The 144,179-nt window shown below is 42.8% G+C and overlaps 2 protein-coding genes across 3 annotated transcripts; both read right to left on the reverse strand.

Annotated features, from left to right (window-relative positions):
• Nucleotides 1–7,200: 7,200 nt before the first annotated feature.
• Nucleotides 7,201–10,106, reverse strand: SLC25A5 (solute carrier family 25 member 5). The gene is made up of 4 exons (XM_067722444.1): nt 9,911–10,106; nt 8,387–8,873; nt 8,015–8,155; nt 7,201–7,620 (listed from the first exon to the last, which is right to left on the reverse strand). The coding sequence occupies exons 1-4, from the start codon at nt 10,019–10,021 to the stop codon at nt 7,463–7,465; spliced, it is 897 nt and encodes a 298-aa protein (XP_067578545.1). The 5' UTR covers nt 10,022–10,106; the 3' UTR covers nt 7,201–7,462.
• Nucleotides 10,107–21,491: 11,385 nt separating this feature from the next.
• Nucleotides 21,492–63,596, reverse strand: SLC25A43 (solute carrier family 25 member 43). Of its 2 annotated transcripts, XM_067724613.1 has the most exons (5): nt 63,228–63,589; nt 56,544–56,785; nt 52,883–53,055; nt 29,955–30,089; nt 21,492–29,114 (listed from the first exon to the last, which is right to left on the reverse strand). In XM_067724613.1, the coding sequence occupies exons 1-5, from the start codon at nt 63,500–63,502 to the stop codon at nt 28,914–28,916; spliced, it is 1,026 nt and encodes a 341-aa protein (XP_067580714.1). In that variant the 5' UTR covers nt 63,503–63,589; the 3' UTR covers nt 21,492–28,913. The 2 variants fall into 2 exon arrangements, with proteins under 2 accessions (XP_067580714.1, XP_067580715.1); XM_067724614.1 differs by lacking the exons at nt 21,492–29,114; nt 29,955–30,089 and adding an exon at nt 51,942–52,609 and having other exon boundaries at nt 63,228–63,596.
• Nucleotides 63,597–144,179: the final 80,583 nt, after the last annotated feature.

Below are 144,179 nucleotides of genomic sequence, written 5' to 3' on the forward strand. Positions count from 1 at the left end.
GTTTGGAACAGTTCCTCAGAGCTCTCTAAGCTGTCTGAGAGGCAGTCTCCCCGGGTGCAGTCCTCAGTAAGGTCCCCGAATAAAACATAACTCACGACTTTTAGGTTGAGCGTTTTTCTGTAGTCCACATAATAGTACAGCAAAGCTCAGAAATATGAACGTGAATGCCTGGTGAGGGAATGGCAAGCAGCTTGGTTTGGGACTTTGGAGCATGAGTGGAAGTAGCAGGACAAGAGGCACAAGTTATTGTCTCTCCATAGCTGGTGCAATCAGCTAAAATAGACCAACGCCCGGGTGTCAGCATTTTGCTGAGACGCCCCCTCCCAACCCCTAACCCTGGCAAGAGGTGAGGGGGCGCCAAACACCACGTGGTCATGTGGTTGTGTTAGTTAGGTTGGGCCTTACCCAATGGCTCAATAACCCAATAACCCCAGCCTCAGGCAAATAACATTAGACGGGCGCTTGCTCAGTGCCTCCTTTTAAAAGGAGGGTCTGGGGGCTTCTCTGGTGGCGCAGTGGTTAAGAATCCGCCTGCCAGTGCAGGCGACATGGGTTTGAGCCCTGATCCGGGAAGATCCCACGTGCCATGGAGCGACTAAGCCCATGAGCCACAACCACTGAGCTTATGTGCCACAACTACTGAGCCCGTGTGCAACAACTACTAAAGCCTGCGCGCCTAGAGCCTGTGCTCCGCAACAAGAAAAGCCCGCGCACCCCACAAAGAGTAGCCCCCGCTCACCGCAACTAGAGAAAGCCCGTGCACAGCAACGAAGACCCAACACAGCCAAAAATGAAATAAATAAAATAAATAAATTTAAAAGGAGGGTCTCTCCTGAAAAGCTTGGGAAACTTGAATAAAATCAAATGTAGCTTTAGGTTCAAGTAATTATTCTTAAACAATAATTGTTAAATTGGCTGGAAGAGTAAATAACCCATACTCTAAAAATGAACTCTGTAAACAGTGCTTCGGTTATTACAATTTCTATTTAATTGAATATTTGTCAGGTGGATTTTGTCTGTTGTTGAAACTAGCCAGCTTTCATATTTTAATATATTTCATGACTGAAAATAAGTAGTTGGACAGGATAGCCTTGAAGTTCTCTTTGAAAGTCAAGGACAGCTCAGAGTACGTTACCTCACCTCTTTAAGCCTCAGTTTCATCAGCTGTAAAATGGAGCTAATAACAATACCTACCTCTCAGGGCTGCTGAGAGGGCCAGGAGAGTTAATCCATGCAAAGTGCTTGGCACAACATTGGCATATAGGAGGTCAAAATAATTAGCTATGATCCTGATTCTGTAGTTTTAGAGAAATCATGGTATTTGGTTGTATTGATTGTTTAATCAGCAGAAGCAGGCTTAACAATCCAATACGTCTAGATCTAGAAATTCTGAAAAGGGCCACAGTCCTCGGTAGAAGACTTAAGAAATGATATTGTATCTGATTCTGTAAAAATATTTATATATGTGTGTGTGTATAACTGAATCACTTTACTGTACACCTGAAACTAACAGAACATTGTAAATCAACTACATTTGAATACAATTTTTTTAAAAAAGAAACCAAATGGTATTGTAACCCAAACAAGAAAAGTTGATTCCCAATCTTCCTGGCGGACAAAATGAGGCACTAACCCATGATGAGGTGTGATGTGACCCAAGACAGACAGAAACATGGAGCTGAAGTGGGATTACAATTTCAATGGCCAAACTCGCAGCTTTTAAATCCTAATTGGCAAACAGCATGCTTTTACCCAGAAGTGCAAGCACTTTTACCCCCTGACCTTCACTTCTAGGGTAAGCCCACTACAAGGCTCAATCTTTGTAACAAAGGGACTCCTGATTCCTGAACTTAATTGCAAAAGTGAAAGGATACCTTTTGCTTCCAAAGGTCTTGGTGTGTTGCCTCTCCCCAGCAGCTTCTTTCCCTAGGGAGTCACATCATAGACTTGGGTAATCAGGCTGGGACCTCATGGATTCCTTGAAATACTACAAGAGCAAAGGGAACCCCGGTGATCCCATAGTGCCCCTGGGCCAGCAGGGCAGTGGGGTCTGGGTATGAGGCAGGATGGATTTATTTTTGGCCTTTGCTCCCTTGAATAGTCAGTGTTGTAAAATAAGTGCTCTAACTTAGAGTTCAGGATTACCACTATAACCACGTTTCCATTCAGTCCACTCCAAGTGTCCTTTTCTTTCTTTACAACCTTTGCTTTGTTCGTGTGTGTGTGTGTGTGTGTGTGTGTGTGTGATTCACTGTCTATAGGACATGTGGCATTTTCTTGAGACTGTTTCAGAAATCTGTAGGTCAGGGATAAATCCATTACATCAGTCTCCCATGAATGAAACAAAAATCATTTAAAGAATTCCAATAAAACAATAACAGTCATAATAATAGCAAAACTGTGTAAAGCGGGTGCCCACATTGTTCTAAGAACTTTACACATATTAACCTTGCTAATCTTCACACTATTCCTATGAGGTAGGTACTGTTGTTATCCACGAATGGCAGATGGGGAAACTGAGGCACAAAGCAGTTAAGTAAAAATTGGATAGCTGTCGGGAAGTCCCTGGAAGTCCAGTGGTTAGCAGTCTGTGCTTCTACTGCAGGGGGCACGGGTTCGATCCCTGGTCGGGGAACTAAGATCCTGCATGCTGAGTGGTAAGGCCAAAAAAAAAAAAAAATTGCACAGCTGTCAAGTGAGAAAGTTTGGTATTTGAAAATGAGACCTCTAGTCCAAAAGAGTCTCATGAGCGAGTCCTGAGTGGGAAGATGGGGAGCAGTGGGGAGCCCAGGTGACAAGGAAGTCCCAGACCTGGGTGACGCCTCTGCCTGACGTACAGGGCTGCCTCCAAATTCCTTTATCTATTCCAGTTCCGTCAGCAGGAGTAGATGCAGGTTTTGTGGGGATATCAGTTTATATAGTTATATATAATCTGGGTGCCCTCTTTTAAAAAACACAAACATATCTTTTGAACATTTTACAAAACCAGATGACCAAATGAATATATTGCCACGGTGCCTCCCAGGGCGGGAAAGGGGCCCGTGCAAGGGGGCGGCTCCGAGGCTGAAGCATCGTTAGGTTCGCGGCATGTCTCTCTCTGCCATGACAGAGTACGTTTGCCCCTCACCCAGCAGGGCATTGGAAGCTCATTTAGACGGAAGACTTGCCCTTTTCACTCCCAAACACGAGGCCCTCGGAAGTTGATCTGTCGAGAGTGGTCTAGCACAGACTTTGCCCTGGTTATGTCTTTATGGCCACAACTATCTCCGCTGTGGGAGTGAAAACATTAGAGACGGTGAAACATGTTGGGAGATTAGATCCCACAAGTTCCCTTAAATCTCAACAGTGCTAAATTTCCTCCCTGCATTACAAAAGTCACACAAGGAAATGAAATCCCAGGATGGACGTTCACCATCAAAATGAGACCCCTCTTCGACTGACAGCCATGGAGAAACCATGGATTAATACTGTTTTCATGTCACTCAGTTGTGTCTCCGAAGAGGGAACAGTGAAAATACTGCCCAGTCTGTCACTTGAACATTGTTTATATTTGTTGCCGGGATACCAAAGGCTCTTTTAAGCCTTTGGCTAAGAAGAACACCATGCATCTGAACTTGTTCACCTGCACTTAAAGCAAATGGCTGAAATGATGGGCAAGCTCCTCCAAACATTTTGAGTGGACCGCAAGGCATTTTTGTGTGTGTCCAGAAACTGTAGCATCCAATATTTGTTGTTCCAATAAATGTCCACCTGCATACCGAAGTGCACATTACACATAATAAAATGAGGCTCTGAAAAGACCGAAGTTAATTATTTTGAGGTAAATCAGACCACCTTTGACCCAAACTCTGAGCTGTAATTTTGTTTCTCAGCTTCTTGGTCCTGAAATTAATGTAAATCTTTACATTCGTAATTTTATTTGCCAACGCCAACCCACCCACACAGTCTGCAAATGACTGTTCTGAGTCAGAGACTATGCACTTAACGACTGTGTTAGATATTTTAAAATGTTCTCTGGAAGGATTCAATCACCTAATCCCAGTCCTTTCTCAGATTCTGCTTTATGTAAAAATGATGGACCCAGAGAACATCTAAACTGGAAGGACTTTAGAGGAGAAATTAAGGTTGTGATGTGAAAAGTGACTTGCCCCCGGGTCACTCAGCGACCAAAGCTAAAAGCGCAAAGGAAAGTACTGGCGTCCTTTTAAGGTTTTAATAAAGGGTCACACTTAGAAATCCTTGCTCAGAGTCCAGAAGCTACCCTTTCCCTACCCTCCTGCCTCTGACAGCGTCTGTGAGTCCTGATGCCCACAGTCTGACACCGGTCTAAACGAATCATGCCATTTTGAATCCAAGCAGTCAGAATATGATTCAGATAAAAACAAATCAGCTACTCTTACAACAAGATGCATTACATTTTTTTTTGGATGGATAGACAAGAAACTGTTCATAATGGTTACTTTTGAGGAGGGGGATTAGGGATGGGAGAGGGAGGACAGGGAAATGTTTGCTTTTCATTTTATATCTTTTTTTTACTGTTCAACTTTGATGACCATGTACAGATACTGTGTTGAAAACCTAAAAAACAAATTAGAAATACTATGCTCACAAACTTCACAGGAGAAATGCAATTTACCACAGGAACACGGACGCTTGAAAACCTAGCATCCGGTACAACAATACTTTAAGATTTTTTCTACTGAAGTGTCCATAATGGCAGAGAAGGCTGAAAGGTTTCCCCCTGGGGTCTGAGGGCAGTGCCAGAAATGGTCCTCTATACACAAGAACTCTCTTTGCCCCTTTAAAACACATTCAAATTGTGCAATAGACTCTCTAACATATCCGCATCTCTTTTAATACAAAAATAATGGCTTAAATGACTTACCATCCACGACAACTGCCCCTGTGGGGAGACACCCCTGGTTTCTTTCTCCAGCGGTTGGAGCACCCGGAGCACACTGCCTTCAGTGACTGGGCGGAGTGGCCCCTGGAATGGGGAGCACGGCTGTGTGCGAGCTGACCTGTATTCTGGCTCTCTCACCTGGAATCAGGCTTCACGGATGCTGTTAGGCTTTGAATAGTAACAAAACAACGGCATAAATTAGGGGGTTGCTAAGATTGTGTACCATCAATGTTCGCATGAGCATAATGGACATAATGAATTCTATAGCACTATCCTGCACAGCTTGGAGAGATTAAAACCACTTTGTCTTTAAATTAAATTTCAAAAATCATTGAACAACAAGAATAGAAAGAGAGGAAAAAAAACACCTCATCTGTCAGCCACCCAATTGTAGGAAGCGCCACTTCTTTCTTTCTGATCATTAATGCTCGGTCCTAGGTTTATTTTAATAGCTGCCAGCTCAGTGAGTCCACATCTATTGTAATAACCATAAAGGGGGCTTGGGTTCTCTTGTATTGTGGTTTGCAGCCCTAAGTGGAGAGCCTCTTATCCCCTTTCAGGAACAAATTCTCTGAAAAAGACCTAAGCTGAAGTTTATTTTATATAAATTCTGCAAAAAATAGTACGTGTAGGCTGTTGCAGAGAAAGAAAAGTGGATTTGAATTCATTTTTAAGTAGTTCTCTGCTTGGGCAGATCTTCATTCAACAAAATGGATGTCTGATTATGAAAAAGTCACATGAGTGCTTACTAGATGCCGGGCGCCATATTGATTGCTCTACACGCTTTACGTTACTTAACCCTCACTCCCAACACCCCTAGGCAATATGGCTGGCACTATTAAATCCCCACTTTACAGATGAGGAAACTGAGACCCAGGATAAGTGACTCGCCCAAGGCCATACAGCTAAATAAGCAGCAAAGCCAGGATTCAAATCCAGGTACTTCCGATTCTGGAGTCCCTGAAATCTTAACTGTCTCATAATGATTATCACAGTTACCATTTACAGTGTTTATTATGTAGATGCTTTGCATAAATTATGCTTTGCATAAATTATGCTTTGCATAAATTCTTTAATCCTTGAAACAACCCTCGGAGGCAGGCATTATTATTCTCATTTTATAGATGAGGAAAACTGGGGCTGAGAGAAATTAAATAACTTACCCAACAGCAGAGCAAGTGGCAGAATCCAGGCCTGATGCCAGTAGAGTCCTGGGTTTTTCTAACAACTTTATTACCACACCTTTTACACGTAAACACTATATATTTAAGGTATACAACTTGACGATTCGATATGTATACATTGTGAAGAGTTCTCAACAACTAACCTATACTACAATTAAGGTGCTTGGCCGGGGGACACATAACAAACTCTACGATCCCCTGGGCACCAACGCCTGTGATGCAGACCGTCTGTGAGTGGCACTTAAACATGCCAGCGTGCGAGATGTTCCTCAGGAATGTTTTACCTGTGCACATGGACCACCGATCCTATCACTTTCTACTTTGAAATGTTGTGGCTTCACAGCCACGGTGCTTTATTCTTCATATAAATCTCGTGTTACAGGTAAGATCCACTGGATTTCTGAGGCCTTATCAAGAGCTACAGAAATTGCAGACACTCTCACGTGGATCCCAAGTAAGGGTTTATCCAAAAAAAACAAATGTCGTCCATCGACCAGGCTTATTTTCATGTTAGGCAAGATGCAGATGCTCCCTTTTCTCTTTGTAAAATGAGTTTTGAGGTCGTGGCAGCTCTCTCCATAATCGTTAACAGCACTGCCATCTCAGCACCGGGTAACTGTGCCAGCTCTAATCCTCTGCTTGAACAGGATTAAATTAAAATGACTTGAGACAGGTGAAGATAGATGAGGGAAGGCAACTGGACAAAAGTTGCTAGCTGTTACCACCTTATATTTTACAATACTTCTGTTGAAATGAGGTGAAATTCATAGAACCACCATTCTAAAGTGAACAGTTCAGCTTATATTTCTTGATTAATAACCACAAGATAGGAAAGGTGGGTACATAGTACTTTTTAGAGAAAGCTCATCAGCTATGACTGTCCACGGGCAATGGACCAATGGTTTTTTGGATGCTTTGGGTCTGAATTTCACTTTGCTGATGTATTGGGAATGCTGATGGGTCACATGACCGAGCTATTCTTCGCTAAGTAGAAGAAAGCGCTTCACCTCAGGAGATACTGTAGCATTTATTAAACAGGTAGCATTTTACTCAAACACAGCACTTACTGAATTATAAAATGTACTTTTACATGAAAATAAACCACAAACAAAATTATATTTCAGGTATTTTTTATTTCTTCAAATTTGTTATTTCATCAGGAGTGACTAAAATAAAAAACATAATTGTGTCCCATCATCGTCAATGGAAATGGCTTTAAGAGAAAACTGGTCAGGTGTATATTATTGCTTCCCATTTTCAACCGGTAAATAGTTGCCATTGATAAATAGACAGCCGACAGTCTGTCAGGAATGCTCAAGATATGTTACATAATACAACATGCCTGTTCACAGAAGAAGAAAAACTAGGAAATAACTTATGTGAACTTCTTGATTTCATCATACAAGACAAGCACAAAAGCACCACCCATGCCTCTGAGGACATTGGACCACGCGCCCTTGAAAAAGGCTTTGGCTCCTTCGTCACGAGCAATCTTCCTCCAGCAGTCAAGTGTGCCTGTGTACATGATATCCGCTGCAAAGGACAAAGACAAGGAGCTGGTGACCTGAGGCTGATGAAATATCCTTAGGTTTAACTAGACTAAACCAGAGCCCCACCTCTAAGAGCTAATGTCAGTTTTTAAAAATCCAACACTGACACATTAGTGTGGGCAACACTGAAATCTTAATCTGGTGGCTAGAGAACCACAGGGATATGTAGACTACCCGCTGGTCTTAACCTCTAATACCATGGATGCCTCTTGGGCATAAGCACCCAAAGGGCCCACTCAAAGGCAACTGTGCAGTAGACACAGACCAACCAACCCCATCTGCGATCTCAACAGACTGCCATTTTCAAAGACAGGCACGGCTAGTTTGTGCCCCTGCTCCATGCCCACATCTTCGTCTTCTGCTCAAGCGGAACTTACTTCCTTTGCGCCCTGACTGCATCATCATGCGGCGACGCACTGTGTCAAACGGATAGGAAGTCAACCCAGCAACCGCTGTGACGGACTGTGCGATCATCCAGCTGATGAAGATATGCGTATTCTTGGGATCTGGAAGCATTCCTGAGGATAGAAAAGAGACACTTTGACCAGAAAGCAGAGTCCTCCTGACTTGTTGTCTGCCACATCCCCTCATCCCCAACATCTCATCTGTACACAAAGGGCTGTACTGGGTGACCGTGGCTTCCATCGGCAATTACAAAGAAATCTCTGGCTCCTGGAAAATTAGGATGGCACAACGATCTTATAAATGATCTCACGAGAACACAGTTTTGAAGCACACAGCAAACTTACCCTTCGCAGTGTCATAGATACCGAAGTAGGCAGCTCGGTAGATGATAATACCCTGCACAGACACGTTAAAGCCTTGGTACAGGCCCTTAATCCCATCAGATTTGTAGATCTTAACCAGGCAGTCACCAAGGCCTCTGAATTCCCTTTCAGCTCCAGCTTTGCCCACGTCGGCTGCTAGACGAGTACGGGCAAAGTCAAGAGGGTACACAAAACACAACGATGTGGCCCCGGCGGCGCCACCTGATGCCAGATTCCCTGCGAAGTAGCGCCAAAACTGGGTCCTCTTGTCCACACCACCCAGGAAGATCTGCTTGTATTTATCTTTGAAGGCAAAGTTGAGAGCCTGGGTGGGGAAGTATCTGATGACATTGGCCAGGTTACCACGCCAGAAGGACAGGACTCCCTGCTCCTTGGGGATACGAACCACGCAGTCTATGATGCCCTTGTATTGCTTATCTGCAGTGATTTGCTTGCTGGCATGCTGCACCTGACAGATAAGGAGGAGGCCAACAGGGAGAGTTATAACCATGGAGAAGGGAAAAGCGAGGAGAATATATCATCTCAATAGACACCCTTAAAGGTTAGCTGGCTCCCACTTTCCCCAAATCTAGTCTTCTATGTCACACAGGCTGGACGCCCCCCAAACCTCTGACGCTGTCACAGGTGGAAGAGGTGATCTGCACCCTTAGAAGCATTAAGCCTCCATCCCTTTGGATGGGGAGGAGGCACCCTCAAGCGGACCCGTGACCTTTAAGCCTCGGAGAAAAGTCATTACCTCAGACCCAGGTTCAGAAGCATCAGGGCGAGGCCCACGTCGGGCGCAATCACCTTGGTGACCGTGGCCTACGCCTCAGGGTCCCCGGAGCGGCTTCCCTCCCGCTCTGGCCCCCCTCCTCTCCTGGAGGTGACCCGTGGGCCACCACCCCTACGCCCGTGCAGGCGCGCCCTCTAGAGCCGGAGCGGGAGAGCGCGCCGCGCAGGACGCCAGGCCGCGGGGACGCGCCGGCGGCTGCGCGGGGGAGGACGCAGAAGGGACACGCGCTTCCCTGCGCCGGCTTCCGGCCCGGCTAGGTCAGAGCGCGGCGGCCGGCTGTGAGGCAGCTCCACCGGCCGCACGGCCTCCACGGGGCTGCTATCTCCTTGCCGCGACCTTGAGGTCTTCGGTAAGGGCAGGTGTCCCTCTTTTCAGTGCCGGCTTTCAGGCTTAGCCCTTGACCTCAAGGCCCGGGAGCCAGTCACCCCCGGGCTGTCCCATCCGAATTCGCTGCCTCCGGGATGCCCAGGCCCTGGGCTTCCTCCCCCGACCCTCCGCCCCTGACCCTTTCCTAGATCCTGAACTTCAGATCACTAAAGCATCTCCCTCAAGTCTGCCTTTTGGTCCGACCCTGCGGCCACCCCTGCTCCCACGCTGCCACTTCCCTGGACTGGTCCAGAGGGTTCGTTCTCCCCAGGCCCTGGGGCACCGCTTCCCGCGCGACCCCCTCCCCCCACTTCCTGGTCGGGCTCTCCGATTCCGGGACGTACCTGCAGCAGCAGCTTGACCCGCTCGATGGGCGCTACGGCGGTCTTGGAGATGGCCGCGGCCACTCCACCTGCCAGGAAGTCCTTGGCGAAGGACACGGCGGCATCTGTCATGTTGGAAGGAAAGAGGAGGCGGGCGACTGCGGGAACAGTAAGAAACCGGCGTGGACTCCGAGGCTCTGGGGCGGAGCGAAGCAAATGGCCGATTTATATAGGGGAGGCCGGCGCCCGGGCGGCCGGCGACGGGGGCGGGTGCCGGGGCCGCTGAGTGGCTCAGCGCGCGGAGGGAGGAGCCATGGAGTCGGGCACCGGCCGCCCTCCGCGTCTACCCGGTTCGCCCGCAGCGCCTGACCCGGCCCGAGGAAGGGGCGGCCCCAGAGAGTACCCGGCCCGGACGCGGGACCCTGGGGGAGGCCTGGGGGCGCGGAGGGAGGGGAGGTCACGACGTGCCTGGTCAAGGGTGAGGCGCGATATTTAAGGGGACTCCAAAGAACAAACACCCCCCTCCCAAACTTGGTAGTCAAGATAAATAATATTTAATGCAATATTTTAAAGAAAGATTCGTGTAGACAAAGTATGGCGCTCTGGCCGGTCGCCTGTTTTTGTAAATAAAGTTTACTTGGAGCCCCAGGGCTGGAATGAGGGTGAGGCAAGTGAGGCAGGACCCTACAAGTGCAAGATGGGAGCCTGTCTTTATTATAAATTTCGAAACGTTGTTCATCATGGATTTTTGTATTCCTTTTGATATTTTAAAATAGTGCATTAAAATAATCATTCGTCTTGATTACTGAGTTGTTTAGCGCCCGCTTACATTTGGTACCAAGGCAAGTGCCTCACTGTCCTCACCCTAGACCTAGCACTGCCCTGGAGCTTGACGGGTGACGCTAGAGGAAACTGGGGAACAGCAGAGCTGGGACACCGTCAGCGTGCCCCAGACCCCGATTTGCAAATGCAGTTTAACAGAGATCTTGCCGGGAATTGGCAGAGGAGAGTCCAAAGAACTCGGGAGTGGGTGGGGAAATTATTTTAGCCAGAAGCCAAAGATGGAGGTTGTACCGTTAAGGTTAAGAGGTTGTGTGAATTAGACTGGTATCTGGGTGCCTGGACCCCAGGTAACGTGCTCTTGAATTGAGTAGATTCCTGAACTCCAGAAAAGTTTAGAGGAATCAATAGAACTAGATTGACACCCATTGTGTCAAGGGACAAGTGCTTACTGAGTCCCTTAATCTCTGCACTGGGGGAGCATTTGCCACACATGTCCTTGAAAACTTACTTGTTAGCTTGAGTACACTCCCTCAGATTCAGAACAGGAGCTGAGAGTGTCATCACAAATCCTATGTAAGTAATCACAACCATGTTTATAAAAGTAAGGATAACTGTTGAAAACTCCAACTGCAGCTGAGCCCTAGGTACCCAGCACACTGAAAACATAGGTGGCATACCCCTCACTTTACTTTCTTGCCCTCTCCCACCTTCTCCAGATCTGCCCGTTAAAGGACCCAATTCTAGGATTCCTCCAGGAATGTCAGGTCCTTCCTCTAAGTATACTTTGCAATTCCTTAGTCTTCCCAAGAACCCCAGCAATCCGAAGTGTTGAGCACACACAGCAAGTTTTCAAAGAAGTGAAATTTTCACTCCAGCTTTGTTGATCCTGGGGGCTATCTTTGACCTGTATTCTCGAGAGGCCGCTAGGCTCTTGTTAGCTGATTATAATAGAAATGCAGCTGGATACAGAAATGACCTTGCTGTGCAATTTCAGTGACAGAGTGTGTTCTCTGAAAGCGGTAGCCAATCCTCTACCTCTACTGGTGAGAGAATGAACAGCTAAAACAAAAAGTCTCTGGAGCATTTTGTTTAGAGGGAGGTGGGTTTTAGAATGCATTTCAAAATACAGTTCAAAACCTTTCTAGTCTGAACTCTTGACATTCTGATGAATGCATTTTTATTCAAATATTAATTACTCTGACCCACCTTACCATCACTTATGTACCTTTTTCTACCTTTCATTGGCCACATCTGCTACCCTTTGAGCATGATGTCCCTACCATATTCTAGTCCAAAGCTCTTTTACTGTTTCAAGCATCTCCACATTTATTGTTCTGTTAGATTTCTCTCTCTCCACAAAAAGATGATCAAATAACTACATAGAACTTGTCCCTTTTCAGTCTTTGGGTGCTTAAGTATAGTTTTACTGAAGATGAAATACATTTAAAAGCGAGTCCATGTCATGACTCGGTATTTTGCTAAATCTACTGTGAGCTGGAGCTCTCCTGGTTGCCAATGACCAGGGGTACCTCAAGGAGTCAGATGTTCTCAAAAGTGTCAAGGTCATGAAAGACAAAGACTGAGGAACTGTCACAGATTAAAGGAGCCTAAGGAGAATGACAGGTTAATGCAATGTGTGATCCTGGATTGGATCCTGGACCAGAAAAAGGACATTGATGGTACTATTGAAATTTGGATACATATCTGTATATTAGTTAATAATAGTCTACCAATAGTACTTTTAGTTATAGTAGTTATGTAAGATGTTAACATTTGGAGCAGCTGAGTGAAGGATACATGGAAATTCTTTATACTGGTTTTTTGGGGGCAACATTTTTATTTCTGAAAGTTAAAAAAATGAAAACGTCAAAAGAAAAAAAAAGGAAAAAAAAATAAAGAAACCAGTAGCAAAAGTCCAGGAAAACAGAGACTAATGTCAATGATAATGATGTTGATAATGATATATGGCTAGTCAATTCATCAAAAACAAATGCCTCCAGTGAGACATAGTGGGAGCTCTGTGTTAGTAACTATTGTGTTCTGGAAGTTGTGTAGAATACATGTATAATTAAGAAAGAGAAACTAAAGCTAAGGCAGTGCCTAGTAACTCTCAGAAAAAACAAGGAAGAGGATCAGAAATGATACTTAAGGCCTCAGTTATCTGTGTACTAACACACCCAGAGTATGGGTAATAAAGTGAATGTAAAATGTCAATACAAGCAAGAAAACACAATTTGATAGGTATTGTTCAAACTTGATGGAATGGGACTTCTGACTGGCATCAGGAAAAGGAAGGGTAAACCTGGTTCAGAGAGATACCATATAGAAGGAGAACAATTCATTGGTGGGAGGGTGAAAAGCATTCCATGAAAATGAAAGGGAGAGATGAAAGTGATTGTCATTATGGAAGCATATCTAGAGATTGCCTAGATAGATAAAAGCTATGAATAGTACTTCATAAAGCCATCACCTAGACTAGAAATGTTGATCAGGGACAAACCATCTGAATATCTGCTGTAGGTTTCATTATTCTGATAGCAACACACTGGATAAATTCTTTACTCTCTTGCTGATAATTACAGTTCTCAGAACACTGAAGAAGCAATGAGGTAACTTGCTAAACTAGGCTTAATCCTGATAATAAATAAGGAAGATCTGGTTAGCAAAGTAAAAGTGACAAGAATCTGAGGGAAACTGACCAAGACTGACTGGTCTGGATCTGTCAAACCAAAGAATGCTCGGCATAGTCAGATAGGTTAAGTAACCTGTGGAGTGTGTGTGTCAGACTTCAGAAGGATCAGAGAAAAGATAAATATGATCTCGTGGCCAAGTTCCAAACAGAAAGATAGCTCAGGAGGGTGAGAGATTCCCAAGGTAAAATTCAGACCTGTACAATTTGGAAAAATTCCAATGAGAAATTAAAAAGGGAGATATATCTAATCAATTAAATGCCCTTCCAGGTTATCCTCTGATGAGCTCAGATTTTGAAAGTACATATATAGATGACACAGTGAGGGCTAGGCTTCCAAGGACAAAGACCAAAGAGTATCACAAACCTCTAGGAACTGAGTCAGAAGGGCTAAAGTCCAGCATAAACACAGGCTTATAAAATGGAAAGGACCACAATAAAGGTTTCTAATGCTCTATTTAGTGCAGGACATTTAAGGATAAGGAGCTAGAGCATGTGTGAAAAAGAACTGAGGGTCTTACTTGACTGTGAGTTGGCAACGCCAGAAAATGCTAATGAGTCTTGAGTTGGGTCAGGATGATGGTCATCAACAGATCAGGGGACTTTTAGTCCCATTTGGGCCTCTGCTGGTCCACCCATAGAGCTTTTTTTTTTTCCCCAAGTTTTAATTTTTTTTTTTTTTTTTGCGGTACGCGGGCCTCTCACCGCTGTGGCCTCTCCCGTTGCGGAGCACAGGCTCCGGACGCGCAGGCTCAGCGGCCATGGCTCACGGGCCCAGCCGCTCCGCGGCATGTGGGATCCTCCCAGACCGGGGCACGAACCCGTGTTCCCTGCATCGGCAGGCAGACTCCCAACCACTGCGCCACCAGGGAAGCCCCCAAGTTTTAATTTTTTAACTTTTTATTTTATATTGGAGTACAGTTGACTAACAATGTTGTGTTAGTTTCAAGTGTACAACAAAGTGATTCAGTTATATATATACATGTATCTATTCTTTTTCAAATTTTTTCCCAGTTAGGTTGTTACAGAATATTGAGCAGACTTCCTTGCGCTATACAGTAGGTCCTTGTTGGTTATCCATTTTATTTTATTGTATATATATTTTTAAACATCTTTATTGGAGTATAATTGCTTTACAATGGTGTGTTAGTTTCTGCTTTATAACAAAGTGAATCAGCTATACATATACATATATCCCCATATCTCCTCCCTCTTGCGTCTCCCTCCCACCCTCCCTATCCCACCCCTCTAGGTGGTCACAAAGCACCAAGCTGATCTCCCTGTGCTGTGTAGCTGCTTCCCACTAGCTAGCTATTTTACATTGGGTAGTGTATATATGTCAATGCTACTCTCTCACTTCGTCCCAGCTTACCCTTCCCCCTCCCCGTGTCCTCAAATCCATTCTCTGCCCATAGAGCTTTGTGCTTACTTCTGGATACCATGTTTAAGAGGACGTTAACAAACTGGAACATATTCAAAGAATGCAGTCAGGAAAGTGAAGTACCTGCAAATCATGTCATATGAGAAATGGCTGAATGAATGAGAGTGATTTAACTGGGAAAGAGCTTTGGGTGAAGGAGGGCCATCATGACTGTTTTGATAATTGAAGGGCTGTCAGGTGGAAGAGAAAAAGACATTCTATATGGAATCAACACCAGCTGGTAGAAGTGTCATAAAGGTAGACTTAAGCTGAACAAGAAATAACTTTCTAAAATACGAGCTGCTTGGGAATTCCCTGGCGGTCCAGTGGTTAGGACTCTGCGCTTTCTCTGCTGGGGCCCTGGGCTCAATCCCTGGTTGGGGAACCAAGATCCCGCAAGCCGCATGGTGTGGCAAAAAACCAAACCAAACCAAACAAAAGAGCGACTTAAAGGTGGAATGGGTTGCTTTACGATGTGGGGAACTTCTTGTCACTGGAAATGTTAAGAGTTGGGGTAAAATGGCCACTTGTTAGGGACACTGTAGACGAGATTGCTATGTTGGCTGGGAAGAGAGTTCTGCACCCGTCTAATTCTAAGATTCTGTGGCTCTATTCCTTTGTGTCTATAAGATTGAATGGATTGAGCTTCTGAGTTTGGGAATCTGGGACAAAGTAAGAGAGAGGTAATTTGGCCTAGTGGTCAAGAGGGTGGGCTCTGCAGCCAAACTGCTAGAGTTCAGATACTGGCTCTGCCACTTGCTGTCAGGCCTTGGGTAAGTTGCTTAACCCCTCCAGACTTCCATGACTTCAGGTATAAAATGGGAACGATAATGGTACCTGTACCTTGAAGGACTATAGGGACAATTAAATGAGATAATATATGCATAAACAGTCTAATACATAGTAAGCATTCAATACATGTTAGATTTTATTAATACTAAGAAAAATACTGGGCTTCCCTGGTGGCGCAGTGGTTAAGAATCCGCCTGCCAATGCAGGGGACACAGGTCCGAGCCCTGGTCCAGGAAGATCCCACATGCCACAGAGCAACTAAGCCCATGTGCCACAACTACTGAAGCCCACGCGCCTAGAGCCCGTGCTCTGCAACAAGAGAAGCTACTGCAATGAGAAACTCGCGCACCACAATGAAGAGTAGCCCCCGCTCGCCACAACTAGAGAAAGCCCATGCACAGCAACGAAGACCCAACGCAGTCAAAAATAAAATTAATTAATTTTTTAAAAAGCCCTATAAATATATATCTTAAAAAAAGAAAAATACTAACTTAGGTTGACTAACTCTGAGTTTTAATGAACAAATCACTCCATCCCTGCTTAAGTAGGGTGGTAAGCCAGTTCTCTATCCCAGGTAAGGACCCTACTTATAATCTGGTAACCATATCAGAGACCATTTAAGGAGGATTTGAGACTCTAAGAGATACCCCAGAAAAATCACTCACTTTTTAGACTGGGCTTGCATTTGCAGTGTGGAAGCCTGTAACATCACACTTGTGTTTGCAGTGTAATCATTGAGGGAAATTCCCTGGCGGTCTAGTGGTTAGGACTCCAGTGCTCTCACTGCCGAGGTCCTGGGTTCAATCTCTGGTCGGGGAACTAAGATCTAGCAAGACGCGTGGTGCAGCCAAAAACAAACAAGCAAAAACCAAAACAACAACAACAACAAAAAAAACCCCACACCAAACCAGTGTAATCACTGAGGAGAAAACAGTGCCCCTCGTTTGCTGGCCAATCTTCCTCTCTCTAGTCTCTCATTTCTATTTCAGCTTCTGGAACAATCTTGCTCACATCCGGTTTTCATCACATCACTGGTTTCCTCAAGAAACCAGTGACTACCTTTTGCTTAGTGGATCAATCCTAAACTCCTCAGCTTAGCATTTGAAGCCCCCCCGCCCCCCAATCAAGGACTTTGTTTCTGGCCCCTTTGGGCAGACTTAGAAAGCGTTTGATGGATTCCATCCCTGGTTAACTGCTTCAAACAAAACAAAATGTCGGTCTTATTGAGGTATAATTATATACAATGAAACTTACATAAAGTATAAAATTTGATACTTTTTTTTTTTTTTTTTGCGGTACGCGGGCCTCTCACTGCTGTGGCCTCTCCCGTTGCGGAGCACAGGCTCCGGACGCGCAGGCCCAGCGGCCATGGCTCACGGGCCCAGCCGCTCCGCGGCATGTGGGATCTTCCCGGATCGGGGCACGAACCCGCGTCCCCCCGCAATGGCAGGCGGACTCTCAACCACTGCGCCACCAGGAAAGCCCAAATTTGATACTTTTTAACATACATATACACCTATGAAACCATCACCACAGTTAAGATAGTGAACAGTATCCATCACCACACTAAATTATCTCTCGTCCCATTGTAATCCCTCCCCAAGCAACCACTAATCTGCTTTCTGTCACTATAGATTCGTTTGCATTTCCTAGAATTTCATATAAATGGAATCATATAGTATGGTACCCTTTTGGGGGGATGGGGACATCTGGCTTCTCTCACTTGATATATCAATGTATATACTCTGAGATTCATCTATGCTTTTTTTGTGTGTCAATAGTCAGTTCCTTTCTATTGCTAAGTAGCTCCATTGTATGGCCATATCACATTTTGTTTAGCCATTCATCACTTGATAGACCTTCGGGCCATTTCCACATTTTGCCTATTATGAATGACACTGCTATAAACATTCCTGTACAAGTTTTTGTGTAGACATATGTTTTCATTTCTCTGGGGTAGATACCTAGGAGTGGAATTGCTGGGTCATTTGGTAACTCTGTGTTAAAACAGTTGAGGAATGGCCAGACTGTTTTCCAAAATGATCCTACCATTTTACACTCCCAACAGCAGGGTACAAGATTTCCAGCTCCTCCACATCTTGAGGCCTTTCCTTAGCCACCATCTCCTCAGTGTCATTTCTTGTTGCTTCCCCCTCCCCCAGGAGTTTCTTTCCATCCACTTCTTTGGTTGTCTCCTTCGGTTGTCTCCTTCAGTCTCTTGGCTTAAAGGCTATCTACCTGCTGACCACACCCAACTTTCTACCTCCAGCCACCACTCCCTCCTGAACTACAGACTTGTCCTGTTCGACCAGGACAGTCCAGGTTTATGCCTATTACTCTGACACGATTATCAATAGTGTTCTGGTATACTAGTTTTCTATTGCTGCTGTAACAAATTATTACAAACTCAGTGGATTAAGCAACACAAATTTATTATCTTACAGTTTTGGAGGTCAGAAGTCTGACACAGGTCTTACTGGGCTAAAATCAAGGTGTCTGGCAGGACTGCAACCCTTTCTGAAGGCTCTAGGGGAGAGTCTGTTTCCTGGCTCATTCAGGTGGTTGGCTGAATTCAATTCCTTGTGGTTGTAGGACTGAAGTCCCCATTTCCTTGCTGACAGTCAGCTGAGAGTAATCCTCAGCTTCTAGAGGCCACCCCCATTTCTTGGCTCCTGGCCACCTTTGTCTTAAAAGCCAGCCAAGTCCTTCTCATGCCCCATTTCTTCTGCCTCTTTTTGCAACCTCAAGTCTCTCTTCCACCTTCCTCTTCCACTTTATCTGGGTCCACCCAGATAAGCCATGATAATTTCTCCATCTCAATATCCTTAACCTTAATCACGTCTGATAAGTCCCTTTTGCCATGTAAGGTAAATATTCACAGGTTCTTAGGGATTAGGGTGTGGACACCCTTGATGGAGGGGGCGTCATTATTCTGTCTACCACAACTGGTTTGGACAATTACATGAACAGCCTATGCTCCAGTCAACTGTCTACTTGACTTCTCTACTTGGATGTCTCATAGGCATTTCAAATTTAACATGTCCAAAAGAGAACTTTTAATTCCTTTCTCACCAAAACTCCGGCCCTCACCAGTCTTTCCCACCTTAGCAAATAGCAACATTATCTACCATTTTTTTTTAATCTTTTTTTTTTATCTACCTTTTTAATCAAGTCAAAAGCGAAAAACCTAGGTGCCATCCTTGATTTCTTTCTTTTATTCCCTATATTCAGTTGCTCAGCACATCCTGCTGAGTCCAAGCTCCAAAATATATCTTGAACCCATTCACTCCTCTCCATCCTTATTGCCACCATTCTAGTCCAAGCCATCATTTAAAAAAATTTTTTTTTAATTTTTTGTTTTTGGCTGCACTGCTTGTGGGATCTTAGTTCCCCGACCAGGGATTGAACCCGGGCCCACGGCAATGAAAGCACTGAGTCCTAACAACTGGACTGCCAGGGAATTCCCCATAAGCCATCATTTCTTACTTGGACTTTGTAATGGCCTCTTAACTGGTCTTCCCACTCATACTTCCCATCTATTATCCACACAGCAGAGAGATATTTTAAAAATGAAAATCAGATTATACAGCTTCTCTGCATAAAAACCTTCAATGACTCCCCACTGCATTTAGAATAAAATCTAACTTTTTACTAAGGGCCAAGTGGCCACATATGATTTGGCCTTCTCTCCAACCTCATGTCACCCATTCTCACTCACCACACTCTGGCTACGCTCACTTCTTTGCTGTTTACCAAGACTTTCCCATTACCGGTACCACTTTTGCATCTTCTGTACTCCCTGCCAAGATGTTCTTCTCCCTAGTTTTTTATGTGGTTGGTTCATTCTTATTTTTCAGATCTCATTTCAAATATCACCTCTCATAGTGGCTTTCCCTGGCTCCCTGATTTAAAATATTTCCTTTACTCCCCACATAATTCTCTGATAAAGCACCCTGTTTATTCCCCTCATAACATTACAACCTATACTTACCTAACTTGTTGATTAGTTTTTTATTGACTGCCACCTTCACTAGAACGTGGGCAAGGAACTTAGCTGCCTCATGTGCCACTGTGCCTGGAGTGCAAGCGGTCATTGAACGAATGCACGAAGCCAGTCTTCTCAGCTTATTCCAGATACCTTTTGCTTCCTTCCACCTCTGAGACACCACGTACACCCTTCCTTCAACCTTCAGCCTACTCTCCCTCCAACCTCCTCTTCACCAACTATTATCCTCTCACGTCCCTCAAAACTTAGTTCAAGACTCATTCCCTCCCAAACTGCCTGCTCTCACCTGTGATTATCCCTTTAATCATTGATTCACTAAGTTTATATGGAGCCCCTCGGTAATCTTGTAAACAGTTGCTGCTGCATTATCATGCCCTTGCTTGTATTTGCTTTGTAATTATAGTCACTTCATATGCATAGGTATGTTTTGTTCCTTAAGGCTATAAGTTACTCTTGGGTCAATATTGCATCACACAGGCTTCCCTGGTGGCGCAGTGGTTAAGAATCCACCTGCCAATGCAGGGGACACGGGTTCGAGCCCTGGTCTGGGAAGACCCCACATGTCGCGGAGCAACTAAGCCCGTACGCCACGACTACTGAGCCTGCGCTCTAGAGCCCACGAGCCACAACTACTGAAGCCTGCGTGCCTAGAGCCCGTGCTCCACAACAAGAGAAGCCACCGCAATGAGAAGCCCGCGCACTGCAACGAAGAGTAGCCCCTGCTGGTCGCAACTAGAAAAAGGCTGCGTGCAGCAACCAAGACCCAACGCAGCCATAAATAAATAAATAAATATATTAAAGAAATATATTGCATCACACATCTTTACAATCCTCCTGAAGTACTTAGCCCAGTTTTGTGGTGCCCACTGCCAGCCATAAGGCAGAAAAGCAGAACACTTCCTTCATACCCCTGAGAAAATGCAAAGAGCTGGAAGTTCATTTCAGGAACAGAACTAGAGTTTTAATATAAGTTTTTGCAGCTTTCAGAATTTTTTAAGAAGTTGTTCACCTCAAGGAAAATCAAAAGTAACTAACATGAACGATTCATTCTGGGTTAAGAATTTGCTACCCTCTAAACTCTAACAGATTGCGTTGCAGATGAGATTTTCATGTGTGTATTAACTGCTCTTCCCCATAAAACACAGTCTGCCCAGCGGTTGGAAAAATGAGTTATTTTGATATATTTCAATAGGACAGGTTTCTAAGAGTTTAAAGATTTTGGCCAGTATATATAGATAGCTATAGTTTTACAACTCAGATTAGTAATAAATGACCAACATCATTTTTCTTTGGAAAATAAATTTAATAGGGAAAAATACTTTCAACATACTGCAAGTCTCTCTCTGTGTGTGTATAAATTAACAACTTAATATTAGATAGTTTTTTAATGTATAGATAGGCACTATTCAAAAGGTACAGTTACATAAACTTGACATAGAATCCCCAAGGTGGAATAAACCCGAAATTTGATTTTAAAAAATTTAGTAGAGATGATTAGACTGAAGTATTTTTTGTTTAGTTACATTTTTTTTGTGTGTGTGTGTGTGTGTGTGTGTGTATGTGTGTACATCCAATGTTCTATTTGATCCTTTCTAGGCAACTGGGACATGTTGTGAGAATAAGTTGACTAAATAATTTATTTTCAGGGTAGGCTTGTAAAGCAAGTTAAAAAGGCAGAGAATTCAGGCCACTTGAACTATACATGACTTCAACTGAAAGAAGGTCTTCTGGGGCATGATGAAGCAGTCATGGTATAAACTACCTTCCAGAAACACAAGATTCTAAGCCTAGGATGCTTCAAATTAAATAAAGAAGGATGGTTCTACTATGACAGTGGTAACTTTTGTTTTTTTTTTGTTTTATTTTTTGTAATTTATTTCTTTTCTCAGTTCCCCATTTTTATTTTCACACACACACACACACACACACACACACTGTATTTTATTTTTACAAGAGATAAACTGACACCAAGCATTGTAAATGGATGACCACAACAAAAGCAACAATGATTGCAATTACCAAACACGAAACACACTCATACTATGTCATAATATTGACATTAAGTCCAGGAATCCTCCACTGTAACGGCTCCTTTACTTTGCAGTGAAAATTGATTTGTATATTTTCTGCCTCTGAGTCCTTGTGGGATTTTTTTTTATTCAAATGGAAAGTCACAAAAATTATAATCGTCCTCATCAGTTCACTCAGTCCCATGTAATTAATTTTTTTCATCTTGATCTTTTGTTAGCACTTTTATGAATTCATCAGTTTTCCATTAGAGTTCTGAAAATGCTTATTCATTCAGTTCAGCAGTATAGTCAGTTACCAGAAACCTGTACTTGTCAGTCTTTTCTATGAACTCCTTGAAGATGAAACCCTTTTATAGGAACATTTTTGCAAAAGCATCAGAGTACACCCAGAACTGTCTGTAAATGACGAAAGCCTTAAAAATGACCACGGTTAAAGATTTGATGAAAGTTCATAATAATGCAATTGACAAGGAAATTTAGTTATTTTTGAGATATACATTTTAAAGTAATAACTAGAATTATGACTTATAACATTATACTAGAACATATAAGATTTTTAGAAATTTCATGTAATGTCTGAAACATTTATATTAACATATTTCCATACAAATAACCCAAAGAAAGTTTAGTATTAGTTGTTTTTTTGGTTTTTTTATACTGCAAGTTCTTATTAGTCATCAATTTTATACACATCACTGTATACATGTCAATCCCAATTGCCCATTTCAGCACACCACCATCCCTACTCCATTGTCATTTTCCCCCCTTGGTGTCCATACGTTTGTTCTCTACATCTGTGTCTCAAATTCTGCCCTGCAAACCGGTTCATCTGTACCATTTTTCTAGGTTGCACATACATGCGTTGATATACGACATTTGTTTTTCTCTTTCTGACTTACTTCACTCTGTATGACAGTCTCTAGATCCATCCACGTCTCAACAAATGACTCAATTTCATTCCTTTTTATGGCTGAGTAATATTCCATTGTATATATGTATCACACCTTCTTTATCCATTTGTCTGTCGATGGGCATTTAGGTTGCTTCCATGACCTGGCTATTGTAAATAGTGCTGCAATGAACATTGGGGTGCATGCGTCTTTTTGAATTATGGTTTTCTGTGGGTATATGCCCAGTAGTGGGATTGCTGGGTCGTATGGTAGTTCTATTTTTAGTTTTTTAAGGAACCTCCATACTGTTCTCCATAGTGGCTGTATCAATTTACATTCCCACCAACAGTGCAGGAGGGTTCCCTTTTCGGCACACCCTCTTCAGCATTTGTTGTTTGTAGATTTTCTGATATCCATTCTAACTGGTGTGAGGTGATACCTCATTGCAGTTTTGATTTGCATTTCTCTAATAATGAGTGATGTTGGGCAGCTTTTCATGTGCTTCTTGGCCATCTGTATGTCTTCTTTGGAGAAATGTCTATTTAGGTCTTCTGCCCATTTTTGGATTGGGTTGTTTGTTTCTTTAATATTGAGCTGCATGAGCTGTTCATATATTTTGGAGATTAATCCTTTGTCCATTGATTCGTTTGCAAATATTTTCTTCCATTCTGAGGGTTGTCTTTTCGTCTTGTTTATGGTTTCCTTTGTTGTGCAAAAGCTTTGAAGTTTCATTAGGTCCCGTTTGTTTATTTTTGTTTTTATTTCCATTACTCTAGGAGGTAGATCAAAAAAGATCTTGCTGTGATTTATGTCAAAGAGTGTTCTTCCTATGTTTTCCTCTGAGAGTTTTATAGTGTCCGGTCTTACATTTAGGTCTTGAATCCATTTTGAGTTTATTTTTGTGTATGGTGTTAGGGAGTGTTCTAATTTCAAACTTTTACATGTAGCTGTCCAGTTTTCCCAGCACCACTTATTGAAGAGACTGTCTTTTCTCCATTGTATATCTTTGCCTCCTTTGTCATAGATTAGTTGACCATAGGTGCCTAGGTTTATCTCTGGGCTTTCTATCTTGTTCCATTGATCTATGTTTCTGTTTTTGTGCCAGTACCATATTGTCTTGGTTAACGTAGCTTTGTAGTATAGTCTGAAGTCAGGGAGTCTGATTCCTCCAGCTCTGTTTTTTTCCCTCAAGACTGCTTTGGCTATTCAGGGTCTTTTGTGTCTCCATACAAATTTTAAGATGATTTGTTATAGTTCTGTAGAAAATGTCATTAAGGAACAAAGTTCCGTAAAAAATTTGATAGGGATTGCACTGAATCTGTAGATTGCTTTGGGTGGTACAGTCATTTTCAAAATATTGATTCTTCCTATCCAAGGACATGGTATATCTCTCCATCTGTTGGTATCATCTTTAATTTCTTTCATCAATGTCTTATAGTTTTCTGCATATGGGTCTTTTGTCTTCCTAGGTAGGTTTATTCCTAGGTATTTTATTCTTTTTGTTGCAATGGTAAATGGGAGTGTTTCCATAATTTCTCTTTCAGATTTTTCATCATTAGTGTATAGGAATGCAAGAGATCTCTGTGCATTAATTTTGTATCCTGCAACTTTACCAAATTCATTGATTAGCTCTAGTAGTTTTCTGGTGGCATTTTTAGGATTCTCTATGTAGAGTATCATGTCATCTGCAAACAGTGACAGTTTTACTTCTTCTTTTCCAATTTGTATTCATTTTATTTCTTTTTCTTCTCTGATTGACGTGGCTAGGACTTCCAAAACTATGTTGAATAATAGTGGTGAGAGTGGACATCCTTGTGTCATTCCTGATCTTCGAGGAAATGCTTTCAGTTTTTCACCATTGAAAATGAACTTTGCTGTGGGCATGTCATATATGGCCTTTATTATGTTGAGGTAGGTTCCCTCTATGCTCACTTTCTGGAGAGTTTTTATGATAAATGGGTGTTGAACTTTGTCAAAAGCTTTTTCTGCATCTATTGATATATCATATGGTTTTTATTCTTCAATTTGTTAATATGGTCTATCACATTGATTGATTTGCATACACTGAAGAATCCTTGCATCCCTGAGATAAATCCCACTTGATCATGGTGTATGATGCTTTTAATGTGTTGTTGGATTCTATTTGCTAGTATTTTGTTGAGGATTTTTGCATCTATATTCATCAGTGATATTGGTCTGTAATTTTCTTTTTTTGTAGTATCTTTGTCTGGTTTTAGTATCAGGGTGATGGTGGCCTCATAGAATGAGTTTGGGAGTGTTCCTTCCTCTGCAATTTTTTGGAAGAGTTTCAGAAGGATGGGTGTTAGCTCTTCTCTAAATGTTTGATAGAATTCACCTGTGAAGCCACCTGGTCCTAGACTTTTGTTTGCTGGAAGATTTTTTTTTTTTTTTGGTGGTACGCGGGCCTCTCACTGTTGTGGCCTATCCTGTTGTAGAGCACAGGCTCCGGACGCGCAGGCTCAGCGGCCATGGCTCATGGGCCTAGCCGCTCCATGGCATGTGGGATCTTCCCAGACCGGGGCACGAACCTGTGTCCCCTGCATCGGCAGGCAGACTCTCAACCACTGCGCCACCAGGGAAGCCCGTGTTGGAAGATTTTTAATCACAGTTTCAATTTCATTACTTGTGATTGGTATGTTCATATTTTCTGTTTCTTCCTAGTTCAGTCTTGGAAGGTTATACCTTTCTAAGAATTTGTCCATTTCTTCCAGGTTGTCCATTTTATTGGCATAGAGTTGCTTGTAGTAGTCTCTTAGGATGCTTTGTATTTCTGCAGTGTCTGTTGTAATTTCTCCTTTTTCATTTCTAATTTTATTGATTTGAGTCCTCTCCCTCTTTTTCTTGATGAGTCTGGCTAATGGTTTATCAATTTTATCTTCTCAAAGAACCAGCTTTTAGTTGTATTGCTCTTTGCTGTTGTTATCTTTGTTTTTATTTCATTTATTTCTGCTCTGATTTTTATGATTTCTTTCCTTCTGCTAACTTTGGGTTTTGTTTGTTCTTCATTCTCTAGTTCCTTTAGGTGTAAGGTTAGATTGTTTACTTGAGATTTTTCTTGTTTCTTGACGTAAGCTTGTATAGCTATAAACTTCCCTCTTAGAACTGCTTTTGCTGCATCCCATAGGTTTTGGATCGTCGTGTTTTCATTGTCATTTGTCTCTAGGTAGTTTTTGATTTCCTCTTTGATTTCTTCAGTGATCTCTTGGTTATTTAGTAAAAACCATATTGTTTAGCCTCCATGTGTTTGTTTTTTACGTTTTTTTCCCTGTAATTGATTTCTAATCTCATAGCGTTGTGGTCAGAAAAGATGCTTGATATAATTTCAATTTTCTGAAATTTACTGAAGCTTGATTTGTGACCCAAGATGTGATCTATCCTGGAGAACGTTCCGTGCGCACTTGAGAAGAAAGTGTAATCTGCTGTGTTTGGATGGAATGTCCTATAAATATCAATTAAATCTATCTGGTCTATTGTGTCATTTAAAGCTTGTGTTTCCTTATTAATTTTCTGTTTGGATGATCTGTCCATTGGTGTAAGTGAGGTGTTAAAGTCCCCCACTATTATTGTGTTACTGTTGATTTCCTCTTTTATAGCTGTTAGCAGTTGCCTTATGTATTGAGGTGCTCCTATGTTGGGTGCATATATATGTATAATTGTTATATCTTCTTCTTGGATTGATCCCTTGATCATTATGTAGTGTCCTTCCTTGTCTCTTGTAACATTCTTTATTTTAAAGTCTATTTTATCTTATATATGAGTATTGCTACTCCAGCTTTCTTTTCATTTCCATTTGCATGGAATATCTTTTTCCATCCCCTCACTCTCAGTCTGTATGTGTCCCTAGGTCTGAAGTGGGTCTCTTGTAGACAGCATAGAGATGGGTCTTGTTTTTGTATCCATTCAGCAAGCCTGTGTCTTTTGGTTGGAGCATTTAATCCATTCATGTTTAAGGTAATTATCAATATGTATGTCCCTATGACCATTTTCTTAATCATTTTGGGTTTGTTTTTGTAGGTCCTTTTCTTCTCTTGTGTTTCCCACTTAGAGAAATTCCTTTAGCATTTGTTGTAGAGCTGGTTTGGTGGTGCTGAATTTTCTTAGCGTTTCCTTGTCTGTAAAGCTTTTGATTTCTCCATCGAATCTGAATGAGATCCTTGCTTGGTAGAGTAATCTTGGTTGTAGGTTCTTCCCTTTCATCACTTTAAGTATATCATGCCACTCCCTTCTGGCTTGTAGAGTTTCTGCTGAGAAATCAGCTCTTAACCTTATGGGAGTTCCCTTGTATTTTATTTGTCATTTTTCCCTTGCTGCTTTCAATAATTTTTCTTTTTAATTTTTGCCAAGTTGATTACTATATGTCTCAGCATGTTTCTCCTTGGGTTTATCCTGTATGGGACTCTCTGCGCTTCCTGCACTTGGGTGGCTATTTCCTTTCCCATGTTAGGGAAGTTTTCGACTATAATCTCTTCAAATATTATCTCTGGTCCTTTCTCTCTCTCTGCTCCTTCTGGGACCCCTATAACGTGAATGTTGTTGCGTTTAATGTTGTCCCAGAGGTCTCTTAGGCTGTCTTCATTTCTTTTCATTCTTTTTTCTTTATTCTGTTCCACAGCAGTGAATTCCACCATTCTGTCTTCTAGGTCACTTATCCGTTCTTCTGCCTCAGTTATTCTGCTATTGATTCCTTCTAGTGTATTTTTCATTTCAGTTATTGTATTGTTCATCTCTGTTTGTTTGTTCTTTAATTCTTCTAGGTCTTTGTTAAACATTTCTTGCATCTTCTCGATCTTTGCCTCCTATCTTTTTCTGAGGTCCTAGATCATCTTCACTATCATTATTCTGAATTCTTTTTCTGGAAGGTTGCCTATCTTCACTTCATTTCATTGTTTTTCTGGGGTTTTATCTTGTTCCTTCATCTGGAATATAGCCCTCTGCCTTTTCATCTTGTCTATCTTTCTGTGAATGTGGTTTTTGTTCCACAGGCTGCAGGACTGTAGTTCTTCTTGCTTCTGCTGTCTGCCCTCTGGTGGATGAGGGTATCTAAGAGGCTTGATGGGAGGGACTGGTGGTGGGTAGAGCTGACTGTTGCTCTGGTGGGCAGAGCTCAGTAAAACTTTAATCCACTTGACTGTGGGGCTGGGTTCCCTCCCTGTTGGTTGTTTGGCCTGAGGCCACCCAACACTGGAGCCTACCTGGGCTTTTTGGTGGGGCTAATGACAGACTCTGGGAGGGCTCACACCAAGGAGTATTTCCCAGAACTTTTGCTGCCAGTGTCCTTGTCCCCATTGTGAAACAGAGCCATGCCCCGCCCCTGCAGGAGACCCTCCAACACTAGCAGGTAGGTCTGGTTCAGTCTCCCCTGGGGTCACTGCTCCTTCTCCTGGGTCCCGATTCACACACTATTTTGTGTGTGCCCTCCAAGAGTGGAGTCTCTGTTTCCCCCAGTCCTGTCGTAGTCCTGTAATCAATTCCCACTAGGTTTCAAAGTCTGATTCTCTAGGAATTCCTCCTCCCATTGCTGGACCCTCAGGTTGGGAAGCCTGATGTGGGGCTCAGAACCTCCACTCCAGTGGGTGGACTTCTGTGGTATAATTGTTCTCCAGTCTGTGAAGCACCCACCCACTCAGCAGTTATGGGATTTGATTTTACTGTGATTGTGCCCCTCCTACCCTCTCATTGTGGCTTCTCTTTTGTCCTTGGATGTGGGGTATCTTTTTTGGTGAGTTCCAGGGTCTTTCTGTCGATGATCGTCCAGCAGCTTGTTGTGATTCTGGTGTTCTCGCAAGAGGGAGTGAGAGCACGTCCTTCTACTCTGCCATCTTGTTTTCCTCCTCGACAGTGGTAACTTTTAAATGTTAAATGTTTTCATTTAGTTTCTGATAAGGCATAATTTACACCATGGTGTGTGCACTCAGAAGTCAGCAAAGATTATGAGTTCCAGGACTGTATCAGGAAGCCTGGAGTGAATCTGGGTGAAACTAGGCTGCTGTGGGTTGGTGTAAGCTGTGAGCCTGTGGCGGAGCTCCCGGCATGGTATCTGCCCAGCCGCTTCAACTACATGTTGCTCTGAGGAGTCATGGCAATGCCCTTTTTTGGTGTTGTGTAAACTGCCTACTTACATTCAGAGTGTGAATTGCACATTTCACTACTGCTAGGTTCTGTTGTAAAACCTGGTGGGATGCCATCCTGCGACGGTCATGTTGGGAAACCCTCGGTGGTGTAGATGTTTACAGGGCCATCAGTTTGGAGCTCAGGTATGGCCGAATCTTCTCATTTCCAAGAGCAGCAGACAGGAGCACCCTCTTGTCACTCCACGCGTGCACAATTCTGAGGCTACATTTCTCTCTGATTGCAACACACCTTCAGTCAGTGCACTTCTAGCTCCATTCCGTTTTAAAGAGTTGGTTTTTTAGACTTTAGTTGTCCAGTTTTGAAAAACTTCTTTAATTCCCGTAATTCCTGGGGCTTCAAACTCTGATCCACCCCTGGGGTCAATTTATAGCTCAGAGGAGACACGATGTAACCATTTTGGTAAAGACAGATTCTCTTGCAGAACTCAAAGGTGCCAAACATAACTCCAAAATATGGAACTATCTGTTTAAAAAGAAAATGAAAATCATGTTAAAATCTTAAAAGAAAACATCAATGCGTCTGCAATCGACTTGGATCAGGGTAAACTAAGATAAAGGCTGTAGACAATACAACATGGTCATTCTTTTTTGGAATCAGGGAAGATGGCAAAATGCAAGCTGGCCCAGTGAGGACTGGGGAGAGGAATGGCAGAACCATTGAAGGGCATGCCCTGGGGAAGCCTGGGTCTGGGTTGATATGCATGTAGGCAGTCTGACACTGCCTGTCAACATATGCTTGTCCTTTTTTTTTGGCTGTGCCTCGCGGCTTGCAGGATCTTAGTTCCCCAACCAAGGATCAAACTTGGGCCCAGCAGTGAAAGCACCGAGTCCTAACCACTGGACAGCTAGGGAATTCCCAACATGTGCTTGTCTTGATTGGAATCAGGAATCACTTTGCATCAAGGTTAGTCCAAGGTTAGTCCACAGTTCTTAACTTTTTTTTTTTTTTTGGTTTTGGAGTTCTTTGGGAAAATAATGAAAGTTATGGATCCTCTCTGCAGAGGGATGCACAGATGCCCATATAGACACTTTTTTGCATACAATTTTAGGATAGGGGGTTAAGTTCCCTTTGGAGTCCATGAACCTACATGTTGGGAACCTTTACACTAAATGCTCAGCTCCTCTGGGATGGGGTGTCAGATGCCCCAACACTGCACAGGGTCCCCACTCTCCAGGGCTGACAACCAGCCTGCATTGTGGTAGAGGAGTTGTTTCCAGGCAAACTGTAGGGGGAGCATCAAAGGCACAGAACAGGGTAGAAGTGAAAGAGGCAGACAAGCAGTAGACTCACCACTCCTCTCACCTTCAGTAAGTTGGCTGCCAATCCATTCCAGAGCCCCAGGACCCCTTGGGCTTTCACTATCTGCCGGAAGCAGTCCACTGCTCCTGAGAAATGGACATCTACTCCTCCACAGTGGGGAAGGTAGGAGCTCTGAGCCTGGCAGGAAACAGAAGATGGGATGAGGTGATTTAGTCACTGGGAAATAATGGTTCTAGTCAAGTAGTCAAGGTCTCAAGTCTGGGCTCTGGATGCAATGTCCTGGCCAAGATGATGGTAAAGAATGGCTGCCACAGGGCTCTACCTGTTGCGTGGGCTTAGAATGAATATTAACATGCAGTAAAGCCATGACACCCCATTCACATATTTGTGGCTATTTTTTCTTGGAAGGAAGCAGCCATTTGGGATGGACTCAACTTCACACTTAACATTGCCTCCCAAACTATGCCCGTTGGATGCAGTAGACACCTCTCAGGCCCTTCATCTTTTCTTAAGTGCCTTCTGTTTCCTTGTCTTAACCGATTCCTCCTCTGTGAAGTTCTCAAGTGGGCGCTGCTCATCTCCCCACATCACAGATGTCCCAGGCTGGGGACATTCTTCCAGCTCCCTCTTTCTGTTCCCAGACCCTGACTCTGCTGCTCTCATGCCAAAAGCTCTCAGCTGGGGCTCGTGCCACTGAACCACAATCCTGGTCCCTGCTCTCAGCTACTGGCCTCCTGGCCACTCTTTCACATTCACTGAGGCCTGTGACACCTGGTAGCTGCCCATCTTCCAGACTCACTTCAGCATCTGTAGTCACAAGCCTTCCCATACCTAGTTTCTGGACCTCGGCTTCAGTGATCCTCACCTCTACACCCCTTTGGCCACCCCATGGATTTCATCATCACCCCCAGTACCATCCTGACTGACCACCAAAATGCCCCATCTTTGAAAGTAACTTTTTTGTCCTTTAGAAAAACAATTTTACGATCAGATGAAATAACTTTTCACTATACCATCTATATGCAAATGGACTCTATTTGTTCACTATGAGGGGGACAGCCCCTCATAGCTGGCTTTCAGAAATGGTGACAAGTTTACCTCAAGCTACGCACCTACTTTGGTTCGTTTCTGAAATGTCTAGCTGAGGCTAGTATAGCATTTTATTGCAATGGAATCAAGCCCTTCCATGTGGGAGAGGCAGTAGAGTATAAGAGTCGGAAAAGCATAAACTCTGGAGTCGGACAGGTTGGGTTCTAGCCCATGGCTGCCCCACTTGCTTACTGGCCATGTGACCCTGGGCAACTCACCTAACCTTTTTGAGACTCAGTTTCGTTATTTGGAAAATAAGAATAGTATCTGCTGTGAGAATGAATGAGATGTGCCTGCAAAGCACTCAGCGGTGTCAGGCACATGGAAAGGATCAATAAATATGAGCTAGTGCTGCTATTACTATTATGTAGAAATTATTCTAAATATCAATCAAATCCCTCACCTGACCTATTAGTCCTGTCTCCACTTCTGAACTGCTCGGACCAGTGTCCTCGTCCATCCAGCTGCCCCGCTCCCTGATGCCTCTTTTTTTTTTTTTGCGGTACGCAGGCCTCTCACTGTTGTGGCCTCTCCCGTTGCAGAGCACAGGCTCCGGACGCGCAGGCTCAACGGCCATGGCTCACGGGCCTAGCCGCTTTGCGGCATGTGGGATCTTCCCGGACCGGGACACGAACCAGCGTCCCCTGCATCGGCAGGCAGACTCTCAACCACTGCGCCACCAGGGAAGCCCCTCCCTGATGCCTCTTTTTTTTTTTTTTTGAGGTATGTGGGCCTCTCACTGTTGTGGCCTCTCCCATTGCGGGGCACAGGCTCCAGACGCGCAGGCTCAACAGCCATGGCTCACGGGCCCAGCTGCTCCGCGGCATGTGGGATCCTTCCGGCATGTGGGATCCTTCTGGACCGGGGCACGAACCCGCGTCCCCTGCATCGGCAGGCGGACTCTCAACCACTGCGCCACCAGGGAAGCCCCTCCCTGATGCCTCTTAACCGCCATCGTTCAGATCACTAACCCCTCTAGTCACATGCCCTCTCCCTTGTCTCCCAGGCCACCAGTTCCCTGCTGGCTTCACGGTCCTCTTTTTTTGTCCTCCCAGCACTTTTTTTGTTCCTAGTCTCGAAATCCTTTGTCTTTCAGCTGATCTCCATGCCCCCCTCCCCACCAACCCCTCCTCTGCTCCAAGCCGCTGAACATGAATCCACAAAGGGGCAGGTCTGTGCTACCAAAGCTTTGAGGTCTCTAACCTCTGCTGGATCCTCATACTGCAGAGCGAGCCCTGGAAGCATCCTTTCCCATTCCTCACAGTGGCTCTTCCCAACCGTACCGCATCCCTCAACGCCCCGCATGCCACACTGTGTCCTCCGCCCTAGACAGGCGACCCTGCCTCCCAGTTCATAGGGAAAATAGATCATCTTTTCTTCCCACTGGTGCCCTGGATCTCACACCTTTGAATTCCTCTTGGGCACCCTTCCCAAGAGACCTGATTTTCCCCCCTAGCAGAGGAATAAACTCAAGTCCCTCCCAAATTAAAAATGACCCCTTCCTCCAATCTTTGTCCTATAGACACTGCCCAATCTCATTCCCAAAGTAACATACAGTAAAGTTACCTTGTTTCGGTGTAGAGTTAGTTATATGAGTTTTAACGCATGTATAGATCTGTGTGACCACCCTCACAATCAGGATACAGAACTGCTCCATCAGCCCCCAGAATGCTCCAGTGCTGCCCCTTTATGATCAACGTCACCCCCAGCCCTGGGTAGCCACTGATCTGTTCTGTCCCTATAGTTTTGCCCTCTGAGAATGTCATATAAATGGAAACATACAGCATGTAACTTTTTTGAGACGGGCTTCTTTCACTCAGCACAATGCCTTTGAGAGTCACCATGCTGCGTTCATCACTAGTTTCTTCTTTATTGCTGAGTCGTATTGCATCGTGTGGATGTTTGGTTATCCATTCACCTGCTGAGGCACAACCCTTCCCACCTCCCCACTCACTGCTCTACCCACTCCCTGTGGCATCTGTCTCCATGACTTCACTGAACTGATTCTGACCAGACCTATATCTTTTCCCTGCCTTTTAATAGTTGGTGTAATTATTTACTTTCTTTACTGGTCTGCTCCTACCCCCAACTAGAAGTTCAGCTCTGTAGGAAAAGGGATTTCTGTCCTCCATCAGGGCGAAGGGTGAACTTTGGGGTTTGGCCTTCCCTTTGAGGTACAGTAACAACCAAGCACAGACCAGAGTATGAGAAACAGGATATGAAATGAACAAGCTGAGTCTCCAGCCTGGAGTTACAGGAACCAAAATGGTCAGGGGACTTTGGCGAATGTCTTATTTTAAAGCATTTACCTTAGCACTGTTCCGACTCGGCCTCCTTCCCTTCTTGCCCCATCGAGAAAGAACTGCTGTCAAACAGATATTAAGCCTCCTTTCCCTTAGAAAGAATCAGCCTAATCACAAGATTTGAAGCTCCTCCTGCTACTGTAAGACTGAAATATTGAAAAACGGAGATTGTGTTCATGTAGGAAATTAACTGTCTTATTCTGCTATGAGATAATATTATTGATTTATTTTCTGCCAGTTTCCAGTAAAACTGCAAAAAGCCCCCAGTCATGAGTCAAGGTAATAATTTTGCAACCTGAGACCCCCTACCACAACTAAAACAGAAGACACTAACCAAGTGTCTAACTCCTGTATAACTCATATACGTGAGTTATATGACAGGTCAGTTATAATCAATTTGTGATGAATCGGGGGCCATCTGTAGTCAATCTTAGGACCCTAACAATCTTCCAAATGTCTTTCCTTCACTCCACCTTCACCGCCAAGCCACCATCAGTGCTCACATGGACCACCACAGCAGCTTCCTTAGTAGTCTCCTTGGGACATAAAAAGTTTGAAACTCCTTGCCCTCCCTCTCTATAGAGCGGCTAGAGTGATTAAAAAAAAATCAGCGCATTTTATTCACCTGCTTAAAATATTTTAATGGCTTTATTAAAGCCACTTAGGATAAAATATAAATTTCTTACTGTTGTCTGTAAGCTGCAGTGGTAATATAGTGGTAAATATTTAACAACTGGTTCTGTGGGCGGGGGAAGCCCTGAGTTGTAGCATTTGCTGACCTCAATGGTGTAAATACTCCCACCGTGGCAGATTGCAGGCTACCAACCGTGAGGTCAACCAGCTCCCAAATTTGCTGCAATTTAATAATCAGCTCTCCTGAGCCAGTAGGAGATGGCTGTAGCACACGACTCAAAGGCTCAGGCCCTGAGTGACTTGCCCCCGTACATATTTTCAGTTTCATTTTGTGTCACTCTCTTTGCTTACATACTACACTTCAACTGCACTGGCCTTCTTTCTGTTCTCCTCTGCCCGCCTCTCTCCTCTGAGCCACAGGATCATGTAACCAACTATCTACTTGACATCTCCACTCGAAAGTCTAACAAACACCTCAAACTTTATATGTCCTGCTCAGAACTCCACCCCAGCGCTGACTGTCTCTAGTTGTCCTCATGTCAGGACATGGCACCGCCATTGACCTATTTGATCAGGCCCCAAACTGGAGTCACCCTTAAGTTCTCTTCATCTCTCACCTTCTGCTATCTCATCTCTCACCAGGTAGTTCCAGTGCTCCAAATGTATCCCAAATCTGTCCACTTTTCTTTCTTCCCACTATCATCGCCCTTGTCCAAGCCACATCGTCTTTCACCTTCACCACAACCGCTGCTAGCTCGTCTACCTGCCCTTATTCCCCACAGAGCGGCCAGGGTGATCTGATCTGGTTACTCCTTGACTTCAACTCTTCAGGGTGCCCCTGTTGCCCTCAGAATGAAGTCCAGACTCTTTCATGTGGCTTACCAGGCCCTCCATGACCTGGTCTCTGCCTGCTTCTCAGGCTGATCTCCTGTTCCTTCCTGCATTACATTCTATGCTTCAGACACTTTTCAGCTCCACTGCCAGTACCTCTCATCTCTCTTGAGTGACGACCAGACTTTGCTTACCCATCCCTCCAACTCCAGTCTCTGCCCTCTCCAATCCATCCTGCACACAGCAGCCAGGTACCACTCAAAATTCATCAGATGCTGTCATTGCTTTGCTTTGAAACCTTCACCAACCCCCAATTTTCCAAAGAAAGACTTCCAGAAGGAGTGTTTTCCAAAGAAAACAGAATTCGAAACTCTCTACAGTTTGGCCCCCACCTGTCTTCCCAGTATCATTTCCCACTATCACCCCGTGATGGTTAGTTTCATGTGTCAACTTGGCTAGGCCGCCGTCAGTACCCAGTTATTTGGTAAATACCAGTCTGGATGTTACTGTAAAGGTATTTTGTAGATGAGATTAACATTTAAATCACTAGACTTTGTTAATTTGATAAATTAGGAGTTTGGGATTAACATATACATACTACTGTATATAAAATAGATAACCAACAAGAAGCTATACTCAATATTTTGTAATAACCTATAAGGAAAAAGAATCTGAAAAAGAAGATATATAAAACAGAATCACTTTGTTGTACACCTGAAACTAACACAACATTGTAAATCAGCTATATTTCAATTAAAAAAAAAGAATCACTAGACTTTGAGTAAAGCAAATTACCCTTCATAATGTGGGTGGGCCTTATCCAGTTAGTTGAAGGCCTTAAGAGGCAAAAAGACTGAGGTGCCCGGAGAAAGAGGGAATTCTGCCTGCAGTCTGCCTTTGGACTTGAACTGCAACATCTCCAGTCTGCTGGCCTACCATGCGGATTTCAGACGTGAGCCAAGTAACTAAAATCCATCTCTCTCTCTCTCTCTCTCTCTCTCTCCATATATACATCCTATGGGTTCTGTTTCTCTGGAGAACCTTGACTAATACCTACCCCCACCCCAGGAACCCTACATCCAGTCATACCCATTACCTCCTGAACATTACGTATACTTTTTCTGATGGGCAAAATTCTCCTCACCCAGGTCCAGGTCAGATGCCACCTCATCTTGAAACTTCTTGATGCTGTGATTGGAACTGCTTGTTTCCTTGCTCCCTCTTCCTTTGTCTCCTTCCCTCCTTTTCTTGAAATTTACCTCTCTCTGTGTTTTTTTGTTTTTTTGTTTGTTTTTTGGCTGCGCCATGCGGCATGCAGGATCTCAGTTCCCCGTCCAGGGATCAAACCCATGCCCCCTGCAGTGGAAGTGCAGAGTCCTAACCACTGGACCGCCAGGGAAGTCCCTGTTTTTTTTTTAAAAAAAAACACTTTTCATTGTGGAAAATATCAAACATATACAAAAGTGGAGAGGCTAGTAAAATGAATGGAAAGTCCCACCGCCCAGCTTCAACAATTAGCAGTGTATTGACAATCTTTTTTCATCTCTATCCCTTGCAAGACATAATTTTAATTTATCTGTTTAATTTAAATTTAGTTATGTTCCTCGAAAATACAATGGCTTCTTCTCTAAAATATAAAATAAAGTATATTACATATATAGAAATATATAATACCATTACCACACCTATGATATTTCCTTAATATCATCATGTATCTAATCAGTGTTCACATTTCCTTGATTGCCTTATAATTAGTTTATAGCTTCTTTGTTTGAATCGAGGTTCTTTTCCTGTTTTGTGCTCCCTTAGTTATTGGTTAGACCTCTGCTGTGGTCCAGGCTACCTGGTATGAGTTATCTGGGTGCAATTTCTGGGCTGGCAGCCAGCAAGCTCATGGGAGCAGGCACTAGGCCTTCCTCACTGTCCTAGCTCTTTGGGGTCTAATACCCTTCATTGCACATACTGGGCGCTCATTAAATGTCAAACAAAATTCCCCTTAATATCAGTGTCACTAGTAGTTTTTCCCAAATACAACTGTTTACCCGTGACCAGGCTCAAGTAAGCCACATGGATGGCCATGAAGTAAAATAATGGCCAATATTTACAGAGTGTTAGGTGCCAGGCGTTACACTGAGCATTTGACATGTACCAGCTCGTTCAATCCTCACAGAAGCCCCATGCAATAGGGAGTATTATCTTATTAGCCCAAGTTTATAGATGGCAAAATGGAGCCCGAGAAAGGACAAATCTCCCAAATCACAGACTGTCTGAAAAAAAGCATCAACCTGAATTTGGGTCTGTTCGACTCAGATTCAAGCTCTACCCCACTAAGCTACACTGTTTCCTGATGCCCAGGACTGAGATGACTACCTCAGCCCTCGACAGACTCGTTTCCACACATCGTCCTTGGATGTGAGTGCCACATGCACACCAAATGAATTCTTTATGCTAAGACTGCAGCTCATGGTGTGGTATGAATAAATGCCTGTACACGTGTCATACTAAACAGATACCCAGATCACAAAGGCAAACCATATTGCTGGTTGCCCCTTGGACTAAATGTCTGTGCACCCCCAAAGTTCATGTGTTGAAGCCCTAACCCCCACTGTGATGGTATTTGGAGGTGAGGGCCTCTGGGAGGTGACTAGGTCATGAGGGTGGAGCTTTCATGAGTGGGATTTGTGCCCTTATAAGGAGACACACAAGAGAGATAATGTCTCTCACTCCACAATGGGGGAAACACAGCAAAAAAGTGGCCATTTGCAAACTGGAAGTGGGTTCTCACCAGACACCAAATCTGCTGGCACCTTGATCTTGGACTTCCCAGCCTCCAGAACTGTGAGAAATAAGTGCTTGTTGTTTAAGCCAGCAAGTCTATGGATTTCTGTTACAGCAGCTCCAACTAAAATACCCCCAAAGAAAGAAGGAATGGTAAGGCTACACAGCAGTGCTTTTCAACCTTTAGCTGCATGTTAGACGAAACAGGGAAGCTTTTCAAAACCATCAGTGATTGGCATCCACCCCCAGAGACTGAGATTTAACTGACCTAGGGTGAGGTCTGGACGTCAGCATTTTTGGCAAGCTCCTCACATGAGTCTGATATGCAGACAGGTTGAGGATCACTGGTGTAGGCCCTCCGTAGCACAAGGCAGCTCTGGCTGAGACCTGAGCCCATCAATCTGCTGCTGACAGTGAGAATGCCTGGGGAAAGCACACGGGTCCTGAGGCCAGACTGCTTAGATGGAGACCTCACTTTGCCACTTACTAGCTCTGGGACTTTGAGCAAATGCCTCAACCTTCCTGAACCTCAATTTCCTCATCTGTAAAATGGGACAATAATAATAACACCTACCTTATAGGATTGTTGTCAAGATTAAATGAAACATATGTAAGGTGCTTAGAACAGCATTTGACATATAGTAACCACCATTATCATTATTATTTAGTATTTAAACTTGGAGAAGAGGGAATTCCCTGGTGGTCCAGTGGTTAGGACTCTGCGCTTTCACTGCCGAGAGTGCAGGTTTGATCCCTGGTCAGGAAACTAAGATCCCATAAGCTGCTCAGCATGGCCAAATAAAAAAAAAATCCCCAACCCCCCCAAAAAATTAAAAACCAAAACTTGGAGAAAAGTATACTGAAGACTAAACCAACCCAGTAGACTAGAACGCTAGACCGCCATTTGCCCGAACCGTATCTTCCTAGCAAAGACACACAAAACATGTCAGGTTACTAGCTACAAGGCTCTGAAGTTAAATCCTCCCTCCACACAAACCCAGGCAACTATCCCATGGCGTCTAGTTCAGATCTGCAGCTGCCAGGTGGGCATGCAGCACTCTGCAGCAGACATCTGAGAAAGCCGGGTCCTAGTCCTGGCTCTGCCACTATCTGCATAACCTTGACCAAGTCCTTTAGTTCACTGAACCTTAGTTTCCTCACACGTCAGGTAAGGAGACTGGAACTAAATGAACTTGAAGGCCCTTTCTTGCTCCTCTAATCCATGCTGTTGGTCCCACTCAAGGCTCCTTCCTGCCCCCAGGACTTCAAATCTGCCGTTCCCTCTGCCTAGCTAAGTCTCTCTTACTAATCAGACTAAACAGCACTTCTTCCGAGAAGTCTTCCCAGATCTCCAGCCTAAGTCAGGAGCCTAGTAAACACTTTTGGTCACCCTGTACTTCTCTTTCCTGGCACGTGACACAGTTTGTAATGATTTAGTGTATAATTATTTCTTTCATGTCTCCCCCACCTCACAGACTATAAATACCATGAGGGCAGTGACCATGTCTATCTATCTTGTATGTGGTTTTAGCCCCCAAATCTACCAATATGCCAGGCATCCAGTATGTGCTTAATACATACTGAAGAAAAGGAGGAACGAACTTGCAGTTGATGGATATGAAAGGTAAATGCTTCAAAGCAATGTGCTCGATTGTTTCTGTGATAAACTCCATAGAAGCCTTCCAAAAGAGGCAACATTCTAGGTTGTTCATTCTTTCCATGAGTTCTGAAATAATTAAACAATATTTATGAAGATGTAAAACTCATATACCCTTGACCAAAGCAATCCTATTTCTAGGAAACTATCCTACAGATATATTTGCCCCTGTGGGAAATGATGTGTTACGAGGATTTTTGTTGCAGCATTGTTAGTAACAGCAGCAAGTTGGAAATAATCTAAATGTCCATCAATGGGGGCTAGTTAAAGAAACAGTACATCAGACTATGGAATGCTATGTCACCATTTAAAAGTATGTGGCAGCTCCATCTGGACTGATAAGGTGACATCTCCAAGATACATTTTTAGGTGAAAAAAACAGTGCAGAAGAGTGTATGTAGCATGCTTCTGATTATCTAAAAACAAAAAGAACATAAATGTGCACGTGTATGTGTATCTCTGCACAGACCACCTTTGGAACGACCAGGTAAGAAACTGGAAACAACCAGTGTTTTCTCTGCAGTGAACTGGGAGTCCCAGGGACAAAGGTTGGGGAAGGCTTACTTTTCAATGGACACTCTTTGTACCTTTTGGATTTTGTATCATATGCATATGTTACCTATGCAAAAGGTAGAATATTAATTTTAAAAGAGCATTAATTAAGACAATGAGAAGACAAACCACAGACTAGGAGAAAATATTGGCGAAAGTCGTATCTGATAAAGGACCATTATCCAAAACATACAAAGAACTCTTAAAACTCAACAATAAGAAAACAAACAACCCAATTACCACTACACACCAATTAGAACGGCCAAAATCCAGAACACTGATAGCAACAAATGCTGGTGAGGATGTGGAGAGACAGGAACTCTCATTCATTGCTGGTGGGAATGCAAAATGGTACAGTTACTTTGGAAGGCAGTTTGGTGGTTTCTTACAAAACGAAATATATTCTTACCATAGGAGCCAGCAATTGTACTGATTAGATTAGATCTTAGTATTTACCTAAAGGAGGTAAAAAAAACCTTATGTCCTCACAAAAACCTGCACATGGATGTTTAAAGCAGCTTTATCTATCATTGCCAAAGCTTAGAAGCAACAAGATGTCCTTCAGTATGTGAATGGATAAATAAACTGTGGTATCAGACAATGAAATATCATTAAGCATGAAAAAGAAATGAGCTACCAAGCCACAAAAAGACACAGAGGAAAGTTAAATGCATACTATCAAGTGAAAGAAGCCAATCTGAAAGTGCTACATACTGTATGATTCCAACTATATGACATTCTGGAAAAGGTAAAATATGAAGACAGTAAAAAGATCAGTGCTTTGGGGGAGAGGATGAATAGGCAGAGCACAAAGGATTTTTAGGGCAGTGAAAGCACCCTGTATACTATAATGATGGATATACATCATTATACATTTGTCCAAACCCATAGAATGTACACCACCAAGAGTGAGCCCTAAGGTAAACTACAGACTTCGGGCGATTCTGATGTGTCAGTGTAGCTTCACGCTTGGTAACAAATGCACCCCTCTGGTGGGGGCTGTGGGTAATGGGGGAGGCCGCGCACCTGTGGGAAAGGGGTACGTGGGAAATCTCTGCACCTTCCTCTCAATTTTGCTGTGAACCTAAAACTTCTCCAAAAAACCCCCAAAGTCTTAATTTAAAAAAAAAAAAAGCATTTAAAAGGAGAAACCAAAGAAAGACAACAAAAACAAACAAAAAAAATGAGAGTCTGCTAGTTGGAGCAAACAGGAGCTCAGAACCTTTCACTTGTTATTTGGAAACAACTTTTATCTTCTGTAGCCATATGGGACGCAACCTGAAGACCAAGTGGTCCACTTCCCAAGCCATCTGAGGACATACATGCGTGGAAGGCAGTTGTGGTAGGAGGCTTTTGTCCTTTGGCAAATCCCCAATAGTCAAACAAGCCAAAAAAAAAAAAAAAGCCAATGGTATTGAAGTAAAAGGACCTTTATGTCCTGTGAGCCACATGGCCCAAGTTTCTCTTGGCAGAGCTAGGTCCCCAAGAGTTATCCTCATACAGCCGAGAAGCACTCTGGCTCTGTGGTGGGGACGTCCACAGAAACGGGTGCAGGCAGCTGCCCCCGGCTTGGCAAGCCTACAAGTCACCCCCATCCTGGCCGAGGTGCCCGAGGACCTGCTCGGAAAGCCCGCAATGACATGGGGGAAGCGAGTAAATGGACAGCAGGTTAGTATTTTGCTTGGGAAGAGAAGAGAAACAGTTCCCATGTGCCGATGGGGGCGGGGAAATCCGAAGTGCAGCTGGGGCAGAAAGCAATTGAGATGCATGCAAGCGAGAGCAGCGGAGGGAGGCCGTGGGAGCGCATGCTGAGCAGCGGCGGCCGAAGAGCCAACTTTCAGTGTCACCTTTTTAAATTTAATTTTTAATTTTTTTAATTTTTATTTTTTGGCTGCACCCCACGGCTTGGGGGATCTTAGTTCCCCGACCAGGGATTGAACCCAGACCCCCGGCAGTGAAAGCGCGGAGTCCTAACCACTGGACCGCCAGGGAATTCCCTAGTGTCACCTTGATTGGGAGTGAGACTGGGTAGGAAGGGTGCAGGAGAAGATTTGGCACATGTCAGTTTTCTGCAGGCTGGGAATACAGACATAGGCAGTACCTGCACAGGGTGGCCTCTAGGTAAACGCCTGTTAAATTAACCCAACGAATGAATGATCCTCTCCCCTACCATCCCTGATCACCATTATCTAGAGAGACGGAAGATCTGTTGAGGTCTCACAATGCTAGCTCATTTGCGTGTTTATAGCGATCATACGAAACACACAAACACACCTGGCCCGGCTTTTATGGTTCTAATCAGGCCTTCAACGCCATGCGTAGATTCTGAAGAGATGCTTCAAGAACAATAAAAATAGTACCTCGGTTTTATTGAGTATTTATATTGAGTGTTTATCTTGTGCCTGGCTCTGCATCTGCGTTAACCCAATTCAGTCTTCTCCATGGGGATATGAGCCAGGCGTTAGGCTTCTCCCCGTGTGGTTCAGAGAGGCGATGTGGCTTACCCAAGTTCACGGAAAGAGTAAGGGACAGGGATGGCATCCAAAGCCCACACTCTGGACCAATGAGCTAATCTGCCCACGAAAGCTTGAAGATGAACACAGCTGTCAAAAACAAATGAACAGCTCTGCGGGGGAAAGGAGGTAAAAACTGGTGCTGCGTTTCTAAAGCTGGCTTGAGGCCAGCGGAGGGATGGGCAAACCCCAGTGTTCATCTCCTCCTGACAGCAGGAGCCGCAGATGACTGCTCATAGCTGCAGGCCTTTCTTGGCTGACAGAAGGCCTTTTCTGGGACCTTTCTTTCCCTTTCCCCTACCTCTCTCTTCACCCCCACTCTGGAGGCAGGGGGAAGGGGGACGCCTGTCTTAGCTGCTGTTATTGTTTAGCTGGAGCTCAAAGAAGTCTGCTTAGCAGAGGGTGGCCATTTTGATACCCAGACTTTATCTCTTGGAAGGAGTAAGCCAGCTCAGGTCAAGAGAAAGGGCAGAGTGACTTCACAGTGAGTGGAATTAGGAAGGCTCCTCCCTGCTCCCTCCTTGCCTGCCCTCTAGGGGATAGTCTCCTTTCCATGATCAACAACTGTCATCCCCAAAGTATTTAGGGCACTCTACACCTTCGGAAAAAACAAAGGGGAGACTTTTCCTTTCCTTACACCTTAACGATGATGCTCAAACGAAGCCACCTGGCCTGAGGGATGTCCAGACATCTACCTGGATCTGAAAAGCATACTTTTTTCTCAGAATTGCCAAGGCAATGCTACTGACTTAGGCAGAAGAAGTCAGTCCCCAGAGGGGCCAGCCCCCAGAGCAACATGATGGCAAGGAGTTAAAAATGCAACGAACTAAAAAGGTAAGGTTCCCATCCTCTCTAAGCTCTCTAAGCCCCGAGAGCTTAGAACCCAGCAGTGTTTGTACTTCAGGATCGTTGGGCAAGTTGGCTGTGCTGGGGAAACAGAACTCTGTTCCTACTGACAATAGACACGATGTCAACCAAGAAATGTTGAACTGGGCAGAACCTCTGCGACTCGCTTAGCGCTTCCTAGCAGGTGTGATGAGAACAATCTACTTTCCGCTCCTGGGGCTTTGCACCTGCTCTGCTAGGGGCTCGGTGAGCCAGAGCGGCTTTCTTCCCAGTCCGTCCCAGCGGCGTGGCCAGTCTGAGGCAGCCAAAGGTCCATGGCTGCTGAACGTTCTCTGCTTCTCATTGCAACCTGCCGGCTTCAAGCCTTCCATTGTCAGGCTGCCAGTGACCAAAGAAAGCCAGAGGCGCCCACAGCCTGGTTTTCCAAAGGTTTTTTTTTTCTCCAACTTGAGTTAACCATTCCCTGGCCAAAGCCACCCTCGTGCCTGTTTCTGAGCTTGCGCACTACTGTTTCTTTCAACCGAGGTCGTGTGCTCCCAAATCTCAAGGTTAGGTTTCCCTCTCCCTCATCCTCTACTCCCACACCCAGGGCAAGGGAACTGGAAAAAAAAACCCCGATTACCTAGCATCTAGGACCAAGCCCCTATAGTCCTGGTGGATAAAGCTTGGGCCTGAAGGAGAGACCTAGGTTCAATCCCAGCCCCCCGCCCCACTTGCTAGCTAAGTGACTGTTGGGCAAGTTACCCTCTCTGTGCCTCAGTTCCTCACCTAGAAACCAGGAATAATAACAATACTTAATAGGGTCGATAAAGAGGATGGAATGGGAGGATAAACTGCCTGGTCTGTATCACAGGACCAATAAATGGTAGTTATTATCACATGATTACAATTTCTTATTCCCAGGGAAAACTTTCCCTTTGTTACCTCCTCCAGACATATTTTGTCCCCTGACAAAAGCCTCCCCACCAAAGGAGGGCACAGATTTAGACCTGTTCATTCATATCACATTTACTGAAGTCAACAAACTGACGAATACAAGTGCTATGATGCTGATTCATCAGGCACTTCCAGGCACTACAAAGCGGTGGGAGGTTGCCATGAAGAGGGGGGTGTACATCAAGACTGTTTTACTCTGTCCTTTTAGCATATTTACTTCTCTTGAAATGGTAACAGCTGTTGGAGCTGCGATACACAACTGGAGAGCTAAGGTAGGGGGTGGGAGATAGTGCACTTTCAGAGCTAGGATTGCAGGCAGTCTGAGACAGGGGACAAGTCGAGGTTTCCCTAGGTCAGCAGGCCGGGGAAAGGGCAGGCTGTTCTTACCTTCAGCAGGGGGTAGGGACGAGCACACAGACTTGGGGCTCACCCAGCAGCAGCTAAGGTTCAATTCTGTACTCACAAGGCAGTGAGATCTCAGAAGCCGGCCCTGAACTTCATTCATTTTTAAACAAGTATCGAGTGCCTGCTACATGAGGCTACGTGCTGTGGGGACATACAAATGTGTAAGACATATGTCCCAAAGGCAAAGAGCTCAAAGTCTAGAAGGAATAATGGACACAGAAGATTACGATACAAGGAAGCATGTGACATGGGCCTGAGAGCTAGAGCGAGAGGGAGCTTTGGGCGTTCAGAATGGGGAGACTTCTTCCTCTTGAGGAGGGGAGAGAAGGCTTCAGGAAGGGGCTCACACAGGGTGGGGATGTGCTGCAATGGTGGAGAGATGGCAGAAGGTGGGGCACGCGGAGAAATGCTGTGGAAAATAAACCAGCTGGACCAGAGCGCACATACAGGCTAAGAGCATCATTTAAAAGGGGTTGTTCACCCATAAAGCTTTTGGAACAAAATACGCCCTTGGGGGTGGGGTGGGAGTGACAGTGAAAACAGCATCTGCAGTTATCGGCAGAGCACCCTGTTAGTTAACCTGGACTCTCCTACCCCCGAATCCCCTCCGAGGCCATGGGGAACACCCCCATTTGTGGTTCTACAGAGGCAAAACACTTGCCTTTATCCATCACGATAGAATAGCTGTTTGAGGGGTAGGAAAAGCCAACTCCTTTATCAAACGAAAGCAACAGATGTGTGCTGTTGTAGGTCAGAAGAGACAGCCACCACGTGGCAGATGTCAGGTGAGATGGAGGTAGATGCCCCAGGCAGAGGGGACAGGAATGTGAAATACACTTATTCTTCAGGGGGATGGGGGAGGGGGGCTAAGATAATTTTGATTGAATTGGAGGCTGGAACAGAGCAGAGGTCAGAAAAAGGCATGTTCTGTTTAACCCTGGCAGGATTTAACAATTTTTATTTGCCAACATTGAAAAATTGGGATCTTACATAAAAATCTGGATTTCAGGCTCCCTTGAAAAGTGGGCCCACATTTCTAAATGGCATCTATCCTTTGGAGAAGAGGAACTTGCTGCAGCTTCCCCTGGCCCACTTTGTTCCACGCAATTCATACTTAGATGCTGGTCACATTTTGTGAGCACAGTGCAGTTAGCGCTCCAGAATGCTTCTGAAAGCCAGGATGGCTCAGACTGTATCGGAATCCTTATTGTCTAGGGGGTGAGTGTTATGTTACCTGGGTTTCCCTACTTTCTCTTTTTCCTGTTACTTCCAAGTTCCTGCTGGCATCTGATTTTGCGACTCCTGATATAGGGGGCCTCTGTGCAATGAGCGCGGCAAAGTTGGTAAGGGCAGCCTGCCAGGCCAAGGGGCTCAGCCTTTATTCTCTCAGAGCAATAAAGGACACAACGCAGGCAGATCTTAAGAAAATTCGTCTGGCAGAAGCCTGGGCTGGAGGGGACTGAAATGAATATTGGCCCTGGTGATACGTTACATCTCAGGTTACTCAGTGACTGAGTGCGTGAACTTGGGCAGGCTACAGAACCTCTCAGTGCCTTGATTTTCTCCTCTTTGAAATGGGCTTGATAAGCACAGTGCCCACCTGGCAGATGTACTGCCAGGATTAAATGAGATAATGAGCATAAAGCCCTCAGCACAGTGCCTGGTACATTAGTACCCAATGTTTATGATCAGTTTTAGAGTTAATCCTGAGACCAATTAGAGGATTACTGCAGTAGCCTAGGTATGAGCTGATAAGGTCCTAGATTAGGGCAGGGACAGTGACAAAAAGAAAGACCAACGTGGGACGTTAGGAATGAAGACCCAACTGGGTTCAAGGTTGACTGGGGGAGGGGGAAGGGAAAGAGTCAAAGACAACTTCTGGGTCTGCAGCCTGGGTAGCTGGGGGAATGACAGCACTGAAATGCAGAACCTTGGGAAGACAGTTTGATACATACTTAGAGGTGACCCTGGAGAGGCGACAGCCAAATGGCAGTGTACGGCAGACAGTGAGAAGTGTGGGGCCAGGGCTCGGGAAATGTGGCTCAGGGCTGAGGATGTGGACCTGAGTGGGAGGAGCCACGAGAGGGGCGGGGCGCCCTGGCGGGAGTGCGCAGTTCAGCATCTCAGGCAGGTTCAAGCATCTGTCTGAACAGCTGGGGCCCCCTCTTCACTCAGGGACCGTGCCTCTTCTGCTCAGTCAGCTGTGCCCCTTGGATACTACCTCTGTCCCTCATCTTACGTGCTTTCAGTTCAAATGCTGACCTGGCCTAATCCTGCTTGCCTTGTGAGCCCTAATGGGGTCGAAGTCCCCTGGGTAGAAAGCAACAGGCTAACACTTGGTTTTATGTTTAATGAAACGGAGACACCTAATACGGGCTGCAGGGAGGGGGGTCAGGGAGAGTTGTGGGAGACTGAGCTTGTGCCTGGTGCCTCCCTCCTGACCCTCTCAGAAGGCCCACCAGATTCCAAAGCTCCACCTTCTCAGCTGCTCCCCGGATTTTCCGGGCAGCTTATCTTCCTCTTTTTTTCCCACATGAACTGTCCAGAGAACCATTTGCTCAGGACTCCCATGGAGAGCCCACAGACTCGTCAAACTAATTAGTTCCAAGCTCAGGGCCAGGTGTGGGAGAGACAGAAGCGGAAAGGCCGGGTATGTACCCGGAAGAGCTTGAGCTGAAATGTGCTGAAGTGTGGCCAAGGGCATTTCAGGCAGGGTGGTCTTGGGGGCCATGAAAGCGCCCCAGGTATGGGGGCCCCTCACCCTATCTGTGCGCAGGGCTGACTCACCCCCTTCCCAGCAGAAACCATCCCATCAAAACATGCACATGCATAATTTATTTACCTCTCCAGTCTCTAGCATGCCAGCGAGGAGCCGGGGTGAGAAAAAGAAAAAGGAATAAAATGAGTGTAAGCACGGTGAAGGAAGGGCTCAGCTGGTTAAACAAGACTTATGATTACTGTCATTAGTGTTCAAGAGACTTCCAACCTGATGCGGCATTAAACGGACAGATTGTGTGTGTGTATGTGTGTGTCTGGATAAAGCATACATTAGGAGAATGAGACATCCAGACAAAGTGGCCAGTCGGTATGGGGGTTCAGGAAATTCCCTGTCCAGCTTGTTATCCAACAGACACCTGACATTGATTTGCTTCCTGATGGACAGTGTAAGGAGGAAAGCCGATGGAATGCAAATGTTACCATTAAGTGTGTTCAGATCAGAGCAGCCCGGCTGCCCTGCAAAGCTCTCTCCTCATAAATTCTGCGGGCAAACCCTGCCTGCTCCCACAGCGGGTGGCGGGGAGACTTATTAAAGCTCTCTCTTCTTGGAGAAGTTGGATTGAATGCTCTGCAGGCACAAACAACAGCCACAATACAATTTACGGTTAGCCTGTTGTTTCTAGGTTCCTTACTCTCCGAACTGAAGATGTATTTTGAGCGGGGATTAGGGGGTTGTTAACTAGTCCGTGATCACCAGCTGCAGGGCTCCCATACCCTCAGGTAGTGCTCAGATAAGCTCCGTTACTGCAGCGACATCTAATGGCCAGAGAAAGCAACGCACGTTTGCATTTTAAAGCAGTCTGTGGTTCTGTTTTGGGGAGTTGATTCTTTTTAAGTAGGCGGGACAAGGTATTAGTGTTTATTAACTCCTGTAAAATAACACTTTGATCGCAACCGTAAGATTTCGCTTCCCGTATCTTTGGATGACATTTATGTTGTCATTCATAACTGGATGCTGATCATATATTGTGAAAACCATGCAATTGCCTCTTTGGATTTTTTTGGTTTTTTTTTTACAACCATCATGACTTTGCACTTATTTGAAAGCTTCCTGTTGAAGCTCTGTGTATGCATTATGCATAAGGTTTCCATACAAGGGAAAATATGATCAAATTTACCCCCAAATACCCACTTCTAGTGTACAGCAGATTGTTGTGGTAGGTTTATATTCTAGAGTAGAAGGTAGTGGTGGCTAGATTACCCCATAAGAGGTCATTGTTCTAGCTCTCAGGTGGAAAAAGGAAAGCTAAAAGTTTACAGAGAAGACTGAAACCTCCACCCTCACATTTAGATGTCAGTGAATTTCATCTGAAACCCTTTGTGATATTGTGATGTATAATAAGAAATATATACTTGGTCTTCGTCCCCATTTCTGGCATAGAGCTCCTATAATCCTTGACATTACCTAAGTGATGAGAGCAATAAAGGTGCCTTGATATTCATAACAAACCCCTTTCAACCAAGTCTGAGTTTATGTTAATGCAGCGACTTTTGGAAAGCACCTAAGGATGGGGCCTGGTTGCCAGTAATCTAGTGAGTCAACTGGTTTCCTGAGTTCTGTGAGACACTCTAGCAAATTAATTGAATCCAAGGATGGGGCTGTGGGAACCTCTAATTTATACTTCAGAAGCACAGGTGACAACCTGGACTTGACATCGGCATTTGAAGTGGGGGGATAGTCTTGTGGGACTGAGCCCTTGACCCGTGAAATCTGATGCTGTCTCCGAGTAGAGAGTGTCCGAGTTGAGTGGAATTGTAGGACACTCAGCTGCCGTTGGAGACTTCCTTGGTGTAGGGAAAAAACCCACACACCGGAGTTGGTCCTAGACTCTACCCTTTCTCACTGACTGCTCCAACCCCCAGGCTCAAAGCCCTGGGTTTGAGCAGGCTTGCTATGGGAAGGAAGTGAGCTCACTAAACCTTGAACTCTGCATAAGGAACACTAAATTATAAGAGGTGCCAGAAAGTGCTGGCGAGACGCCTCTGGCTCTACTATTTCAAAAAGCAATCCTCAAAGCATGGAAGCCAGTGATATAAGCCGCCTTAGTTTCATCCATCTTCTGATGGCCAACCAGCGAGAGCCCATTCTCACTCCTGACAGGAAGATAAATTCCTAGGGCCAGGATGTTAAAAAAAATGAATAAAAAGCTTGTAGTGTATCATACCTCCTTCCCACTCAACCTCACCCTGGATTTTTTTTTTAAGAAGCTATCTTTTTTAGAAAGAGCGTAATTATCATATGAAGAAATCAACTTTTGTAAGAGTTAACCGTATGAAGTTGCCCTCTGGGTATGTCAAAAAGGTAGGATGTTGGCAATGTCATATGGTTCAATGTAAAGAAAGAAGACTGAAGCTATAGGGGAGATATACAGTATTCCTGAATAAAGACAGAATATTTTACATAAATTATTCCAAGTATATAGGTTGAACATAACTCCAGTCATAATCACAAGGTAGTTCTAAAGTTCATCAGGAAGAACAAGTGACTGAGAATAATCAAGGAAATGTTGAAGAGAAGAGTGGTGAGGGGGTAGATGCCCTGTCAGACACTACAAGGTATTACAAAGCTATAGGAATTGAAATAGTGTGGCACTGGCACGAGGACAGACTGACAAATCTACAGCTCAGAATACACAGCCCCAAGACAGACTCTAGAACATATACAAATATCTAGGATGTGGTAAAAGTCGCAGCACGGAGTAGTGCGGAAAAGAGATTATTCCAAAAATGGTGCTTAAACAATTGGTAAACTTTTTTTTTTTAAAGTCAGATGATTACCTCACATCATACCTCAGGTAAATTCTAAATAAAGTGATAAGTGTAAAAATTACAACAAAAATATTTAAAGGACTATATAAGTGAAGAGTCATATGATTGTGGGATGGGGTAGGCCTTTTCCACAGAAGAGCAAAGTCAGAAACCAAAAAATAGTAATATATATATATTTGCATAAAAATTTAAAAATATGTATAATAACAACATAAACAGTATTAGAAGCCAACTGTCAAACTGGGAAAAATGCATGCAGTGTATGACAAAGGGCTAATATCTTTAACGTATAAAGACTTCTTACCAATTAGTAAAAAAAGCTGAATAGCCTAGAAAAATAGGCAATGGACACAGAAAATTTACAAAGAAATACAAAGGACAAATTGATATATGAAAAACATGCAATTTGCTTATAATCAATGAAATTCAAATTAAAGTAATGTGTCAGCATTTTCCAGCTATTATTAGGTTCACAAGGATTTAGAAAGTGATAGTCATTACAGTTGATAGGAGTTGAGATGGACCACCCCACTCACTGCTGGTGCAGGCGTAAACTTACAGCCTTTCTGGGGTGCAAACTTCATTAAGAGCCTTAGAATTATTTTTATCTTGTGGCCTGTATTTCTAGGAATACAGCTAAAGGGTGTCATCACAAATGTGAAAAAATACAAGGGCTTTCACTGTGGTGTTATCGTACTGAAGCATTAGAAACAGCCTGAATATTAAAAAACAGAAATTGTTATTTATGGAACGATGGAGCCAGAGATTGAAGTTGTATTGCCACAAACCAAGGAATGCTTAGGGCTACCAGAAGCTGGAAGAGACAAGGAAGAATCCTCCCCCAGAGCCTTCAAAAGGGGCATGGCCCTGCCAACACCTTGATATTAAACTTCTAGCCTCCGGAACTTTGAGAGAATAAATTTGTTTTTTATTTTTTTAAGTTACGGCACGTCCATATGGTGGAATACATGTGATAATTAGAAAAGATGCTCTTAATACTTGATGGTCTGAGGCACTATCCATTATAAAATAAGTGAAAATAACAGATATTAATTTTTATATATAGTAGGAATCCAGTTTTGTGAAAAATAACTTTCCATATGCATATATTATATACTTATATTTATGCACACACACATATGCGTACACATATGAACATACACAGAAGTAAAACTATTAATCATCATAATGCATAGGTGTTGGGCTTATAGGTAATTATTATTTTCTTTTTTGTATTTTTCTGTATTTCCCAAATTTTCTATAATCTATGTGCATTCCTTTTTTTTTTTTTTTTTTTCCGGTACGCGGGCCTCTCACTGCTGTGGCCTCTCCCGTTGCGGAGCACAGGCTCTGGACGCGCAGGCTCAGCGGCCATGGCTCACGGGCCCAGCCGCTCCACGGCATGTGGGATCTTCCCGGACCGGGGCACGAACCCGCGTCCCCTGCATCGGCAGGCGGACTCTCAACCACTGCGCCACCAGGGAAGCCCTCCTTATTTTTTAATTGTGGTAAAACACACATCATAAAATTGACCATTTTAACCATTTTTAAGCGTATGTACATTACTCTTAAAACGAGGAATAATGACTTTTATAAATAGGCATGCACTAAGCAGGCTTTAAACTTGCATCTACGTTAAACTTACAATAACGTGACAATTTAAAAAATGTGTTTGGACAAAGGACAGGAAAGGAACGCAACCCAGACGGATGAAAAGTTTGATGGATTGGAGCAGCAGAATTGGGTGTAATTGTGATGTGTATTGTTCTGAGGCAGCTTTTCTTTATAGGTTGAGATAAGTACTTGCGGGCTTTTTAGTGCTGAGGTAAGTGAGGCCTGGCCTGGCCTGGCAAAGAAAACCAACCACGTGGGGAAGCCGGGGGTGGGGTGGGGGGGTGGGGGGGTGGGGTGGGGGGGTGGTGTGGGGTGGGGTGGGGTGGGGGGGCACTGAGATAGCAGAGGGACAAGTTAGAGACATGGGGAAAAACAAATTCAGTGGGGACTGATCATTTAAAATTGGATTCAACTCCCCCAAATTAATATCCAAGCAGCTCTTCAGGAATACATCGATTGTATAAATCAAGATTTGCCCGGAAGAGGCCAGGGAGGCAGGCAAGCCTGTGGATGTGGAGTCTGAAGGGAGGCTGGTGGAGAGTGAGCAGGGTTCAGGGCAGATGCGAAGCCTTGCTTGATTCTGAGTCCACCGACTCCCACCCCTTCCCTGTGTGGACCTGCCTGTAACCCCCAACCTTACTTGGACTACTCTGATTTTTCTTTGATCAAAATCGGCTGATTCTAGGCTAAGCCAATTCCTCTCTTTGAGACCTCAGATATCAGGCTTTTGTCTCTGTGGTCTGTAGAGAAACTGTGAGTTTTCCTAGGTAACAATTAGGAAAATGCAGGGCCAATCCCACTAAGACACCGGCCCATTTCAAATGCAGTTACTGCCTCAGCAGGGGAATCAGGGACTACTGGCCCCTTGCTATTGATAATTCCTGGCTTATTTTGGTTCTTTCCATCTGTTTCACTGAAGTATGGACAGGCTATGAAGGCAAGGGTGCCCTGTCCTCGCTGTGGAGGCCGCCTTGATGTAACGGGCAGTGGCAGCTATGAAGAGAGGAAAGAAAAGTGCTTTATACAAGACTAAAAAGCAGAGGATGGGAATGGGGAGGCGGCTTGGGCTCGAGTCCATTGCCCTGAGGTTAGCAGCAGAAATGCCACGGAGTGAGGGTTTGCAGAGTGTTTGTATGAGCAGTCATGAGCTCCTTGGATACCTGGCATCGCTCAGGCTCCATGTTCTTTGCTGTTGTTACCCACCCACAAACACTGCAAGCCATCCCTCCCGCACACCCACAAAGCCCCCCAAACATAACTCTTCACCTGCATCTTTCTCTTCACTGTGTCGAAGGGAAAGGAGAGTGTCTGGGTCACCGCGGCAGCCAGGCAGACATTGGCGAAGTTCTGGAGGAGAGAGAACCGATCTCGGGGTCCATTCCAGATTTTCTCCAGGTTCATGTAAACTAGAAGGGAGCCGGCAGAGAAAGGGAGAGCACCTGAAAAACAAGGCCAGGGAGAGGCTGTGATGTCTCAGGAAACACTGGCTTGAGAACATAAATGCCTGTGGGGAATCCAGGGAAAGTAAACAGGACCGGCTCTGGGCTTGTTAAACAAGTCACTCCAACCGAAGCAGCAAGCACTCTCTTGGGTGATGATAACGTGCTATATTTTGATACGGGTTGTGTCATTGATCAAAATGCATGCATCAAAAGATTCCCTAAATATTTGTGTACTCTATGTCGATTTTACTTTTAAAAGAGCCATAAACAAATATTGAACTCTAGTTAATGATATGCATGTTGAAGGGTTGAGGGGTGAAGTGTATTGATGTTTGCAACTTACATGGAAATCATCAAAAAATATATGACTGATGAATGGTTAGAGGGACAGATAAAGCAAAACATTAATTGAAGGAGCGGGTACATGGTGGGTACATGGGTGTTTCCCATGTTTAATTTTTAATTAAAATTTAATTAAAATTTTAATTTTTATTAAAAATTTAATAAAAATTAAACATGGGAATGTTTAATTTTTTTAAATTAATTTAAATTTAAATTAATTTTTTAAAATTAATTAATTAATTAATTATTGGCTGTGTTGGGTCTTTGTTGCTACTCGCGGGCTTTTCCCTAATTGCGGCGAACGGGGGCTACTCTTCGTTGCGGTGCATGGGCTTCTCATTGCGGTGGCTTCCCTTGTTGCGGAGCACGGGCTCTAGGCACGCAGGCTTCAGTAGTTGTGGCTCGCGGGCTCTAGAGTGCAGGCTCAGTAGCTGTGGCGCACGGGCTTAGTTGCTCCGTGGCATGTGGGATCTACCCGGACCAGGGCTCGAATCCGTGTCCCCTGCATTGGCAGGCGGATTCTCAACCACTCCGCCACCAGGGAAGCCCCTCCAATTCTTTTTTTAAAAATTTATTTTATTGGAGTATAGTTGATTTACAATGTTGTGTGAGTTTCTGCTGTACAGCAAAGTGATTCAGTGATACATATATGTTCTTTTTCATATTCATTTCCATTATGGTTTTTTACAGGATATTGAATATAGTTCCCTGTGCTATAAAATAGGACCTTGTTGTTTATCCAGGCTGTTTCCAACTCTCTTAACTTTTCTGGGTGTTTGAATTTAAAAAAATAGAGTGTTGGGGAAAAAATTCACTCCCATGAAAAAAAAAGTTAGTGGGCGGTACTTAATCAAGTTTTGGAGACTAGGGGGGACCTGATCTCTAGCTGAGAAGGAGACATTCTGTGAAACCTGAAGAGTGAGGCAGTATGAGATGTGGCCATATCAGGGCTCAGTGTGTACCCTGCACTGTATGGCAGCCTCACCTTTCTAGGAAAAGATGGTGAGCAAGTAGTGCAGTAGTTGGCACCTTGAAACTTACAGAAACTTTGGGAGCAATCTGAAGTTTACGCAGGGACTAAATTTCTCCCTCAAAATGAGATTTAAAAGAGGGGCTAACACTAGTGGGGTTGCTCATCTTTAGAAAAATGTAATATTTATTTAATAAACACATTAAAAATGACGCACCAACCCTACATTTTCCTTCATTCAGAAAACATCTGTGGAGCTTATGCTATGTGATGGGCCCTATGCCAGGTGCCAGGAATATACAGAGGTATAAGTAGGCTAATTCCTGGAGATGCTCACCATCTAGTGGGAGAGACAGACAGATGACATATGCCATAGTAAGGGGGCTATACAAAGTGCTTTAGGTACACAAGGATCAGAGGGATTAATTTTGCCTGGGGGAATCAAGAAGGACTTCACAGAAGAGAGAACTTTTCAACTGGGTGTTGAGGAATGAGTAGGAGTTCATCAGACATTGGGAGAGCAGGCAGAGGGAACAGCATGTACAAAGAGAGTGGTGTTTCCAAGAAATGCAAGTATTTCTAGATGGCCAAAGCAGGAGTGCAGGTAGAACGTGACAGGAGATGAGGTAGGAGGGGCTGGCAGGGCCAGGTCTGAAGGATCTAGTATGCCACAAGGAATCTGGGCTTTTCCCTGTAGCTCACAGGAGTCAGTGAAGGCTTTTAAGGAGGGCAGTGGAAAGAGGTTGGTGAAATGATCAACTTGCACTTAGAAAGATCATCACACCCTGGCAGCAGGGCACAGGGCGGACTAGGGCAGCAGAGACCCAAGACTGGGACTAGGTAGGAGCCTGTCATAAGTGTCTGCAGGAAAGATGATGATGAGAGTGTGACCTATGGCAGAGAAGATGGGGATGGAGAAGGGGGCAGACTTGAGAGTTAAAAGAGGTGAAATTGACAACACTTGTGGCTGAAGTGGGAGTGGAGTGAGAGGAGGAGTTGAAGTTGAAGTGCTTCTAGGTTTCTTCTGGCTTGGGCCACTGGATGAAAGAAGGGCGGTCTCGTTCATTAGGGAACACAGGAGGGGGGCAGGTGTGCAACTAACGCGGCCATCAGGTTTACTCCTGACTTCAGTAAGCCAAGGGAGCATCAGGTGAGGGTGTCCAATAGCAGGCATTTGTACTGCCATTGGGAAGTGGTAGTAGTCAGTGGTTAAGAGAGAGGGCTCTGGGGTTATATTGCTAGATTCTTCCACTTTCTATCTGTGACCTTGGGCAAGTCACTTAGCTTCCCCAAGCATCTATTTCATCTGTAAAATGAGGCTTAAATGAGGAACTGTACGCAAACCATTTAGCACAGTGCCTGGCACATAGTAAACTGCAATAGATGTTAGTCGTTGTTATTATAGAGATGAGATTGGGAGTCATTAGAGTATAATGATGCTTGTTCAAGCCACTAGTTTAGATGAGGCCACCCAGGGAGGGTATGGAGGGTGAGAAGAAAGCTAAGGCAGGAGCTGGGGGATAGTGACACACAGGGGGCTGGCATCGTCAGATGAGCCAGATAAGAAAGAGCTGCAGAGAGGTGGGAAAGACATCTAGGAGACAGTGGGGTCCTAGAAGCCAAGTTTCCAGAATAGAGTGATCGATCTCATCAAATGCTGCAACAAAGGTCAGATAAAAGGCAAAAGTCTACTGGACTGGCAATTGGGGGTCCTGGTGACCTGTAGCCCTGGCAAAGGTTCCAAAGAACACAGAAGCTACAGTTGCTACGCTGGTTGTGTTCATACGTGTACCGATGCACGCAGAGACTCTTTGCTGCAGTCAGATGAGGAGTGTGTGGGACTGTCTTCTTATCAATCTGTGCTGAGCCACATGCACTCTGTCCTACTCCCTCCCTGGGATATAACAGACCAGAGTTAGGAGTGGGGTATATGGCTATGGAATAGAATGAAGCTAATGGACTCTGTGTGGATTGAAGCCATATGACCTTGAACTCGGTTAAATGGATGTAACTGGTTACAAACAAAGGTATACAATACACTCATATATATATATATATATCCCTTGAACTCAGTAAAATGGATTTAACTGGTTACCAACAAAGGTATACAAGTCATTTGCATGTATCAAAGAACACAGTCTTTTCTTGGACAAGGTGAAAAGTTCCATCTTACCTAAAATAGTAAGGGAAACCCCTCGATAAAGGGCCAGGAACCCTTCCTGTTGATAAATAGTAGAAAAAGCATGGAGGATCCCCCTGTAAGATGGTTCCAGCATGTTCTGCACAATTAACCGGGTTTTGATGAGGTCTGTAGGATATGTCACGATGGTGGAAACCATGCCCGCAAGACTCCCAGCCATGATGGACCTCCACTGGGAGATGTGGCCCAGGTCATCCGTGAACAGCACAACAAACCTGGGAGAAAATAGGGAGAAAAGCCCAAGGGAATCAGCCACGGATTGTGCTAGAGTGCTCGATGCTACTTACTGCACCATTTCCCTGCGTTTGGAAACGCTTTACAAAATGAAAATTACTAATGTATTAGGATTAATGAATAACACATTCAATTCTACATGTTCAATTATGCTCATAGTAATGAATATAATTCTAGTTATATAAAATTAGCTGTTATAGTTTATATAACATCTATAAGGAAGAGATACCTAACCCTCTTATTTCTATCTACCCTAAGTCCTCACTTCATTTCAAGCACTTCCCCCTTTTATCTGCATAACTGTCAACCCTGGCTTGCCTGTGGGGTGTAAATGAACAGAAATACTTGGTAAATACGGAACTGGAATGTGCTCCTTTGATTCTGTTGCAACGTAAATGAAATTGCTTGAAACGATGACTTTGAGCATCCCTAGTCATTGAGTTTTAAAAAATATATTGGTTTAATAGTTATAAGAGAAGATGTACCACCCCACCAACTGTCAGGGAAATAACAAATAAGAACAATAACACAATACCACTTCTCAACCAGCAGACTGGCAAAGATGAAAAAGTCTGATAATATCAAGTGATGGTGAGAAAGTGTGGAAACAGGAATGCTCACCCACTGCTGTGAGAAGTGTAAATTGGCAGGTCACTTTGTAGTATCTAGTAAAATTGGAAAAATGCCTACTTTCACCCCAGCAATTCCATTTCTAGGTGCATATCCTAGAGAAACTCTTGCACGGGTACATATGAAGACACATACAGCATTGTTTGTAAGTGAAATCGAACCATCTAAATGTCTATCTGTAGGGGAATGGATAAACTGTAGAACAGCGATACAATGATACTTTAGTTTAAATGAATGTGCTTAGAACTATGTATTTACACGGATAAATAGTAAAAGCATAAAGCTGAGTGAAAATAGCAAGTTGTAGAGTGACCTATGGTGTATGATAACCATTTGCAGCCATCTCTGTATATCCACAGGTTTCAGGACCCCCTACGGATACCAAAATCTGCAGGTGCTCAAGTCGCTCATATAAAATGGTATACTATTTGTCCTCTCGTATGCTTTAAATCATCTCTAGATTACTTATAATTCCTAGTACAATGTAAATGCTATGTAAATAGTTGCTGGAGTGTGGCAAATTCAAGTTTTGCTGTTTGGAACTTTCTGGAATTTTTCCCCCCAAGTATTTCCAATCTGTGGTTGGTTGAATCCATGGATGCAGAACCCGAAGATACAGAGGGCTGACTACACTTAAATTAAGAACCACATCCACAAAACCATATATTACACCAATCATGGATAGATATAGATACATATACAAAAGTATAAAATAGACCCCCAGGAAGGTGGAGAGTGGATGGGACTGGGAATCAGAATGAAGGGGATTTCAGCTTTATCTGTAATATTTTACTTCTTGTGTAAAAAAAAGATACTTGAAGTATCTTTTAAACTAATTATCTTTCATGCTGTCAATTCTGCATGGTGGGTATATGAATGTTTGCTAGACTATTCTTTGTGTTTCTCTGCAGTTTCACAATTTAGTAAAGAAATGGCTTTGGGTGGACTTTTCTAAATGCAGAATAGAAAGCCACTCTGTTACAATCCCTCTTTCTGGAAGCAGTGCATCCCCAGGCATGAGGGCCTACCTCGGCAGAAATTGTTCTAAGGGGCCTTTTACATGGTGCACGTTCCCTGGCCAGGAAGCAAAGGAATTTTACTCATTCTTGCTGATGAGGACAAAATTAAAAAAAGGGCTTGGAAACCAGGAAAAATAATATTTTCTGTCGGAGGGTGGGGAGGGGGAGAGGGAGAGGGATAGCAAGTATCTGAATAAAAAGAAAGTGAACAGAGCTAGGCTAAAATAAAAGCATTGTATCTTTTTAAAAATGAGAGCATCCCCAGTTCTTTGGCTTTCCAAGCTCCAGTGAAGCTGTGTATTTCCTGCTTTTTCACTTTGGCAGCAGGCCAGAGTTTATCTCTGATAAACAAGATGAGCCAGAGTTCAGGTGAAACCACTGAAGGGGTTCTAGGACCGCTCCTTTGCTCCCAAGTAAACACTGGTCGATTAAAAACATCTCCTTCAAGCTGTAGGAAAGTCTGGACTTCATTCTGTCACCCTACCTTAACTGTACCAGCTGAAACAGTCATTTGAGTGAACCAGCAACCTTTTAAAGATGCAGGTAACTAAGCTGGCATTCACCAGTGGGCCTTCCGTCTGCCTCGGTTTCGCTGCCTGCACACTCCCTCGATCCTCCCTCCTCCCTCCCCTGGCCAATAAGTGGCAGCGGGAACCTTAGCCAGGGGAGGGGAGACAGGAAGTGGAAATGCTTGGCTGGAGGGGTGGTCTGCAGCAAGCGGGAACCATCTAGAAGAAGCAGGAGTTTGAATGCCAAAAGAAACACCATTCATTCTCATTGCCTCCTCCTTATTCCCCATCCCGCTCGCCACTCCCAGGGCGTTAATGCATCCATTCCCCAGTCACCGAACATCCACACTGCCAGACACTGCGCTAGCATTCAGCATAGATCTTAAGAGAGTTCAACAGCCCTGCCAAAGAGATGACTGATGGGGCAACAAGAGAGGCATTCGGCCCTTGGTTCTCTGAATGACTTGATGAACGAGGACGAGGAGTTCTGTCTTCTATGAGTTTGTTTTATAATGTAGGGTCTTGCTATCAAATATACAAAATTAAAAAGAACCAAAGCAAGTCCTTCCTCTCAGACTTTTACTATACGGAGACAAAGACTACAGATCGTTCCTCTTACAATCAGAGTCCAGGCAGGGCACCCCTGATAGGCCATCGATTACATCATCCTGGTCCCCACATCTTAAGTGCTTGTCTGACTGGGTGGGGCAGCAGTGTTCCCCTTTCTGCTCTTCCTCCCACTCCTACACACTGCACAGCAGCTTGTTCCAGCGAAACTGGATAAGCTGGTGAGCAGCAGTAACCCCTTCCTTTCAGGCACATGGCTATTACACACACCCTGGATGTATGTAGGTAGAACTGCCAACACTTCAACCTAACACAAGTTAGCAGGCAAACACAAGCTCATGAATCGATTACACAATAAGGAAATGGTGTTGGTTATGAGCAATTTCAGAGTTTCAGGGACCCAAACCAATGTTTATACAGCTACACAAACAGCTGTGGCATAAAGTTGGGTGAGGGTCTACTATATGATATATTTGAAAGCCATCCATTGTGTTAGGTTTTATTTGTTTAGCACAAGGACCTAGCTCCTAATAGACTCTACTGAGTGGATTCTTTTAACTGTAAATCCAAGTAAGGAGACACTTCAGCTCACAATGTTGGGCCGAGCCCTGCATTAAGGAGCTAGAAGACCTGGTTTCAAGCTCCAGCTCTGCCATTAATTGTGTTTGTGGACAAGTCACTGAACCACTCCATTTTCTGAACATTCTGGAGGTTTATGCTTAGTTCAAACCCATAATCATAGGCTGTACCATTACCCCCAACCAACCGTTTTGCAAATTCCTGGTCAGGAGGGTAGAGATTAATCAGTATAATGATGGCCCCAAGGTCTTGTCTTTATGTAGGAAGGCTGGCACCATGATTAATCAACCACTTTGCTGTCTATCACTGAAATATTTCTTTTGAATTTCCAGAAAGAAACTAATCTTGCAGGAAAAAATTATTAGCAAACCTAGCCTGGGTAACTATCTGTTCTTCCTCTCCCACACATCTCCTCTTCTCCACTCCCACTGTCATCAGCCTATTTCAGGTGCCCTCAGCCGCCACATGGACTAGTGCGACGGGTGGTCCTGCCACCCCCCACCCTTCCTCCTCTTTAGCCGTCCTCCACTGCTACCAGGTGACAATTCCTGTTGAATTGCTTTAATCACAGCACTCCCCCATCAAAAATCCCCCACAGCTACCCTTGCATTCCAAGTAAAGTCCAAACTCCTTAATCTGGCCCTCCAAGATCTCATTCCAACCTGCTTTTCTGGCTGTATTTCCCATTACAGCCAGAGACACACCTTATGCTCCAGTCACGCTGCATGCCTTCCCACCTCTGTGCCTTTGCTTGTGGCATTTTCTGCAGTATCTTTCTCCCCATCTTTGATGGAAAACTCCTACTCATTCTCCCAACACCAAACTCCGATGGTTTTTCTCCACTGTGACATCTTCACATCTTCTCCTCCTCCTCCATCATCAGAGGTGTGAATTGCTATAGCACTTTAACCTTAGCAATCACATGCTATGGACACACTAGTCTTACTCTTTTGCTCTGTAAGCTCTGGGGCACAGGGACCATGCCCCTTTCATCTTGCGTTGTCCCCAGCATCATGCACACCGTGATCACTTAATGAAGGCAGAGAGAAAGGCAGCAGGAAGTAACAGGGCATGGGCATTGGAGTCAGAAGGCCAGGTGGTGGAGCTCAGCTCTGTCACTGATGAGTGGTGTGGCCAATCTGAGCCCAACTGTGCATCTGGAAAGTGGGCATAATACTTCGTGCCCTGTGGACCTTACAGGGCAGGAGGCAGGTGTCGTAAAAATCCAACGATTTACACACACACACACACACACACACACACACACACACACACAGGAAATGGTAACTAGGTAGAGGTGATGGATACGTTAATTAGCTTGATTGTGGTGATCATTTCACAATGTATACATATATCAAAACATCAAGTTGTACACCTTAAACATACAATTTTTATGTCGATGATATCTCAGTAAAGCTGTTAAAAATCCAATGAGATGAAGTCAGCCCTCCGTATCTGTGGGTTCCACAACTGTGGATTGAAAATATTCAGAAAAAAAATTCCAGAAAGTTCCAAAAAGCAAAATTTGAATTTGCTGCACATCGGCAACTATTTGCATAGCATTTACATTGTATTTACAGCGATTTATATAGTACTTACATTGTATTAGGTATTATAAGCAATCTAGAGATGATTTAAAGTGTACAGGACGACTGTATAGGTTACATGCAAATACTACTCCATTTCCTGTAAGAGACTTGAGCATCTGGGGATTTTGGTTGGGGGGCCGTGTCCTGGAACCAATGCCCTTCCGGATACGGAGGGATGACTGTATATATTCTAGATGGTTAGCAGCAAAGCCACAGTACTTAAACCAGCCTTTGAAGTTCTGCTTCCCTCCCCTTGGTACACATTCCAAAGGAGGAGTTCCATACTTTGTGGAGAGCAGAGTGAAGTGGGGAGAAACTGAGTCATTAAAATTCAGAGGAGAACTGTTTACAGACTGCAAGCCAGATGTTGCTGAGGGAAAGGGGGCTGGGGAAGAAAGAGAGCCTTGACAGAAATGCCCCACGATCTCACTACCCTCCCTTCCTAGAGAAAGAGAAGGCAACTCTATTCCCAGGCACAGGTGAAATGTGCACTGGCCTCGAGGACTCAGTGATAAGGAAGATTCCATCGGGCTTGTTTGTCAGCTGTCAGGTGAGACTGCCAGCTCTGGCCTCCCAGAGCCAAAGGCAAAATGCTTTGACTGTTAGACTCCAAGGCCGACCTATGTGGTCAAGACTGTGGGCTGTGTTTCTCTAATTCTGAGCCAAGGCCAGTCTTCCGAGTTGGCAGTGTGCCCAGCGAACGAGGAACACGGGGAACATCCCCCCAGCTGCAGAACTACCTGAAATTGCATCATTATCGCTTCATTCTTTTAGACTTTGTTTCCAGTTAAAATGCAGGTATCTCTGAGCTCTTGAGGAAGCTTTAAGAGTCATCTGGCATTACCTCTTTAGATGTTTTCCTAAAATGCAGCTGTTTTGGGGGGGAGGTGTTCAAAGCCCAAAGAAGGAGTCCAGGGAGCAGCGAGGTTGCAGCTGCATGCAGTTTGGGGAGGGGAAGCTGCAGCCTCTGTAGGACCCTAAAGTCCAGTTTCTTGGGGGGTGGGGAGCGCCGAACTCCGTGGCCTTTTTGTCGCAGTGGATTGGGCCCTGTGCCCCTACCAAGCACGTTCTTCTGGGGGCTCTGACACACTTCCATACACGCATCTTCAAAAGGGTCTCTCTCCCAAGCCAGCCAAAGCAAAATTTCCAAGTTGGCGGATGGTGGGAAGGATTAGGGGCCATCTCTCCGGAGATCTCTTCACTCCTTCCCTCCAAATCTCCTTTGGCCCCCTTCCACCTCCTCGCCCGACCAACCCGGTCAGCCTCTCCGGGCCAGAGCTGCGTCCCCACAAAACTGCACCCGGCGGGGCAGGAATCCCAAGAAAAGGTGAAAAGGAAAAGGTGGGGGCTGCGCTTTGGAGGCCGGAGAGGTTGCCTTCTGGCCCGAGGGGCTCCCACGCGCTCCGGAAGGGGGCTGTGGCGCGCCGCTGGCCGGATCCCGGGCACCCGGGCGGCGTCGGGCCGCCGGACCCCCGGCGGCGGCCTCCCGGGCCCCGGGCCCCGCCCACGCCGCCCGTGCCCGGCTCTTACTTGCGGTAGGCGGCCAGTTGAACGGCGCTGCAGGGGAAGAGGCGCAGGCAGGCCACCGCGTTCCCCTTCCACAGGGCGCGGGGCCCCTCGGCCCGCCAGACGCGAAGCCCCGCGCCCCACGGCCCCCGGGCGCGGCCGCGCACGACGCCGACCTGGGCCAGCACGGTGGCGAGCTCCAGCGGCGCGGTGAGGCTGAGGCTGAGCGTCCCCGCCAACCCCGCGCACAGCAGCCGCTGGCTGCCCGTCAGCCGGCCGTCCCGCCGCCAAGTCGCCATCGCGCGTCCCCGACCCGAGCCCCGGGCGGCCAGCAGATCGCGTGGCTCGGGCCTGGGGCTCCCGGGCTCCGGTGCGGGGGGCGGGCCAGGCTCCGCCCGGCGTAGGGCGGACCCGCGGCCCGGAAGGGAAGCCGGTCCGCGCCCCGGCCGAGCCGGCCTGGGGCCGGGGCGGGGTTGAGGATGCCAGCTCGGGGCTGAGGCCGCGCCGGTTTAATGTCTGCTCTTTGGCCGGTAGGTTTCTGTTTGCAGTTGAGAAGGAGTCACCGCGTTCTCTCAAGGCCTAGCCCGCTCCACTTCTTGCGTCCTGAATATTCAGTGCCCCCTCCACCGCCTTTTTTCCTTTCCACGTTCCACCTCGCCCCCTTCCTCCCCTCGCCTCTGTTCTCATCCCTCCAACCTTTTTTTCTGCCCCAGGAAAAAGCCTTACGGATTTCCCAGTGCAGAAGGGAAAAAACCTTCTTTAACATACACACGATATCAGACACTTGAATTAGGCTTTTCATACATTTACTCCTTTAATCCTCAAAACAGCCCTTAGTAGGTGTGTCCTCATTTATTGCTCTCAGTTGGAGAGGCTGTAGGTGTGGTGGTTAGGGCCTGGACTCCAACATGCGTTAGAATCTTGGCTCTGCAGTTTACCAGCTGTGTGACCTTGGGGAAGTCACTCAACCTCTCTGTGCCACAGTTGCTTCATCTATAATTTCTTCCTCTAGGGGTTGTTTTAAGTATTAAATGAAAAATGATGGAGGTAACACTACAGATGTGCTAGCCATGATTAGATGTTATTTTACAGAAGAGGAGACCAAGACAGAGAGATTGACTTGCTCTAGGCACAGCTGCTAGACGCCATCAGGATTCAAATCTAGGTCGATTTTATGCCAACATCCACTACCAGCTACACTAACACGTCCACGGCGACTGTAGAGTGTCTCTCAACCATTTTCAGTGGTTCTGCGAGCTAAGGGGACAACAGAGGCAAAGAAGGGTTAGGAGTGACTTGGCCAGAGTCTAAGAAGGATTTTGATAAGTTAAAAAATTCCAAACTTCTCCCAGTTTTCTCTTCTTAAAAAGCCATATCAGTAATAATAGTGAAAAGGCAGTCTAGCAGTCCATTAGTAGAAGACATCCCAGGTACACAGTTGCTTTTAGGCTTGTGTAGTTACTTTCTACATTTACTAACACACATGATGATAAAGGATCCTTTTCTAAACGGCATTGCAGGGTCTAGATCAAGAGGACTTGTTCTACCTATTTATGAAACAAACAGGCAGAGAATATACTTGTGGTTGCCAAGGGGTATGGGGAGTGGGGGAGGGATGGGTTTGGGAGACTGGGATTGGCAGATGCAAACTATCATATATAGAATGGATAAACAACAAGGTCCTACTGTATAGCACAGGGAACTATATTCAGTATCCTGTGATAAACCATAATGGAAAAGAATATGAAAAAGAATGTATATATGTATATAACTGAATCACTTTGCTGTATAGCAGAAATTAACACAACATTGTAAACCAACTATACTTCAATAAAATAAAAAAGAAATGGAAAAAGAGGACTTGTTCTAGTTACAGAAACCTTGCTCTGCTCTCAACCACTGGGGATGCTTATTTTTCTTGTTTTGTGAATTCGCCTGTCTTGCTGTAAGCTAATTTCATGGCTGTGGGAGGTTGGAGAAAGTAGGTTGATGACTCTAAAGACCACTGCACCACCAGGGAAGCCCGACACTGGACTTTAAGAGGGTTCGAATTAGAATGTGGGGACTACAGTAAGGGAACCTTCAGTTACCAGTTCTGTCCTAAAGCACTCTGTTGGACAACAGGACTAGATCCTAAAGGTCCTTCAGGGAGCTCTGCCCTGGGAATGGAACAGTTGATGCAATAACCGCATTGTATGGAGATTGGCTCAACTGGGTTGTATTGGTTTTGTTTGGTTTGAAGGCAACTTGTGTAAGCCTTCAATTGCATCCACCTTGGGAACCAGGTATACCCTTTTCTTTAGCACTGCTGTTCTTTTTGTCTTCAGCAGGAATAAGATGCTCAAGTGAGCCAGAGGTAGGAAGAACCAGTTAGTCTTCACAGCTGTGGGCCAGGAGAGATCGTGAGTTGATGGTGTATTTTACCCTCGAAAGTAATTTTTCACAACAGGAACCTTGCACAGTAAAATGAGTAACAGCAAAGTATTTATTTGCTGCCTTCTGTCTTTTCATGATAATGTGCTAACGTAACGAGGTTTGTTCATATTTTACTCAGCCAGAGTCTCATTCATTTGCTAAGCATTAGGAATATTATGTAGATTGATCTTAAACATAAATCAGTCCTTGAGGGTGTCCTATATTTGGATTGTGATTTGTAGACTCAAGCTAATCTCATTGCCTCTTTTTCATACTTGTTGAAAAGTCTGTGAAGGACATAGTAAGTTAAGATCTCCAACTTTGGAAAAGGCGCACAATGTGAAACTGGACTGCTGTGTTAAAGATAAATTTATGATAACTAAAAAAAAGAAAACAGAAAAACAGGAAAGAGGCAGTAAGTAATCTTAGAAGTAGTATTGTAATATGAGGAAAAAGGGTGGCTGGCTGATTCAGACCAGTAGGCAGCCTCCTGTCGTCCTCATCAGGCCTTGGGAGATGCTCACAGTTTTTGATTCTCCAACTCTCACTTTTTGTTTCTCTTCTCACTGAGTTAAATCTTCTGTTAGTACATTACCTTAGTTTAACTTGCTGATGTTTCTAAGATTATAGTTTATCTTGCTATATTTATGCCAATGTTGGTTGATTCCTGCTCTCTTAATTTGTATTTTATTCTTTAACCTTATGGAATTTTGTAAATTGCAAAAGTAGAATATACCTGTCATACCAAGAAAAACAGTATAGAAGTGTATTAAAGAAAATTAAGTCCCCCTGCGCATCCTCTGAGGTAACGTTAGAGCAACCAACCTTAGAGCTTGGGGTGTGTGTGTGTGTGTGTGTGTGTGTGTGTGCGCGCGTGCGCGCGCGCCTACATCTTTCCTGCAGTCAAATGCTCTTCCACTGAACTATACCCCCTCTGCTGTGTGCATCTTTCCTCGTCTTTTTTCTTAATGCTCAGACAAATATTCATTTGTATGGATTTTCCCCCTCTCTCCCTCCCTTCCTCTCTTCTAAAGAAAAAAGATAATTCCATTGGAAGGATATAAAAAAACCCCTGATAATCAGATTATCTCTAGGGAAGAAAACTGGGAGAGGTAGGAACAGAGGTGGAAGGGAGATTGACTTTTGACTGTGTGCCCTTTTGTACTGTTTGCTTTTTCCCCTCTTTTCTTTTTACCACGGGTATGTATTATCCATTAAAAAAAAACTCTCCGCCATCATCAATTTTGCCTGAAACATCCCCATTAGCTGCAGTGTTTCTGGTGATACTTGCCTTGCCATGAGGGAGGTGTTGGTTTTGAAATGTTGAACAACTCTTGGTGCAGTTCTGAATGAAACAAAATACAATCTGCTTTCTATTTACATGGTAATTGCATTCTTGGGAAATTCTGTGTACATAAACACTGTGAGAAAAATGTTTTGTATTTTAGAGTTAAGCAGAGTTAAGTTTTCAACTCTGATAATTAGAAACAGCTTTTCCACCTACATGGATGCCTGGTGGGATCTTTGAAAGCCATGAAGGATGCAGGACAGTCTGGTGCATTGCAGATATGCAACATCCTTGCCCTGCCCATTAAATGCCAGTAGGGTACCCCAATCACTCTGGCTCCCCTCTCCCCAGTGTCCAAAATGCCCTCTAGGGGACAGTGCCATTCCTTTTGAGAACCACTGTTCTAGCTGCTCTCTCTGGAAATTTCTTTCCTCAGATATTTGCAGAGCTGGTTCCTTGTTATCTCCTGTTAGAGGGCTCGCCTGACCACCCAGTCTACACAGCCCCCGTTCGCTCTGCCACATCGCCCCATTTCAATTCTCTGTATAGCATTTATCCCTAACTGCTCTTTTTCTTTTCTTGGTTTATTGTCTGTTTCCAGCTACCAGAACGTAAGCTCCATGAGGGAAGGGATGTTGTCTCTTGTTCACAGCTGTGTCCCCTGTGCCTGGAACACTGGCTGGCACATAGTTAGTGCTCAGTAAACATTAGTTAGATGAATGAAGGATGGAAGGAAGGAAGGAAGAAAGAAAGGAAAGAAGGAAGGAAATCTTCAGTTCTACAAGTTGGAAAAGATTAGCAGAACATAATGTCTTCACGAAATTATTTATTTAGGTCATATATGATAAATAGCAAAAGATTAACTGATTCACAAGATTGGTAGATTTATCAATTCCCAGTGAATAATATAAGCTTTGTCAGAAATTGGATGCTTGCCATTTTAAATTTCCAGCCACATCTGTAATTCTAAAGTGAACTGTGATATTTGACAGAGACTCCTTGTCCCCAGTCATCATTTTCACCATGTCTTGAGCAGCAGTTTTGGCAAGTGTGTCAACAATGACTTCAGCAGCCCTGACCTTTACAGTTAAATATAACACTATAAAGTGTGGCTTCCATAGCTTTTGCATTTCTCTCCCTTGGCACACTGTATTTAACTTTAAGCAATGCTTGAACCTCCTTCCATTCTGCTTCAAAATTTTTGCTGATGTTGAGGCAGGAAGGGTTCATATCAAAATGTGTGAGCCTTTTCCTTCTCTCGTTCTCTCACTCATTTATTCATTCCACAAATGTTTATTGAATACTTACTCTGTATCAGGAACTATGTTGGGGATACATATTTCACATAATGGAATTTAATTTGCTCCCATTACCAGGCTATGGTAATTCAAATTACAATGGCTTTTTATGGTAGTCACCTAATAGTTTTAGTTTCTTTGCAGCTGGTATTTTTAAAGCACTAAGAGATGGTCCAGGTGATGAAATGATACACCTTTAATATCTATCTGAAGACCTAGGGCTAAACTCATCACATTTTTTTTTATTTTGGCCACGTGGCATGTGGGGTCTTAGTTCCCTGACCAGGGATCGAACCCGTGCCCCCTGCAGTGGAAGCGTGGAGCCCTAACCACAGGACTTCCAGGGAATTCCCTAAACTCATCACATTTTAATCACCAGCTCCACCTCTACACTTTTTGCCATTTATGTACAGTAAAATTACCTTGTTTCGGTGTAGAGTTAGTTATATGAGTTTTAACGCATGTATAGATCTGTGTGACCACCCTCACAATCAGGATACAGAACTGCTCCATCAGCCCCCAGAATGCTCCTGTGTTGCCTGTCTGTAGTCAAGGCCTCCCCCACCCCCAGCTCTGGCAGCCATTGATCTGTTCTCTGTTCTCATAGTTTTGCCCTTCGAGAATGTCATATAAATGAAAACATACAGCATGTAACCTTTTGAGACCGGCTTCTTTCACTCAGCATGATGCCTTTGAGATTCACCCACGTTGTTGTGTTCATCACTAGTTTCTTCCTTTTTACTGCTGAGTCATATTCCATTGTGTGGATGTACCACAATTTGGTCACCCACTTATCCATTGGTAGACACTTGGGCTGATTCCAGTTTTTGGCTATTATGAATAAAGCTGCTATGAACATTTGTGTACCGGTGCTTGCATGAAAATATCTCCTTTTATCACATGAAAGGTAACATTCTATAGATATAACTTTGGTACTTTGCTTTTTTCACTGTATACTATATCCTAGGGTTTACTCCAACGCAGTTCATGGGTATTGTTGTCGCTCTTATTTATAACCACATAGTATTCTATTGTATGGATGTACCACAGTTTATTTAGCCGTGCTCCTAGGAATGAACATTTAGGTGGTTTCCAATATTTTGCAATTATAAACAGTGTTACAATGAACAGCCTCTTGCGTGTGTATTTTTGTATTGTTGGGGGTTTATTTTCATCCACTGTTAAACTTTAACATCCCATTTGTAAACGCTGACGCATGGTGAGTCCAATGGAAAACAAAACAGAAAAGAATGATAATTCTTTTATAATTCTAATTCCTAGTAAATTATACGCGCCTTTACATAATTCCTGTACTAAAGGTTTGTCAGCTTCTGGAAATCATGTGTGGATGTGTAAATGAAAGAAATGCATTGATGTACAAGGACCTTCAAGATCCAGGGCCCCATACTGCTGCTCCAGATTGTGAAGTGCTCTGCAAAATGGCAGTGGTCACTGGCAGTGGACAGATTGAGGAAACTAGAGGCCAGGGTGCTGGGTGGTTTACCGTGTGAATGTCGAAATCACTGAGAATGATGAGAGAAGTTGGGACAGAGGACAGACAGTCAAGAACTAAAGCCTTTATGAATGAGGGCAGTGACCAGGAAGGTGACAGAAGACTACCAGCAGGATGGGGAGAGGGTGAAATAACAGGATGGTGTGAGTCGAGGAGGAGCCAGAGACTTCTCAAGAGTGGGGAGGAGCGAAGATCAGGAAGGGGCCTTGGGGAGCAGGGAGAGCTCCAGCTCCACCCCTTGGCACTCTCGAAGGTATTTAGCTGTGGGGAGATGAGAGAACAAACAGCCTGCACTTTAGAGGGGTCAGCAGACAGCCAAGGTTTCAGTTCCAGCAGGATGTGGAGGGAACATCCCGAGGAGAGGCTCAAGGCCACTGGGATTTAGCCCATCACAGACGGGAAGTTCTAACCTTAATCCAACCTGAACACTAATTTAACCCTCACCCTCACCCTAACCTGCTGGTAAGGTCCAGCTGTTGTCGTGGAAAGTGTTCCTTCTAGATCAGCTGGTGTTGGCAGCAGCAAGGAAAGTAGCAGCAGCTGGCTGCAATGAGCTGTGTAGCCCTTTGCCATTGGGGCACTGGGAGTGGTTTTCATTGTGTCTTCTGGAAGCTCTCCAAGATTGGGCCTGAGAGCCTGGTTGGAGGGTCACAGGGCTGAGCTCCTCCTGCAAGTGTGGCATGCACGGTTCTGGTGTTTAGTATCCTCAACCAGAGACTAGCCATATCTCCCACAATATTGCCATGCTGCTGCTATCTTGCATATAATTTGCATGAGGTTTGTTGCATTTTGAAAGACGGCCAAGGGAAAAGCTGACTGACTAATCAGCCAGATTTCCCAGGACAGTAGTACCTTGGTGGGAGTCCCTGCTATCTATTCCTTAGCTTTGCGGATCCAGAAATTCAACGTTGTCAGTGTACCCTGCAATAAGCTGATTCCGGGGGCTGACTCTTGATAACTACTGGGCACTCCTTCTCAGTCTCCGTTGCTCGTTCTTCTTCATCTCCACAGCCTCTAAATATTGGAGTGCTTCAGGCTCAGTCCTTGAGCCTCTTCTCTGTTTAAACTGATTTCCACGGTGATCTCATCTAGTCTTGTGGCTTTAAATACCATCTATGTCCTGATGACTCTCAAATATGTATCTACAGCTTGTAATCCTCCCCTGAACTCCAGATTCTCATACCCAGGTTCCTCCTTAATAGCTCCACTTGGACATCTAATGGGCATCTCAAGCCTAATGTGTCTCAAACCAAACCCCTGGTTTTCCCCATCAAAGCTGCCCCTCCCCTTGTCTTCCCCATGTCAGTAAATGAAACTTTTTTTTTTTTGGTAACTCAGGCCAAAAATCTTGTAGTTGTGCCTGGCACTCATTTTTCCCTTTAAAATTTATTCTCTCTCCCTTACATTATTGGAATTTCCTCCTAACAGGCCGTTCTATTCCCACCACTGCCCCCTTCTCTGCTTTCTTTTTCTCTATAGAATTTATCACTATCTGACATACTATGTGTTTTCCCTAAAAACCTGTCTTCCTTTAGCCCACTAGAATGTAAACTCCATGAGGGCAGGGGTTTTGTCTATTTTGTATACTTCTATATTTCTGGCTCTTAGAACGGTGCCATGACGCATAGGCTAGTAGGCACTCACTAAATATTTGTTTAATATATGAATGAATGAATGAACCGAGTCATATGACACTGATATATGCATCAGAATGTTTCTTAATTGACTGCGAGAAGTCGGACTGCTAAGCAGACCTGAATACTCACATTAGATATTCAAGGCACCCTCTTCCCTTTAGGGGAGTATTAATGGGCTATCATACTAGAATGAGAAGTTAGGGGAATATTAGGATAGATACCCTTTACAGGTAAATGTGATCAACCCATCTTCGTTGTAGGAATATGCCTTCCTATAAGACCATAATATTCATGGAAGCTGCTTTGGAATCACCCCTGCATTGGGCTCTTTGGCTCTCTTTTTTCTGCTTTTCATGTAAAAGAAACAAGGATAGCTTCTAAATTTTTGACTTGAGTAAATGGGTGGATGGTGATGCAATTAACAGAGATACGGAAGGACATCATGAGAATAATTTAGACTAGAAGTGACGTATAAGGATAAAGTATGAAAGGTGTTAAAACTGTGGTAAATCCAACTTGAGGCCTTGTTTCAAGTATTCAAGCTGTTACACCAAAAGCAAAGTTCTATCGTGGAAGAGATTGTACACCAATATCCATGTGCTCGTCTGTATTTCCCCTTGGCTTTCCTTTTAGCCAAGTTGGGTCATGTGGTTTTGTTCTGGCCAATGGAATGTGGATGGGATTGATAACTGCCACTTCCAGGCCTGGCCCATCCAATAGCCTTCATAATTTTTCATGCTGAAACTCTCTGCTGTTGCCGCAGCTAGAAGCAAAGGACTTGAGATGGCAGAGCACAATGCAAGGAACCTGGATCCCTGAGTTCATCACTTAGAGGAGACCTATCTAGGAGAGTTGTTTGACAGGAACCATCTCATAGGACTTTGTGTGAGTGAGAAATAAATCTTTGTGTTAAGTCAGTGAAATTTCAGGGTTGGTTTGTTACCACAGCAGAGTCAAATCTACCCTGACTAACACATCTATCTACACACTGTTATCCACAGGAAACCTCTCTCTACCTGAGCTACACATGGAGATTCAAGAGAAGCACTTAATGCTTGTCAGTTATGTTAAGGATTTTCTTCCTCAGCTTTATAAAGAGATGGGCAGTGACTATAAATGACTACTTTTGCTCAAGAAAGTCACTGACTTTCATAAGGAAAAGTCATCACTTGACTATTTGAGTTTCAAGAAAAATCTGAGGCTTCCCTGGCGGTGCAGTGGTTGAGAGTCCGCCTGCCGATGCAGGGGACACGGGTTCGTGCCCCGGTCTGGGAAGATCCCACGTGCCACGGAGCGGCTGGGCCCGTGAGCCATGGCCGCTGAGCCTGTGCGTCCGGAGCCTGTGCTCCGCAACGGGAGAGGCCACAACAGTGAGTGGCCTGCATACCGCCAAAAAAAAAAAAAAAAAAGAAAAATCTGTGTCTTTCTGGGGAGAAAACCTTCAATTTGAATGATCATAAGCATAGCTAGGATTGACTTTGAACAACCCAAATTTATGCTTTTATGACAAGCTTCATCATTGTAGTACCATGCAAGAGAAACTGAATGCAATGATTGCAAAAACTGTAGCTGTAGCACATATGCTTTGATGGAGATTGTGAGTTTGGGGTATTAAATGATTTTCATTGTCTAGATTACCTAGTTGTGAATTCAACTGAAGAACTTGCTGAAAACATTTTCATCATAATGAAGAGACCCTTGAAATGCTTGATTAAGTGTCTTCTGCAGAATTTCTCAAAGTGTATGCCAGTGGTGAATGGCTAATTGTGCTAATTTGGATCCTCCAGGAAGCAGATGCTAATATGGAGTTAAGAATACAAGATGTTGGGCTTCCCTGGTGGCGCAGTGGTTGAGAGTCCGCCTGCCGATGCAGGGGACACGGGTTCGTGCCCCGGTCCGGGAAGATCCCACATGCCGCGGAGCGGCTGGGCCCGTGAGCCATGGCCGCTGAGCCTGCGCGTCCGGGGCCTGTCTCCGCAGCGGGAGAGGCCACAACAGTGAGAGGCCCACGTACCGCAAAAAAAAAAAAAAAAAAAAAGAATACAAGATGTTGACTGGGGATAATGCCTGTGAAAGCTAAAAGGGCAGGGAGCAAGAAGTCTGGGCAAGGAAAACCCTTAGACCATAATGCAGATCTGACACATGTGAAGGTGTTGGGGGAGGAAGGGGAATTGGGCAGAGATGACTTAGGCTGCAAGGCAGATGTGACAAAGTCTTGATCAACCCAATGGAGAGTTCTGGAGGAAAGACGGCCTGTTAGAAGAGTCCAAAGTTGGACAGAAATGGCCAGGCCCTAGTATTGCCGCCATGCTCCGTCATTGGCTATAATCTTCCAAGGGAAAGCATGGTCTTGTTGAGAATGCTGCAGCTGACCTTGGAAGGTGCTGCAGCTGGAGGCTGTCAGCTAACTTCACTCCTTACAGATATATGGCACATTCTTTCTTGAAGAGTGATCTAAGCCGTGCACCTCCATGCCTGCCCAGTTTTCCCTTTGTGTTGCCTGGATTTTCTTCTCCAAAACTGCACAATTTTCCTGTGAGCCTCTCTTTCTATGGGAAACATAGTAGAGGAGGTTAATGGGAAGAATTACACCTTGCTGCAGTTGGTCTCAGGGCTTCCACTGGTTGTCATCTTCTCCCTTCTCCACTATCCACTCTATAGTCATATTGATTTTCTGTCTGCTTGATCTGTCAATTACTGGCAAAAGGGTGTTGAAGCCCCCAATTCTGATAGTGGGTATATCCATTTCTCCTTTCAGTTTTGTCAGTTTTTGCCTCACCTATTTTGGTGCTCTGTTGTTAGGTGCATATACATTTAGGATTGTTATCTCTTCTTGAGAATTGGCCACTTTATCATCATGTAATGCTCCTCTTCATGCTTGATAGTATTCCTTGTTCTGAAAGCTACTTTGATAGAAATGTAGCAACTTCAGCTTTCTTTTGGCTAGTGTTTTCCTGGTATATTTGTGTCTATTCTTTTTATTTTATTTTATTATTTATTTATTTTTTAAAATTTTATTTTATTTTATTTGTTTATTATTTTTGGCTGCGTTGGGTCTTTGTTGCTGTACGCAGGCTTTCTCTAGTTGCGATGAGCGGGGGCTACTCTTCTTTGGGGTGCGTGGGCTTCTCATTGCGGTGTCTTCTCTTGTTGTGGAGCACGGGCTCTAGGCACGCGGGCTTCAGTAGTCGTGGCTCACAGGCTCTAGAGTGCAGGCTCAGCAGTTGTGGCACACGGGCTTAGTTGCTCCATGGCATGTGAGTTCTTCCCGGACCAGGCTTGAACCTGTGTTCCCTGCATTGGCAGGCGGATTCTTAACCACTGCGCCACCAGGGAAGTTCCTATCCTTTTTATTTTTGACCTACCTGTCTTTATATTTAAAGTGGGTTCCTTATAGACAACATATAGCGGGTCTTGTTTTTTTATCCACTCCAACAATTTCTGTCTTTTAATTGGTGCAGTTAGACCATTCACATTTAAAGTGATTATTGATATAGTTAGATTAATATCTACCACCTTTGTCAGTGTTTTCTATTTGTTGCATTTGTTCTCTGTTTCCTCACCACCCTCTTTTTCTGTCTTCTATGATTTTAATTGAGCTTTTTATATGATTCCATTTTATTTCCTCTCTTAGTATGCCAATTCTTTTCTTTTCTTTTTGTGTTTCTTTATCTATTTTTCCTGTTAGTGTACCAATTATAATTGTTGCCCTAGAGTTTATAATATACATTTTAAAAAACTTACTCTTTTTTAAAAACATATTTACTTATTTATTTGGCAGTGCTGGGTCTTAGTTGTGGCACGCGGGATCTTCGTTGCTGCATGTGGGATCTTTGCTGTGGCATGCGGGATCTTTAGTTGCAGCATGCAGGATCTTTAGTTGTGGCATGTGGGATCTAGTTCCCTGACCAGGAGTTGAACCTGGGCCCCCTGCATTGGGAGTGCAGGGTCTTAACCTCTGGACCACCAGGGAATTCCCTATAATATACATTTTTAACTAATCTAAGTCTGCCTTCAAATAATACCATACTGCTTCATGTGTAGTACAAGTTCCTTATAACAGAGTATTTTTGATTCCTACCTCCCATCCCTCTGGCCTCCAGAGTGCACTGCTAGCAGCTTATAGTTCAGTGGGACTCTTGCTGTGCCCCTGGTAAGAGTGTGCCCTCTTTGAGGACAAGTACCTCTTACACTGCAGAGCTCAAAATTAAGGGGACTGAAAGTACAATGTCTCCCTACTAGTAAGTTATTGGGAATGACTGTGTATGTGGTGACTTCTGCTTCCACTCCTTGGCTGCACCCATGTACTTCTCCTCTGGGGGAGATGGTGCTATACAGAGGTCTCTGATTAGCATTTACTTTGTATCCTGGAGGATGGTACCACATCCTTGCAGAGTACTGCTTCTGAGCTGGTGCTTCAGCTGCACCCTCAGCAGGCCATTCCATTGCTTTATCAGGTCAGCTACTTCTGAATGGTGTGGAAGGTAACATGCCAGGGGTCCTGTGGTCACAAGCACACTCCCACACTTCCTTTGAAGCAAGTCCCTGGTCAGCTGCTATGCTGTGTCAGATTCCATGGTGTGCACAGTCAGGCACTCCTTAGGTCCCTGGATACTGTGGTGCTGGCTGAGTTTCTGTGGGCAGGAAAGTCAAAACCACACCCAGAATAAATGTCCATTTCCATGAGAGTGAATTTCTGGTCCTTCCTGGACGAAAGAGGCCCTGTCATCCCTATTGCTAGTTATGAGACCAGTCCCGTGTTTGCCCCTCCTACTGTCCGCCCTGGCCTGCAGAGGAGAGCCACATGAACTTCTCAGTGATGCTGGCGCCCTCTCACCAGCACATTCCTCATGGCCTTGGTGAACGGTGTGTTCCCTGAGCCCTCATGTGCAACATAATCCTCCAGTGGATCTTCTGGCCTCACATAACATATCCACTCCCAGGGTCCACTGAGCCTTCTAAGCCACTGTCTGTCATGGCAGTTCAGGCATTTCTACCCAAAGTTAATATCAACCAACATGTTTTCCATGCTTCTAGGATCCAACCTTCTAAGTGTGTTAGTATCGTTATACAGGGTCCTTGCCAGGGTGTTAAATCCTGTATCCCAGGAGAATACACCTATATTTACAAACTATCTTTCATCCAAATTTGTGTTCTACCTCCCTATTTATTACCTGGAACCCCTTCCTAGAGAGACACTTTAGATCTCTGGGTATTCAATGTCTAGCAGTCCTCTAAATGTCTCCCCTTTCCCCAGCATACACTCACCTAAGTAAATGGCCGTAGATCCCTTTAGGGAAGGACTGGAACTATTATTATGGTCTGTAATTACCATGGTGATGCAGTGTCCTTCCTCCTGGGGACCTAGCCACTTCTTCAGTCAGTGGGTTCTGGGTCTGAAAACTGACTCAGGTCCAGGAACTGGGCAGAGCATCATGGCTTTTCTGGGGGGTGTTAACCCTCAGCCTCTTTTCTATTGCTGCTTTTTTTTTTTTTTTTTTTTTTGCGGTACACGGGCCTCTCACCGTTGCGGCCTCTCCCGCTGCGGAGCACAGGCTCCGGACGGGCAGGCCCAGCGGCCATGGCTCACGGGCCCAGCGGCTCCGCGGCATGTGGGATCCTCCCGGACCGGGTCACGAACCCGCGTCCTCTCCATCGGCAGGCAGACTCTCAACCACTGCGCCACCAGGGAAGCCCTATTGCTGCTTTTTAAAAATTATATAATTAAACAACATCCTTATTGGTGGTCCGTCTGTTTGCTCCTAGGGGCGCCATACTCTATTAATCCTCTCCCTGCGGGTCAAACTCTCTTGGCTGCCCCTCTGACATTGCCAGTCATTATAGTTATTGTGACCTCCCGGCTTTGGGCAGTTAAACACAGCCAAAGCTGCGGTCCTTATTACTTTGGCCTCTATTAATGAACCCAACTCTGTGATTGCCTCTCCTAGCATCTCCCCTGGCCTGCAAAGAAGAGCCACCGCAGAACTTCTTGGTGATGCTGGCCTCCCTCTCACCCGCGCATTCCTCTTGGCTTTGGTCAGTGGTGTGTCTCCTGAGTCCTCCCATGCCGCGTTACTCTCTGGTGGGTTTTCTGGCCTCAGGTAACATATCCACTCCAGCATGCTTGCTTCTTTGAACCTTTGGATTCCTTTCTTGACCATCTACTGTGGCAATTCAGGCATTTTAACCTCGCTCAGTGTGGTTCATCACTTTCTCCAGGCTTCTAGGAGCCACCGTAACTGTGGGTTTGTACCTACCCCTAGGGTCCATGCCAAGGTGTTAAGACCTGTATCCTGAGAGTGCTCCCAAGTCAATAAACCCTCCCTTATCCAGTCTTAAGTTCTGGACCCAGAACTTGAAACACCCTTGAAATCCAATCCATGGGATCTCTCTGGCTCCTTCCAGCATATGTTGGCGAGGTCTGGCAGCCCTTTTGGTGTATATAGACCCTTTTCTTTCTTACCAAGTCCAGTACATCCCTGGCTGGGTTATACCCTAGTTATTGGCCTGATAACCAGGAGAAGAGGTGAAGGCAGATCTTGTGCCTTATAGGGGAGAGGCCTTTTTACCGTCTTCCCTAAAGAAGTGGGGTGAATGCTAGCCCTTAATACGGAGGAATGGGTTACCTCCGCACGCTCTGAGGATTCCGAGCAGTCTGGGGAGCCAGAAATCTTTGGAGGCATCTACTTAGATGTTCTCATGCCATTTGTCAGGATCCTGGGTTTTCCCAACTAGAGCCCTGACCTTGGCATAACAGATCTGCTTTGGATAAGCATTCAGTCATCTTTGAAGCTTGGTGACTCTAATTATTAAGTTCTAAGTTTGGTCTTTAGATTTTTCTGCTCGCTCATTGAAGAAGGTAAGGACCTCTTTGTGAGCTACCAAAGAGGCACCCTGGCTTTTACACTTAGTTTTCTGATGTTAGTTGCCCTCAGCAGTTCTATTATTCCTCCATAGGGTTTCAGTGCAATTTAATAAGAGCCAGCCAATTCCACTGTCCTTGTAAACAGTGTTATCCACATCTTCTTTTCATTGCATCTGCCAGAACATTGTCTTTCACCAGAGCATTCTCCCAACTCACTACCAGTGAAAGTTTTAGCAGCTGGGCCTTGGCCCACATACCACTTGGGATGACGTTCTCATTTCATTTCATGTAGCAAATGATCCAGTCCCAAAGCCCCACCTTACCTCTGCTTTCTCAGACCAATCCTAGTACCAGTTGTTGTCAGTTCAGGTCCTCTGGGAAGCAGACACTGAGACAGAGTTAGGAGTGCAAGAGGTTTACTGGGGGTACTACCTGTGAAATACAAAGCAGGAAGAAGTAAGATTGGGCAGGAAATGCCTCAGACCATGATGCAGACCTGACACTTGTCAACAGAGAGAGGCTAGGCAGGAGAATTAAGAAGGGTGAGTCTCAGATGACTGTGCAGATCTGACAACATCTAATCTCAAAATGTGAGAATGCTCCAGGACTCAGTCCTTGGTCCACATCTGTTCACCAGCTTCGCTTCCTCCCTTAATAATCTCTTCCAGTCCCATGGCTTTAAATACCACCTATACTGATGACTCAAAATAAAAATCTAGCCCAGACATTCCCCTGAGCTCCAAACTTGTATATTCAACTGACACCTCCACTTGAAGATTTAGTAGATTTCCAGTTCAACATGTCCAAAATGGAACACTTGATTCTCACCCTGTTCCAATCTATTCTTCCCAAGGTCTTCCTCACCTCAGTAAATAGCTATCACTGTTCACCCAGTTTCCAAGTTAGCCATCTTTGATTGTCTCCTCTGCCTTATTTCCCATGCGTATCCATTTTATTAATAAGTTCTGCTATCCCTTCTGTTCTTCAGACATGCCAAGGTATTTCCATATGCAGTTCCCTCTGCCAGAAATGATCTTCCTCTGTTTTCACATGGGGATCCTTCTACTTCAGCTCTCAGCTTAAAGATTCTCTCTCCAGAGAGAACTACTACAAACGCTCTCTTATACTCTCTCATAGTGCCCTGTATTTCCTTCATATCACTTTCATTGGTCCCTATACATTTGTTTGTCTCATGTCTTTCTCCCTCATTAGCACGTAAGCTCCATGATGAGAGGAGCCTGCCTGTTTTGTTCACTACTGTATCCCCAGTAAATGCCATATAGTAAGTGTGCCATATTTATCAGATGAAGAGATGGATTAAAAATATTTCCAACAACTTGTTGTCTTCTGTCACTGAATAAAATCATTTAAAAAATTGTGGGGCTTCCCTGGTGGCGCAGTGGTTAAGAATCCGCCTGCCAATGCAGGGAACACGGGTTCGAGCCCTGGTCCGGGAAGATCCCACATGCCGCGGAGCAACTAAGCCCGTGCGCCACAACTACTGAGCCTGCGCTCCAGAGCCTGCGAGCCACAACTCCTGAAGCCTGGGCACTCTAGAGCCTGTGCTCTGCAACAAGAGAAGCCACTGCAATGAGAAGCCTGCGCACCGCAACGAAGAATAGCCCCCTCTCGCCGCAACTAGAGAAAGCCCTCACGCAGCAACGAAGACCCAACACAGCCAAAAATCAAATAAATAAAATAAATAAATTTAAAAAAATTGTGGATTAGGGAAATGAAGAAGTACCCTTAAGGACATCTAGTTCCAGTAATATAGTGGACATGGTCAGTGCTTCCCAACTGCATTAATAATATTAATATTAATAACACTAACACAGCAGCAGTAACAAAGTACCACAGACTGGGGGCAGACATTTATTGTCCTGTAGTCCTAGGGGCTAGAAGTCTGGGATCAGCTGTCAGCAGGGTTGGTTTCTTCTGAGGGCTGTGAGAGAGAATCTTTCCCTGCTTCTCTCTTAGCTTCTGGTGGTTTTCCGGCAATCTTCAGTGCTCCTTGGCTTGGAGGTGCATTGCTCCAGTCTCTACCTTCACCCTTACATGGCATTTTCCCTCAGTCTCAGTCTCTGTCTATGTGTCCAAATTTTCCTCCTTTTTAAAGGATACCAGTTATGTTGGACTAGGGTCCACCCGAATGACCTCAGTTTTAAGTTGATTACCTCTGTAAAGGCCTTATTTCCAAATAAGGTCACATTCTGAGGTACTGGGGGTTAAGATTCCAACAAACCATTTGAGGGGCTATAATTCAACCTTTAACTCCAACCCTTTTGAGGAGGGGGACAAAAATAAGAGAATATCGATTTTTATTTTTAAATCAGGAAGTAAGGTATTAATATTTAACATGTGAGTTTACAACATGAGCATGCTGACTCAGTCTTATGTCTGACAATTGGTGTCAGAAACAGGTTACAAAGTTCGTATCCTGAAACAAGAATGGGAGTTCCACAATACAGAGGGTTTAGCAGTGGTGTCATACTCCTTCTTTTACTTCTAGTGTATTGCAAGGTTTTGCCATTTGCTGTGTCGAATTAAGTGAATCCATGAATGATATGATGATCTTGTTTTAATTAACCCTTATAAAATGTAAAAGTAGATTAAAATGATTCCTGTAAAAACAAATAAATACCCCTCTGCTCAACCTCCCCACAAACCCAGCCATAGATTAAAAATAACACTAATACTTCAGGCTCAAAGAAGTAGCAAAAAAGAAAAAAAAGGGAAAATAGGGCAAGTAGAAAGCACAAATTAAAGTCATAGAAAGAATTCCAATAAACTAGCAATGACAAGTGTAAACAGATGAAGCTTACAAGTTAAACAATATATACTGACAAATTGTATTTTTAAAGATCCAGCTATGCTGTTTATAAAAGATATATCTAAAATATAAGGACACAGAAAGTTTGAAAGTAAAAGACAGAAGAAAGTATGCCCAGAAATGTATAACCTTTATAACCAAAAGAAAACTGGTACCATGATTTTTTTAAAAAATTAATTAATTAATTAAATTTTGACTGCGTTGGGTCTTCATTGCTGTGAGGGCTTTCTCTAGTTGCGGCGAGTGGGGGCTACTCTTCGTTGTGGTGCATGGGCTTCTCATTGCGGTGGCTTCTCTTGTTGCAGAACACAGGCTCTAGGTGCGCAGGCTTCAGTAGTTGCGGCACGCGGGATCAGTAGTTGTGGCTCGCGGGTTGTAGAGCTCAGGCTCGGTAGTTGTGGTGCACGGGCTTAGCTGCTCTGTGGCATGTGGGATCTTCCGCAACCAGGGCTCAAACCCGTGTCCCCTGCATTGGCAGGTGGATTCTTAAGTACTGCGCCACCAGGGAAGCCCAGTACCATGATGTTAATATCAGACAAAATGAACTTTAAGGTAGAAAACATTAGGCATAAATATGGTCACTACATTATGATGAAAGGATCAATCCATCAGGAAGGTATAAAAATTCTAAACCTGTATGTAATCTAATTATATTATTGTAAAAAAGCAAAAATGGACAAAATTACAAGGAGAAAAGGAGAAATACACACAAATAGGAGAGACTTTAACATACTTCTCTTCATATTTGAGAGATTATGCAGACAAAAAATTAGTAGTGTATAAAAGATTTGAAAGCACAATTAAGAGACTTTCTCTACTGGACATATATAGAAACTTACATTTATCAATTATGTAATACATGTTCTTTTCAAGCACAAATATAACAGTTTAAAAAATTGATCATTAAATTGCAAACTAACAAATACCAAAGAATATTAATCATGGAAATCGTAGTCTTTAATCACAGTGAAATTATATTAGAAATAATAAGCAAGAGGATAATTTTTAAAATAAATTTATTTATTTTTGGCTGCATTGGGTCTTAGTTGCTGTGCATGGGCTTCTCATTGCGGTGGCTTCTCTTGTTATGGCGCATGGGCTCTAGGCATGCGGGCTTCAGTAGTTGTGGTGCACGGGCTCAGTAGTTGTGGCTCGCGGGCTCTAGAGCGCAGGCTCAGTAGTTGCGACACACGGGCTTAGTCGCTTCGTGGCATGTTGGATCTTCCTGGACCAGGGCTCGAACCCATGTCCCCTGCATTGGCAGGCGGATTCTTAACCACTGCATCACCCAGGAAGTCCAAGAGGATATTTTTAAAGCTACATATACTTGGATATTTATAATCACATATCACATGGGTCAAAGAAGAAATTGTACTGGAAACTAGAAAATATTTAGAACTGAATGATAATGAAAATACGAAGTATCAGAGCTTGTGAGGGTGCAACTAAGGTGGTCCTGAGGGGAAAATGCATGGCTTTAAGTTCTTGTATTAGCAAAGGTGAAAGGCTAAAAAGTAACTCAAGAAGTTAGAAAGTAAACAAGAAAGTAGAAGGAAAGAATTTCAAAAAGTTAAGAGCAGAAATTAATAAAACAGAACACCAAGCCAAGTCAAGAGGAACAACAGAATAAAACACTAGTTTTTTATATAAATATAAAGATGACATATATACATGCTGGATATGCCAAGATAGGGCTTGATCTCATGTGCTTAACTGTTAACGTTAACAGATAATTACTCTTGTTAAAGTTTGTATTTCTTCTTGTGTAATTTTATTCTAATAAATGTTATTGATTAAATAGAGAATTAAATGTGACTCAGTCTTTGCAAGTCTATCTTGTAAATGCATTTACAAATCAGAAAAAAATGAACACCTGGTTGTTTGAGAAAGATGAATAAAGCACACAACTCTCTAGCTAGATGAATAAAACAGACAACCCTCTGGAAAAAAAGGAGAGAAGGCACAGATCATAAAAATGCAAGAGTTGTAAAGTAACTGACACAGTGGATAGGATATTGAAACAATAATAAGAGAGCTTTATGAACATCTTTATGCCAGTACATTTGAAAACTGAAATAAAATGGATAATTTCATATAAAACTACAATTTACCATAGTTGACTCAGGAAGAAATGGGAAAACTGAGCAAACATGATTATTAATGAGACTGAAACAGTCATTAAAATCTACTAAGGAACCAACAAACAAGCACAATACACAACTCACCACACACCCAGTAAATGGTTGTACGGGTGAGTTCCAACAAACATTCAAGGAGCAGATCATCTCAATACTGTATAAACTGTGGCAGTAAATCCTCTCCAACTCATTTTATAAGGCTAGCATAACCTTGATGCCAAACCAGGCAAGGCTATTGAGAAAGGAAAATTACAGGCTAACTTCATTTATGAATATACATGCAAAAATCCAAAATAAACTACTAGCAATCAGAAACAATAATGTATTAAAAAATACATTACGGCCAAGTTGCGTTTATCTCAGTAATAGAAATGTTTTAAGATAAGAAAAATCTACTAGGTCACCACTATAATAGAATAAAGGAGCAAAACTAGCACTTCTATTCAACCTTGTACTGTGGGTTCCAGTCAGTATAGTAATAAAAAGAAAATAAATGAAAAGTATCAAAGGTGAAACAAAGATTATTAACAGATGACATGATTGTCTATGTAGAAAATACAAGAGAATATGCAAACATTGAAACAAATAAGGTTTGAGGGTATAAGAGCAATATAAAAAAATCAACAGTGCAACTGTTAGAGCTTACGGTAGCAACAAAAACTAAAAGACACCCAGGAATAAATCTAATAAAAGATGTGTTAAGGCCTCTATGTAGAAAAGTAGAAAACTTTATTGAATAACATTAAAGAAAACCTAAGGTAATGGAGGGACAAAAATATGTTCATGTATAGGAGAACTTAGTGAGTAATGGTGTCAAGTCTCCCTAAATTCACTTAGAGATTTAATTAAATTCTAATTAAAATTCTAAATAGGAACAAGAATAAAAAAGACAGTATTAAGCAGCACGAAATACCATACCAGATGTCAACACTTCTTATAAGCTATAGTAATTAAGATATAGCAGAGAAAAAGAAATAGATCAGTGGAACACTATAGAGAGACCAGAAACAGACCCACACATAGATGGAAACTTGATACATAACAGTGCGGAAAGGAGGAATTATTTAACAGATGTTACTGGAACCATTGGTTATCCATATGGAAAAAAGTTAGTCAGATTAGATCCTGACTGCACATTGTATACAAAAACGAATTCAATGTGGTTTTATGACCTAAATGTGACAAGTACTTGAAAACTTCTGGAAGATAATTGCAGGCAAATATCTTTACAACCTTGTGGTAGGGAAGAATTTCTTAAACAAAATGCAAAGAGATAAACTGTAAGGAAAAGCTTGATAAATTTTACTACACTGAAATTTAAAAATTTGTGTGTAAAGAAATGAATCATGAACACGATGAAAAATGAAAAAAAAAACAAGCCACAGACTAGGAAAAATATTTGCAACATGCTTGCTCCTGCCTTAGACCCTTGGCACCTGATCTTCCTCTGCCTAGAACAATCTTCATCCGAATAGAGGTTTCACTCTCTTCTTCAATTCAGTAATGCCTCTGTTCAAATGTCACCTCCTCAGAGAGGCCTTTCTGACCACCCTGTTGAAAGTAACACCTCTGTCACTTCATCATCTTCCTCTGTTTTCTCTTCATAGCACTTATTACTATCTGACATCCTATGTCTATTTGCTCATTTATTTATTGCCCATCTCTCCACTCCTTGAGAGTAGGGACTTTGTTTTGCTGACTGTCATATTTCTCAGACCTCAAACAATGTCTAGTGCATGGTATATACTAATATATACTTTTCAAGTGGATAATAAATGAATATAAATGATAAGGGATTAGTATTCAGAATATGTAAAGCACTATAGATCAACTAGAAAACTTTGAACAAATGGCTCAATAGGAAAATTGTTAAGGGCTCTGAACAGGCAGTTCACAGAAGAGGACACCTGAAGGGGCAATAAAAATATGGAAAGAGATTTAATATCATTTGCAATGAGGAAAATGCAAAGTTAAACGATAACTTCACACTCAAGAGACTGGCAGAAATGAAAAGTCTGATAATGCTGGTTGTCAGAAAGGACTTAAGGGAAAAGGAACTCTGTTCACAACCATCCTGGAGAAGAATTTGGGAATATCTAATAAAGATAAACATGCACTTACCTTAAGACCCAGAAATTCTACTCCCAGGCAAATATGCTAGAGATGCTTTTTCATATTTGAGTCAAGTGACTACACAAGAATGTTTACAGCAGCATTGTTTTAATAGCAAACCACTGGATATAAACCGAATGTATACCACCAGTAGAATAGACAAACCATGGTATAGTCATAAAATGGGATACTCTACAGCAATAAAAATTAACAAATTACAGCTGGCCCTCCATAACCACAGATTCTGCGTCCGCAGATCCAACCAACCTCGGACTGAAAATATTCAAAACAAAATTTCAGAAGGTTCCAAAAAGCCAAACTTGAATTTGCTGCACACTAGCAACTATTCGCATAGCACTTACATTGTATTTACAGTTATAGCATTTACACTGCATTAGGTTATTACATACTTACATGATTTGAAGTACAGGGGAGGATAGTGTCGGTTATATGCAAATACTGCACCATTTTATAGAAGGCCCTTGAGCATCCATGGATTTTGATATATATGGGGGGTCCTGGAACCAATCCCCTGTGGATATGGAAGAACAACTGTATAACTATACACATCGTTGTGGGTGAATCTCATAAACACACAGAGCAAAAGAAGCAAATTGCCGAATACATGCTGTATAATTCCATTTACGTAAAGTTTCAAAATATGATAGACCGTGCCATATGTTGTCTATGTATAGATGGACATGTGGTCAAAGGGTAGTGGTTAACTCTGAAGTGGGAGGGAGTGGCATGGGATTAGAAGAGGGTACAACAGGGGGCTTCAACTGTCTGTGTTCTTTTACTTTAAGAAGAGGCAAATATATTAAAATTTGACAGAGATGGGAGGGTAGTGATCATATCGTGACATGACATGAGTAGTAATTTCATTATTCCCTTAGTGTGTGCTTGAAATGATTCATTTGAAGAAATTACCATTAGTTCAGTATCATCTGTGTTTGGGTATATGCGAGTTAAATGCTTAACCAGTTTGGTAATGCTACTATTTTCCCACCCTCATGGCCTCCTCTTTCTGTTTATACTATCCCAGCTTTAGAGTTATTTGCTGAACAGGGATCACACAGTTCTTGAACTTGAATCTCAGCTTAATTTTGGACAGGAGTCAGCCAACTTTTTCTCTTAAGGCCTAGCTCGTAAATATTTTCCGTTTTGTGGGCCACATGTTCTTTGTTGCTTCTACTCAAGTCTGCCATGGTATCTGGAAAGCAATGTGGTGGGCAGAATTCTAAGATGGCCCTCAAGCTGCCTGACCCCTGATGTACATACACTTTATCTCAGTTGTTCAATTAAACACTAATCCAGGTGCTGCTGAGAAGGGATTCTGGAGATGTAATTCAGATCCCAAATCAGTTGAGCTTAAGACTATCCCTGGTAGGCTTAACCTAATCAGATAAGAGGAGAGACTCAGCTTTGAGGGAGAGTCTCTTGCTGGCTTTGAAGATGGGAGATCCATGGGGCAAGGAATGTGGGTGACCTCAAGGAGCTGAGAGCAGCTCTGGGCTGATGGCCAATAAGAGAAAGGAGGCCTCGGTCTTACAGCTGTAAGGAACTGAATTCTGCCTGCAACCTCGTGAGCCTGATAAGACTCTGAGCCTCACATGAGGCTGCCGCCCTAGCCAAAACCTTCATTTCAGCCTGGGGAGACCCCGAACAGGGAACCAACTAAGTCCTGCCCAGACTTCGCACCTACAGAAACTGTGAGGTCATCAAATGGTGTTGTTTTAAGCCGTTAAGTTTGTGAGACTTTGTTATACAACAGTAGAAAATGAATGCAAGGAGCCATAGACAATGGGTAAGTGAATGAGCAAGGGAGGCTGTGTTCCAATAAAACCTTACTTGTGGGCACTAAAATTTGAATTTCATGTAATTTTCATGTGTCACAAAATATTCTTCTTTTGATTTTTTTCAACAGTTTACATATATAAAAACCATTCTTAGCTCATGGCCTATACAAAAACCAGTGGTGGGATGAATTTTGGCCTGTCAGTTATACTTGGCAATCCCTGATCTAGGAATTGGTGCATTTTTTAATCAAACCATCTAAACTTTTGATAATTTTTCAGATCTCATTAGAATATGGAAATGAGTCTCTAAAACATTCTTTAAAATTTGAAATGTGTTACATCTTATTTTCTTCACATAGCATCATAAGCATCATAGCTTTTCTCAAACATATGATACATTTTAAAACAATTTTCTCTAATGGTCTAAGTCTCTTCTAAATATCAAATCTGAACTATAAAAGCATTTCATTTATACATCAATTTCTCACACTCGAATAGGTTCAAAGGAACATTGCCAACTATTTAATGAAAATATTGTAGTTATTTATTTATTTTATACCCCAAGGAAGCATTCTTTATTCTTTTGATTGTGTGATTCTAATTAGTTGATAAACATGCACGGCCTTTCTTAAGACATGTTAATTAGTATGGATGTTGCTATAACAATCTTCTAGTAATTTACATTTTCTGAATATCTGGTATATCATGCATTTATTTTTAACATTTAATGAAATTACTAAATCAGGAATTTAGAATGCTGTGCTTAAGCTTTCTTTAATTAGAAATAGAGATATGAAAGTAGGCAGGACCCTTGGAAACAATGGTTTGATAGCACAAGATAGACATGCTTTTGGGAAAACTTTCTGGATTAATTTCCCAGGGCTGCCGCAACAAAGTACCACAAACTGGGTGGCTTAAGGCAACAGAAATTTATTCTCTTACAGTTGTGGAGGCTAGAAGTCTGAAATCAAGGTGTCAGCAGGGCCATGCTCCTTCTGAAACCTGTAAGGAAAAATCTTTCATTCCCTGTCTCCTGGCTTCTGTCTTTTGCTGACAACTGACGGCTGGTTGGTGTTCTTGGCTTATAGATGCATTATTCCAATCTCTGCCTCTATCACCACACGGCCGCCTTCTCCCTGTGCCTTTCTTTCTTTCTTTCTTTCTCTTTCTTTCTTCTTTCTTTATCTCTCTCTCTTTCTTTCTTTCTTTCTTTTTTTGAAGTTCCCTCTCTCTCTTTTTTAAATAAAACATTTATTTATTTACTTAAATTTTTTGGCTGCGTTGGGTCTTAGTTGCAGCATGCAGGATCTTTCGTTGCGGTACGCGGGCTTCTCCCTAGTTGTGGTGTGCGGGTTTTTTCTCTCTAGTTGTGGCGCGTGGGCTCCAGAGCCCATGGGCTCTGTAGTTTGTGGCACACAGGCTTCTCTCTCGTTGAGGCGCGAGAGCTCAGTAGTTGTGGCTCACGGGCTTAGTTGCCCCGCGTGTGGGATCTTAGTTCCCTGACCAGGTATCGAACCCGTGTCCCCTGCATTGGAGGGTGGATTCTTTACCACTGAACCACAAGGCAAGTCCCCCACCACCACATTTCTTTTTGATTAAACAAAAGCATGTGTTAAAACATCTTCTTGGAAATGTTAAAAATTAATGCACTCTAAACTTTATGGTTTCCTTGAGGTTATAATTTTTGGCTGCTCTTAGTACTATTTCACAGACCACCTTCCAGACACCCTGATATTTAACAATCGGTAGCTTTACTTTCAACTCAGCAACCTAAACCCAAGAAGCAGTGTGATTTTATATACGTTCTACTGTATTAATACAAAGTTCATTAAAGTCAATTAGAAAGTTTGTTTTATGAATAAAGAATAGGAAGTCAAAATCTGCAGGCTGCTATAAAAAAGAATGTTTCAAAATTGCTGTCAAATGCCCAAGAAGTCAGAAAAATAAGACTAAAGAATTTGTTAAAGGTTATTTTTTCCAGTTTGTGAAAATTTCAGGGTAGAAACGTTGCTTCATGGTATAGATATATTGAGTTTAAAAGGTATATCAGGGCTTCCCTGGTGGCGCAGTGGTTGAGAGTCCGCCTGCCGATGCAGGGGACAGGGGTTCGTGCCCCGGTCCGGGAAGATCCCACATGCCGCAGAGCGGCTGGGCCCGTGAGCCATGGCTGCTGGGCCTGCGCGTCCGGAGCCTGTGCTCCGCAACGGGAGAGGTCGCAACAGTGAGAGGCCCGCGTACCGCAAAAAAAAAAGAAAGAAAAAAAAAGGTATATCAAGTTGTTTGATAAGTTTTAAAAGTATTTTTGGATCACATTGATCTGCATGTTAACTTTGATGCTTAAGAAAGTTGTTTCTGGGTTAAGCACCTGCGATATTCAAGGTTGGCCCTAGGAAAGAAGTGGAAATCAGGCAGTTTATCCGAGGCTTTCTTCTGTTTCCTTCGTTCCCCTCTTCCTCCTTAGCTCTACTCTCCTCCAGAAGCAGCTGATGTTTACTGAGTGCTTCCTGTGTGCTAGGCATTGTGCTAAGTCTTCTGTGGTACCATTTCCTTTCATTCTTGTAACATAGCGGTAAGTGCTATGATGATCCCATTTAAAAATGAGGAAACTGAGCCTCAGAGAGGTTAATTAACTTGTCCAGAGTCTCACAGCTTGCAAGTGGCCAGGCCGAGATGCAAACACAGGCAGAGGCCACATTCTTAACTACTTTGCTACTCTGCACCTTCCTTCTGGCCATTGACCTCTCCCCACCACCATGCTTGCACAACCTTTAGACTTTGCCCAAGGACCCTCCTGGAGGCCACCCACCTTCCCAGAGAGGGTCCCCCATTGCAGAATCATCCGTTGGACTCTGCCTGTTGCATGATGAGGTGGTAAAGAGAGAAACCAGCTGATTGTACAAGCAGGGCCTCCAGGGGCCTAGGGTTTGTTTCTCAGATTCGAGGATTCAGAAACTTTGTCTTGTTGGCATCCCCAGGAGTGTTCAGGTCTAGGGTCAGAATTCCCCTGTCTGAATTTACAAGGGATTGATTGCTAATCCGGAATACCAATTTGGGAATTTACACTGAGAAGTATGCCTGCCAAGTGTTGCAAATATTGCCAAGAGAGCAATATTGGAAAGGAAGAGCTGCTCAGTCAGCGCCTTGCCAGGGGTCCTTCGGTGAGATTCTCATGCCCACAGTCTGGGTCCTGGTCTACCCCCGCCACAAAAGGGACCAGGGCCCATGGGGTGGGAGTGGTGGCACAGGCTTGACTTCTGGTAGCAGGGTCCCAGGGGCTGGGTTGTCTCAGGACTTTTCTGCAGCCTGAGGCAGAGGGCCAGGCACCACGTGGAGAAGAGCCAAGGTTCTGGCAGGACAGCCAGCATCGTGAATTGAATCCAAAGGATGTGGGAGGACAGAGAGGGGAACATGAGGAGGGAATTTGGTAGCTCAGAGGGACCGGGCCAGCGAGCTGAGAGGAAACACAATGCCAAATTCTTAGCTCAGTCTGACTCTTGCCTCCAACTCTTTGGATCTGGGCCTGGGGGAGGTCATCCTGGTGATCAGACCTCGGCTCTCTCCTATGGGCTTTCTTTTTAACTTAATTGATTAATTAATTAATTTATTTATTTTTGCTGCACTGGGTCTTCGTCGCTGTGTGCCGGCTTCCTCTAGTTGCGGCGAGCGGGGGCTCCTCTCTGTTGTGGTGCGCGGGCTTCTCGTTGCGGTGGCTTCTCTTGTTGCAGAGCACGGGCTCTAGGCACGGGGGCTTCAGTAATTGTGGCACGTGGGCTCAGTAGTTGTGGCTCGCAGGCTCTAGAGAGCAGGCTCAGTAGTCGTGGCGCACGGGCTTAGTTGCTCCGCGGCCTGTGGGATCTTCCTGGACCGGGGCTCGAACCTGTGTCCCCTGCATTGGCAGGCGGATTCTTAACCACTGCACCACCACTTGACCTGACCTTCATGTTCTTGGCAGCCTCTGCTACCTCTGCTAGAAGCCTCACACTCTGGCTCTGGCCCCATAAAACCCAGTCCTCCCAAGGAAGGGAGAATTCAGACCTTAGCCACAAATCTATGGTTTCTGAGGGCCCCACAGCTGCCTTGGCAAGACCCTGCCCCTCTCTACTCCCTGAATCTGTGATGATACATACAGAAGGAGAATGCAGAGTTCCATGGGTGGGTTTCCACTTTGGCAACCCAAAAAGCACAAGGAATGGCAGAGTCAATTCCATAGTCGGTTCCCAGAGCCAGAAAGGCTTTAGGCAAAAGTTTTATGAGAAACATGTTGGATTTTTTCAAAGTCGCTTGCTTTTGGCATCATTAGATCCAAATTTTCTGCCTCTGACATGTTCTGTCTCACTTTTGGACATTCTTGTGATCAGCGTTAACATCTTATTTTATTGGTTGCCGTTAATCATACACACTTGGTCAGGGCCATATCAGCTGCTCCTGTGGCTCAGTCACTTTGACTGCTGCCTTTAGCGATCACCCAGGTGAGTGAGCTGCTTTGGATCAGGGCAAGTGCCTGGCATATAGCGGGAACTCAAGAAGTATTTGTTGAATGAATGAGGAAATGAACACGTGATTGAATGAATCACTGAAGACTCATTTGTAAACTTTGCTTGCGATCCGATATGCCTAAACATTCACAAGAAAGCAGGTTGTAACTGCTCTTTCAGTAAAGTTATGAGCTTCTTCCGAAAAAAATTACACAGGTACTACATGAATACATTCTCATCATAAAAGATTCAAACATTCTAGAAGTATACAGAACAATAGTCCATGTTACCCTCCCTCCTACCATCTGAATCCCAGTCCCCTCCTTAGAGGTAACCACTGTTATCAGTTCAGTGGGCATAATTCCCACCTACTTCTCATATATTTACATACATGTGATGTATGTGTGTTCATATGAGATATGACTTTCCTCTTTTCCATAAATGGGATTCCATTATGTTTATGGTTTTGCAACTTGTTTTTTGGATTTAGCAATATATTATGAGCATCTTTCCACATCAGCTCATGTACTTCATTATTATTAATGACTGTTTAGTACTCCATAACACGGACATACCATATTTTATTTAACTAGTCTTATTTGGTAAGTATTTCAGTGGTCCACGGTTTGTGTCTAATACAAACATTGCTGTAATAAGCATCTTTGCTATTTATATATATTACATATGCTTTAATATCTAGTAGACTAGTCTGCTCTGCCCCATTATTCTTCCTTTTCAGCAGTTTTCTGGTTGCTCTTCCTTGCTTATTTTTCCATATGAACATTAGATAAGCTTCTTGAGCCCCCAAAGTAGGCAGTTTTCCTGGGATCATGTTAAAACTATAAGTTAACTTAGAAAGAATGAACATATATTTTTTAAAACATCTTTATTGGAGTATAATTGCTTTACAATGGTGTGTTAATTTCTGCTTTATAACAAAATGAATCAGTTATACATATACATATGTCCCCATGCCTCTTCCCTCTTGCGTCTCCCTCCCTCCCACCCTCCCTATCCCACATATTTTGATGTTGTATCTTCCTATTTGAAAATATGGTATGCCTTTCTATTTAAGTTTTTGCCTGAGGCTTCTAAAAATATTTGGTTTAAACATTATTACAAATTAATAAATGTCTGTTGTAGAAAGTTTAAACCACTTAGAACTGTATAAAGTAAAAATTAAACTCTTCTGTTCCCATCTCCTGCCCCATTCCCACTGCCCATGACTGTTACTACAGTCATGATGTTTTAGTCTCCCCTCCCCCTTCTTTTTTTTAAAATTAAAGTAGAGTTGATTTATAGTATTGTGCTAGTTTCAGGTGTACAACAAACGGATTCAGTTTTATATGTGTATATATATATATTTTTTTCAGATTATTTTCCGTTATATGTTATTATAAGATACTGAATATTGTTCCCTGTGTTATACAGTAAGTCCTTGTTGCTTATCTATTTTATGTATAGTAGTTTGTATCTGTTAACCCATACTCCTAATTTATCCCTCCTCCTCTTTCCCCTTTAAAAAAGTAAGATCATGCTTTTCATGTGATCTGCAATTTGCTTTTTCCACTTTAAATATCCCCTGAGTAACTTTCTGTGTCAGCATATACAATGCTGCCTCAATCTTTTTAAATTGCTGCAGCACATTACACTCTGTGGATATACCATATATATATATATATTTTAAATGCAATGCAATGTGATAGGTATTTGGGTATGTCTAAATTTTACTATTATAAACCATTTTATAATAAACATCTTATAAATATTGTTACATTAATTATGTGAATATTTTTGTAGGGTAAATTCCTAGCAGTGGACTTGCTGGTGTCAAAAGGTTTTGTGCATTTAGAATTTTGATTGATGTTGCCAAACTACACTCTCAAACCTTTTAACCAATGGTAAAAGGTTTTTTCAAAATAGTAAGGTTTTTCTCAAAACCTTATCAACACTAGGGTTATTAATCTTTTTAATATTTGCTGATCTGTAGTTTTCATCTATTTCTGAATTAAGGGTCAGGTTGAGCATCTTTTCATTTGTTTGTTGGCCGTTTATAATTGGTTTTCTGTGCTTTACCAATTTTTGTCCCTTACCAACTTGTCTACTTTTGTTTTGTCTTCTCTTACTGACTTATAGCAGTTCTTTGTGTATTACTAATGTTAGTCATTTGCTTTTCACATTTGTTGCAAATGTTTTCCCCGATTTTATGCCCTTTGGCTTTGTTGATGATGTTTTGGCTGTTTACACTTTTTAAAATTGTATATAGCCAAGTGTTTAAATCTTTTTCCATTTTGGTTTTTGGATTCCAAGATTGTAAAAATATTATCTTATATTTTATTTTACTCCCTGTATTGTTTTATTTTTAAATTGAAACCTTAACTCCATCTGGAATGCATTTTTGTGTAGGATGTAAGATAGGGATACAGCTTTATATGTTTCTAAATGACTAATGAGTTAAGGATCTTTAGCTGCTAGTAAAGGAGCTAACTTAAACTAACTAGATGGGAAAAAAGAAAATTTACTATGAGAATATGGAGTATTTCCCTGAAACCCTAGTTCTAGGATGGAGTTTAATTTCCAAAAGGGTTGGAATCTGGGAAGGGAAAGGTGTCAGGAATGCAAAGAGTACTAGTTTCTTTCCATCTCTCATCTCTGCTACTCTCTGAGCATTGGCTTCATTCATCTCTCTTTGTGGATTGGTTTTCTCTGCTACTTGGTCCTGTGGTGGAGGCTAGCCATACTAAAGTTCAACAATTAAGGTTTTAGGTCTCCTCCCTTCTAGACACCAGCTCTTCAGACTGGCAGAGACTCTGATTAGTTCAGCTTAGGTCAGGGGTTCACCTTTGATTTGATCGGTGACATGGGTCATTTAATATAAACATGGCTGTTGTGAACTCAATCCTGAGACCCTATGGGTTGGAACGGAGAAGTTAGAGGGTGGGCGTTCTCTAGGAGGAATCATTGAGAATTGATTTGGGCAGACACGTCTACTACACCATTTGTCCCAGTGCCTTATTTGAAAAATGTATCTTCTCCCCACTAACGTCTCTCCCACTCTCCTGGGTAACTATATCACGCTGCATTCACAGTGGCAGGTGAACAGGGTTCAGTTGCTAAAGGAGACTCACAGGACCCAATGGCAATGCTTACAGATGTACAGTTTACTACAGAAAAAGGATGCAGCAAGGGGTCCTCTTGCCCTCCTCTGTAAGTGTGGTGGCAAGACATCTTTTCACTCGGACCAGGAGCCACTGACATGTGCATGGAACACCTCAGAACCAGGGAGTCGAAAATGGAGTCTTGTTTGGGGTTAAAACAATTTTTTTTTGCCACTCATATAGGCGTATTCCAGCCTCAAAGGAAGAGCCCTGGGAGGAAGGGGCAGGTGTCATACTGAGGCCAGGTGCAAATCATTAATCTCACTGTTATCAATACATAATGTGTACAAACCCCCTTACATCTCCTCAGACCCATGGTTACACAGCAACACCATTAGTCAGTATGCTTCATGCCTTGATGAGGGGTCAGTGCCATGCAGGAACTTCAGTAAAACAGGTCAGGCTAATTCTAGACCTACTGGCATTAACCTCACAGCCCACATAATTTTTCTTCTTTTAAGCCTCTGCACCCCCTCTCTCATCTTCTCTCCTTGCTTCCTATTTCACTGAAAAGATAGGAGCGATCAAAAGAGAACTTCTGGGGCTTCCCTGGTGGCGCAGTGGTTGAGAGTCCACCTGCCGATGCAGGGGACGCAGGTTCGTGCCCCGGTCCGGGAAGATCCCCCATGCCGCGGAGCGGCTGGGCCCGTGAGCCATGGCCGCTGAGCCTGCGCGTCCGGAGCCTGTGCTCCACAACGGGAGAGAGGCCACAACAGTGAGAGGCCCGCATACCGCAAAAAAAAAAAAACAAAAAAAAGAGAGAGAACTTCCACAAGCTCTCACTGTCACACCTGCCCTCTTACCTACAACTCTGTCTGTATTCACTGCTGTCCTTCCTAATGCTGTAAACCAACTGTTCGTGACTCTGTGTACAGCCCCTCCCTCTGTGTGTGCACTAGATTTCATCCCCTTTCTCCTACTCAAGGACCTCCCCCCAGCAGCTTCCCTCTCCCTCCGCCTCATCTCCATTTCTCTCCATTGTGTCATTCCTACCAGCATACAAAGATGCTATTTCTACTCCCCATCTGGAAACTTTCTCTTGAACTCACTTCCTCCTCTAGTTACTTTCTCTGGTCCCCTCTAAAACAAAAGTCCTTGAAAAGTTGCCTGTTCTTGTGGTCTCTAATTCCTTTCTTCCCATTCTCTCTTCAACCCACTTCAGCCATTCTTTCACGCTCACCATTCTGCTACAACTGCTGTTATAAAGGTCACTCATTACTTCCCTGTTGCTAAATCCAGCGACCTATTGGTGACATTTGCATCATTGATTACTTCTCCCTCCTTGAACCGTTTTCTCCACCTGGCTTCCAGGACACACATTTTCCCGGTTTTCTTCCATCTCTCTTGACTTGCCTTTTCAGTTTCCTTTACCACTTTTCCTTTACCACCCCCTCCCATGCCATCCTCCCAACACCTGACCTCTTAACATTGGGCTGTCCCAGGGCTCAGTTCTTAGACCTTTCTCTGTCTGATCTACTCCCATGGTGATCTTATCTGGTCTCATGGCTTTCAATACCACCTACATGCTAGTGACCTCAAATTTATATTTCCATCCCTGACCTCTCCCATGAAATTCAGAGCCGTGTATCCAATCAACTGCATCCCTCCACTCTGATGCCCAAAAGACCACTCAAAGTCAACATGTCCAAAACCCAACTCTAACCTTCCCTCAAAATTTGCACCCCCTGAAGTTTTCCCCATAACACTAAATGGCAACTCAACCTCTCAGTTGCTTAGGCTAAAACCCTGGGAGTCATTTTTTTAAATATATATATATATTTTAAAAATTATTTATTTTATTTATTTTTGGCTGCATCGGGTCTTAGTTGTGGCATGTAGGTTCCAGGGTGTGTGGGCTCTGTAGTTTGCGGCACGCAGGCTCTCTAGTTGAGGCACGTGAGCTCAGTAGTTGTGGCGCGTGGGCTTAGTTGCCCCGCAGCCTGTGGGGTCTTAGTTCCCTGACCAGGGATCGAACCCACGTCCCCTGCATTGGAAGGTGGATTCTTTACCACTGGACCACCAGGGAAGTCCCTGGGAGTCATTTTTGATGCCCCTCTTTTATTCACATGTCAGCGAATCCTGTTGACTCTACCATCAAAATATATCCAGAATCTACCACTTCTCCCCACGTCCACTACTATCACCCTAGTCCAAGCCTTTTGGAAGCCACCGACACCTCTTCTCTGGCTTATCGCAATAACTGGTCTCCCTGCATCTTCCCTTGCTCACCTACAACCTATTCTCAACACAACAGACTGACTGCGTCTCCGAAAATAGAAGACATCAAATCACTTCTCTGCTCAAAATCCTCCAATGGCTTTTCATCTCATTCTACATAAAAGATAAAGTCATCACAGTGTCTTACGAGGTCCTGTATGATCTGCCACAGACCACCCCCTCCCCCCAAATATATTACACCATATTCTACTAGTTCTCTTCCCAGCCCCCCATCCACTCTGATCCTTGACCCATGCTCACTCCACTCCAGTCACAATGGCTTTCTTGCTGTTTCTTTAACATGCCAACCACTCTCCTCAGCCACTCGGGACATTTGCCCTCACTGTTCTCTCCAAACCAGAGGTTCTCAGTTGGAGGCAGTTTTGCTCCCCAGGTGACGTTTGGCAATGTTCACAGACATTTGTGATTGTCACACCCGGGAGGAGGGTAGCTACTGGCATCCAGTGGGTAGAGGCCAGGGATTCTGCTAAAGATCCTATGATGCACATGACGGCCTCCCCTACAACAGAGAATCATCTGGCCCAAACTGCTAATACTGCCCATGTTGAGAAACCTTCCCGTATCTGACCTACTCTTTCCTTAGGTATCTACATGGCTCATGCCTTTACCTCCTAGTCTTTGCTGAAATGTCACCTTGTCAGAGATGACTGTTCTATTTAAAATTGCAATTCCCTCCAACTCCCATCTCTCTTTCCTGCCTGAGTTTTCTCAATAGCACTGATTACTGTCTGATGTACTATATATTTTATTTATTGTTTGTTTGTTGGTTGGTGTCTTCCACGAGAATTTAAGCTCCACTCAAAGCAGAAATTTTGAATGTTGCATGTCTCCATCAGATACAGCTCAGTAAATATTTGTTGAGTGAATGGATGCCAACTTTATCACATAGGACTATGTTCTCCCATATATTTAAGTCCATTTCTATACTCCATTCTGATCCATTAAACTGTCAGTTCCTGTCAATTCCTGTATCACACTCTTAATCACTGTGGCTTTATAATACACTTCACTATCTGGTAAGATTAATCCCCACTTATTACCCTTCTTTTCCAGATTTTAATGTATTTTATGATGATTTTGTCAAGTTCTCCATCTCTCCCTTCAGAGAATTGCTTTCTAGAATTTTGGTTGGGTGTGTGTTGGATTTCTAGACCAATTTATGGAGAACTAAAATGGTTATAATGTTGAGTCTACCTATTTAAGAATGTCTCCATTTATTGAAGTCTTATTTTATATCCCACAAGAGTTTTCTTTATAGAAGTCTTCCTGCTCATTTCTCATTTAGTTCTAGATATTTTATGGGTTTTACTACTATTGTGAATGGGATAATTTCTTCTATTGTAAGTTCTAACTGGTTATCGATTTTATATGATAATCTCAAAACCAGCCATCTCAGATGATAAGTATGAGGAAAAAAATTTAAATAGAGAACATTCTTTTTCCTAGTTTGCTTCCCTAACAAGAATGCTTGAAGTGTCTGTTTCTGCATTCTGATAGTTTAACAACTTCGCAGTTTCTTGCGATCTGAAAGATTTTGTAAACTTTTTGGGGGGGCAGTAATTGAGTCCAGATGCTTTATTTGGTTTTCTTTATTTTGGACACTTATTGAATTCAAAATTTACCTCTGAAACACCTGCAATACTTTGGGAAAGAAACAAGATTGAGGAGCCTTTCTTCTGTGGGTAGTTGACAGCAATTTTTTGAGTTGACTTGTTAATCATTAAGAAAATTACTCTTAACAATTCAGCTCATACTGAAACTCTTTTGTTTCAGCTTTTAGGTTTAAAGAAAGTTCAACTTGCAGTATTCAAATACTGTGGAAGCCACTTGATTTAATGAACCAGTTGTGGTTTCTAACCCACGCAAGGCAAAAACCTGTTACCTAAAGAGCTTTAAAAAACTCATGATTAAAAAATATTTTGGAATAGAAGTACTTTATTTCAAGTGTGTTTTATACACGGAATTAACCGAAATGCATTCAAACTTAGAAAACCGCATTGCTACCATTTTATGCAAATTGCATGCTGAAAATGTTATATGTATTTTACACAAGAGCTGAAAAAGCTCCTAATAGGCTGCCTTACTTGTGTTTGTTCTTGTGTTTGTTAGAGAAAGCACATGGTCCCATTTGCCCCTGAGTTTTGTGAGGCCAAATACACAGAAGCATTCACTGAATACACGGAGGTCTCAATTAGACAGTAGTCTTTGCCAACAACGTAAAGAAAAACATCTTGATTAAAGTTGGGGGTGGGAAGGGGCAGTTTTGTCCCCATTACAGATGTCTGATTAGCTATGAAAAGAGAACGTGTTCTCTCTAAGCTTTGGGTTAATAATCTTAAAATCTATTTCTGCTGCTCTTGTTAAAAAACAATCAGATGTGACATAGATGGCAGAAGCCACTAAATGAAAACAATGAAAGCTTGGAACACATTACAAAAAGTGAACCAAAAAAAGCCCCCAGAAAAACCAAACTCTATAAGAACACCATAAATAATTTTTTAAAAAATTTTATTTTATATTGGAGTATAGTTGATTTACAATGTTGTGTCAGTCTCAGGTGTACAGCAAAGTGATTCAGTTATACATATACAAGTATCTATTCTTTTTCAAATTCTTTTCCCATTTAGGTTATTACAGAATATTGAGCAGAGTTTCCTGTGCTACACAGTAGGTCCTTGTTGTTGTCTATTTTAAATATAGTATGTTGGGACTTCCCTGGTGGTCCAGTGGTTAAGACTCTGTGCTTCCACTGCGGGGCGGGGGGCACGGACTTATCCCCCCCCTTTCCCCCTGGTAACCATAAGTTCATTCTCTAAGTCTGTGAGTGCTAGTGTTTTGTAAATAAGTTCACTTGTATCATTCTTTTTTAGATTCCACATATAAGTGATATCATATGATATTCGTCTTTCTCTATCTGACTTACTTCACTTAGTATGATAATCTTTAGGTCTACCCATGTTGCTGCAAATGGCATTGTTTCATTCTTTTTATGGCTGAGTAATATTCCATTGTATATATGTACCATTCTGTATCCATTCATCTGTTGATGGACATTTAACACCATAAATAATTTTGCAGGTCAAACACATTTTGGGGAGAAAATATTTGCAACATTTATGACATGTTTCTGACAAACTGATTAAAATAAAAAGAAGACATCCTCAAACAGAAAAATGGCAAAGGCCCCAGTTGTAATACAAAAGAAGGAATACAAATGGAAATAAATATGAAAAGCTGTTCTGCTTTACTGGTGATCAAAGACATGCAAATTAAAATAACATTGCTATTTAAAACACCTACAGGGTGGCAAAGATTAAAGGATTATTAGTATGCAGTGCTTTGGAAGGTGTGGGGGAGGAGCAGTTCTCTCATATTACTGATAAGAAAGTCACTTGAAGGCAATTTTGCAGTCTGTGTGAGACTGAAAATGTGCATATAATCAGCCCTTCATACCCTCAGGTTCCGCATCTGTGGATTCAACCAACTGCAGATAGAAAATATTGGGGAAAAATAATTCCAGAAAGTTCCAAAAAGCAAAACTTGAACTTGCCTTTCTCTGGCAACTATTTACATAGCACTTACATTGTGTTAGGTACTATAAACAATCTAGAAATGACTTAAAGTATATGGGAGGATGTGTGTAGGTTATATGCAAATACTGCACCATTTTATTAAGGGACTTGAGCATCCCTGGATTTTGGTATCCGAGGGAGTCCTGGAACCAATCTCCTGTGGCTACCAAGGGAAAACTGTACTCTTTATTTAGCAGTTTCAGAATTCAGAATCTTAGAGGCATATTTTGCACGTGCACAAGAATGTATGTTCAGAGATATTCGTTACGGGATTATTTATAACCACCAAGATTAACAGCCTGAATGTCCATCGAAAGAGAACTGGAGGAATAAATTATAGTGATCCTTACATTAAAGAACTTTTTAAAATAAAGAAATAAATCTATATATGCTAATAGGAAACAACCCCAAGAGCTTTTACTGAGAAAAGTCATTTCCAAAACACCAAGTATGACCACTGTCTCTAGTTCTACTCCTTCCATACTCTGACTCACTCCAGCCAACTCTGGGCAAATTCTCTGTTACCTTGACCTCAGTGATGCTAACATTTAACCTTAGGTCTAATCTCTCTCTCTTTCCTCACTCCGTATCCAATCTCATGGTTTTAAATACATCCCATGTGCTGTTGTCGCCTTAATTTAGTTCTTCAGCCAGTCCTCTCTTGTGGGCTCCAGACTTGTATATCCAACTGCCTACTTGATCTCTCCTTTAGCTGTCTAATAGACATCTTACACTTTTCCTATCCCAAACTGAACTTCTGATTTCCCCCCGAAACTTCTCTTAATCTTCCGTATCTCAGTAAACGGCAGCTCTACTCACCCAGTGACTCAGGCCCCAAACCTGGACATCATCCTCGACTCCTCTCTCTCACTCCACATCTAGTATTACAGTTACTGTGACGCTAATGAAGCTTAAGTGTCGGAGCCCCTCACTTGCGGCAGCTTCTTACAAGGCCCCAACAATGGGATAACACTGCTACACGCTTTTGTAAAATTTGCAAAAGTGAAATATTTTAATTGCCATCAGTTAAGATAGCTGTCTCAGGACTTCCTTTGGCGGTCCAGTGGTTAAGACTTCGCCTTCCAATGCAGGGGGCGCGGGTTCGATCCCTGGTCGGGGAGCTAAGATCCCACATGCCTCGATGCCAGAAAACCTAAAATATAGAACAGAAGCAATATCGTTACAAATTCAATAAAGACTTTAAAAATGAAAAAAATCTTTTTTTAAAAAAAAGGTAGCTGTCTCTTTCCACTCCAACTTCCCCTCTGTCATTCTTCCCCTTGTGGTAGGGTTGGTATTGGATGGCTGTGGACATTTTGGGGTCATACAAAGGAGAAGTTGAATTGGGTTTACATTTATTTGGGGTTTGATCAGATATTTTTACATGGCTTGCAGTCACTTCTATGTCACTGCTAGCCATCCCGGCATAAGAATGTCATCCAGGAATACTCTTATCTCTCACTATGCTGACTAATGGTGTAGAGCCAATGATCGTATCTTGGAACTAATGTGTCCTGCAGCACCAGTGCTGGAGATATGTGTAGCTGAGAGGAAATAAGGTTGGGAATGTACAGAGCAAAAACCAGCCTGTGGAAAATTCTTCCACTCACTGGACTTGTAAAACTATATATGGAGGATTCAGTACTGCCTACTCGGAATGGGACTCCCGTCACTCATGTGACAGAATATGCAATAATGTGGCATATGCAACTCAATGCACCATCCATTCTTTTAATTGTGGCAAGAACACTTAACATGAGCTCTACCCTCTTAACAAATATTTAATTGTACAATACTTTTTTTTTTTTTTTTTTTTTGCGGTACGCCGGCCTCTCACTGTTGTGGCCTCTCCCATTGCGGAGCAGAGGCTGCGGACACGCAGGCTCAGTGGCCATGGCTCACGGTCTGCGGCATGTGGGATCCTCCCGGACCGGGGCACGAACCCGTGTCCCCTGCATTGGCAGGCGGACTCTCAACCACTGTGCCACCAGGGAAGCCCTACAATACATTTTTGATGACTGTAGGTACAATGTTGTACAGCAGATCTCTAGGAATTACCCATCTTGTATAACTGAAACTTTATACCCATTGAAGAGCAACTCCCCATTACCCTCTCTCCCCAGCCCCTGGCAACCACCATTCTACTCTCTGCTTCCGAGTTTGACTATTTTAGATACCTCATATAAGTTCAATCATGCAATTCTTATCTTTTTGTGATTGGCTTATTTCACTTAGCATATTGTCCTCAACGCTCATTCATGTTGTAGTGTGTGAAAGGATTTCCTTTTTTGAGAGGATTTCCTTTTTTAAGGCTGAATAATATTCCATTGAGTGTGTGTATGTGCGTCTATCTTTTTATCTCTGTATCACATTTTGTTTACCCATTCATCTGTCAATGGACATTTAGATTGTTTCCATAACTTGGCTATGGTGAATAATGCTGCAGTAGACATGGGAGTGCATATGTCTCTTTGTGATCTTGAGTTCAATTCTTTTGGATATATACCTAGAAGTGGGATTGCTGGATCATGTGGTAGTTCTATTTTTAATTTTTTGAGGAACTTCCATACTGTTGTCTATAGTGGCTGTACCAACTTACATTCCCACCAACAGTGCACAAGCGTTCCCTTTTCTCCAGATCCTTGCCAACACTTCTTATCTCTCGTATTTTTGATGGTAGCCATTCTAGCAGATGTGAGATAATATCTCATTGTGGTTTTCATTTGCATTTCCCTGTTGATTAGTGATGTTGAGCATCTCTCCATGTACCTGTTGTCCATTGTATGTCTTTTTTGGTCCAGCCTATTTTTAAATTGGATTTTATCCGTTGTTGTTGTTTTTTTTTTTTTTTTTTGCTATGGAGTTGTGAGTTCCTTACATATTTTGGATACTAACCCATTATCAGATAGATGATTTGCAAATATTTTCTCCCATTCTGTAGGGTGCCCTTTCATTTTGTTGAATGATTTTTTTTGCAGTGCAGAAACATTTTAGTTTGAAATCCCACTTGATGCTTTTTTTTTTTTTTTGCTTTTGTTGCCTGTGTTTTTGGTACCATATCTAAAAAATCATTGTCAAGACTCATGTCAAGGAGTCTTTTCTATGTTTTCTTCTAGGAGTTTTATGGTTTCAGGTCTTACATTTAAGTACTCCATACTGTTTCCATAGTGGCTACAGCAAGGTTTTCTGGGAATCTTGAAATAGAATTTATCAGAAACCCTGCTTTTGCAGAGCACCAGCCTGTAGCAGTACTACACATTGTGATTTTGTCTATGTATGAATTTGCATATTTTGTGCATCTTAACATATTGGATCATGTTTTAGTGTATCTGACTCATCTTGTTCTGATGAAGTCTGGAAGTTTCTGATGAAATGGCACATGAAAGTATCATAGACACAGCAGGCAGCCTGAAGAAACAAGTTTTCTTGTCACAAAAAGCCAAAACATATTAATCAATAGCTCAGTATATGGAATATTGAGTGATTTTTATACAATTACATAACTCAATGTGGTGCAGTGTCAATTTTTAAATACATTCATATCACTCATATAAATATCTTGTTTTCAGGTCAATTTTGTATTTGTTTTCTGGAATTTTTGATGAATAAGAATTTAAATATGATAGGAAGGAAGTTAATATGTAAGAAAGAAAGAAGACTCACCTGTCAAAACCTGTCTTATTATTACCACAATGGCAATTAAAAACTCTAGCGATAATAAAACTGAAATAAAAGTATCAATAAAACAGAAATTAAAAAAAATATTTTATATTGGAGTATAGTTGATTTACAATGTTGTGTTAGTTTTAGGTATACAGCAAAGTGATTTAGTTATACATATACATGTATCTATTCTTTTTCAGATTCTTTTCCCATATAGGTTATTACAGGGTACTGAGTAGAGTTCCCTGTGCTGTTCAGTAGGTTCTTGTTGTTTATCTGTTTTATATATAGTACTGTGTATATGTTAATCCCAACCTCCTAATTCATCCCTCCCTCCACCTTTCCCCTTTGGTAACCATAAGTTTGTTTTCTAAGTCTGTGAGTCTGTTTCTGTTTTTTAGATAAGTATTTATGTTAATCCCAGTCTCCCAATTCGTCCCACCCCCACTTCCTCCCTTGGCGTCCATATGTTTGTTCTATACATCTGTGTCTCTATTTCTGCCTTGGAAACCGGTTCATCTGTATCATTTTTCCAGAGTCCACATATATGCATTAATATACGATATTTGTTTTTCTCTTTCTGACTTAATTCACTCTGTATGACAGTCTCTAGGTCCATCCAGGTCTCTACAAATGACCCAATTTCGTTCCTTTTAATGGCTGAGTAGTATTCCATTGTATATATGTACCACATCTTCTTTATCCATTCAACTGTTGATGGACATTTAGGTTGCTTTCATGTCTTGGCTATTGTAAATAGTGCTGCTATGAACATTGGGGTGCATGTGTCTTTTCGAAGTATGGTTTTCTCCAGATATATGCCAAGAAATGGGATTGCTGGATCATATGGAGGTTCCTATTTTTAGTTTTTTAAGGAACCTCCATACTGTTCCCCATAGTGCCTGTACCAATTTACATTCCCACCAACAGTGTAGGAGGGTTCCCTTTTCTCCACACCCTCTCCAGCATTTATTGTTTGTAGACTTTTTGATGATAAAATAGAAATTTTGATCAACTATGCTAGAAGAGAAAATTATCTTACTGATATTTCATAGAAGATATTATAAAATTATCATATGGACAGGTGAATAAATAGTATGCAACAAACTATATAGTAAAAGGCTTTATAAGGGTGTGTCAGGAAGTTAATCTTAAGTTATTTTCTAGACTTTCTGATGTTTGTAGTATTTGTCAGCTTCTATAAATTTGTGATATATTGTGATTTCTTTTCTCATTTTAAATAAATGTTCATTTTGTATCTAATTTTGTATCCTTCTTCTTAACAGAGAACCCCCCAAATTGTATAAGCTTCAGGTCTTTCAAAGCCTAGATCGACCTCTGCCTATATCCAGCCCTTCAGCAAACACTGTTGGCGCCACCAGCCACATACGTACAGAATCTGATCACCTCTCCCCGTCTTCACTGCCACCACCCTGGTCTCAGCCACCATCATTTCCCACCTGGATAATTGTGCTAGCCTCCTAATTTTCCTCCCTGCTTCTTGCTTTGCCCTCTTTCAGTCCAATCTCAGCGCAGCAGCCAGAGTAATCTCTTTTAAGCTGAAGCCATATCAGGTCCTTCCTCTGCTCAAAACTCTCCAATGATTTCTAGCCTCACTCAGAGTAAAATCCAAAGTCCTTCTTATGGCCTTCAGAGACCCTCCACACTTCTCTGACCTCCGTTCCTACTCCTCTCCCCTCACTTACTCCTCTCCAGTCACCCTGGCTTTTCTGCTGTTCCTTGAACATGCCAAACCTGCTTCTGCCTTGGGATCTTGGCCTTGGCTGTTCGCTCTGCCTGGAAAGCTCTTCTTTCAAGATGTCTGCATGGCTCGCTCCCTCATTTCTTTCAGGTCTCTGCTCAAATGTCACTTTATTAGTGAGGCCTTCCTTATATACAATTACAACCTCAACCTCATTATCTCCCTTCTTTGCCTTATTTTTCTATCATTTATCACCATCTGACATGATACATACTCTCCTGTTTGTTTATTTTCTTTCTTTCCCGTTAGGAGTAAGTTCCACAAGGGGAAGGACGTTGTTTTGTTCACTAATGTCCACTAATGTGTTTGTTCTCAGCACCTAGACATGTGCTTGGCATATAGCAGGCATTCAGTAAATATCTGTTGAATGAATGAATGATGAATCCTATATGCCAACTTAAGCAGTGGGATTAGAGGGCTATCTTCCCTTTCTTCTTTTGTTTAGAAGTTATTTATTTTTAAAATTATAAAATATACACAACATGCAGTTTACCCTATTAACCTTTTTTTTTAATTTTTACCTTTTCTTATTGGGGTATAGTTGTTTTACAGTGTTGTGACAGTTTCAACTGTATAGCAAAGTGAAGTAGAGCTCCCTGTGCTATACAGCAGGTTCTCATTACTTATCTATTTTATACATATTAGTGTATATATGTTAATTCCAGTCTCCCAATTCATCCCACCCCCTGCGCTTGGTGTCCATACGTTTGTTCTCTACATCTGGGTCTCTATTTCTTTCTTGCAAGCCAGTTCATCTGTACCGTTTTTCTAGATTCCACCAATATGCGTTAATTTACGATATTTGTTTTTACCTTTTTTAAGTGTACAGCTGATTCGCATTAAATACATTCACATTGCTATGCAAATATCACCACCACCCATCTACAGAACATTTTTCAGCTTGCAAAACTGAAACTCTGAATCTCCTTTCTTCTATATACACTAGGTTAATGCCTGAATTTCTTACAACAAATATTTATCATAATGATGTTAAAAGGCCGTTTCCATTTTGGGAACAGACTAATCAGAAATTTATATTCATTCTATAAAACGATTATTGAAAAATGACTGTGTTCCTATTCCTTGAGCAGATTAAGTGTGAAGCTGTCCGGCTTTAAAAATGATTCATTACTGTGTTCCTCTGGGAGTCTGAATATTCAGAACCAGCTGTTTTCCTTATTAATATTTGAATTTAATATTTTACCATAAGAAATCTGATACCAAACGAACAGTAAATATTTAACTACTTATGATATTATTTTAATTAAACATTTTTTCTTTTACCTAGAGTTTAATTAGCAATATTATCGCAGTTATGCAACATCATTGATGCAGGGAAAGGAGGGAGGAAAGTGGTATGGATTGAGAGCCTACTAGGTGTCAGGGGCTTTGTTGATATGTCAAGTGGCCTCTACTTCCTCACACCGTACTCACTTGTCCATGCACTCAGCCCAGGCTGACTTTAACCATCTATATTTTGTGGAAATGCGCTTGACAAGATCGCCTGTTACTTCCGTGTCACTAAATTCCAATGGACACTTACTTTTCAGTCCTTGTTAGCTTGACCCCCAGCAGCAGTCAGCACAGATGACCACACCCTTCTTATCAAACGTCCTTCTTCTTTTGGTTCATCATCAGAGGTTTCTGATTCTACTTCCTAAATAAAAGGTCTTTCCACTTCTCTCCGTATCCATTGTCACCATCCAAAATAGTCTTGAGACACCATCGCCTCTTGCCTGAACTACTTCAATAGCCTCTTAACCGGTCTCTTTGCTTCCAGTCTTCACCCCCTTACCCCCCTCCCCAACCCCTGCCATCACCATCACAGGGCTCCCTTTTCTATACAACTGCCAATGATGTCTCTGAACTATGATCACACCACTCCCTTGGTTATAACTCCTCAATGGATTTTCCCTGCTCTGAACTTCAATATCCTTATCCTGGTCTACAGATTCCTCCCCCCTCTGGCTCCCGCCTGCCTGGCCCGACTCCAGCTTGAGCCACTTTCCTTTTTGACTTACTCCTTGAGACTTCTTTGAATTCCTTGAATAAGCCGCACATCTCTCATCTCTGGAACTTTTCACATGTTCTTCCCACCCTTGGTTCATTTATTCATTCATTCAACAAATATTTATTGAGTACCTACTAGGTGCTAGACACTATTCTAAGTATTGAGGATATACCAGTAAGTAAAGTTAAGATTCCTGTGCCTGTGAGCTTGCAGTCTAGGAGGAGAGAGATTCAAGAGAATAAACATAATCAATAAGTAAACTGCCTAGTGTTTTAGAAAGAAAAAGTAGAGAGCAGAGTAAGAGGGATCAAGAGTGCAAAGGAGGGTGGGTGGGTGAGATTTTTAATGGAGCGATCAAGGTAAGCCTCCCTGAGAGGGTGCTACTTAAGCAAAGACTTGAAGGAGGTGAGAGAAAAAGCCATATGGATGTCTGAAAGAAGAATTTCTGTGGAGGGGTGGGGAGGAGGAAACCTTGTGGGGTGTGTTTGAGGGACAGCAAGGAGCATGGTTTGGCTGGAGTGGAGTGAGCACGGGGAAGCGTGCTTGCAGATGATGCTAGATTGGCCACTGGAGGCTAGATCATGAAGGGGCGGGCAGGCTGCTTTACGGAGTTTCGTTTTTCTCCAAGCAAGATATCTGAAGCTGGGCTTCCCTGGTGGCGCAGTGGTTGAGAGTCCGCCTGCCGATGCAGGGGACGCGGGTTCGTGCCCCGGTCCGGGAAGACCCCACATACCGCGGAGTGGCTGGGCCCGTGAGCCATGGCCGCTGAGCCTGCGCGTCCGGAGCCTGTGCTCCGCAACGTGAGAGGCCACAAGAGTGAGAGGCCCGCGTACCGCAAAAAAAAAAAAAAAAAAAAGATATCTGAAGCTATTGGAGGGTTTTAAGCAGAATAGTTAAATAATCTAATTTACGTCGTGAAAATATCCTTCTGTCTGCTATGTGGAGAATAGACTGTCGGGGGTGGGGGATGATGGGGATGAAGCAGGGAGAGGCTACTGTCAGGAGGCTACTGCAGTAAGCCAAGTGAGAGACGGTGGCAGCTGGGGCTGGGGTAGTAGCAGTCGAGGTGGTGAGAAGGGGTTGGATTATGGATATATTTTGACAGTGCAGCCATCTGGACTTGCTGGTTGGATATAGAGTATGAGTAGGGCTGCAGTCTATGTGTAGGGCTTGAAGATTATAAGATTTGTGGGACCTTGTTTTTAAAAAAAGAGTACAAAATTAAGTATGAAAGTGAGTACGTATTTAAAGTGAGGAAAAAAATCACAACAATGAGTCAGGCTTTGTCAGGACAAGACGGACGGGTCAGATACTCTAAGACATGATTTTGTATGCTGGGATTCATCAAGCAGACATCACCTCACACACACACCCAATGCTTGTAGTACTGCTACAGGTGTGTGCCCTACAAACATAGGGATTCCGGTCCATTTTACTTAATGGGATTTCCATCAAAAAGAACAAAAGAGCAGGCTGCACTTATAATTGTGTATGCTGCATTATCCAGTATATATATTTTTTTAATTAATTAATTTTATTTTTGGCTGTGTTGGGTCTTAGTTGCTGCATACAGGCTTTCTCTAGTTGCGGCAAGCAGGGGCCACTCTTCATTGTGGCGCACAGGCTTCTCACTGCGGTGGCTTCTCTTGTTGTGGAGCACGGGCTCTAGGTGCACAGGCTTCAGTAGTTGTGACTCGTGGGCTCAGTAGTTGTGGCTTACAGGCTCTACAGCGCAGGCTCAGTAGTTGTGGCGCACGGGCTTAGTTGCTCCGTGGCATGTGGGATCTTCCCGGACCAGGGCTTGAACGCGTGTCCCCTGCATTGGCAGGCGGATTCTTAACCACTGCACCACCAGGGAAGTCCCTGTCCAGTATATTTTTAGCAAGACAGAAATTCCGTCTTTTTTTTCTTTTCTTTTTGGGTTCGTGGCAAGTGGGATCTTAGTTCCCCAACCAGGGATTGAACCTGTGCCCCCTGCAATGGAAGCACAGAGTCTTAACCACTGGACTGTCAGGGAAGTCCCAGAGAAATTCCATTTTTTATTTAGACATCAATAAGAACCAAATCCTATGCATGTAATTCTATAATTTGGGAGAATTCTCCATAGACTAGGTTCTGGCTGTGTACATATCAAACCTTGTGTCACTTCTATGACCTTTATACTGCCCGTGCCAAGTGCCATAGGACAGATTCCCATCCCAATATGACTTGTGGTCTCCCAGTGTTCTGTCATGACACCAGGAAGTGAATGCAAACCACATAAATGCCCAGCTAAATGTGTCCCCATCTTAACTTCCCCTAAGCAGGATCCCAAAATGTCCATGGTCACTCCAATACCATGCAACACAAGGGGAAATGTGATGGAAGGAAAGTTGGAGTGGAAGGAAACAGTGGTCTTAACTGACCGCAGTTAAAATATCTTTCCCAATTATACAAAAATATATGACAATGTGAACACATTCCTAGGAACCTGTCCAGGGCCTTGGAATGTGAGGGTCCCTGAAACTAAAACTTTATCAGCTTCAAGAGAAGCTGGCACTGGATATGGGGTGTGACAGAGGGAAACATTCAGGATGATTCTAAAGTTTTTGGCCTGAGGAGTCAGAGGGATGGAGTTGCCATTTCTGATGTGGTGAAGATGGTAGGAGCAGGCTGGTCAAGTGGTGGGGGAAGGGAGGGGGAGACCAAGAGTTTGGCAGGATCGTATTAGGACTGAGATGCCAAAAAATGATACAAATGAACTTATATAGAAAATGGATAGAGACCCACAGACATAGAAAACAAACTTATGGTTACCAAAGGGGGAAGTGGGGAGGGCTAAATTAGGAGTTTGGGATTAGCAGATATACACTACTATATATAAAATAGATAAACGACTAGGTCCTACTGTATAGCACAGGGAACTATGTTCAATATCTTATAATAACCTATAATGGAAAAGAATCTGAAAAAGATAAACAATATAACTGAATCACGTTGCCATACACCTGCAACTAACACGACATTGTGAATCAGCTATACTTCAATCAAAAAAAAAAAAGTAGGGGCTTCCCTGGTGGCGCAGTGGTTGAGAGTCTGCCTGCCAGTGCAGGGGACACGGGTTCGAGCCCTGGTCTGGGAGGATCCCACTTGCCGCGGAGCAACTGGGCCCGTGAGCCACAACCACTGAGCCTGCGCGTCTGCAGCCTGTGCTCCGCAACAAGAGAGGCCGCCATAGTGAGAGGCCCGTGCACCGCGATGAAGAGTGACCCCCGCTTGCCACAACTAGAGAAAGCCCTCGCACAGAAACGAAGACGCAAAACAGCAAAAATTAATTAATTAATTAATAAACTCCTACCCTCAACATCTTCTTTAAAAAAAAAAAAGTAAAAAAAAAGAAAAGATTACTCAAGGAAAAAAAAAAGACTGAGACACCTGTTAAACAGCCAAGCAGAGATGTCAAGTGGCAATTCTCTCCATTCCTTTGTGGCTTTACTCCTACTCATCTTTCACAGCTCAGCTAAGTGTCGGCTCCTCATCCCGGACTCACTGTGAAGCTTAAGTCTCCTACATTCTACAGCGCCCGTACCTCTCTTTTTGCAAGACTTAGCACCCCTGTGATGACGTTTTCAATGGTTGTCTCTCCTGCACTGCACTAGACAAAGCTGAGGCTGCGCGTTCCATGCTGTCCTGCGCCTGCTGTGTACCACACTGCCTGGTGCTAAGTCCTCAAGAATTGTTGGTTGAGTAAATGAAGAGAGGCCAAGTAACTTTTCCAACTCACAACAAGAAGATGGCAGAGCTAAGATTCACGGAGGCATATTTTTTCAATTGTTCAAAAAGCAAAGCCAACGGCCTTCCCTGGTGGCGCAGTGGTTTAGAGTCCGCCTGCCGATGCAGGGGACACGGGTTCGTGCCCCGGTCCGGGAAGATCCCACATGCCGCGCAGCGGCTGGGCCCGTGAGCCATGGCTGCTGAGCCTGCGCGTCCGGAGCCTGTGCTCGGCACGGGGAGAGGCCACAACAGTGAGAGGCCCGCGTACCGCAAAAAAAAAAAAAAAGCAAAGCCAAGCACATGGATAGGAAAATGCATGAAACACCAGTGGATTGGCACCAGTTGAACACTCTTGGATAACTAGCACTCAGGCCAAGGAACAGCACAGTGACAATGTCCCAGAACCCCCTAGTGCCCCTCTTCTGAACCACTACCCGCTTCTTCCCCCAGGTGACCACCATCCTGATTTCTGACATCATAAATTAGTTTTTCTTGTTTCAGAACTTTATATATATGGAATATCCAGGATCTATGCTTTTGTGTCTGTGTGGGTGAATTTTATAAATGTTGTGAATAGCAGTGGTTGATCATTTTCATTGCTATATAGCAGTTCTCAGACTTTGTGGTCTTGGAACCCCTTTCCACTTATAAAAATTACTGAGGAACCTAAAGAACTTTTGTTTCTGTGGATTATGTCTATTGATATTTACTGTATTGGAAATTAAAACTGAGAAATTTAAAAATTATTTAATTAATTTAAAAATAACAACTTCATTACATGTTAATATATATAACACATTTTAATGAAAATAGTTGTATTTTACAAAACAAAAAAGAATGTGAGAAATGTGGTAGTGAGTATGAACGAGAGTCTTGGCAAATATGTCAGAACACTGACACTGGGTGGGGCTGGGAAGGCCTGGCTTCCAGAGGTCTTGGCCAAACCCCAGAGGGCACAGGAATGATGATGGGGAGGCACTAGGATGGGGACCATGCACCGTTTTGCTATCTTTGAGTTTTGTGCATCAATTAGCAATAGATACAAATGAGCGGGCCAAAGAGACATACCATTAGTATGTTGCAAAACACCCAATAAATCTGGTAAATGTGTAAATGTATGACTTAATGAATAAAGTTGATCCGATTTGGGTAGGAGGTGAAGAGGATAGAAAAGCACTGTCCAGGCAAGTGGAGAAGGGAATGGTGGCAGAAAATAATATTGTTTGTTTGGGAGGCAGAAGACATACTTGTCAAGGTGAAGGTAAAACCCTTAGTGTGGTTTTCATGGCCCCTGTCGGCTTTTCAGGCCCACCTGCCACTCTGTCCGATGCCCCAGCCATTTCCTTCCCCAGATATGTACAGACACATGCACCCATGTCGTCCCCTCTTCGTGCTGCTTCCTTTACCTGCAGTGGCATCCTTCTCCCCCTCTTTACTACCAGGTAAACTAGTGACCCTGGGGACCTACCTGAAATGCCTCCTCTTGAGCACCTTCCCAGGCACCAAACTACTTCCCTCACCTCCCCCCTCCAGCTAATATTCGCTCTCCCATGCTCCCATAGCGCTTTGTGCTCACCTCTGTCCTAGAACTTGACATCTTTTGTCATCATCATCCAAGTGTCTGTCTTCCCCTCTAGACCATGAACTAGGGCAAGCCATGGGTCTTACGTACCTGTGAGTCCCTAACTCCTAGTACAGCTCCAGACAGGTAGTGGCACCTGCTTCTCTGTCCACAGCAATGTCTCATACGAGGCATTGCACATAGGTGTGCAGTACATATTTACTGACTTATCTGCGATGGGTGGAGCAGACTGGTCTGAACCTTTCAGAGAACCTCAGGTCGTGTTCATTTACTTTGTCGGTGGCTGGTTAATTAACCTTCCATTGTCAAGTTGCCTCTGGAGCTGGATAGACAAGGAACAGTCCTCGTTTAAAGGTCGATTAAAGGTCAGGAAATCCCTTTGGAAAACATTTGGGCAGTTTCTAGAAATGTTTTTTTTTAAAAAAATTGGAGTATAATTGCTTTACAATGTTGTGTTAGTTTCTGCTGTACAACGAAGTGAATAAGCTGTATGTATACATATATCCCCTCCCTCTTGGACCTCCCCCACACTCTCCCCCCGCATCCCACCCATCTAGGTCATCACAGAGCACCGAGCTTAGCTACCTGTGCTATACCACAGGTTCCCACTAGTATCTATTTTACATATGGTAGTGTTACACCTACCATATAATTTAGCCATTCCACTCTTAGGTATTTACCCAAGAGAAATAAAAGCCAATGTACATACAAGGACTTGTACAAGAATGTCCGTAGCAGCTTTATTTATAATAGCCAAAACCTAGAAACAACCCAAATGTCCATCAATAGGTGAATGGATAAATTGTGGTGTACCCATACAATGGAATACTGCATGCAACAATATGGATAAATCTTAAAATAATTACGCTAAGTAAAAGAAGCTAGACCAAAAGAGTGTGCACTATATGATTCTGTTCATATAAAATTCTAGAAAATGAAAACGAATCTATAGTAACAGAAGGCAGATCAGTGGTTGCCTTGGGATGGTGTGGGGAGGAGAGAGAGGTGCAAGAGAATGATTACAGAGAGACATAAGCTAACTTTGCGGGTTTTAGGTAATGCTCATTATCTTGATTATTGTTCTGGGTTCATGGGTGTCAACATGTGTCAAGACATCAAATTGTATATTTTAAATATGTACAGTTTATTGTGTGTCAGTTCTTAATACAATTGTTTAAAAAATCCATTAATCTATCCTGCACTTCGATCAGTCTTTTGCCCATGCTTGATTTTGTAACATTCTCTATTGGTCATTTGGAAAATATTGTTTCACTCAGGTATGCAGACCTTCCAAGTGTTGACACATTTTACTATACATTATCAAAAAAAATCACATTTGTTAGTATTAGCGCAGATCTCATCAGCAAAGTCTTTAAGGATTTGGGAAGCTGTCAAGTTCATGGTGGTGGATAGCTTTTCCAAAATTTGTGTTTTTATTTGAAAGCAAACACTGTCAGTTAAGTAACAGACTCACCTCGTTCATTTTCAAGGAACTGTCTGCCAAAAGCCTCAGTCTGAATAATTAGAGTTTGTCTGTCAGTCATCTTTTCAAGCAAAATTGGTGTTCCATGGAAAAAAGCATCTAGTTCAGCTCACAAAAACGAGTACTTTTCCTTTGGGCAATAATTGCACATTGATATGTAACAGATGTGCTTTATGCATGCTTCCCATTTTATCCCATGGAAAATAATTTTTAAATGTACTCAATGGTTGAGATTTAATACAATTAATTTTTATACTGCTTCATCAAGGACTTTGTTCATTGTGAGTGTGTGGGGTGAAGAAGGCAGTGAATAGCAGTACAGTTGGTATCACTACCTTGATCTGTGCTAAGGCGCTAGCAGTTTTTTTTAATCTACCTTTGCTTTTGCACCAGCAGTGCAAATGTCAATGTAGTGAAAAAGGCAAATATCCTTTTAGTATTATTATGAAACGAGCTTTGACCTTGAGGACCCCCTAAGAGGGTTTTGGGGATTCCCCAGGGGTCCACAGACCACATTTTTTAAAAATAAATTTACTTATTTATTTATTTATTTTTGGCTGTGTTGGGTCTTCGTTGCTGCATGCGGGCTTCCTCTAGTTGCAGTGAGCAGGGGCTACTCTTCCTTGCGGTGAGCGGGCTTCTCATTGCAGTGGCTTCTCTTGTTGCAGCGCATGGGCTCTAGGCGCATGGGCATCAGTAGTTGTGGCTCGTGGGCTCTAGAGCGCAGACTCAGTAGTTGTGGCTCACGGGCTTAGTTGCTCCGCGGCATGTGGGGTCTTCCTGGACCAGGGCTCGAACCCATGTTCCCTGCATTGGCAGGCGGATTCTCAACCACTGTGCCACCAGGGAAGTCCCACAGACCACATTTTTAAGAAGAACTGCTGTATAGTATTTTATTGTAGGAATATACCACAACTTAGTTATGTTTACTATTGTTGGACATTTGGAATGTTCTGTTTTGAGCTATTACATATAGAAGAAGTGTTAAGAGCTGGACTTCCCTGGTGGCGCAGTGGTTAAGAATCTTCCTGCCAATGCAGGGGACATGGGTTTGAGCCCTGGTTGGGGGAGATCCCACATGCCTCGGAGCAACTAAGCCCACATGCCACAACTGCTGAGCGTGTGCTCTAGGGCCCACGCGCTTCACCTACTGAGCCCACACGCAGCAACTATTGAAGCCCACGCACCTAAAGCCCGTGCTGCACAACAAGAGAAGCCACCGCAATGAGAAGCCCGCGCACTGCAAGGAAGAGTAGCCCCCGCTCACCACAACTAGAGGAAGCCTGCCTGCAGCAACGAAGACCCAACGCAGCCAAAAAAAAAAAAAAAGGACCGCCCTTATAAAAATCTGGGTTTCTCAATTCTCTTGAAAAATAAGTTCCGGCAGCCTTGGGTCCGCATCCTGCACCTGAGACACCCCCTCTAGATGAGACCTCACCTGTGGGTCACCAGCCCCACCTGCCACCTTGCCTGGTCCTGGAGGCATTTATCTCCATGACACTTGCTAAAACTTTCACTATAGAAAAAAAAAAGAATCATCACTGGATGCTAAGATTAATGGGCAAAGTATGATGAGAAACAGGATATTTACATAGTCTGAAACTATCTCCCCACAAGAAACTTATTAATTACAAAAGAAAAAGTAGTAACTTTACAATAGAGAAACCTAGCAGACACCCCTTAACCAAATGATCAAAGTGAACATCATCTGGAATGAGAATATTGACATCGTGCGCCTCCTGATATAATGAAGTGAGAAGGGCCTGCCATCACTTCCGTGGTTTTCTTCCCCAAAATGCATAACCCAAATTTAATCACAAGAAAACATCAGACAAACCCAAATTGAGAGCTATTCTTCAAAATAACTGGCCATTACTCTTCAAAAGTGTCAAGATCATGAAAAACAAAGAAAGAGCGAGGGGCTATCACAGAATTGAGGAGAGTAAGGAAAAATGACAACTAAATACAAAGTAGGATCCTGGATTGAGTCTTGGACCAAAAAAAGAGCAGCAGTGGGGCAGCTGACAACTTCTGCATGAGCTCTGTGGGTTAGTCAAAAGTATCATATCAATGTTAACTTCCTAGTTTTGATAATTGATTGTGGTTCTGTAAGATGTTAACATTTGGGGAAGCTGGGGGACAGGTATAAGAAATTCTTTGTTCTTGTTTTGCGCCTTTTATATGTCTGAGATTATTTCAAAAAATGAGTTAAATGTGAAAAACGTATAAACATATATTGCTTATGTAATCAGGAAAAGAACCAAAAAAAAAAAAAGCGCCCTATTTTTATTGAGAAAATAAGCCAAAATAGAAATAAGCCCTCAAAATTGAAAAGTAAAATCATCTTTCCCTTCACCCTCATCCCCAGCTCCATTCCCTGGAGGTAACCATTGTTACCATTTTCTTGTTTATCGTTCTAGAAAATTTGCTTTATATACAAGCATATGGTGTGTGTGTGTATCCCTTTTAAACACACACACACACACAAACACAGGAGATCATGTTATTTATACTACTCTGCTCCTGTTTTTTTTTCCTTTCACTGAACTGTATATTTTGACCACATATCAACGTACCTCTTTCTTTCTTTCATCATCTAGTTGAATCTTGATCAGTTGGCCAGTCCCTGTTGATTGCCATTTAGATTGGCTCCTGTGTTTCACTACTTCAAGAAATGCTGCAGTGAACACCCTCATCCACTGGACCACCAGGGAATTCCCTCTTGTGGCACTTTTGAAGTCATTCAGGGGCACGCACAGAGTGGCAAAAATTTGAATTGCCGGAAGTGTACATTCTCAGCTGAGGTCAAGCAGAGCAATGCCTTCTCGTTTCAGCTCTCATGTTGTAAAAAAAATGTCATTGCTGTGGTCTATTTAGTGCCACATTTTTATTGGTGATTTTGCTATTTAAAATGACCCCCAAGGGTAGTGCTGAAATGCTGCCTAGTATTCCCAAGTGCAAGAAGGCTTGATGTGCCTCACAGAGAAAGTCCATGTGTTAGAGAAGTTTTGTTTAGGCATGAGTTCAATGCTAATGAACCAACTGTATATTAAATAAGGTATCTTTAAACAGAAACACATAAAACAAGGTTACTTACTGATCCACTGATGAACATGTTTTGACCAGAGGCTAGTAGGAACCTAACCCTGTATTTCCCCTAGGGGCACGGGTTCAGGATTCATTACCTCAGCGTGCATGGTGACTCTATAGAACATAACTACAGTACTTCAAATAATGAGAACCAATTGTAATTCATCCCCAGCAGACTTGTTCCATAAGAAATATTAAAGGAAATTCTTCAGACTGAAGGGAAATTATACCAGCTGGAAATTCAGAGCTACGTGAAAGAATGAAGAGCACTAGAAACGGTTAATATCTGGGTAAACATAAAAGGCTTGTTTTTCATTTAATGTACTGAAAAGACAACTGACTGTTTTAAACAAAAAGAATAACAGTGTATTGTGGGGTCTGTAATCTATTTAGAAGTAAAAGTGCATGAAAACAATGTTACAATGGGAAGGAGGAGTAAAAGGAAGTGTACTGTTATAAGGCTCTTACATTTTATGTGAATTGGTACAATATTAATTCAAAGTACACTGTGATAAGTTACGGATTCATATTGTGATGCTCAGATCAACTACTAAACAATAAAATAAGACATATGGCTAAAAACCCAAAATAGAGTACTAAAAATACTCAGGAAATGTTAAGGAAGGGAGAAAAAGAGGACAAAATGAGCAAAGAATAGGTAGAACAAATAGGAAAAAATACCAAGATGGGAGACTTGGAAACGACCATATCAGTTATTACAGTGAACGTAGTAAGTGCTCCAAATAAAAGCTAGATGTTATCAGACTGGCAATAAATAAATAAATAAATAAATTTAAAAGCCTGCCCTATAAGAAACCCAGTTTAACAGTTTAAATGCTTGGGTTAAAGTAGAAGGACAGGGAATTTTCTGGAAGTCCAGGGGTTAGGACTCTGTGCTTGCAAGCTGCACAGCATAGCCAAAAAAAAAAAAGTCAAAGGACAGAAAAATATATATTACACAAACATGAAGCATAAGAAATCTAGTGATTATATTAACATCAGATAAAGTAGACTTTAAGACAAGGAGTATTACCAGAGATATGGAAGGATATTTCCTAATGGTGAAAGGCTCAATTCATAAGGAGACATAATTCTGAGTTGTGAAATATGTGAAGCAAAACCTGGTAGAGCTTAAAGGAGAAATAGACAAATCCACAATTATATTTGAAGACTAGCACTCCTCTCTCAGTAATCAATAGAACAAGGAGACGATCATTAAGATACCATCAATCAACTTTTCCTAATTGACATTTTAAATATCTCTCTCCCTCCAACGACAGCAGAAGACACAGTCTTTTCAAGTGCGCAAGGAACATTCAGCTTGAGAAACCATGCTGGACCATAATGAAAATGTTAATAAATTTAAAAGGATGAATATAATAGAGAGTATGTTCACTGACCATAAAGGAATTACATTAGAAATCAATAATTAGAAAGGTAACTGGGAAATTCCCTAAGTGTTTGGAAATTAAACAAATGCAGTGATAACTGGGCACTTTTGATCGACTTGACTGGAAGCCAGTTGCTACTAAAGTATACAATCTCCCTCCTCCCTCTCCCCCAAACACCTATCAGTGTCTTTTTGTTTCCATTCGTATATGTGGGGTCTTCTGCTTTGTAACCAAGAGAAAAGAGTTTTTGGTGGTGAAGAGGCCTAGACAAACGTAAGAGGAGCTCTGAGGGGATAAAATGGCATGGATTCCTTTTCTGGACCTTTAACTTCCATGGTTAAGCAAATGAGAACCATGAATTGCTGGACTTGCTGGAGGGAGACTTTGAGAGACTGAACGAAGGCAGGGCTGTTTCAAGGCCCAGGTGACAGAGGATGGCACAGAGTTGGGAGGATACCCGTCTAATCCAGAGCCACTTGGGCACCCCAAGGCTTGCAGGCTTTGGGAGGAGCTACAGAAAGCACTGGTGGCATGGACATTGGTATCTCATCATGGACGCTAAGCAGTCAGATTGCTCTAAGTAGCCTTGCAAGCAGAGGGGGTGGAGAAGTGGAAGCTGGAACGGTATAGGAAAAACAAACAAACCAGGGTGGGACTCCCAGAAACAAATGGGATGGGGTGGGACACTTGAAAGTGGTGTGTGGTCTTACAGGTCTATGCTTACCTAATAAGCATATATAACTTACTGGGAGCCAAAGGTGGAATAGTCTACTTTTCTGGAATAAGTACAAGACCCTTCAGGGGCCAGTCTTAGGGACCCTTTTGAAAATCTAAAGTTGTTTGAGGGTCTGTGCAGAAAGAGAGGGACGTAGCAACTCCTGATGGCTCTGTAGCCTGGACTGCAACAGATTTCCCTGTGCAGAGAATTACTGTCCCTTGTGGATTCTTGATGAAGAAAGGTCCCTTCCCTTCAGTCCTTAGCAGATTAACTTTGGAAAGGAGGCCCACAAGGCCACTGATAAGTGCAGGAGGCTGGTATAGACCTGCATAAACAGTGTTCAAAAGACTAAACAACCAGATGTAGACCTTGGACTGTCAAAGAATGGTAAGGTCACCATAAAGAGCTTTTCACAAGTAATGTTAAGAGCAGGAAGAAAATCAAGAAAGGGATACAATTGACAATGATGTAGTGATGGATGATAAAGACAGAGCAGAACTCCTCTGCGCTCACTTTGTACCTATATTTCTGTTAAGGAGAAATTTTCATACTGAAAAGTCTAGCCCAGGGCTTTTCAAACTTTAACATGCACATGCATCACTTCGGGATTTTGTTAAAATGGAGATTCTGACTCAATAGGTCTGGGTGGCGCCCAAGAATATGCATTTCTAATAAACTCCCAGGTGACACTGATGCAGCTGGTCTTCCAGCCCCACTCTGAGTAACAAGAGTCTAGACCAAACATTGGTAAAGGAAGAAAAGTCCAGGATGGATAAAATGGTTATCTAAAGAGCATCTCATTGCTTTAACCAAGTCCAAGTCTCCAGTCTGGACAAATTACATCTCTCGGAGTATTGGGAGTGCTTGCAAATGAGAACCCTAAACCACTCTTGAGGATACTTTTATTTTCATCAATGTGGAGACTAGGAGAGGTGCTAGAGGCCTGATGACAGGAAGATGTGATCATAGGTTTCAAAAAAGGAAATAAGAGAGGAAGTGTAACAGACAGATCAGTAAGTTTGATGCTGATTCCAGGAGACAATCTAAAATGGATTATTTGAAAGGATGGTTTGTGTTCACTGGACCCAGTGTGACTTCACTGAGAATAAAACCTGTCAGACAAGTTTCATTGTCTTTGGTAGGTTTACCAGAATGATAGCTCTGAGCAGCAAGTGAAATGTAGCAAAGCACTAGCTGAGGACTTTCAAGATGTTATTTGTGCAAAGAAGCACAGCAGTGACTGGCTGTGAAGACAATGAGGGGGATTAGTAACTGGTTGATCCAGTCGGTCTAGAGGGCCCTGATTAATGATTAATAGTCCCCGAAGGATAGCCTCTTGGACTGTTACAGGGCTTCATCGTACACCTGGTCTGTTTCAGTAATTTTATCACTCACGGGCTTAGATCAGTGGTTCTCAAATGTTAGGGTACACCAGAATCTCTTGAGGGCAGAGGACGCTTGTTAAAATGTTGGTTCCAAGTCTCCAGTCCTGGACTCTGATTCGGCAGGTCTGAATGCATGTTTAATAAGTATCTCGAGGTGATTCTGAGGAAGGTCCTCTGTGGAGCTCAATTTGAAAAAGCAAACAAACAAACAAACCCTGATGAATAGGAATGAACACAGGGAGCTCAAAACACTCTTTTTAAAGCGTGTATTTGGGGTTTCCCAATTGACTAAGGGATAGCAAAGCCAGGGGTATTATTTCCTAAGAGAGAGATCCCTGGGTCCTGAGGCTGCCCATTTTCTTGATTCTGAATGCGACTGAGAGTGAGAAAGTGTTTTTACCTTTGCTCTATATTGTTTGAATTAATTTTTTTTAAAGTCCAGGGCTTCTGCTTTCTAGAAGATGGAATACACATACTTTTTGCTATTTCTCTGGTGAAATACAACTAAAAATTCTTGACATTGTATATGAAACAAATATATGAAGACTCTGAAAGGTGGAGAGAAGAAGGCAGATCATCTAGGGATTTTAGGACCCAAGGAATGATCTTGCGGTGAGTTCCTCAGGTTTCCTTTATGCCTCATATAGCCTAGACTTGGAGCTGAAGAAGGTGACAACCCAGAATGGCCGAGGAGGGCAACCTGGAACTGACAATGAATGCAGGCAAAAAAGCCCAAGAAAAGTGGGGCCTCTTTAGCCAAAGGCCAGAAAAGGGACAGCCTAGAGTGACAGAAAATGTTTAGATAGTAACTGCTTTACTCCAGCCAAGCGCTACAGAAAACAATGTGGCCTCACCCCACCCCCATCAGCAAAGGCCAAGTGGGGAGCTGAGATTTCCACCCACCAGGTTGTAATGAAGCACCCCGAGCCCCTTGCCAGGGTGGTGTCAGAGGAGGCGTGGAGGAGAGTGAAGACTTTCATCGCTGCCCAGCAGTAACGAGGCTGCCTCTCCTCATGGTGTCACTAGAAGCCACGTGGAGGCCAGTGACAAGGTATCTACACCTCTTGGCCAGGGAGGTACCAGCGGAGCCTGAGTGGGGAGCTGGGACTTCCAGCCTCACTCAGCAGCCCCTCCTCAGTTGTGAAAGAAGGCTCAGGGGTAACCTGGACTTTCACCACCACCTGGCAGGAGCATGACAGTATTTCCTCTTCCCCCGGCAGAAGTGTCACAGGAAGCCAGCTAAGACAGAGCATTTACATAGGATCCAGAGTCTCATAACATAATACCCCACATGTCAAAGTTTCAGTCAAAAATCACTCATCAGACCAAGAACCAGGAAGATATCAAACCAATTGGTTGACGAAAGACAATCAATAGACACTGGGTATCTTTCCCAGGGTGGCTGCAACATAGTACTACAAACCGCGTGGCTTAGAAACAACAGAAACTTATTGTCTCACAGTTTGGGAGCCAAGAAATCCAAAATCAAGGTGCTGGCGCAACTATACTCCCTCTCAAACCCACAGGATTACTTGAACAGCCCTATAACTATTAAGGAAATTGAATTTATCATTTAAAAACTCCCAGAAAAGAAACCTTCAGGCCCAGATAGCTGCACTGGAGAATTATACAAAACATGTGAAGAAGGATTTATACTAATTCTACCAATGCCTTCTAGAAAGTAAAAGAAGAGGGACTACTTCTCAATTTGTTTTATGAAGTTAGTATTGTATTAACCTGATATCAAAACCAAAGATATCACACAATAAACAAAAAACTATACACTGGTAACTCTCATAAACACAGATGCAAAAATCCTCAACAGGTTATTATTAAATAGATTTCCACAATGTATAAAAAGAATCGTATAGCATGACCAAGTGGGATTTATTCCAGGGATGCAAGGCTAATTCAGTAATTCAATATTCAGGCTTTCCTGGTGGCACAGTGGTTAAGAATCCACCTGCCAATGCAGGGGACACGGGTTCGATCCCTGGTCTGGGAAGATCCCATGCCGCAGAGCAACTAAGTCCGCGAGCCACAACTGCTGAGCCTTCGCTCTAGAGCCCATGGGCCACAACTACTGAGCCCGCGCGCCTAGAGCCTGTGCTCCGCAACAAGAGAAGCCACCACAATGAGAAGCACGCACACCACAACGAAGAGTAGCCCCCGCTCACTGCGACCAGAGAAAAGCCCTCATGCAGCAACAAAGACCTAACGCAGCCAAAAATAAATAAATAAAATTTAAAAAATAATTCAATATTCAACAATTAATCAATGTAATCCACCATATTCACAGAAGAAAATTTACATGATCATCTCAGTAGATGGAGAAAAGACTTTTTTGACAAAATGCAGCACTCATTCAGAATAAAAACTCTCACTTCACTAGGAGTAGAGGGGGGACTTCCTCAACTTGCTAGAGAGCATCTACAAAAAATCCCTGGAACCTGTTATCTCACACGGCAAAAGAGACTTTGTAGATGTCATTATGTTAAGGATCCTGAGATGGGAAGATTATCCTGGATTATCCAACATAATCACGGGGTCCTTATAAGAGGGAGACAAGAGGGTCAGAGTTAGAGAAGGAGATGTGACGATGGAAGCAGAGGTTGCAGTGATGTGCTCTGAAGATGGGGTAAGGGGTCACAGGCCAAGGAATGTGGATGGCTTATGGAAGCTGGGAAAGACAAGGAAACAGATTCTCCCCTCTAGAGCCTCCAGAAGGAATGCTGCCCAGCTGGTATTCTGATTGTAGGACTTCTGACCTCCAGAACTGTAAGATAATACATCTGTGTTGCTTTAAGCCACGAAATTTGTGGTAATTTGTCAGAATAGCAATAGGAAACAAAGGCAGAAATGATGGCCTTGCTAGTGGAGGTTTGAAAGCCTCTCTGGCAACACCCTTGGCTCCTGTTGATTCCTGGAAGACAGAAGTGATGCAGAGCTGAATTCATAACGTGTTTTCTGTCTCGTTCTTGTGGCTCTTAGCATTTGTTTCTCTGGATAACGTTAATTAGCCTCCGATTAGATGTGTGCTACCTGTGGACAACTTGAGTCAGCATGTCGCACAGGACGACCTTGTGTGCTTAACAGGCAGGCAGTACTAATGCTTTGCAATTGTGTATTATGTTGGGGTCTCTAAAAGTTTCTCACGTATGACACAAGCGTCAGCATAAATTGAAAATCTGAGAGCGGGAATCGGAGGAGGTCTCCAGAAGGGGCTGTAAAAGTGACACTGAGTGAAGGAGAGAGAATCCTTCCCAATTGGGGAAGGGCCAACTGCCAGGGAAAGGAAATGAACTCTCCTTCCCCTGTAAAAATCGGTGAAGGCTCACAACCTTTAAATCTTATCCTGAAAGCAAGCCACTGGGGATTAAGAGGTGGCATTATTCTGCCTACCATGATTTTCCACCTCTCTACTCTGGAGAGGCCATTTCTCTCCATCCTCAACAGACGCCTTTCCCTGTGGCACCTCCCATATGCCTGGTGCTGGGCTTTCTGTTTATGTTCACTGTACGGATATATAAGAAACTTTTGGCTTTTGAATTTCTTGCTTTTCTGTTTTGCTTTTAGTTAGAAGAGCCTCAGGATGAAAAAGATAGCCTCAGTCCTCACTGGCAGGGAATCCCTGAGTGTAAACTAGCAGAGCCTAGGAGGACTCCTTTCAGTCCGGAGATATCTGGGTCTCATTCACAACAGAGTTTAAGGAGTGAAGCTGCTGGGTGTTCTGAAGTGGCCTGTCCCTGTGAGCTCATACCAGTCAGTCAGGCCCTTGGTCTGTACCACCCCTAGCCTGCCCCTCCCACAGTCCCTTCCCATCTCAGTAAATAGCAAGTCCAATTTTCCAGCTTCTCATGCAAAAGCTTTCCTCTCACATCTGACATCTAAATCATCAGCAAATCCTGTTGACTCTACCTGCAACATATATTCAGAATCTAACCACTTCTTACATCTCCCCGCTACCGCCCTGGTCTAAGCCACCATCACCTTTCTCCTTAGTCATGCCATTAGCCTTCTGTTTGGTCTTCCTTCTTCCATCCTTGCCTCCCTTCCATTTATTTCCAACACAGCTGCCACAGAGACCCTCTTAAAAGGTAGGTCCATCATGTCGCTCCTCTTCTTATAACTCCAGTGGTTCCCCATCTCGTTCTGAGGACAAGGTAAAGTCATGGCCCGCAAGCCTCTGCACCCATAGTCTGGCTCCCAGGTCCCTCTCTGACCTCGTCATCTACTCCTGTCCCCGTCCTTCCCTCAGTCCCACCCCCTGGGACTCCTTGTTCCTCCTTGAACATAATAGATAGGCTTTTACTGTGGGCCCCTTGTTCCCTCTGCTAGAATGCTCTTCCCCCAGATATCTGCATGGCTCTTCTCTCACATCCTTCAGATCGTTGCTTAAATATTTCCTTCTCGATGAGTCCTTTTCTGGCCACCATTTCTAAAATCACAGTGTCCCCTCCAACACCCCCGTCCTCCCACCCCCTTTCCCTGCTTAATTTTCCTCCATAGCTCTATTCTCCATCTCACATATTATCTCTATCTATCTTTATATTATACAATAAATTGTATATTAAGTATATTTTGTTATAGAAAGCATAATTTGTTAATTGTCTGCGTCATCCCCACCAAACGTAAATTCTCAAGGGCAGACTTCTTTCTCTGTTTTGTTCATTGATGATTCCCCCAGTGCTTTAGACAGTGCCTGTCACATAGTAGAAGCTAATAAATATTTTCTGGATGGATAAATGAATGAATTTTACATGTTCCTCACAATCCAGTCCCCCACTTACTACTTTCTCACCCAGTTCTAGCCTCACAAACGTCCATGCCTTTCATTGAGACAGGAGTTCACTTTGTGTCTTAAAAACTGATGTCCCAAAGATCAGCCCCACCCCCACTGAGGGAGTTTCAGGTGTTCTAACCAGAAAGTTATCATTCTTGGACGATATCTCGGTTTGGGGACCAGGTGGACCTGGATATGAACGCTGGCTCTGCCACTTGGTAGCTGCGGGTAAGACCCAGAGCAAGCTGCTTCATTTCTCCAAGCCCCATCTTCCCCCATGGAGAGTGAGAATGTGATCTGCAATCGTGGGGTTGCTGGGGGGACTGAAAGTAGGCATGTATTGCTTCTGCCAAGAGCAGTGCCCGGCACAAAGGTGGGATCATGCTGTATACAATGATCTGCAATTGGCAATCCCTGCACAAATCAGTTTTGTACATATATCCTTAGATACTTTAATCCTTTAATCCCTATAGGATAGATTCCCAAAGTGGGGTTGCTGACTGCAGTGGTATGTACATGCTTTAAAAAGAGTAAATAAATGGCGCCAGATTATTTTCCAGAAACAGTTGTTAACAATTCATACTCCTGCCAACTGTGTCTGAGAATGCCTGTTTCCCTCCCACCCTTACTAGTACCAGATGTTATCAGTCTTTTTCATTTTTGCCCATCTGATTGGGGGAAAACGGTATCTTGTGTTGATTTCCATTACCTTTATCACTTGTAAAGTTGAACATCTTTTCATATGTATAGTATTCATTTGTATGTCCTCTTCTGTGATTGCCTTTACTTGTCCAGTCGTCTGTTGAGTTATGTATTTTTCTTATCAATTTATCGGTCGGGGATATGGACAGTGACTGCTAATAGGTATAAGTTTCTCTTTGGGGTGATGAAAATGTTCTAAAACTGGGTTACAGTGATAGTTCCACAACTCTGTAAATACACTAAAAAGCTTTGAATTTACACTTTAAACCAGTGAATTTTATGGTATATAAAGTATATCTCAGTAAAGCTGTTAAAAATGACAAAAATATTTGAAAAGGTGACTTTAATAGCTGCATAAAATTCCCCTTTATGGAATTATCATATTTTATTTAATCACTTCCAATTGCTTCTAATTATTTCCAAGATTTTACTCATAAAAAATTCTGATGAATATCTTTGTACATAAATATCTGCTTTTTCTTAGGATACATTCTTAGACAGGAATTACTGGGGAAATATATGATTTTGAATAAAAAAATAGTTGACAGTGATTCCATGTCAATCTGAACACTTTAGAGTTTTCTTAGGTTCAGAACGCCACATACAGTACCTCAAAACTGTTGTTGGCAAGGTCCTTCCTGCTATGGTGACACCAAGTGCCACTATAATTGATGCTAGAAAACAATTTCAGGTTCAGTCACACAAAAATATACAGTGTACTTCTTGCTTTATCGCCAGTTGTTTACTTGTTACAAACTGATTTGCTAGAAAAACAAAATGAGAAGCGAAATTGCTTTCCCTGGCCCAAATCCATGGGGAACAGAGGCTAATTCTAGCGTAATTTTTGGCAAAAGCAGGAAGCAGTGCCTATGTTGGTTTCATTTCATCTTGTTAACATATGCTGGAGAAAATGCAATAATAATAAGAGTAATAATAATAATAATAATTGATACTCTTGACTGATAACTCTAAGGTCCTTCTCTGGGCAGAAAAGAGCCTATCTTCTTGGTTAATTGTGCTACATAATAAGAAAGAAATTCACCCAGAAGGATCATGAAGGAAAGAGCTTATATTTCCTACCTGTTCTCTACACCCACCTCAACCCAAGCACTTCCTCCATCATCATATCTTTAGATTTAGCTGGACAAATTTATTGATGGTGGTTGATGTATTGATTTCCAGGACATTAGCAATACTTAAGAGAAGAGGCTCTGTGCTGTAACGGGAAGTTTATTGGCCTAGGAGCAAGAATCCTGGATTTTAGTCCTGACTCTGCCATTTACCTGTTATATGACTTTAGGCAAATCATGTGCCCTATGTGGATCTTAGTTTCCCATCTCTAGTTGATTTCTAAGGGCCCTTCCAATTCTGACATGCTATGGTTTTAAGGAACAATAGAATTAGATCTCTTCCTTTAAGGAGTAGGGCAGGGAACAAATTTGGGAGTTGAGGCCAGAAGAAATAAATTGAGTCATGTCAGAAACCTAATATGATCTAGGATATTTTACGTTAGGTTCTTAAGATCATCATCAAAAAAATACATTAAAAATACCTCATTAAAAAATACAACTCTAGGGGTTTCCCTGGTGGCGCAGTGGTTGGGAGTCCGCCTGCCGATGCAGGGGACACGGGTTCGTGTCCTGGTCCAGGAAGATCCCACATGCCGCGGAGCGGTTGGGCCCGTGGGCCATGGCCGCTGAGCTTGAGCGTCCGGAGCCTGTGCTCCGCAACGGGAGAGGCCACAACAGTGAGAGGCCCGCGTACTGAAAAAAAAAAAATACAACTTATACATTTACTAGAAATCACAGAGCCATAAGCATACAATGCTGGATTTTGTAATATGTAAACTATACCTAGATAAAGTCTTAAAGATACACATTTGATAGTAATTTTATCTCCAGATAATCATGGGCAGGGTGTATCAAATCATGTGACTTGAGATTCTGCTCATTTACTTGCATGCATGAAAATGAGTGAGAGTCGAGGAACATGTTAATAATCTTGGGGGTTTTGTTGGCCCAGAGAAGCTGCTGGGCTCTGGGGAGATTGATGGAGCTAAAATGTCATTGTCGCAAGGGAGGCAACTATTGATTTCACTGACAAACCATGTAATTATGGAACACAATGCCTAGTTACATTAATTAGAAGGGAGTGAGAGAGTGGAGCTGGAGGCCCTGCTGGCAGGAGAGAGGAAGAGTGTAGATCAGTCTTCTCTAAGGTGTGGCTGGAGTGAGCAGGGGCTGGAGAGGGGGAAGCTGGAAAGTAGGTTGAAGGCAGACACCAGTTTGAAGGTCTCTATGAAAAAGGTGTAAGATTTACTACCTTGAATTCCATGTATTTTAACTAAAATCATATATTTAAAAATACTCTAAAAATTGTAAAGCACTATATAACTAAAAATATTTTTAACAGGTAATACAGGCATATGGTAAAATTCAGATGGTATAAAGAAATGGAATAAAGAGATAGTGAAAAGTAAGTCTCCATCTACCCTTGTCGCCCATTTGTCCTTCCCAGGAACATTCAGTATTTCAATTTTTTTGTGTATCCTTCTGGAGTTATTCTATTCTATATATATATATATATATATTTGTTTTCACTTAACAGTATAGTTTGGAAATCACACCTTTATATTGATTTGCCTTATTCTTTTTTAACATCTATATACTGCAATTCATTTAACCAGTCCCCTTTGAAGGACATTTAATTTGTTTCAATGGCATCTGGTTTATTTTCTTAAATTAAAGTTCACCACTGAACAGCAAAACCAGTCCCCAACATGGTGTTATTGATGAACATTTTGAGGTTTTTTTTGTTTTTCTTTTTGGCTAATATACCAATTTCTTTTTTTAATTTTTAAAACATTATTATTGGAGTATAGTTGATTTACAGTATTGTGTTGGTTTCTGGTATACAGCAAAGTGAATCAGTTATACATATACATATATCCACTCTTTTTTAGGTTCTTTTCTCATATAGGTCATTACAGAGTATTGAGTAGAACCAATTTCTTTTTATTTGTATTTTTTCAATGAGTAATAATCTTAGTATCCCCCAGACATTTTTTAAAAACTGTATTTTAATGATGCAATAAAGAGCTGCAGGTAAATCCTAGGACAAATCACTTCTAAAGAACTGATTTAGCCTGGCCAAATTGAGTCTGCCAGGCTGGGCAGAGGTTGCTACAGATTCAGGCTCCACTTTGGAAGGGGAGCTCAAGTCTTCAAGAACACTTCTTTGAAGGAGAAGAACCCAGAGAGGTAGCCCAATGTAGTAGAAAGATCTCAGGGTTTGGAGTCAGAAGACTTGAGTTCCAGCCCCAGTTTTGTCACTAACTAGCTGTGTGACCTTGGGTAAGTCACACCCTGAGAGTTTCAGTTTTTCCCCATGTGTTAAAGAGAGGCAGAAATTTCAAACCCATAGTGCTGTTGTAAGGATGTGATGAATTAACTGCATTTCATAAAGTGCTTTATAAATATTAATTATATGTATTACCTTAAGGGACAGAGGCATAAAACCAGAATAGCTAGAGCTCCAGTTAGAGAAAATGCACATACGTGCACAAATTGCAACCTGAAAGCTAAAAGATGCACTGAGAAAGAAATAGCTCCTTCGTGGCTTGATATGTACTAATTCAGAACTTAACAAAGGGCAAGGTAACTCTTTTTGAAAAAGTTCCTGTAGGTCTACAATTTGAATGTGCATCCTTGTCACAAACTGTTGGAAAGCATACCGCTCTTCTTTATAAACAAATACTTTCTTCTTCCTCCTTTATATTTCTCTGCATTACAACCCACTGACCAAGGATGGAAGCCCATAACTGTCAGTGAGCGTGAAAGAGGATTTGCAGGAAAATGCTCTCTATTTAGACATGCCAGTACAGAGAAGCCCAGCAGGTGGTTTTAAGAAGAATTGAACCACTTGACATTTCATTGGGATGAGACCTAGAAACAGAACTAGGAAGGAAAAACCAACCAGCATCCTGTGAGACAAGAAAAGGACAGGGTGAGGGAGAGAGACTAGAGTGTAAATTTATTTATTTACTTATTTGGTTGCACTGGGTCTTGTTTGCAGTGGGTGAGCTCCTTAGTTGTGGCATGTGAACTCTTAGTTGCAGCATGCATGTGGGATCTAGTTCTCTGACCGAGGATCAAACCCTGGCCCCCTGCACTGGGAGCATGGAGTTTTAACCACTGCACCACCAGGGAAGTCCCTTTTTTTTAGAGTGTAAATTGATGTAAGATTTTTGGAGGATAACTTGACAGTATATATATTAAAAATCAAAATGCACATACACTATCCTTTTGACTCATCTTCCTGAAAAATCCAGTCCTAAAGCCATTGGGTGAGGGAGAGCAAGGTAGGCATCCATGGTGGGGAGTATGGGGGTGCATACTGTGGTGTCAGAGACCCAGCAGGGTGAGGAGGTGTCCCTGTGGAGGGCAGATCAGAGTCCAAACAGGTGGATGGATGTGTCGTCATGGAAGAGAGGCCTGGTGTGGGGAGTCAGAGCCTGCAAAGGATGAGGAGGAAATCTATGTAGGGGAGCAGCTGGTGATGGAGAATGAGAGGCCCCAAGCAAGAGCAGACATAGTGTCAGGGAGGGTGACAATGGAAATGGGAGAGTGGTTACTGTACTAGTTATCTATTTCTGTGTAACAGTTTACCTGAAACTCAGTGGCTTAGAACAACAAACATTTAGTTTTTATTTTTATTAAAAAAATGTTTTTATTTAGTTCTTGGCTGCATGCGGGGGATCTTAGTTCCCTGACCAGGGTTCAAACCCGTGCCCTCTGCAGTGGAAGCACAGGACCTTAACCACTGGACCAGTAGGGAATTCCCAACAAACATTTATTATTTCAGTTTTTTGTGTTAGGAATCTGGGCACAGCCTAGCTCGGTACCCCTGGTTCAGAGTCTCTCACAAAGCTACCACCTGAAGGGTCAACTGAGGGAGGATTTGCTTCCAAGCACATTCATGTGGTTGTTAGCAGGATTTAGTTCTTCACAGGCTGTTGACTGAGGGCCTCAGTTCCTCCATGGCTCTTGGCCAGAAACCTCCCTCAGTTCCTTGCCATGTGGGCCTCTCCATGGGGCAGCTAGCTTCCCTGAGAGGAAGAGAGAGAGAGAGAGAGGAAGCACATGAGGGATGGAGGGAGAAAGAGAGAGAGAGAGAGAAAGAGAGAAAGAGAATTAGACAGAAGTCTAACCTAATCTTGGAAGTGACATCCCATAATTTTTGCCATAGTCTATCATTAGAAGTGATTAACTAGATCCAGCTCACACTCAAGGGGAGGTGATTACACAAGTGGATGAATACTACCAGGCAGGGATTGTTGAGGGCCATCTTAGAGAAAAATATCCATACTACCCAAAGTGATCTATAGATTCAACGCAGTCCCTATGAACATCCCAATGGCATTTTGTACAGAAATAGAAAAACAATCCTGAAATTCATATGGAACCACAAAGGACCGTGAATAGCCAAGCAATCTTGAGAAAGAAGGAAAAAGCTGGAGGCATCACATATCCTGATTTCAAAACACATTACAAGGCAACAGTAATTAAAACAGTATGGTTGGGCTTCCCTGGTGGCGCAGTGGTTGAGAAGTCCGCCTGCCAACGCAGAGGACACGGGTTCGTGCCCCAGTCGGGGAGGATCCCACATGCCGTGGAGCGGCTGGGCCCGTGAGCCATGGCCGCTGAGCCTGCACGTCCAGAGCCTATGCTCCGCAATGGGAGAGGCCACAATAGTGAGAGGCCCGCATACCACAAAGAAAAACACAAACAAACAAAATAACAGTATGGTACTGGCATAAAAATAGACATATAGACCTGTGGAACAGAATTGAGAGCCCAGAAACAAACCCACACATGTATAGTCAACAGGAGTGCTAAGAGTACACAGTGAGGAAAGGATAGCTTCTTCAACAAATGGTGGGGCTTCCCTGGTGGTGCAGTGGTTGAGAGTCCGCCTGCCGATGCAGGGGACATGGGTTCGTGCCCTGGTCCGGGAGGATCCCACGTGCCGCGGAGCAGCTGGGCCCGTGGGCCGTGGCCGCTGGGCCTGCGCGTCCGGAGCCTGTGCTCCACAGCGGGAGAGGCCACAAGAATGAGAGGCCTGCATACCGCAAAACAACAACAACAACAAAAACAAATGGTGTCGGGACACAGGGAATATAGCCAATATTTTGTAATAACTTAAGGGAAAAAAGAAAAACATTTATAAACATCAAAAAATAAAATAAAGCAGTAAAAAATAAAAAATTTAAAACAACAACAACAAACCCAAATGGTGTTGGGAAAACTAGACATACACATACAAAAGAATGAAATTGGACTCTTATCTTACAACACACACAGAATCAACTGAAAATGGATTAAAGATTTAAATGTAAAACCAGATACAGTAACTCTTAAAAGAAAACATAGGGGAAAAGCTTCATGACATGGGTCTTGGCAATCATTTCATGGCTATGACACCAAAAGCACAAGCACGAAAAGCAAAAATAGACAAATGAGACTACATCAAACTAAAAAGATTCACCACAGCAAAGGAAACAATTAGCAGAGTGAAAAGGCAACGAATGGAATGGGAGAAAATATTTGCAAACCATATATCTGATAAGGGGTTAATATCCAAAAAATATAAGAAACTCCTACAACTTAACAGCAAAAAAAAAAATCAAATAATCAGATTATAAAGTGGGCAAAGGACTTAAGTCGACATTTCTTCAAAGAAGATATACAATGGCCAGCAAGTATATAAAAAACTGTCAACATAACTAATCATGATGGAAACGCAAATCAAGATCACCTCACATCTGTTAGGATGGTTATTATCAAAAAAGACAACAGATAAGAAGCGTTGGCCAGGATGTGGAGAAATTGGAACCCTTGTGCATTGTTGATGGGAACGTAAAATGGTGCAGTCACTATGGAAAACAGTATGAAGTTCCCTCAAAAAATTAAAAATAGAAGTTCCGTATGATCCTGCAATGCCACTTCTGGGTATGTATCCCAAAGAATTGAAATCGGGATCTCAAAGAGAGATATGTATTCCCATGTTCATTGCAGCATTATTTATAATAGCCAAGATATAGAAACAACGTAAGTGCCCATTGACAAATGAAGGGATAAAGAAAATCTGGCATATATCTGTATATACATACACGTACAATGGAATATTATTCAGCCTTAAAAAATAATGAAATCTGCCATATGCAATAGCATGGATAAACCTTGAGGACGTTATGCTAAGTGAAATAAGCCAGTCACAGAAGGACAAATACTGCATGTGTCCGCTTAGATGAGGTGTCTCAAGTAGTCAACTTTGTGGAAAAATAGAGTAGAATGGTGGTTGCCAGGGGTTTGGGGGAACAGGGCATATGGAGTTGCTGTTTAAGGGTATATAGTTTCCAGTATGTAAGATGACTAAGTTCTAGCGATCTGCTGTACAACATTGTGCTTACAGATTACTGTAACCGTAAAAACGTGTTAAGAGGGTAGATCTCATGTTAAGTGTTTTTACCACAATAAAAAAAAGGAGAGAAAAAGAATAGTATGGTGCTTAGGAGGTAATCTACATCTTTGTTTGAACCAGGCTTCATTTTAACTAGCTATCCTACCTTGAGCAAATTACCCTTGCTATGCCTAAGTTTCCTTTCTAAAATGGGTATAATCATGCTTATCTCGCAAGGTATACTGAGAATTAAATAAAATTTTGTCTGTAAAGCAGGTAGAACAGTGCTTGGCACATGATAGGCAGTCAATAAATAGTAGTTATTATTAAAAATGAAAAAGAAACCTCCCAGCACAATTACCTAAGGGGGATTGATAAAATGAGAAAATATGTTAAGAATATGGAAAGGGAGAAAACTAGAATGAACCCTGTGGTGTTGGCTGGGATATAGCAGAGTGAACTCATGGCCAAATAGATAGATAGATAGATAGTTAGATAGATAGATAGATAGATAGATAGATAGATAGATAGATAGATAGATATGGATATAGACATAGATATATTATGTGTGAGTGTTGTGTGTGTATAAGCATGTGAGTAAAAGAGTATAAAAGAAGCCTCTAGAGGGCCAGGGAGCAGCAACACACCGATAGCAATATCCACACCTAGCGCCCAGATTTGGCTTCTAAATACTATTATCCATGAAAGAGAACCAAGGCTTCTCAGGAAAATGGCTGATTTCAGGACTGGATAACTGAAAGTATGAGATGAACCTGGACCATCTTGTGCCAGAAAGTAAGGAAGTGCACAAAAAATGATGGGGACACATTAAAGGGATACAGAAGCCAGGTTGAAGGAGTCCCCACTGGTCAGATCTAGGACAACTTGAGCATCAAAGTAAACAATGATAGTAATGGATTATAACCCATTGAATAAAAGAGGAAGCCATAAGTCTATACTGATATAAATAAACAGGTGAACAAATTGAAAGTTTGATGGGAAATGGAAGCTTTACATAGTCTCAAAGGACTTCCCCACAAAATATTTATTAATTACGAAGAATAATTTCACAGTGGAGAAGCCTGGCACATACCACTTTAGTCAAGTGATCAGAGTGAACTCATCAGTAATAGGACACACTGAAATCGAGCTCCACCTGACAGAATGAAGAGTACAGTGTCACTTCTGTCATAGGCCTGCCAAAGGTATGTAACCTGAATCTAATCATGAGCAAACATCAGGCAAACCCAAGTTGAGGGACATTCTCCACAATAACTGGTTCATAGTCTTCAAAAGTGTTGAGGTCTTGAAAGTCAACAAAAGACCAAGGAACTCTTCCAGACTGAAGGAGATGGAGGAGACATGACAACTAAAAGCACCATATGGGTCTGAACTAGATCCTTTTGCCATAATAGAGCCTTTGAGGACAACTGGTAAAACTTGAATGGGACCTGAGGATTCGATGTTAGTAATCTATTAATGTGAATTTCCTGATGTTGATGGTGGTGTCATAGCTAGATAGGAAAATATCCTTGTTGGGCAAAAAAATACACACGAAATCATTCAGAGATGATGGGGCATCAGGTTGGTGACTTACTCTCAAATGGTTCAGGAAGAAAAATCCAGGACATTCTGTATTGTACTTCCAACTTTTCTGTAAGTTTGTGATTGCTTCCAAAAAATAATAATAAATAATGAAAAGAATGTCATGGTCATGAAAGGCAAGGACAGCCTCAGGAACTGTTTCAGATTAAAGGAGGCCAGATAGAAATGACAAATGCAATGTCTGATCCTGAATTACATCCTGGAACCACCCCCCCGCAACCGGTTCTTTTTGCTACAAAAAATATTATTTGTACAAGAGGAGAACTATGAATATTTTCTGTAGGTTAGATAATAGTATTTTATCAATATTAATTTCCTGATTTTATTAGTTGCACTGTGCTTATGTAAGAGAAACATTTTGTTCTGAGAGATACATGCTCAAGTATTTAGGGTTAAAGGAACATCATGGCTAAAATTCCCTCTCAAGTGGTTCAGAAAAAAAAGAGAAATATGCATATATATTGAAAGGAAATGATAAAGCAAATTAATAAACTATTAACAATTGGGGAAGCTGAGTGAAAGGAACATGGATGTTCCTGCAACTTTTCTGTTAAGTCTGAACTTATTTTATCATCAAAAAAGCACATACACTTTATCCTGGCAATTCCTTTGCTAAAAAAGTACCCCACATGTATATAAAGATACATGGGTATTCATTACAGTATTATTTGAAATAGCTGAAGACCAGGCTCAAACAAACTGTCCATTGATAGAGGTTTTCCCACATCACAAAACACTGTGTAGCTGTTAGAAATAAGGAGAAAATCCCCTCACACTCATTAGAAGAGCTACTATTTAATTAAAAAAAAAACCCAGAAAATAACAACTGTTGGCCAGGACGTGGAGAAACTGGGAACCCCTGTACAGTGTTGGTGGGAATGTAAAGTGGCCCAGCTGCTATGGGAAACAGTATAGATGTTCCTCAAGAAAATTAAAAATAGAATTACTATATGCTCCAGCAATCCCACTGCTGGGTATTTATCCAGAAGAATTGAAAGCAGGGTCTTGAAGAGTTATTTGTACACACATGTTCATAGCAGCACTATTCACAATAGCCAGGAGGTGGAAGCAACCCAAATGCCCACTGACATATGAATGGATAAACTAAAATGTGGTATATACACACAGTGGAGTATTATTCAGCCTTAAAAAGGAAGGAAATCCTGTCACATGCTACAACATGGATGAAGCTTGAGGGCATTATGCTAAGGGAAATAAGCCATTCACAAAAAGACAAGTACTGTATGATTCTACTTCTATGAGGTATCTAACTTCATAAAAACAGAAAGTAGAATGGTTGTTACCAGGGGCTGAGGGAGAGGGGAAAAGAAGAGTTGTTGTTTAGTGGTTATAAAGTTTCAGATTTGCAAGTTGAAAAAGTTCTAGAGATCTGTTTCACAAACAATGTCAATATACTTAAACACTATTGAACTGTACACTGAAAAATGGTTAAGACGGTAAATTTTATGTGTCTTTTATCACAATAAAAAAGGAGTAAATCTAGATGTTCTGCTATGGAAAGATCTCCAAAAGAGATAATTAAGTGAAAAACCAAGGTGAGAAATAGCATGTATGCTATGATTCTGCGTGTGCCTGCCTGTGTGTGTGAAAAAGAGGATATATGTTTGCCTTTGCCCTTAAAAATTCTGGATGGATACATAAGAAGCTGTAAACAGTGGTTACTTCTAGGAGTGAGGCTGGGGGTTAAAGAAGGGAAAAGTATTTCTACTTTTTCATTTTACTTTTTATTTTAAAGTCTTCTGCACTTTTTTTTTTTACCATATGCACATATTATATTTCCAGTAAATGTTTAACATTTTAAATAATGGCTAATAATGGTGCCAGGCATCGCTCTAAGAATGTGCATGGAGTAGCTTATTTAATCTGGAAAGTAACTCTATGAAGTAGGTCCTTTATTAGTATTATTGCCATTTTATAGAAGGGAAACGGAGTCTCACGGGGCTTGAAGAACTTAGACTCTAAATCCCACCATTTTAACCACTACTATATGCCTCTATGCTTCTTATAAAAAGGAGTCACTCTTCTTCCTTTTGTTAAAGACAAACTATACATATATACATACATATATGTAATATATATATAATATAATCTTTAAGCACAATACATGCTCATTAAATGTAAAAAAAAATATTAAAAAAAAAGCTAAAGTGCAGGGGAAAATCTAACTCTGGATCCTGCCAGCTAAAGACCAGCCTGTTAACCTTCTGGTGTATGGCCATACAGTCCTCAACATATGCACTATTTTCTAGCCTAGTTGAGATTATATTGTACATACAATTTTGTATTCTGCTTTTCTTCCTCTCCATATAATGTCATTTTCCTTTTAAAACATCTCTTCTCAAGTCCTCTTATAAATAGTCATAGTGTTTTTAGAGCTGGTAATGAGGGCCCCAGATTCATTTTAGGGAAGAGGAAGAGTAATAAAATCCTTGGAAAAGAAAAGCATGGAAAAAAGTTGGGAAGAAAGAAGTGTGGGTCTGCAGTCACTAAGAAATGGCTTCTGTTTACTTGTTCATGACTGTGAAAGTCTAGATTCTATTTTCCCTTCTTTCTTTATTTTTATTATATTTTTGCTCTATTCATATTTGGACAGTTTTGTTGGGGTCAGTATGCCTAAGTGACTGTGTCTGGGGAACAGGCAGACATTTTGGAAAATTTTCCAGGAATCCAATTTTAGGAAAACTGGAAAACCAAAAGTAGATTATTGCTGTTTTAAGCTACTAAAAAAAAAAGGATATAATGATGGTGAGTCCTAGAGTATTACAATGTTAGACCCAAAGTACAGAGATTATCTAGCCCAATTCCCCCTCGTTTTACAGATGGAGAAACCGAGCCCCAGAGAAGTAAAATCAATCACTCTACTCACGAGCGACAACTACTGAGCCCGTGAGCCACAACTACTGAAGCCCGCACGCCTAGAGCCTGTGCTCCACAACAAGAGAAGCCACCGCAATGAGAATCCCCTGCACCGCAATGAAGAGTAGCCCCCGCTCACCGCAACTAGAGAAAGCCTGCATGCAGCAACAAAGACTCAACACAGCCAAAAATAAATAAATAAATTTATTTAAAAAATAAAAATTAAAAAATACTTAGGAGTTAACCAAAGATTAACTTATACAATTATAAGTTACATAATTAACTTATACAATGAAAACCACAAAACATTGCTGAAAGAAATTAGAGAAGACACAAATAAATGGAAATACAAACCAAGTTCATGGATTGGAAGACTTAATATTGTTAAGGTATCAATACTTACCAAAGTGACCCACAGATTAAATATAATCCCTATGAAAATCCAAATGACATTTTTTGGCAGAAAGAGAAAAACAGTTCCTAAAATTCATGTGGAATCTCAAGGGCCTCTGAATAGCTAAAACAATCTTGAAAAATAACAGAGCTGAAGGACTCACACTTGTTGATTTCAAAACTTACTGCAAAGCTACAGTAATCAGAACAGTGTAGTACTGACATAAAGACAGACATAGACCCATTAAACCGAATAGAGAACCCAGAAGTAAACCCTCACATGTATGGTCAAATGATTTTTGACAAGAGTGACAAGACCATTCCATGGGGAAAGAACAATCTTCTCAAGAAATGGTGCTGGGAAAACTGGATATCTACATGTAAAAGAATGAAGTTGGACCCTTACCTAACACTGTGTACAAAAATTAACTAAAAATGGATCAAAGACCTAAATATATGACCTAAAACTATAAAATTCTTGGTGCAGAAGTTTGAATTAAACTCCTTAGTTCGTGTCTCATCATTTGAGCCTCAAAAGGTATATCTGTTGTTTCATTTGTTTACTCTTTTTTGCTTTATTCCCTGTACCCATAATCAGTTGAATGTATTTAATGACTAATCTTTTATTTATGTGTTTTTTTAAAACAGCTCCATTCAGTTTTAATTTACATGTCATAATATTCACTCATTTGAAAATATATAATTCAGTGATTTTTAGCAAATTTATGGAGCTGTGCAAACACCACCACAATCTAGTTTTAGAACATTTCCATCACTCCCAAAGGATCCCTTTTGCCCATATGCAGTCAGTGCCCCTCCTATTACTAGTGCCAGGCAATCACTAATCTGCTTTCTGTCTATAGATTTGCCTTTTCTGAACATTTTATAGAAATAAATGACTGCAATATGTAAAAAAAAAAAATCAGTCACTCTAGGCCACACAGCTATTAAAGGCAGAGTCTGCACTAAATTTAGGTCTCCTGATTGCTAGGCCACTGTTTTATAAAACTTCTGAAACCCTTTAAAATCAATTAATTAATCCTTGTAAGAACTCAGTGAAGTAGGTTAGTGTTATTTATTCTGACTTTAGAGCCATTTACTGAAAAAGTGATTAGATGTCTGGAAGCCAAAACTGATTCTCCTGTAATTAAACATGTTTTTAATCACTCCAAAAAGAACAGACTATTAAGTAGGCTTATCATCTTAGGAATTAACTCTCAGTTTCTTGTACAACCAGTTTAAAGATCACCACTCTCACCCGGCATCTTAAATTCCTTTTATATTAGGCATAAAGCCCGTATTTTCGTGGTAATATTAAGCAAATGCATAGCCCTTAGATTAGCTGTGTCTCAGTGTTCCTCTAGTCCTCAGCAAATGAGTGAGCGGGGGATGGGGAGTGTGTCACCACTGGACTTGCATAAATTATTAGAACGCATCCATTTGCCTCTTGGTTTTCCTTCCAAATGACTTCCTTCGGCGGCAATTTCCTTTTGGCCCTTTTGCTATGTGGAATAAGGAGGGGACACACGATAGATTTCTTTATGTAATTTATTGTGGTAATTATGTCTGAATATGATAAAATAGTTTGCCAAAGCAGAGTTTAATTAAGATTTGCATAGAAGATTCTTTAATCACTAAAGCAAATAAGTTGGAATGTTGAGTTCACAGTTGGAATGGCAGTGGTTGTATTATAGAGCTAGGGAGTAGGTGGGTTTGGAGCTCAGGGCCCCTTGTCTTTCCTTTCTCAGATTGCCTTGCTTCTAGTGTTCACTGCTCTCATGCTGTCAGCTTTGGCATTCCACCAGAGCTTGTCCTTTCCAAAATGTATCTCTAGTGCCAAAATTATTTCCTGCCACCATGAAAATGCCCAGGCCCCCAGTTCCCTGATCTCAGCCAGCAGGAGACAAGGGATTAGAGACAGAGCTGAAAGAAACCTTGGAAAGCATTTCATTTGATTTTATAGATGGGGAAACCGAGGCCTAGAGTGGCATGGTCATGTGTCCAAGGTTAATAGCAGAGCTGGAATTCAAATACCCTGAGAAATGATTTAACCTAGGTGAGTCTTAGCTTCCTCCCCTCTAAAATGGAAATCAAGATATTTACTCAGGTTACTATGAGGATCAAATACAACAAAATAAATGAAAACACTTTGAAAACTGCTGTTTGTACAGGTACCTTAAAATTTATTTTTCCTATTAAGCTATGCTGCTTACCTTATGCTAAGGTTTGATAACTAATAAACGTTAGCATGTGGATCTTCCAAGTGTGATCTGCATTTTGAAAGAGGAGGTCCTGAGGACACTTCTAACCCTAGAGGGAAAAAATGGACAGAGAAGCATTCCAGGTGCCCCTCAAAGCACTTAGCTGGGCAAAGCCATATATTTTAGCGGTAAGAACAAAGCCTGCTTTCAGAGGCCAGGGAGCCAAGAACTTTGTAAAGAACCTGAAAAACTGCCCACACAGTCATTCTAGCATCTAGGGTGGGGTTTGATTACATTAGCTTAAAAGCCCCCTTTAACACTGGAGTTCTGTAATTGTGTGATTCCAGTTGATTCATTTTTACAGCATACAGTCCTGTTCATGTGCTTTCTCTTCAGACCCAGAAACATGAACACCTATGTCACAAATTGCTGTCCTGATCTTATTGTATATACATTTTTTTTCTTTTTTGCGGTACACGGGCCTCTCACTGTTGTGGCCTCTCCCGTTGCGGAGCACAGGCTCTGGACGCGCAGGCTCAGCGGCCATGGCTCACGGGCCCAGCCGCTCCGTGGCACGTGGGATCTTCGCGGACCGGGGCACGAACCCGTGTCCCCTGCATTGGCAGGCGGACTCTCAACCACTGCGCCACCAGGGAAGCCCTGTATATACATTTTTTATTGAGATATAATTAACATATACACATATTGTGTAAGTTGGAGGTGTACAATGTGGTTTAATTTATCCTGATCTTAAAAAAAAAGAGAAAGCAAAAGAAAAAAGGACCCAACACACTCACACGATAAGCACATACACACACGCAGAACACTTTAACAAGCTGGGTTTTTGTAAGTTAATGTAAACATGAAGGAAAAGGGCCACAACCTCTGGCCTTCAAACTGCCAAACTTAATGGAATAAGTTTGAGTATTACTTAATGATACTTGGCAAGAAAGAAAATCCCAGTCTCAGTCTCCCCCAACCCTTCAGTTAGTTGGATGGGATGAAGTCCAAACCAATCATTGCAATCGGTGGCCTGATGTCTGTGTAGCAATGTGAATGGAAGCAGAATTGTTACATTCTACTTGGAAGCACCTGATGGAGGGATCAAATAAAAATTTTAAAAATCACATGTTGGGCTTCCCTGGTGGCGCAGTGGTTGAGGGTCCGCCTGCCGATGCAGGGGACATGGGTTCGTGCCCCGGTCTGGGGAGATCCCACATGCCGTGGAGCAGCTGGGCCCGTGAGCCATGGCCGCTGAGCCTGCGCATCCGGAGCCTGTGCTCCGCAGTGGGAGAGACCGCAGCAGTGAGAGGCCCGCGTACTGCAAAAAAAAAAAAAAAAAAAAAAATCACATGTTTATGCCTCCCATATAAACATGTGATTCAATGAATGAATAAAATACACCAGTGTGATTTACAACAGCTAAGACATAGAAGCAACCTAAGTGTCCATCAACAGATGAATGGATAAAGAAAATCTGGTGTATATATACAATGGAATATTACTCAGCCATAAAAAGAATGAAATATTACCATTTGCAGCAACATGGATGGACCTAGAGATTACTATATTAAGTGAAGTAAGTCAGACGGAGAAAGACAAATATTATATGATATCACTTATATGTGGAATCTAAAGAAATAATACAAATGAACTTATTTATAAAACAGAAACAGACTCACAGACATACAAAACAAACTTATGGTTACCAAAGGGGAAAGGGGGGGAGGGATAAATTATGAGTTTGAGATTAACAGATACATACTATTGTATATAAAATAGATAAACAACAAGGACTTACCATATAGCACAGGGAACTATATTCAATATCTTATAATAACCTATAATGGAAAAGAATCTGAAAAAGAATATATACATATATATATATATAAAACCAAATCACTTTACTGTACACCTGAAACTAATACAATATTGTAAGTCAACTATACTTCAATAAAAAAAAAAATACATCAGTGTGTTGTAGGTCAGGATTAGGAGGGTAGGAAGCAGGTTATTCCAGAGCTCTGTGGTGGAGGTGGAACCACTGGAAATGAGGCTGCAAGGCCAGATCACCAAGGATTTTATATGCTTTGCCATGGGGTTTGGATCTTATCCTGAAAGCAAAGGAGGGCAGAAAGGAAGTAGAAAAGGATTTGAAGCTGGGATGGGCTTTGAAGTTGGAGTGTGCTGGCATGATTATATTTGTGTTTTAGCGACAACTCTGGCTTCTGGTGTAAAATGGATGAGGAGAGGATATTTGGAAGGCCAGCCAGGCGGGTGCAAGGCTAGAGGCAAGCGGCCCGGTTAGGAGGCTCTTTGGCAGTTGTGCAAACAGGATGGGGGCTCGAGCAAGGCAGTGGTAGCAAGCAGAGATGGAGAGAGATTTAGGACAGAAGGAGCAGGCAAAGAGGTCTCAGTAGAAGAGAGTGAAATTAGTACCCCCGCCCCCAAGCAAAACCCAATGACATTTACCAGCTAATCAAGTAGAAAACAGACCCTTGTGGTAGCAGCAGCAGTGAGAAGTAGCCCTGGGGTGAGTTAATCTAATATGCATCAGCCATGTGATATGGCAGTCAGGAAAGCAAATGCCATCCTTAAGAAGCTAGAGTAGAAGAGTCTAGTGGCTGGACAAGGGACACGATCAGGCAGAAGTGTCTGTGCCCTGGGGTTGGGGCGATGGGGGGGAGGTTAGACTCAGTTTCTGCTTTCTACTTTTGAAAGATGTAAGGGAATTGGCTTCAACTCGAAGCAGAGCCTTGAACCCAGGTCTTTGGAGCA

The sequence above is a fragment of the Pseudorca crassidens genome, chromosome X (assembly GCF_039906515.1).
Source record: "Pseudorca crassidens isolate mPseCra1 chromosome X, mPseCra1.hap1, whole genome shotgun sequence".
NCBI classification, from domain to species: domain Eukaryota; kingdom Metazoa; phylum Chordata; class Mammalia; order Artiodactyla; family Delphinidae; genus Pseudorca; species Pseudorca crassidens.

Coding starts and splice junctions, on each gene's coding strand:
- SLC25A5 (XM_067722444.1), bottom strand. CDS start 10,021: ATGACAGATGCCGCCGTGTCCTTCGCCAAGGACTTCCTGGCAGGTGGA. Junction 8,874..9,910: donor GGGTCAAGCTGCTGCTGCAG/GTACGTCCCGGA, acceptor CTTATCTGTCAG/GTGCAGCATGCCAGCAAGCA. Junction 7,621..8,014: donor GCAGTCAGGGCGCAAAGGAA/GTAAGTTCCGCT, acceptor TGTCCTTTGCAG/CGGATATCATGTACACAGGC.
- SLC25A43 (XM_067724613.1), bottom strand. CDS start 63,502: ATGGCGACTTGGCGGCGGGACGGCCGGCTGACGGGCAGCCAGCGGCTG. Junction 56,786..63,227: donor CAACTGGCCGCCTACCGCAA/GTAAGAGCCGGG, acceptor ATTTTCTCCCAG/GTTTGTTGTGCTGTTCACGG. Junction 30,090..52,882: donor CAGTGAAGAGAAAGATGCAG/GTGAAGAGTTAT, acceptor GTTTCCTGCCAG/GCTCAGAGCTCCTACCTTCC.